The sequence below is a fragment of the Cherax quadricarinatus genome, chromosome 31 (genome assembly GCF_038502225.1).
Source record: "Cherax quadricarinatus isolate ZL_2023a chromosome 31, ASM3850222v1, whole genome shotgun sequence".
NCBI lineage: Eukaryota > Metazoa > Arthropoda > Malacostraca > Decapoda > Parastacidae > Cherax > Cherax quadricarinatus.
The window spans coordinates 23,411,373-23,528,872 of record NC_091322.1 but is presented as its reverse complement, the minus strand read 5'-3'; the positions used below and the strand labels follow the sequence as shown (position 1 = coordinate 23,528,872).

Below are 117,500 nucleotides of genomic sequence, written 5' to 3'. Positions count from 1 at the left end.
GTCTGCAATGGAAGAGACTGTCATGCAGATTCGGGTGTCATCTGCAAAGGAAGACACGGTGCTGTGGCTGACATCCTTGTCTATGTCGGATATGAGGATGAGGAACAAGATGGGAGCGAGTACTGTGCCTTGTGGAACAGAGCTTTTCACCGTAGCTGCCTCGGACTTTACTCTGTTGACGACTACTCTCTGTGTTCTGTTAGTGAGGAAATTATAGATCCATCGACCGACTTTTCCTGTTATTCCTTTAGCACGCATTTTGTGCGCTATTACACCATGGTCACACTTGTCGAAGGCTTTTGCAAAGTCTGTATATATTACATCTGCATTCTTTTTGTCTTCTAGTGCATCTAGGACCTTGTCGTAGTGATCCAATAGTTGAGACAGACAGGAGCGACCTGTTCTAAACCCATGTTGCCCTGGGTTGTGTAACTGATGGATTTCTAGATGGGTGGTGATCTTGCTTCTTAGGACCCTTTCAAAGATTTTTACGATATGGAATGTTAGTGCTATCGGTCTGTAGTTTTTTGCTGTTGCTTTACTGCCCCCTTTGTGGAGTGGGGCTATGTCTGTTGTTTTTAGTAACTGTGGGACGACTCCCGTGTCCATGCTCCCTCTCCATAGGATGGAAAAGGCTCGTGATAGGGGCTTCTTGCAGTTCTTGATGAACACGAAGTTCCATGAGTCTGGCCCTGGGGCAGAGTGCATGGGCATGTCATTTATCGCCTGTTCGAAGTCATTTGGCGTCAGGATAACATCGGATAGGCTTGTGTTAACCAAATTTTGTGGCTCTCATAAAAAATTCATTTTGATCTTCGACTCTCAGTCTGGTTAGCGGCTTGCTAAAAACTGAGTCATATTGGGACTTGAGTAGCTCACTCATTTCCTTGTTGTCATCTGTGTAGGACCCATCTTGTTTAAGTAGGGGCCTAATACTGGACGTTGTTCTCGACTTTGATTTGGCATAGGAGAAGAAATACTTTGGGTTTCTTTCGATTTCATTTATGGCTTTTCGTTCTTCCCACGATTCCTGACTCCTATAAGATTCCTTTAGCTTAAGTTCGATGCTTGCTATTTCTCTGACCAGTGTCTCCCTACGCATTTTAGATATATTGACCTCTTTTAGCCGCTCTGTTATTCTTTTCTGTCGCCTGTAAAGGGAGCGCCTGTCTCTTTCTACTTTACATCTACTCCTCCTTTTTCTTAGAGGAATAAGCCTTGTGCATACATCGAGTGCCACCAAGTTTATCTGTTCTAGGCACAAGTTGGGGTCTGTGTTGCTTAGTATATCTTCCCAGCTTATATCGGTTAGGACTTGGTTTACTTGGTCCCACTTTATGTTTTTGTTATTGAAATTGAATTTGGTGAATGCTCCCTCGTGACTAGTCTCATTATGTCGGTCTGGGGCTCCACGCATACATGTCTGAACCTCAATTATGTTGTGATCTGAGTATATTGTTTTTGATATGGTGACATTTCTTATCAGATCATCATTGTTAGTGAAGATGAGGTCTAGTGTATTCTCCAGTCTAGTAGGCTCTATTATTTGCTGGTTTAAATTGAATTTTGTGCAGAGATTTAAAAGCTCGTGTGAGTGTGAGTTTTCATCAGAGCTGCCTCCTGGTGTTATTACTGCAACAATATTATTTGCTATATTCCTCCATTTTAGGTGCCTTAAGTTGAAATCCCCCAGGAACAAGATGTTGGGTGCAGGAGCTGGAAGATTTTCCAGACAGTGGTCAATTTTTAACAGCTGTTCCTAGAATTGCTGGGATGTTGCATCCGGAGGCTTGTAGACTACCACAATGACTAGGTTTTGGTTCTCGACCTTTACTGCTAAAACTTCCACTACATCATTTGAGGCATTAAGCAGTTCTGTGCAAACAAGTGACTGCAATGTACAGGCCAACCCCCCCCCCCTTTTGCCTGTTCACTCTGTCACATCTGTATAGGTTGTAACCTGGGATCCATATTTCGTTGTCCAAGTGATCCTTTATGTGGGTCTCGGTGAAAGCCGCGAACATTGCCTTTGCCTCTGCAAGCAGTCCACGGATGAAAGGTATTTTGTTGTTTGTTGCTGGCTTTAGACCCAGTATATTTGCAAAGAAGAATGTCATCGGACTGGTGGTATTGTTGGTACTGGGGGGGGATTTTTTTCCGGCATTAGTATCTGTATCTGATGGTTTGGAGTGGAGGCCATCGACTGTGGTTCCACTCCAGGAATGACTGGATTTGGTGTACGATTTCTGCCATTTCCTGCCAGTTTTTTTTCCTTCCTGGCACTAAAAAACCTCTCCCTCTTGAGTGGCTGTGGCTACCCAGGTTTTCCCATGGCCTGGATGTTTTGTATCTTTTTGTCCCCTTTAGATGGTGTGCCTGGCAATTTAAGTTATAGCACAGTCTTTCCTGTACTGAAGAGGTACACATTTCAGGGTTAAAAAACTTACAGGAAGGGAGTTTGCATTTTCCTGTTGTCATATGGGCACGGCATTTTCTAGGGTGGTCATAGTTGCACGTCCCGTCTGTTTTTCCAGATTTTCCATGTTTGCAGATACCAAGTGCATAGTATGTGCACAGGCTTGGTTTCCGTTTGCCTTGGGTTTCTGTGACTGTATTCCCTGTTGGTGCATGTTTCCCTGTCTTATTCCTATCCTCCCTAGCACCAACAATGGAGCTCCCACCAGTTGTTTTTGGTAATATATCCTCACTATTGCTAGTGGAGTCCTCTTGTTTGCTATTTCCTGTGGTATTTCTAGTTTGCAATATTGGTTTTATCTTATCTTTGACTACACTTGTTTCCCCACTACGGCTCCTGTCCCCTATGAGGTCATTTATATGTATTCCTTCCTGCGTATAATTCCCGACTACCCGGACAAAATCTCCAGCTTCACCATTACTGTATACATTCATACGTCCTCAATTTTCTCTCGTGATTATCGCCGGTTCCTACGCCTTCTTTTACCAACAGTTTCCCATCCTCACCCCACCGTTTTCAGGGGTGTGTTGTGGGAGGGGCTGCTGCCTGCTAGAGCTCTCCTCCTCCTTCCCTCCCCTTCCCCTCACTGGCGAGGACCACACCCTTCTCTTCTCTCTGGATTCTCTTCATTACCCCTCTCACACCCTCGTTACCTCATCCCCTCTTCCTCCTTATCCTTCCTTCTTTACCCCCTCTTCCTGCTCTCCCCCTTTTCTCTCTTCCTCTTCTTTACCCCTTCTTCCTCATCATCCCCTCTTCCTGGTCCTGCCTTCTCATTTTTTTTCTTCCTCATCCACTATTCTTTCCCATCCCCTATTTTTCCTAATTACTCTTCCTTATCTGTTATTCATCATCCCCTCTTTCTCATTCTCCATATTCCCCCTCTCATCTCCTTCATCCCGTCCCTCTACTGCCGTGAAGATTGTTTTATTCGTCAGGAGGAAGTACGAGTGTCTCCAGACTAATCCAGGAAAAAATCACAAAAAATTCACATCTGCTTGTGCTTAGAGAGTATCGGCAAACCTAACCTAACTTATTCTAACCTAACAATCTAGCTTAGCCTAACCTAACTTAATCTAGCCTAGCCTAACTGACCTTAATCTAGCCTAGCCTAACTGACCTTAATCTAGCCTAGCCTAACTGGCCTTAATCTAGCCTAGCCTAACTGACCTTAATCTAGCCTAGCCTAACTTAACCTAGCCTAGGCTAACCTAACCTTTTTGTTCTGCCATTTTTGTTTTCCTGTGACACCCTCCAGACACGGGCCTTAATTATATAGACTGCCGTGAAGAGCTTTCTGGCTCACGTATAATCATAGTGGATTATTATGTTCACGGTCTGATCCAAGGAAGAGGGCAAGGAGCTCAAATTCATTCGATAAAGAACCCTTCCTGAGGGATTACCAGACGTTAACAGGACCTTACCATGCAGCAACAGGACCTTACCAGACAGCAACAAGACCCTACCAGGCAGTAACAGGACCTTGTCATGTAGTAACAGGACCTTGCCATGCAGTAACAGGACCTTGTCATGCAGTAACAGGACCTTGTCATGTAGTAACAGGACCTTGTCATGTAGTAACAGGACCTTGTCATGCAGTAACAGGACCTTGCCATAGACAGGACCTTGTCATGCAGTAACAGGACCTTGTATGCAGTAACAGGACCTTGTCATGCAGTAACAGGACCTTGTCATGCAGTAACAGGACCTTGACATGCAGTAACAGGACCTTGACATGCAGTAACAGGACCTTTCCATGCAGTAACAGGGCCTTGCCATGCAGTAACAGGGCCTTGCCATGCAGTAACAGGGCCTTTCCATGCAGTAACAGGGCCTTGCCATGCAGTAACAGGACCTTGCCATGCAGTAACAGGACCTTTCCATGCAGTAACAGGACCTTTCCATGCAGTAACAGGGCCTTGCCATGCAGTAACAGGGCCTTGCCATGCAGTAACAGGGCCTTGCCATGCAGTAACAGGACCTTTCCATGCAGTAACAGGACCTTTCCATGCAGTAACAGGACCTTTCCATGCAGTAACAGGACCTTGTCATGCAGTAACAGGGCCTTGCCATGCAGTAACAGGACCTTGCCATGCAGTAACAGGACCTTTCCATGCAGTAACAGGACCTTTCCATGCAGTAACAGGGCCTTGCCATGCAGTAACAGGACCTTTCCATGCAGTAACAGGGCCTTGCCATGCAGTAACAGGACCTTTCCATGCAGTAACAGGGCCTTGCCATGCAGTAACAGGACCTTTCCATGCAGTAACAGGACCTTTCCATGCAGTAACAGGGCCTTGCCATGCAGTAACAGGACCTTTCCATGCAGTAACAGGACCTTTCCATGCAGTAACAGGGCCTTGCCATGCAGTAACAGGGCCTTGCCATGCAGTAACAGGACCTTTCCATGCAGTAACAGGACCTTTCCATGCAGTAACAGGGCCTTGCCATGCAGTAACAGGGCCTTGCCATGCAGTAACAGGGCCTTGCCATGCAGTAACAGGACCTTTCCATGCAGTAACAGGACCTTTCCATGCAGTAACAGGGCCTTGCCATGCAGTAACAGGGCCTTGCCATGCAGTAACAAGACCTTACAGTCACTGCCACTTCCCGTGGCCCTTGGCCGTGACTGTCTTTGGTATTGATCCCTCTGCCCACCTCACCCGCCCACTGGCCCCAAATTTCCCCCGTCCTCAACTCTTCCCATTCTCCTCCCATCCCCTCCTCTCCTTCCCCTGCCCTCCCTTCCAGGTTTCTCCCCTCCCCGCCACCCAATCCTATCTTCCCTCCAGGACTCTCAGTCTCGCACCGTGTCAGAGATCTGGTAACCTTCAAAGACCCGGATTTGTAGGCAGCTAATGCATGTCCTTACACTCCTACCCACACACGCACCTATTACTACCCACGCACGCAATCCTAGCGATGCCTACACGTGCTGGGTGTAGAGCAAATCTTAATACTAGTCTAAGTTTGGCCGCAGTGCTGTGCATCCTCTGGACTTTCTTTGTAATCGGAAATTAATTTGGACTTAAAATGGGGGTCATGGAGCAAGGACCCCCAATGAAAATAAGCCACTGTCAGATTTGAGTGGATTATCCTAGATAATTTACACTTACGTTACTAAGCAAGACCATTGTAAAAATCTAAACTTGTGAACTGTATATGAATATACATATTTAATTATCAAAATGTAGCAAATTGCATGAAGGTAAAACGTAACAATTTTAAGACTTTGAAGTTTTATTTAGTGAGAATATTTACAAAAAAATATAGTCGTGTTCACTGAATACATCTATGTAAATTTTCATTAAATATATATTATATATACTATAATAAATTTAATAACACGTTAATTAACATATGCAAAATAAATACTCTTCATACATGATGGGGAATGTTGGGTAAGATAATGATAAAGTGAAAATTAATAGTAAAGTAATATTTTAATCTAATACATGTATTTTAATGGAGAGAAGTAAATATTACTGTTGTTACAGTGTATACCGGGTACGTGCCGGGTACGTGCCGGGTACGTGCTGGGTACGTGCCGGGTATGTGCCGGGTACGTGCCAGGTACGTGCCAGGTACGTATCTAATTTAACTAAGGTGATGCAATACTTCAGGTAGCGTCTTACAGTAATTCCTTCCTCCTCTTCTTCCTCCTCCTCCTCCTCCTCCTCCTTCCTCTTCTTCCTCCTCTCTCTCTCTCTCTCTCTCATTACCTACCTACTAATCACACTACTTACTAAACACTACTTACCTATCTCTAACTACTTATATTCTGCCTTCCTTTCTGTACTAAATAAAATTAAAGTATACTTGAGAAATTTACTGGATGAACATAGAAAAGCACAATACAGGTCAACTTTACCATACGCAGAAAACAAGGAAAATATAAAAAAGAGAGAACAAGAGGAAAATTAAAATATGTGAACAGGAAGTACAGTAAGGAAAAGAGGTAACAAGAGTACAAGTGGCAACAGAGAGAAACAATAAGAAGAGACAGGCGATGAGAGAATAGGGGGAGGGGAGAAGGAGAGAGGTGAGGCGATAAGAGATAGATAATAAGCAGAGATCAGGGGACAGAAGAGGCGGGAAGGGGAGAGGAAGAAGAAAGGAAGTGACAGAGAAGCAGTAATAAGAGCAGGGGACAGGGGAGGGGAAGAGAGGAGGGCAACATGAAGAGCAGCTGACAGGGAAGGAGGGAGAGAGAACAGGTAAAAAGGAGATAAGATATCACAGGAATGTTGCAGGTGTTAGGTGCTGCCTTCTCTGTTGTTGTTGGTGTTCCTGCTACCGTGAATATAGTCAGTAATATTGGTGCAGGTGTTGGTGGTGCTTCTGATGTTGGTGCAGGTGTTGGTGGTGCTTCTGATGTTGGTGCAGGTGTTGGTGGTGCTTCTGATGTTGGTGCAGGTGTTGGTGGTGTTTCTGATGTTGGTGGTGCTTCTGATGTTGGTGCTGGTGGTGCTTCTGATGTTGGTATTGGTGGTGCTTCTGATGTTGGTATTGGTGGTGCTTCTGATGATGGTGCTGGTGTCGGTGGTGCTTCTGATGTTGGTGCAGGTGTTGGTAGTGCTACTGATGTTGGTGCTGGTGTCGGTGGTACTTCTGATGTTGGTGCTGGTGTCGGTGGTGCTTCTGTTGTTGGTGCTGGTGTCGGTGGTGCTTCTGATGCAGGTGCTGGTGTCGGTGGTGCTTCTGATGCAGGGACTGGTGTCGGTGGTGCTTCTGATGTGGTGCTGGTGTCGGTGGTGCTTCTGATGTTGGTGCAGGTGACGGTGGTGCTTCTGATGTTGGTGCAGGTGACGGTGGTGCTTCTGATGTTATTGCAGGTGTTGGTGGTGCTTCTGTTGTTGGTGCTGGTGTCGGTGGTGCTTCTGATGTAGGTGCTGGTGTCGGTGGTGCTTCTGATGTTGGTGCAGGTGTTGGTGGTGCTTCTGATGCTGGTACTGGTGTCAGTGGTGCTTCTGATGTTGGTGGTGCTTCTGATGTAGGGGCTGGTGTCGGTGGTGCTTCTGATGTTGGTGCAGGTGTCGGTGGTGCTTCTGATGTTGGTGCAGGTGTTGGTGGTGCTTCTGATGTGGGGGCTGGTGTCGGTGGTGCTTCTGATGTTGGTGCAGGTGTCGGTGCTTCTGATGTTAGTGCAGGCGGTGGCGGTGCGTTCGATGCTGGTAATTCTGATGGTGGTGACATATTGTTGGTGATTTCCTCTCCCGCCACACTAACTTCACACCATCTCACCCAGGCAACACTAGGCTGTTATATTCAAGTTTAAGCGAGAAACCCATATCGTACACCGAGGAAGTGGGGGGGGGGCAGCAATATTTTCATGGATCAAGAACCTCTAACCGGCACCAGGGCACCTTCCCGCCCCCCCTTATCCATGAAGTATCAAGACCCGATAGGTTCACACTTTGCTGATCAAGGCTTCGTAAAAAAAATGTTACTGTTCGAAATGCAATTCGAATGCTTTTGAGAAAGACAAATGAAAACCTAACGCGACTCATCATGTAATTAAGGAACCTCCAAAACCTCCTCCACAACCCTGATCATCAGGAGAGAACTAAAATATGTACCACACCACGATAAATGGATTGAAAAATTAACCCATACATTGTAGTCAACTTTAAAAAAATCACTACATTTATGAAGTGAATATCACCTGTTTTATTCTCTACCTAATAACATACATGTTACGTGTATACAAGTAAATTATTTTTAACTTGGTTGGATCAACCAATCTTAGAGACGGACAGACTTAAAATATTTTTAAGTCACAAAGATCCGACAAAATTCACTTTTTTGACAGCACGCAAACACTTCATAAACGTTCATGAATACTAATATATGGCCTGTGGCTCTCTAGGTCTGACTTCTTGATATATCTTACTATAAAACTTCTCTAAGAAACGTGGGAGTAACTCCTTAGCAGGCAAAATATGGTTTCGATTTAGGTTTCATGAGGTGACTAACTCTGGGACCACCTGGACATTTGTTCTCGAAATGTTTCACATTACTGACTTGTCAGTATAGGCGAGTTACTTTAACTTGACATGCAATTTGTACTTGAAAGCCAGGAGTTTTTATATTTCATTAAATAACTATTTAAACAAAGGAAAGACATCCGCAATATGTTTATATATTCTTGGGTAAGGAGGTGACATAAAAGTTATGACCATTCAGACTAAGTTGTCGCGAACTCTTTTCTGTCTATATTGACTGAATGGAACCCAGAGTCTACATTTTAATAGTACATGTATGTGTGAACACACATCTCTGGGGTATCGTTTTAGGTCAAAAGAGGGCTCTTACATAAAATACTCTTCAAAATTGAAGAGAATCAGTCCACGTGTTTGTTTTAGCCTCAGATGATGGAGGTTTTGCATGGGACACTGAAAGTCCCTTTAAACTGTTATTCATGGAACGAGTTGTCTAGTCAGCAACAGTCTTCAGTTAGAGGCCAGATGGAGGTGGACTGAGAGATCCAAACTTTAGCCAGACCTTCTCAGCTATACAAAGAACCAAAAAGCAGTGACCAGAAACCCTCAACCATAATATATTGTATTATGACGTCATGATACTTATATATATAAAGGTATAAATGTCATAGGGTATAAATGCCCATCAGCATGCTGAAATAACCCGTTACAAAAACACGAGACATAGCAGACAGTGCAAAATATCCCCAATAAAAAAGTAGTGGTGCAATAAATACAATAAGAGACGACTCAAATATAAAATGGTCAACAACTTTTCAACACCCTGGCCTCACGAAAGGGAAATTTTTCCACAGGCTAGTTTATCTCCAAGATGCGAAAGATACCTGATAACCAGGTTGTGGTGCAGTTAACACAAACAGCCTGACCTGACCCACCGACCGACCTGGTCTGAGACCGGGTCACTACTCTCTCACCCCTCCTTCCCTCCATCTCCATCTCTCCCTCTCCCTCTCCCTCTCTCTCACACACCATTTAAGCTGTTCTATTTTTGTCTCTTAATTCCTGTCGAACTTGCTGTCCAAGAGCTTCGTACAATCATATGCTATAGGGTTAAATATTTTAATGTGCCATCACTGCTCGTCTCTCTCAAATACAGACTCCAGCCCATGGCTCCCATGCTAGTGACAGCCTCTCTACTACTACTAGCCATGGACGGCAGCTTCCAGATGGCCAGTCTTCTTCTGCCACTACAGATGATTCCAAGGACTGTTACAGTAGTCCCTACATTCTGTTACTACAATATATTTACAGAATACTACAAGAGTTTTCTCTGGTACTGCTACAAGAGCTCCCTATGACTACTACAGGAGTTTCTACATTCCGTTACTACTACAAAATCTATCCAGGCCACCCCACGAACTTTACAGTATTATTAAGAGAGATCCCTAGGATGGCCGTAGAAGCTACATTTTGTTGCTACAGTACTACAGAATCTTTCCAGGCTGCTACAGGAGCTCTACATTTTAATATACGCAGTATGTCCCTACTTATTGGGTGTTACAGGATAATCTCATGCGAGTGGGCTGTGATGCTGTCGTGGCGAGGATGTGTGGAGAAGTAGCGTTGAATCAGCTCTTTAAAGGCCTCAATCTCCTGCAGAGCCTCCTTGCTGATCTCCGACCTTATCACTGGAGGTCCATCGTGATGCTGGTGCTGCTGCTGCTGGTGCTGCTGCTGCTGCTTGTGATGGTAAAGCTCCTCGTCACTGCTGTTGTCACTGCTGGACACGTTGGCTGGCGTGCTGCTGAGACTGTCGGCGAATAAAAATAAAAAAAAATAGGAGAAAATCATATCAAATGTGCTGCAAGCAAGGAGACAAAAAACTGATAAAATGGCGATGTCCCACACGCAACACTGCAAAGAGAGAATCAATATTTAACCAATAAATTAACTCTTAAAAGCCTGGTCAAAATAAACAAGTACGATTTGAAACAATATTAAATAAATTTAAGCTGAAGTATGATACACATAGCAGAATTTAGCTTTAAGTTAGGTTAGGCGAGTTTTGTATGTAATGTTTGCTCAAAAAATAAAAAATATATCACTGTTAATGAAAAAAAAAAGATTATCAGTAGTGTGTAGAGTGGAAGAGCGAAGCGTTTATGCCGGTGAGCATTTCGAGTGTCGCACTATTTTTTGAAAGTAACCTGGCAATGGTGACCTTGCCACACTAAGGCGTGACTTTTGGGGGACCCACTAAGGTGCGTCTTTTTTAATGGGGGAAGAACTGGAAATGGGAGATTCATTTTCACTAATTAATATTATGTGATTGCTGCGGGTCTTCAGTGAAAGAGGCAAGCAGTGTTTTATTCAGATTACGCTATTATCATTGGGAAGCACTAAACCTGTAGGGGTCATGCAGCCCCATGGGGAAATATGAGGTATTCAGGCTATATTCAAGGACTTGGAAAAAGTGTTTAATTCTTTGAATCAACAGCCCCCCTCACCAGCATCAAGAAACGTTCAAGGGGTTACATTTTTAAACACATACTTGGAATTTGCCTGGAATCCTTTCCGGAGGTCACTGACCCCCTTCCGCCCCAGACACCACCCCTCCTCCCCCACCCAGGCCTCCAGATGGCCTATGCTTTAGAACCTGCCGCCGCAGTCCAACGTAAGCACCACAACCCGACTGATCAGGAACTGTTTTGAGGATTCTGTCGGGTTTCCTCCTGAAGACAGTCAGGAGTCTGTTTTAGATCCCTTATGCTTGAAGGGGAATTACCAGCCCCTAACTGTGTAATCTATTAAGAACACCTATACCAAAGAAGAACCTTTTATTTATAGTTTCATCCAGGAGGGGTGATACAATATGTCTGGGGGATGGGAACTGTCTTGGAGATGGGCACCTGCAACTTGTCTAGGGGCATCATTCACGACCTGAGGGTGGCACTTACGACCCGTCTGAGATTGGTACGACCTGTCTGGGGAATACTTACGACCTGTCTGGGGTGTGAGTGGCGGCTGTGGTCAGACATTCACTACTCTTGTGGCGTCGGGACACCCGAAGCTTCAGATCCAGGAAATGTAGTGGGTTACGCCCCTTCAGTCGACCTTCAAATCCTCCCACCTGCAAATATTTCTTTTTAAACAAAATTAGATACACCATCAGTGTGACTACCATATTCTGTATCATTATGTTATGGAAACAAAAGTTTGCTATGTATTCTTGTTGTTCCGCCACTGCAACTATTATATAAATAGGGTAACTACAGTATCCTCTAAAATAACTACGATGTCGGTTGTAGCAGTGGTTACTATGGATGTGGGTACGTAGGAGGGGGAAAGAGTAAGCAAAACCAGGAAGAGGGTAAAACGGTATTTTTTTTTTGCCAAATTAGCCGTTACCCTTAGACAATGGTTAACAAAAACTGCCTATGTTCCTATGTTCCTTGCCTATGTTCTGCCCGAAATGCCTAGCCATGCTAGGCGTTCTAGTGGTACACTCTGTAATCATTATTTAACTACATGTAAACCACACAACAACCAAATTCTGTAAATTCAACGTTGTAATCTTTATAGAGAATAAACTTTGAATTTGAATTTGAATTGAATAATCCATCACACAGGATGGATTTCATACATGGTGTTAAAATTTCAGCCTGTGTGCTGGGAGACGTCAACAGGGCATTGAAGGCATTGTCAAGTATTCCATTAGGATAGCTTTGACAGCGTTCCTCATGGATAACTAATTTAGAAACTTCGAAGGACAGGCGGAATAAAAGTAAATTATTATAATGGACGAGAAACATTCTGATTGAGAGGAAAATGCAAAGTGATAAGAAGTTATCTTGGGGAAATGTTGTGAGTGGGGTGCCACTATAATGTTGAGTGGGGTGCCACTATAATGTTGTGAGTGGGGTGCCACTATAATGTTGTGAGTGGGGTGCCAATAATGTTGTGAGTGGGGTGCCACTATAATGTTGTGAGTGGGGTGCCAATAATGTTGTGAGTGGGGTGCCACTATAATGTTGTGAGTGAGGTGCCACTATAATGTTGTGAGTGGGGTGCCACTATAATGTGAGTGAGGTGCCACTATAATGTTGTGAGTGGGGTGCCACTATAATGTTGAGTGGGGTGCCACTATAATGTGAGTGGGGTGCCACTATGTTGAGTGGGGTGCCAATAATGTTGTGAGTGAGGTGCCACTATAATGTTGTGAGTGGGGTGCCAATAATGTTGTGAGTGGGGTGCCACTATAATGTTGTGAGTGAGGTGCCACTATAATGTTGTGAGGTGCCACTATAATGTTGTGAGTGGGGTGCCACTATAATGTTGTGAGTGGGGTGCCACTATAATGTTGTGAGTGAGGTGCCAATAATGTTGTGAGTGGGGTGCCACTATAATGCTGTGAGTGGGGTGCCACTATAATGTTGTGAGGTGCCAATAATGTTGTGAGTGGGGTGCCACTATAATGCTGTGAGTGGGGTGCCACTATAATGTTGTGAGTGGGGTGCCACTATAATGTTGTGAGTGGGGTGTCACTATATTGTGAGTGGGGTGCCACTATAATGTTGTGAGTGGGGTGTCACTATAAAGTTGTGAGTGGGGTGCCACTATAATGTGAGTGGGGTGCCACTATAATGTTGTGAGTGGGGTGCCACTATAATGTTGTGAGTGGGGTGTCACTATAATGTGAGTGGGGTGCCACTATAACGCTGTGAGTGGGGTGCCAATATAATGTTGTGGGTGGGGTGAGACTATAATGTGAGTGGGGTACCACTATAATGTTGTGAGTGGGGTGCTAATGTTATGAGTAGGGTGCCACTATAATGTTGTGAGTGGGGTGCCACTACAATCTTGTGAGTGGGGTGCCAATATAATGTGAGTGGGGTACTACGTTATGAGTGGGGGTGCCACTACAATGTTAATTTATATGACAACCCGGAAGGAATAAATAACTTAATATGTTCGTAGATGATGCAAAAAATTTGTGTAATAAAAAAACATTGCAAAATGACCTTGATAAATTGAGGAAAGAGTGATGGAATTTATAATGCCATACTGTGGAAATAAAAAAAAAGTGAAATCTGACCACTGTGACAACTGTAAACCGGAATCGTATAAATAATGTGAAACTTGTATGCTACACTTGGTATAAAAATAGCTTTCAGATATATGGATGAAGAGAGCTGAAAAAACCGTTTACAACGTATTAGGCCAAAATTAGCATATACAACTATGTGGCGGCCACACTTTAAAAAAGTGGATAAATATAAATAGTCGAATGAGCTACAAAATGGATCACACAACTAAAAGTGAGTCAAGAAAGGCTGAAAATACTAAAGATTCCCACTGTAGCTGATGAAAGGGAAAGATATACAAGGTTGTAAACGTATATGGATGAACAGACGATTTTGTTTTAGTACTTTCAACAGGGATAACAAGACAAGAGGCCACAAATGTAAATCAGGAACAAAAACTGAACCGAAAGTATACTAGGAAATCATCACAAATAATAGTAAAATAATGGAATAAACTGAGTGCTACAACCACTAAACATTCTAATTTAAAAGAAATTATATAGCGAATACATTAAGTAATGTAGTCGCAACATTGCAAACATTGGTTAGGTTTGCTCCTGTAGCTAGAAATATTTAATGACAAAGAGGTAATTAAGGATTCAACAGCTACGGGAACTTCTCAAGTTTCGTTCCAGCAGACCTGGAGTTAGTTACTTGAGAATTACAGTACCGTCTCTCAGGACGGTCCATCTGGGAGTTTGTAAAGAAGGGGTAACGGGGTGAGAGTGTATCATATTTATACACGCGCTAGGCACGTATAGGTCACACAGCCAGGAGAATGGGAGGCAAGAAGATTTGATCCAAGAAAGTGGAGGGTAGGTCCATTTCCCTGGATTGAGCCCATCACCGGGGTCAACGTACCCTTGAAAAGAGAGAGGGGGGGGGATGTATTATATATTCAGGAAACACTAAACCTGTATGTCATACAGCGCCAGGGAAATGAGAAGTAATCAGGTTTGATACGAAAAGAGTGAAACTAGTTCATTGGATCAAGAATCATTCGCCAGCATCTAGGCAGCCATCCTCCTTGCTTTTGAAAAGTTACATGGACAGGGTAAGAGAAATAAAAATCTTTCATGGAAAAAAATTAGCCTTTCTCCTTGCAATCATCCGAGTATTGTCCCCTACCACTTATTTTACATAAATAATTTATTTGTACACTTCTGTTAGGAATATAAATACGCACATAATATATTACAAAACGTACCTTGATCCCAAAGATTTTTTCTGGCGATTTTCTTTCGCCGGAGGAGACGACGATGGAGGGGAGGGAGCCCATGAGTGTGCTGCCATGAGAGCTCTTGAGCGAACCTCCATGAGAAGAACCTTTGAGTGATCCTCCACGAGAACCCTTGAGGAGGTTGGTGTCCTCACTGCCACAGCTGGTCACATTCCCGAGGTCCTCATCCACGCAGCCTGCAGCAGCAGTCACAACACTCGGTACATAACACAAAAATAATTTTTTATCGGTAAAATAAAAGCTAAATTCATAAGAGTAATTCAGTGCTTGGGAAATGGGAGGCAATCCTACGGTTATTCTACGTTATCCTACGTAATTAGTACATATATGTAAAATAATTGCAATCACCCAAAACCTGCACAACTAAACTTTTGTAAATTGTACCTAAATAAGTTTACTTTGACATTTTGGGTTATCCTAGGTTCTCTATACATATGCTGCTATGTATGATAATCTATGTTACTGTATTTGTGAATACCTGAATAAACTTACTTAACTTACTTGGATCAAGAGCCCGTTCCAAGTATCTAGGCACCTACCTTGACGGGAACTATCAAGAGAAAACGTACTAATATGAGAGAAAACGGACAAGCACATCTCTGTTCAGGGCTAACTATGCATCCCCTTAACGCTGTTGAAAGGCCCCTGATCCAAGGAATTGGAATTACCTTTCACTTCTTCGGATAAAGCCAGATTTACTTCAATTTCCCAGGCATTGTATAACCCATACCGGTTTAGGCTGGTTGTATTTAAAAGCTATCGGATACACGGTCATTAAGGCTGCATGTAAACTGTTCGCTATATGAGCAACAAAGAAATCTCTAAAATATGGATTAAAATAAACTCTCTCTCTCTCTGTATAATATATATATATATATATAAATATATATATATATATATATATATATATATATATATATATATATATATATATATATATATATATATATATATATATATCTTTCTTTCAGCACACTGGCCGTATCCCACCGAGCCAGGGTGGCCCAAAAGGAAAAACGAAAGTTTCTCCTTTTACATTTAGTAATATATACAGAAGAAGGGGTTACTAGCCCCTTGCTTCTGGCATTTTAGTCGCCTCTTACAACACGCATGGCTTACGGAGGAAGAATTCTGTTCCACTTCCCCATGGAGGTAAGAGGAAATAAACAAGAACAAGAACTAGTAAGAAAATAGAAGAAAACCCAGCGGGGTGTGTATATATATGCTTGTACATGTATGTGTAGTGTGACCTAAGTGTAAGTAGAAGTAGCAAGACGTACCTGAAACCTTGCATGTTTATGAGACAGAAAAATGGACACCAGCAATCCTACCATCATGTAAAACAATTACAGGCTTTCGTTTTACACTCACTTGGCAGGACGGTAGTACCTCCCTGGGCGGCTGCTGTCTACCAACCTACTACCTAAGATATATATATATATATATATATATATATATATATATATTTTTTTTTTTTTTTTATATATATATATATATATATATATATATTTTTCAACAAGTCGGCCGTCTCCCACCGAGGCAGGGTGACCCAAAAAAAAAGAAAGAAAATCCCCAAAAAGAAAATACTTTCATCATCATTCAACACTTTCACCACACTCACACATTATCACTGCTTTTGCAGAGGTGCTCAGAATACAACAGTTTAGAAGCATATATGTATAGAGATACACAACATATCCCTCCAAACTGCCACTATCCCAAACCCCTCCTTTAAAGTGCAGGCATTGTACTTCCCATTTCCAGGACTCAAGTCCGACTATATGAAAATAACCGGTTTCCCTGAATCCCTTCACTAAATATTACCCTGCTCACACTCCAACAGATCGTCAGGTCCCAAGTATCATTCGTCTCCATTCACTCCTATCTAACACGCTCACGCACGCTTGCTGGAAGTCCAAGCCCCTCACCCACAAAACCTCCTTTACCCCCTCTTTCCAACCCTTTCGATGTATATAACCAGGCGGGTTTAGTATTTTTCATGAATATTACATTAAGTATACTGTCATTAGACTCATTACAATGTTCAATGTTTCTCTTGTTAGGGCCTGCAAAGAAATTTGGTCTGAAGGAGAGAAGTTATGACATATCTCTTGAAAAACAACACATATTTAAGTTAAAACTCAATAAACAACAACTCACTTTCTTGTAACACAATAATGAAAGTTGAAAACAAGACTTGATCAATCAAGGAAGCAATAATCCATTACAACGCCGACTTAGCAACGGTATGCAATATTATTCACTGTCATCTACATTACTGCAAAAATTTTACCTGCATACCTACAAAAGAGGATATAGTGGAGGCTGTTGCAATTATTTTTCTTCCTCCAATATTTCCGGGCATTAACTTGAGAATGCTGATGTATCTTGGAAAAAAAAGTTTGGATTGGGTTAAAAGTGTGTCAACTCTAGTTTGCCAATTTCACTGAATTAATGAAACGCAAATGTTTTGAGTGATACTAGTTTCCGGGGGCTTACTTGATGTGATATAATTAACGCTCTCTCTCCCTTCCCCTCTCACTCCCCCTCTCTCTCAGATAACGCAGCGATCCAAACATCTCATTATAGATTATTCTATGCCACAGATGAAATAAAAACATAGGCGGAAGCAAATATACCGAAGAATCGAATAACGTTAGTTTTCTGAAAGTTCACTTTTTACAGATGAGGAAAAAAATGACCTCGGAAATGGTTGATTATTGCTATTATTATTTCAATTATTAGTAATAGTTGCAGTAGGTGGTAGGAGTAATAGTAATATACAAAGCGTTAAACCCATGTGGGTCATTCAATGGAAGGAGTAGTGGAGGTTTGATCCTCGACCTGCTAGTCTTGATAGACAAGACACTATTAAGAAATGGTAGAGTAATCCCTGTGAGGTCTCGTCCTCCCTCAAGGTGGATCCCATATAAATCCTTGTTCAAGGGGAATTTCATCTAGATCATTGCTCAAAGGAGATTCCATCTAGCTCCTTACTTAAAAGGGTATCCTATCTAGCTCCTTGCTCAAAATTGTATCCTATTTAGATCCTTGCCTTCGGGGGATCCTATTTAGATCCTTACTTTGGTGGGATCCCACCTAGATTCTTGCCTTCGTTAAGATGGTGTCACCTAGGTCCTTGCTCCAGTGAAGCGAATCTCACCTAGATCCTGGATGAGGTGCAGCTCCTGGTTGCGCCTGTGCTCGAGGTCCTGCAGCATCCTTTCAGTGTCCTGCTCGCTCTCCTTCAGCTGGGTGTCCAGGGATGAAAGCCTCGTCCTCAGCGCCTCCAGCTGCACTGTCACGTCCGCTTCCCTCTTCTTCTTCGAAGACTGCTGCCTCTCCAACGTCGCCATCTGTAACATATTATAAATACAGATACCTAATATCAATAAAGATACTTATGTGTTGCACATGTGCCTTACCAGTCGCCATCTGTAGCACAACCAATACACTTTCAGGCCTTCTGACGACAGTTAAATATTTTATAACTTATAATGTAGAGAAAGCAGCACAGAAACTACTACTACACAGCCTCATTAAACAATAGATGATGAACAACTAAGTGCAAGCACTTTAGAAGGGAGATTATTATTCAGTGTGGGTGATTCAGCGCAAGAAGTTGGTAGCTTGCTCCTCCGTTCCTCAAGCGTGGCCCAGTTATGAACAATCAGGCTGTTGGTAAATCGAAGGAAGGAGTAACAGGCAGGTTTAGATTAAGGCTTAACGGGTAATTAAGGAAAGGGAAACAATGCTAGACAAAAGAAAAAAAAGAACCTATCAACAGTGACCAGATAACACCAGTACAACAGATGATGACGTCAAGTTGTTGCTACGCAGATTGGACACGTCTAAGGCTACGAGACCTAACAAAATTCTTGGGTTATGAGTAAGAGGTTGTAGGTGCTGTACTGAGTAAACCACTAGTAAAAACCTTTATTAAGTTGATGACCACCTATTCATTCAAAAAAAAAAAAAAATATGAGAAACGGAAAACAAGATCTAGACGAGCTGAACACGTACGGCAAATAAATGGTAACCGTAATGTATAATAAGTGCAACCTTATGTTAATGAGAAAGTGAGAACATATCACAATATAGAATACATTTTCACCGAAAGTTCTAGACCCATAGAAAAAAAGCAGCCACCTCCACGTGGGGAATTCTGCGAATTTTGAATAACTGTGGGCAACTAGGCATACAAAACAGCGGAGAGTGTTCACAGTGTATATTGACTGTCTTGACAAAATGTACCTATATCGGATCAAATCTGATTGAATATTATTAAACAAGCGCTGTGTGACCTATAAGGGTTTAGTGCTCAAAGAGAATATTATAGTCTTCTAGACCTATAAAGAGTATTCAGTGCTTCATTGTGAAGGATACGGATTGTGTTACACCATCTTTTAAACATCAAATTAAGGAAACCGGAAGTAATTACAGATAGCACTAACAGAAAAAAAAAAACTCAAATGAAACAATGAGAAACTCGCACATTTGAAGCTACTAACAAAGATTATTGCAGTTTTGGATGGTAAGATGATCTAAATTCACAACATACGTTACACAAAAATTGGAATAGACCACGGTAGTATGACGTACTGAGGCAGAGAAACTAGAAATATTACTTACGAAAACTAAACACTAACTACTCTCGTTGATGAAAATGAGAAAAATATAAACCAACAGGAAGAACAAATGACCAAAACAATAAAAGAAAAAAAAAGCGGTGCCGAAAGGCCGCCTAGTATCAGCGATAGGTATTGAACTGGGATCCAAGAAGAGGTAGCTTGTGTTATAACCACTGGAAATCTTAAACAATCATAAGACAAAGTAAACATTGAAAACAGGACACCACAAGTATGACTATGCTCCTTTAACTACAAAAAGGGAATTCTGTATGATGTAACACCTTTATGGCCGTGGAGTTTTTGCGTTGACGTAGAATGACCACCTTCCTCAGGGCTGACTGTTGTGCTTCATGTTGAGCTCTGTCGTACTCGTTAGCTACCTCCCCAGCTGTCACCATCCACGCTCCAGCCTGTAAGAAAACATTCCACTAGAGTTACTGACCCAGGATAACATAACAAATGTACTGTACCTATTTACTGAGGGCGAACAGAGGCAGCCAGTTTAAGATTCACCAATAGTCTCACCTTGCCTTGAGTGACCGTGACATCACGGATATAACAAGAATAAGTTAACATTAACAAAGTGTCTCTACTCTACTTGATATAATATTTTTTCTTTATACACTTATCGGTGAATTCATTATATGAACATTTGCATTAAATAATAATTAATACCTTCGTCTATTACAAAATAAACCGCCAGTCACTGCCAAACTTTTTCAATGTATCTTGCAGTTCATTGCCTTTCAGGAATATTTGCAAACAAAAACAAATTTCAAGGTTATCTGCAAAAAATTACTAGCGCTTCTCAGTGTTTTTAACAATACACAAATCGTTGGACTTTTACAAAACCAGAATCTTTTTCGTTACTACATATAATTTAATAAATTTATTTAAAATATTTAAAATTACTCTGAAAACGGTACACTGATGACCACTACCATGTACTTACCCCTGATCGCCGATTTTTCTGCTTCTTCTCCAGGAGTGACTTTGTGGTCAACATTTGTTGGAGGAGCTCCCTCCTGGAGGCGTCGTCTCTGGTACTCTCTTGGCAGAGGCGACGGGGATGACGGAGGCGCACACCATGATTGACGACACTATCCGCAGAAGTCTCCAGCAGCAGCGGCCCACAATGCCCTCCTTCGCCCTCTTCGTCCTCCTCCCCCTGACTCTCTGCTTCACAGGAGTCTCCGCTGCCGGGGTAGTCCTGCTCGCCTGTAACAGTCAACAGTATAAGATAAGGAAGACAATCTTCTGAACTCAGACAAATGATAGGTACCCAAGTTTAGCAGCAGCGCTGATTGACCCTAATGGGTTTAGCACTGAATACTGCGTTAGCTTAGATTCCCATCAAAACAGGACTAGGATATATGTATTTTTTTACCTATTTTCATAAAATGTAAGAACGTAATTTTGCTAATAGAGTAGAACATAAGAGAAGAAGCTATTCTTTGCTCATTAATGTGAAGAGCTCGTAAGAGAATCATGATTGTCTTGCGATAGTGTAAGCACAGCAAGACTTGACATGACACTGAGTTGACGTGAAGCAAGTGAGGGAAGGATCACATAGTAACTTGCAAAGAACGTGACAATGAAAGTACACACGAGAAAGATAAAATTCATTTAAAGATATGAGAATTACAATAACATGGGTGGAGGAAGCCGAATACGGTGTTTAGAGCTTTCCTAGCAAGCTCTTCCTCATCATCCTCCTCCTCCACCTCATCCTCATGCAAGGGGGTGCAGGAGCAGGAAGAAAGGTCCCCACATGCGTCCCCTTCAGTCCCAGGGAATGGGTAATCTGCAAGGTAAACAAATAATGTACATATCAAGAAACACGCGAAGGGTAGTGATTGTAAGAGCGATAAAAACGCATATTAGGGTCGAAAGATTGAAAAAAAAATTTAATAAAGCAAAACTGAAAAAAAGGGTAGAGTAAGAAAAGAGTGTACAGCAGAGTAAGAATTAAACAGAACAAGAATAGTGAGTAAATGCACAGCTAATTAAGAATTATTAATTACATTTAGAAAACGTACTAAACCCGTACGGTCATTCAGCACTGAATGGTAATCTTGCATTCAAGGGTAGAAATGTGGAGGGCTGTTTGTGTGACAGGATTATTACAGTCATAGAAGAGCGCTAAACCCGTAGGGGTCATACTGTGCCTGAGGAAATGGGAGGCATTCATGTTCGATCCAAGGGGGAAAATGAAGGACAGGTCTAATTCCTTGGATCAAGAGCCCCTCACCAGCGTCAAGGAACCTCCATTGATGGGTAGTGTGAGAGGTTTAACAAGACAGGTTCAGTTAAAAAGGCACTGTCTGCATGAGAAAGACTTTAAAAGAGAAAGGCAGATGGAAAGGGTCGGGATATCAATATGTTGGAAGTAAGTCTATATGCTATTTTACTAGTAGGGCAGTTTATAACAAGAGGTTTGACTACCATGTTGAGCTGACAGCCCTCACAGGGGGATGGGGTATCATTCCACAAGACATTTGTGAGTTTCTCTTGTACAACACACAGTCGTGAGAGTCTAGTTTCCCACAGCTGACAGATGTGAAGAGAAGATAGCCAGAAACGCTACTTTGATTTCATGGAAAATAGCTAATTGGTTACTAACGAATGGCAGCGGCAAGAGGTTCACACACCCTGCTGTGAAACAATTGTCTCTAATAGGTGTTTTTGGATCACTATCCAAATTAAAAAGAATGTAGAGCAAAACAAAGAAAATTAAAAATACGTTCATTACTCTTTAAAAAACTAAAGCTTAAAAGAACTATAAATATAACATTAAACGCAAACTCAGGGCGTGAAGTCAGTGAATGGAATGCCAACAGAGGAAGAGGAAGCAGTTATGGGAAAGGTGAACACACAAGACATGAACACTGAGATCTCACTCATTTTTCAGACTTGCAGTTCTTTGAACAAAATTCATATTGCTATAATATTCGTTAGGATCGAGTCCTGATATGGGTCTTAATAACCATGGTCACACCTTTTTTTCCTGGTTGCACCTTCCCGCCTGGTCACAACTTTTATCCAAGAAGAGGGTTGCTCTTATTAGTTGGATCAAAAGCACTTCATAATCACGCGACCACTTGTTTTGCCATAAAAAGTCATGGAATATATCCTGCATTATATCCTTTTATGTCCCGAAGACTAACAGGTTTGTACAATGCGTGTTTCGCATTTTTTTTTTCAATTTCTCGGCACTTTAAAAACTACGGAGCACTTCTTATACACTAAAACGTTAAAATAAAGGGAATAAAACTTAATTATATTAGCAGTTATTAAAAACTAAGGTTACAACGGAAATCTTGCATAAACAATGTCCAGAATATGTAAGAAAGTCCACCTTCCATGGAGATTCACTGAAGCTGTCGAGCTCTTGATCCAAAGAAATGGAATTATCCTCCCTTTCCTTGGATCAAGCCTGATTACCTCTCATTCCCTTGTCGCTGTATCACCCTTACTAGTGCAGCGGTTTCTCTTGATTTTGATAAAGTATAACAAATCTTAATTGTGGGTTAATCTAACAAAGGGTAAAAAAAAAGTGGTGAAAAATTCAAAATAGGAAAAAAAATGTTTTACTTGATGTGTGTAACCCATGAGGAATTCTTCCCTTTTTATCGCCTGGCTAAGAGAGTAACGTGTCACGTTATTAGTGGTCAAAGAATAGAGTCCCAGCGTACCATCTGAATGTGTCACACGGGTTTAGGGCCCAATAACAGTATTATTTTTAAATTAACCCATGAGTCATTTAACTCAAGGAGATACACTAGGCATTTAAGATAGTGTGAGTAGTGGAGGTGGGTGACTCACACGTGACTAACAAGATGTGTGTGTTGCAGGTATGTGCTGGAGAGATACACCTGTGCATGTGCACTTGTCATGCATACCACCTACCCTTGCCCCTTTCCCTACACATCCGCTATATACTATGGTAGAAACGCCCTTCACACTCCTCCATACTGAACCACACTCCCAGGCGGCCCATACCTCCCTACCCTCAGGTGATTCACAAGATCATCACTCCATGCTTACCCGTCAGATAAGCCACAGCTCCCCCAGGTTAGTCACAATGTTCCCAGGTAAGTCACAATGTTCCCAGGTAAGTCACAGTCCCCCAGTTAAGCCACAAATCTCCTAGGTGAGCCATAATTCCCCAGACGAGTCGCAAATAGTCCACAGATCATGCACACCCACCTGCAGCGCCACACTCCAGATTGAGGCCCTCCAGCTGCAAGGATCTTCTGACTGCTGTAACCCGTAGTTTAGTGGCCCACATGTTTGCCTCCTCCTCGCTGCTCAAGTACACACTCGCTTGTTCACTACCCTGAAGAAAACGTGAACAAGCATTAACAATAACAATATGCCCAAAGCCCTAAATATAACAAGCCAAACCATACCACGGGCAGGGATAGAACCCGCGATCAGAGTCTCAAAACTCCAGATCGTCGCGTTAGCCACTGGACCAGCTATGGTTTGTTTGCAATCGTGTCATTACGATTTCGTGAGTTATAACAAGCCAATATTGACAAAATTCATAGCAAGTGGGAAGAACTTTAGATTATGGGACATTTATTGTGGAGCATATGAACGTAGTACTGCCATCAGAAAACTAGTCCAATTTTCAGAATGTGGCGCGACAATTGCTACATCACTGCAGTTGTTGGAGTCGATAAAACGGATCCTGGCAATGATGCACTCCACATTCTTCCTTTGAAAAAAAAAATTAAAAATGGCAAAAAAAATCCCAGCCTTTTAATCTGAAGGGAACTGCTGAGTTCTATAATCTGGCAAGAACCATGAAGTTGGGTGAGAAAGAACACTAAGATGACCCAGCTTAGTGAAGAAGTGAGTAACGTGATGGGTTATTGTCATGGAATGAGTAGGTGGTGAAACTTGACCCTTATCATAAATGAAACTAAGAGTGATAAGAAAAATCATAATGGTGGTGAGTATTTTGTAAAAAAAAAAAATCCTGACGCGAATTTTATTCATATGGATCCACTGGCTTTCCCGTCCATCATGTAAAAAAACAAGTTACGATGAGATGGCAGAATTTCCACCCCATATAAAAGTCAAGAAACACCAGACTCCGAATAGAGTCCAAGATCACAGTAGAACACCGTACTCAACACTGTCATTGCCAAACTGTAGCCTCGTAACTCAGGCTGACGCTGACCTCGTGTATACAAATAATCCTGTGGTAGAATATGACAGGAAAACCATCCTGTGTGATGGGTGTATCCGGTAAACAGTTTACGTAGCCTTGTAAAATGTTATATATATCAGGATAACCATACAGTGTGATGTAACCAATTTTGACAAAAATACAACGACACTGATAAAGAATTATTACATATATTCAGTCATATAAGAGTCCAACAGCATCATCAATAAATTAAACAGACACCAAAAAAACAAAAGCAGAAAATACACTGGGAAAACCTTTGAAACAGGAATGAGTCTTATCTATGTTTACCAGCGATGGTCAGCAGCACTTCAGTATCTCGCTACTATAGCACTCATCAAATGTTTTAGCTTCAGAGCAATCTAGAGAAACACGAGGCCAACACCATGTCAACAAAAGTATATCAGCATCAATAATTAATTTTGATTAACTCATTAAATATAATAATGTTTTTTAGATATCGGGGTTGGTCGGTTAAACCGTAAATGCTAAGCACCGGGTGACCCACATCTGTCGTCAACACCAGAACACTCAGCTTGGTACCACTCTCAAAACAATTCCTGCTTTATGAATCACTTATTGTGAAAATCTTAGCAGCGGAGGCGCGGAGGTTTATGAAAAATCAATCAAAATTTGATAGAGAAAATTCTGTAACTGATTAATTCATTTTAATCGCCATTAAGTTTTATTTCAAGAAACGATTTTTTTGTTAGGTTAAAAATATCGCTTATTATGCGTGTTTATCTCAATGTACCATCTCCCATACCCGTCTGTACTATCTACCACAGCCATCTCTTCCATCTACCACAGCCGCCCGTACAGTCTAGTACACAAACCTACCATTCTACCACAACATACACTCACCTGTAAGCATTTCCATGTACAAACAGGAATGATACCTGTAGGATGCTTTCGGGAATCAACGTCCCCGCAGCTCACTCCCAGACCAGGCCTCCTAGTGAAATAAGGTCTGATCAGCCAGGTTGTCACTGCTAGCTTCTCGAAGTCCAACCTACAAACCACAGCCCGACTGATCAGGAATTGAGTTGAACTTATCGAGTTCTCTCTTGAAGACAGCCTGGGAGGTGTTGGTAATCCCCTGTATGCATGAAGGTAAGATGTTGAAAAGTGTTGATCCCTTGCTTTTCATTGGGGTATTTTGCGCCATCGGTAAATCTCGCTTTCGTAAGAAGTGATTTTTGTGTAAGGATTTGGGATCAAACCCTCTAGAATTTTCCAAGTGCAAATTATAATGCATCTTTCTCGCCTGCGATCCTTGGAGTACAATTCGAGGAACTTCAAACATTCCCAGTAATTTAGGTGCTCGACTGAATTTACACGTGCAGTGAAGGTTCCCCCTACATTCTCTAGATCTGCAATTTCACCTGCCTTAAAAGGGGTTCTTGGCGTACAACAATATTCCAACCTAGAGAGAACAAGTAAATTACAGAGGACCATCATTGGCTAGACATCTCTTGTTCTGAAGCTCCTCATTACCCATCCTATTATATTGCTCGCGGTTGTGTTAATGACACTTGTGATCTTGAAAGTGATGTCCTTTTTCATTACCACTTTTAGGTCCCTCACAAACAACAAGGTTTAGAAAAAAGTGCAGTCATACTGAGAAAAAATATCAAGTAGGCTATACATGTACCAACAACCAACACCATTCAGATAATGAGAAAGTGTACAACTTGCAATATATATATATATATATATATATATATATATATATATATATATATATATATATATATATATATATATATAATGTCGTGCCGAATATGTAAAACTGGTCAATTAGCAAGAACTCATTTAAAATTAAGTCCTTTCTAAAAATTTCTCTTATACATTTAAAGATATATTTTTTTCGTTATTGTTGATGTAAAAATTTATAATTTTGCACCAAATGGAACTTAGAAAACTTACCTAACCTTATTATAACAAACGCAATTTATTTTAGCCTAACCCAACTAAATATATTTTAGATTTGTTTACAATAATTTAATACTAAACAAACACAGTGAATATATTTTTCTCGTTAGGTACAGAATGATTTTGGCGAAATTATTGCATACACAAATTTTCACTTGTCCTATATGGCAAGATGAGCGTTGCTATTTAGGCCAAGATCGCAAGTTCTGCCTATTCGGCACGACATATATATATATATATATATATATATATATATAAATATATATATATATATATATATATATATATATATATATAAATTCCCTTAAGATGTAATTTACCTTAGTATGGCATGATTTTTTTAAGCAGACTGCGGCAGAGTTCCAACCTCAATAAAACGACAAACAGTGTGATAATCCTGAATCTTGGAACCGAATTCCAGGATTCCCAAATTCCAACTATTCCCAGACTGACCTCAGATACTTATCCCTCAATCTTATCTGAAGCGCAGATACATAAATAAATGCTTGAAACGTTAGTCTTTCATCTCAAAGAATAAATAAATATTATAACGATGTTAATAAAAAGGGAATGAAACAAAATCCGGATTAAGGCGGTGTGAGCATTGCGCATAAAAGCCTCAAGTACGTCCATAGTGTCGCTAGTGCCACTGTGAAGGACGGGACTCTCGACCTTGTTGCCCTGCCCTGCAACGCGGCAGTTCTGGCAACATTGACTTCTTATACAAAAAAACGTTACACTACTACACAACGATAAACTAAAAATATTACGTCGGTAAGTTACGTATTCTATATAAAAGTCTATAATATTTAACGTCGAGTATGTCTAGTGACGAGGCTTAGCCCATACCTGAGGGAGACTCACCTGTATGTGGTTGCAAGAGTCGATCCACAGCTCCTGGCCCCGCCTCTTTGCTGGTCGCTACTAGGTCCACTCTCTCCCGGCTCCAAGAGCCTCATCGTACCTCTTCGTGAAGCTATGTATGGATCCCGTCTATGTGTGCTCGTGTGTTAAAGATTTATCCTCCATCATTGTTGTTTATTAACGTCTCACGGAATTAAACATGCAAGACATGGCTGAATTTAATAAATCTTTAAAAATATTTTACTGTATTAAACTAAGCAACCAATACAAGCAGCAACCACAACAATACGACTCTTTGGTTCAATGGCAACCAACATAAGTAGCCCTGAAGAAATAACCAACAAAGTTTTAGAATATATTGCGAAAATACATAGAGTGAGATTTGCGATGGTGTGGCTGGGATCTCTAACCTCGAGTTAACCTGAACTTGACACCAAAACTGATTAAATAGTGAGTGATCCATATTTGGTTAACACGTCCTGTATAACTATGATGCTTACTGCTCATTGGGAATGTCCATGAAACAGATGAGGCAAAACTATTATATAACACAGATATAGCAGCCTCGCCTCAGCATCTGGGAGTTTCATTGCTCAGGATCCTGATATTTCCTGGGCACCAATATGGGTCAACATCAGTGTATCGCTGTAGATATGGCTAATCACTTCCGGATTATCCTGACCACGACGTGAATTGGCAAGTGCATACTGTGTCAGGGTCTATGAAGACTTTGAGTAGATATAATTTTGTCCTTATGGCCATGTATCAGGACAAAAAAAAACTGAACGAGAAAAATGGCCCTTAGGAAAAGTTTAAAGAAATAATTAACCTCAACAGGGAACCAAAACTAAAGGAAAATAATGTGAACAATTATTCTTATACGTTAATAAGATTAAATCCTCAATAAAATCTTGCCAGAAAACGTTGCACCTAGAGAGATGGAAGTAACGAAGCTATTAAGCAGTGAACACAAGTTTTTGACAAAGAAAAAAAACGCAAAACTGGAACATGAACAACAGACAACGCACAATGAAGGACAAAGGTGAAACTAGTTGACACTTTCAACAGGTGACAAAAACACCCCCTTCACATAATCCCCCACCTGTTCGCACCTGACGTCATAACAAAGTCCTCCAATAAGCAGCGTGATGGGTCATGACGTTATTAATAAAGTAAGCAATCACTGTATGGGGTCTGGGGAGTTACGTCATTTGTAACTCAGCAATAAGATACAAACGTAGAGAAGGCAGTTGCATTCGCAGGTTTGCAAAAACAAGACGTGGATTGAGTAGTTTACTTCATTAATTCAACCAATAAAAGAAACAAAACCCTGTATTATTAAACGTTACTCAAGGGTAAGTGGGACGCTGACATGGTATAATAATATATAACCAACAGACTTCCTCGTACAGTCAGAAAAAAACCTTATCAATTCCCACAATCAAGGTTTAGGATACAGAGACCAGCTGGAAACAAGGTGACATGTAACAGACTACCATTTACATTATTAACCTCAATTAGAAAAAGACGTTCTCATTCTTAGAAGCTTACACGCTATAAGTTTCTTTAATGACTAGAAAGTTTTGGTATATATACAAGAGTGATACAATTTATGGGAGGTAGCACAAGGCCAAAGCCACTTTCCCCGGTCAGGAGCAGTGGCTGCCTTGCTTGTCTATCTTAACCAGCTGCATCTACTACTCTTGGCTTCCTGCGGTAGCAAGGTAAACATGAAACAAGACCGGCGTACATCAGGCTTTTATTGTGACAACGTTCTCTGTGTATAGAGTGAAACTGTCACAATAAAAGCTTCTGCACCTGTGTCTTTTCTTCACTACGGTCAGCAGTACGTTTTCATATCCAAACCTGAACCTGTTCTTAACAATAAAAATGCCGCAATAAAATCTCACATTAGTTGCGCATGTGTCCTTTTTACCTACCATGTTAAATGTGTCATTTTCAAGTATGTCTCTCGCTTTCCCCGTCATGTGATACGAGTTATGCTGACATAAGGCACCCATTTAAGGCACATATATGACACGAGGGTATTGTGTTCGTTCTAAGTGCCATTCGAGTGTATATTTCACTAACCGTAAGGTAAACTGGTTCATACTTCGAGAACTGTTACCGACGCTACTTCTACTAATAATAAGGGGTGTTTCACTCGTAGAGCGCCCCGACTTAGGCACTCCCGTAGTTGCAACCGTGTTGTTTGTATATTAAGTCTGTTGTAAACGATAACTCGGGGCCTCCTACGAGTGAAACATCCTGTACAACTAGGGATATTGCTACTACGACTGCTGTTGTTTCTGTGACTACTGATACTGCTGTGCCCAGATTTACTTGGGACACGCATACACACTATGAGTCGAAGGGATGTTAGGAAGGATTTCTTCAGTCATAGAGTTGTCAGGAAGTGGAATAACCTAGAAAGTGACGTAGTGGAGGCAGGAACCATACATAGTTTTAAGACGAGGTTCGATAAAGCTCATGGAGCAGAGAAAGAGGACCTAGTAGCAGTGAAGAGGCAGGGACAGGAGTTATGAATCGACCCCTGCAAATAGGTGAGTACACTTGCCAGCCCACCTTAGATCTGAGTTCATGAATGTCTATCCTATCTCAGCCCAGATCTATCCTACCCATCAGGATGTGATCCACAATAATCGACTAACGCTCAGTTATGCACTTATTGCCAGGTGAACGGGGGAAGCGGGTGTAACGTTTGCCCATACGTCTCGCCCTGCTTGAGAAACGAACCTTTGTCTTTTATTTGTGAACTGAATCACAACCCCAAGACCTGAGATACTGTTGTCGTGACTAGCTCACTCCATCTTTCTCTCCGTTTCTCCCTGGATCTCTTGCCTAGTGATTAAACACATTTATCTGCTTCACTACCCTCCCAGGCCAGCCCCAGCCTCAGGACTAAGCAGGAAACTCAAAAAGAAACTTTCTCCCAGGAGACCACTTGAGACCACTTCGTGGTCTCCTGGTTGCCAGTGTGCGTGTACAGAGAGATGTACGTGTAGTCTTTTTTTAAGGCTTCGAGTATAACTATTACATTGGAGGGTTCAATTTTCTGTTATTCCTGACATTACAGCAAAGCTACTTACCCGAAGTGGCCAAAGGCTGCAGCAAGGCCGATTATCAATATATCGAAGCATACCACCTCCACATGACGTCTCGGTTATACCAGAATACTGATTAAGTATATCAGAAGAGAACACGTTTCACAGTAAACTATACTGACGGTATATCCGATTAGTGTTACTAGGTAGTAAATAGTATAATCACAAAAGTATAAAGGCAGATCGTACGAGAACTGCGTAACCTATTATGCTAATGCAGCGTATTACACTCTATAAAACGCGTATACTAAACAAAAACAGCATACCATCAAGCATGCTGACTGTACATAGGCACAGCATTCTCAGAGGATGTAGGAGAGCGGCATGCTAGAGTATGACTAAAGGGAGTGAGAAGAGTGGTGTTGGGAGGTAGTGGTGTTGGGTGGTGGTAGTGTCAATCATTCTGCGCTGAAGTAAGCTTTGTACCTCCCTCCACTACAATCTTAAACATTCCTCCACACCATCATTCACACTCAAGGCCTCGCCAACTCATCGTCGCCGACATTACTGTATCTATACTCTCCCCACCCCATGCAATAAACACCCCTCCACCACTATCTCCCCTTCCATCCCCCATACAGAATGATCAACTCCTCTGGTGAGACCCCACCCATCCCTCACCCACCACAAAATCCCAGTACCTCATCACTGCCTTCCCTTCCCCCTCCCTCATGGACATCCCAACCCTTCCCCCTCCCTCATGGATATCCCAACCCTTCCCCCTCCCTCATGGATATCCCCCCTCCTCAATATCCCAACCACCCTACCTAACCGGATACTCTCGCTAGCTCCCTCTCATACCTTCAACACTCCCACCTCATTTGCCTTGCACACTATTCTTAGAATGCATAAGTACCTTTAGCTCTAAAATGTAACTATTATACATTATAGCTTAATATTGTAGTTAATTTTGCTGAATAAATCTGGAGTGCTGCCTCCAGCTATTGTCTCAACGCTCGTGTGTGTTGACTGATCGAGGTGTGTTTACTGGAGTCTTGATCCTAGTCCCACCCCCCTCTTAAATTGCATTATTATTATTAAGAGGGAGAGCTAAACCCGTAGGGACTGTATAGCGCCTGTGGGATGGAAGACATTCAGGCTTAATTCAGGGAATTGGAGCACATATTCAATTCCCTAGATCAAGAGCCCCCTCACCAGAATCACGGAACCTCCCTTGAGGTGTCTTAAATTACAATCGATCACTATTATTGGTTCCTGGCTTCTTGGGCCCTGATTAAGTTTATTCAGGTACAATTACACAATCTTTGGGTGATTACAATTGTAACTTACACAATAGCGTGTATAAGTTACCTAGGAAAACTCCTCATACTGCCTAATCCAGTTCATTCCACCTAAGTCATGTGACCTGACCTGACTAGGTTGGGTGCATTGGCTGAGACTTGGACCTGATGGGCCAGAATATGTTCTTATTATTTAGTTTTTTTTTTGTCTAACATCCCCGTGATTCCTTTGTTATAGACTCCATCTATGTTCCTTCGCATCTCATTTTCAACGCTCTATATAATTATCTGAGTATCTTATACATAGTTTTCATTGGCCCTTTCTTTTACGGTTCCCTCAGCTCCGAAACTAGTCTTTTTTGCAGACCTCTAGAGTACACTTTATCAAATTTCCGAACATGCTTGACCAGGTGTAAGCTGCACACTAGCGGTATAATATATATAATATATATATATATATATATATATATATATATATATATATATATATATATATATATATATATATATATTATATATATATATATATTTATATATATTTATATATATATATATATATATATATACACATGTATATATGTATATACACATGTATATATGTATATATACATGTGTGTATATATATATATATATATATATATATATATATATATATATATATATATATATATATATATATATATATATATAAATATATATAATATATATGTAATATATATAATATATAATATATATACATTATATATATATATAATATATATATATATATATATATATATATATATATATATATATATATATATATATATATATATATATATATATATATATATATATATATAATGTCGTGCCGAATATGTAAAACTGGTCAGTTAGCAAGAACTCATTTAAAATTAAGTTCTTTCTAAAATTTTCTCTTACACGTTTAAAGATAAATTTTTTTCATTAATGTAAATGTAAAAAATTTTAATTTTGCACCAAAAGAATCTTAGAAAACTTACCTAACTTTATTATAACAAGAGCAATTTATTTTAGCCTAACCCAACTAAATATATTTTAGATTTGTTTACAGTAATTTAATACTAAACAAACACAGTGAAATATATTTTTTTTCGTTAGGTTCAGAATGATTTTGGCGAAATTATTGCATACACAAATTTTCACTTGTCCTATATGGCAAGATGAGCGTTGCTATTTAAGCCAAGATCGCAAGTTCTGCCTATTCGGCACGACATTATATATATATATATATATATATATATATATATATATATATATATATATATATATATATATATATATATATATATATATATATATATATATATATATATATATATATATATATATATATGTCGTGCTGAATAGGTAAAACTGGTCAGTTTGCAGGAACTCATTAAAATTAAGTCCTTTCTAAAATTTTCTCTTATACGTTTAAAGATGTATGTTTTCATTTATGTTAATGTAAAAATTAATAATTTTGTATGAAAACAACCGTAGAAAACTTACCTAACCTTATTATAACAAGCGCAATTTAATTTAGCTTAATCCAGCAACATATATTTTAGATAAGTTTACAATAATTTAATAAACATAATGAAATATATTTTTTCGTTAGGTTCAGAATGATTTTTGCGAAATTACTGCATACACAAATTTTTGCTTGCCTCATTCGGCAAGAAGAGCGTTGCTATTTAACCCAAAATCGCAAGTTTTACCTATTCGGCACGATATATATATATATATATATATATACACACACACACACACACACACACACACACACACACACACACACACACACACACACACACACACACAATCGTTCTGGCGCTTCTTGAAGTAAGGTCACAGTCATTACCTTGTCGAGCCATCTAAGTATTTTGTATGTTATGATCATGTCTCCTCTCTCACTCCATTCTTCTGGAGTCTTAAGTTTGCACGGTTTTTCTTTGTAACTTGTGTACTTCGGTTCCGGTACGATCCATGTGGCAAAACTTTTGGCCATTCTATTTTCTGTATGTGCCTAAGTTGGTGTGTGTCCCACGTCGATGCCGTTTATTCTAGAATTACTGCCAAACGGTAATGAGCCAGGTCAATGTACACACACTGACGGATACACCTATTTGTGTGCATATAACATACTATAATTCAACCTTATTCACAATATGGTAGTAGTAGTGTAGCTTTACAATAGTAAATAGTGTAAATACAAGTGAATACAATTTTAAAATAATGAACACACATTATCCAATGTTAGGGAACCATTGGAAGCAAGTCACACTGACTTTACTGGGTTTTTCCTAGGTGAAATCTACATGAACGTTTTACGTATCCACAGCACCGGCGGGCCCTCAAGAATATTGTAAAAGTAATTTGTATATGTGCCCAAAGCCTAAATAAACTCATGGAGCTTACCACGAAGGGTCATCAAAGAAAACGGAGCGTGGGAATCCGCTATGTAAATGAGTACTAAGCAAGACCGTAACAGCAGCAGGCCGGAACTTGCCACCACTGGCGAAAGTTAGCATGCACTGATGCTCTCAGAGGCAGGAGGGTGAGAAGCCATACACGGAATGGAGGGCAGTTATTATCACTATCTTATCGAAAATGCCAATGATAAGCTGGAGAGAGGTCAGGTGGGTGGAAAAGCTGCAAGTCTCCTTTTTCACATTATTTTACGAAGAGTTAAAAGACATGTTAAAACATATATACGGTAAATAGGGGAGGGAGGGAGGGAGAGAGAGAGAGAGAGAGAGAGAGAGAGAGAGAGAGAGAGAGAGAGAGAGAGAGAGAGAGAGAGAGAGAGAGAGAGAGAGAGAGAGAGAGAGAGAGAGAGAGAGAGAGATAGAGAGGGGGGGTGGGGGGGGTTAAGTCCTGCCACCTCTAGCGACACTTCATTCGAAAATAAATTCGAGCGGAAATATTACATGGTCCTTAGGCAAATAGATAAATTAAAACCTAACAAATCCCCAGGCCCTGATGAACTGTATGCAAGGGTTCTAAAGGAATGTAAAGAGGAGCTTAGCACACCTTTGGCTAATCTTTTCAACATATCACTACAAACTGGCATGGTGCCAGATAAGTGGAAAATGGCAAATGTGATACCTATTTTCAAAACAGGTGACAGGTCCTTAGCTTCGAACTATAGACCAATAAGCCTAACCTCCATAGTGGGAAAATTTATGGAATCAATAATTGCCGAGGCAGTTCGTAGCCATCTTGAAAAGCATAAATTAATCAACGAATCTCAGCATGGTTTTACAAAGGGGCGTTCCTGCCTTACGAATTTATTAACTTTTTTCACTAAGGTATTTGAGGAGGTAGATCATGGTAATGAATATGATATTGTGTATATGGACTTCAGTAAGGCTTTTGACAGGATCCCACATCAGAGACTATTGAGGAAAATTAAAGCACATGGAATAGGAGGAGAAATTTTTTCCTGGATAGAGGCATGGTTGACAAATAGGCAGCAGAGAGTTTGCATAAATGGGGAGAAATCAGAGTGGGGAAGCGTCACGAGCGGTGTTCCACAGGGGTCAGTGTTGGGCCCCCTGCTGTTCACAATCTACATAAACGACATAGATGAGGGCATAAAGAGCGACATCGGCAAGTTTGCCGATGACACCAAAATAGGCCGTCGAATTCATTCTGACGAGGACATTCGAGCACTCCAGGAAGATTTGAATAGACTGATGCAGTGGTCGGAGAAGTGGCAGATGCAGTTTAATATAGACAAATGCAAGGTTCTAAATGTTGGACAGGACAATAACCATGCCACATATAAACTAAATAATGTAGATCTTAATATTACGGATTGCGAAAAAGATTTAGGAGTTCTGGTTAGCAGTAATCTGAAACCAAGACAACAGTGCATAAGTGTTCGCAATAAAGCTAATAGAATCCTTGGCTTCATATCAAGAAGCATAAATAATAGGAGTCCTCAGGTTGTTCTTCAACTCTATACATCCTTGGTTAGGCCTCATTTAGATTATGCTGCACAGTTTTGGTCACCGTATTACAGAATGGATATAAATTCTCTGGAAAATGTACAAAGGAGGATGACAAAGATGATCCCATGTATCAGAAACCTTCCCTATGAGGATAGACTAAGGGCCCTGAAACTGCACTCTCTAGAAAGACGTAGAATTAGGGGGGATATGATTGAGGTGTATAAATGGAAGACAGGAATAAATAAAGGGGATGTAAATAGTGTGCTGAAAATATCTAGCCTAGACAGGACTCGCAGCAATGGTTTTAAGTTGGAAAAATTCAGATTCAGGAAGGATATAGGAAAGTACTGGTTTGGTAATAGAGTTGTGGATGAGTGGAACAAACTCCCAAGTACCGTTATAGAGGCCAGAACGTTGTGTAGCTTTAAAAATAGGTTGGATAAATACATGAGTAGATGTGGGTGGGTGTGAGTTAGACCTGATAGCTTGTGCTAACAGGTCGGTTGCCGTGTTCCTCCCTTAAGTCAATGTGACCTGACCTGACTAGGTTGGGTGCATTGGCTTAAGCCGGTAGGAGACTTGGACCTGCCTCGCATGGGCCAGTAGGCCTTCTGCAGTGTTCCTTCGTTCTTATGTTCTTATGTTCTTATATCGATGTAGTAAACGTTATGACATGCCTAGAAAGTGACCTACAAACACTCAGACAATGTTTTGTTAAATAGATATATCAGTGTTGAAACTTAAAGCGTTAGATGCAGATATTAAGGTTAAATATTACAACTTGTTATATTATACATTTTATAGGTGTACTTTATGATTATTATTTAAGGTTTACTCTGTGCACAACATATATTTCTCATTGGCTGACCGGGTAGGATGTTTAGATTTCAGTGATATCAGTAATTTTTTCCGGCTATATTAACTTATATTTCAGCGAGGTTACAAAGAAAAGTGGTGTATATTATAACCTTTCATAACCTATATAACGCATCAGGTTTAGAACAGTCGGCTTAAACCAAGACGACCCGGGCTAATCTTAGGCGGGCCGAGAAGCATGGTCAAGTCTTAACACCTACCTCTGTTCACCTGACAGTAAATAGGTTCCTAGGATGTAGTCTGCTGTTGCGGGTAGCATTCTAAGTAAGGACCTAAGGATTTCAACAAAGATGAGTTTACTACAGTTATCTCAAAGTATCTAACCAAGACAGGACCTGAAGCAATAGCTTGGACTTTTATATTTAGAAATAATATAGAAAAAGTACTGGCTTGGTAACAGAGTTGCAGATGAGTGGAGTAAAATCCCGGGTAGCATCTTTGGGTTGATAATTTTGGATTGCTGTAAATATAGGCTGGACGGGTATATGAGTAAGTGTGGTTGGGTAAGTGTTGGACTTGTCTAGTATGAGCCAATGGGCCTACTGCATTTTCTTCATTCTTATGTTCTTAACCACAAAAGGAGGTAAGGAAGACTGGTTTGAAAACAAAATTAGGTATACCCCCTTCCCCCCCCCCTCCAAAAAAAATAAAAAATAAAAACGAAATACTGATTAACCAAACTGTCACCAGGTATACACTTCACAGCTTCAGTGGGCATCTGTATTTTATGAAGATACATGTATGGTAGTTTTAAGTCAATGTCTAAATATCGTCAGGACTAACTCTGTGGTAAAAAATAAATACAATGATAAAATCTAATGTTCCTATCATAAGAACTGATAATGGCCGCCTGACATTTGTAATTCTTACTAGAAATGTTGTATATGCATAGTACTGTAATACCCCGTCTTCTTTAAAACATGTTGGAATAAAGACTGACTTACCCTAAGAGAGAGGGAAACACGGTAGGCTGGGCTTGTGTCCTCCCGGGAGACCGTGACGTCACAGAGGTCGAGCTGGGGCACCACCAGAGATGGCAGGGAGGCTGCCCTGTGTGGGTACACATACAGTCCTGCTCCCCGCACCTCTACCCACACCCTGTTTAATTAATAATACTGCCTATAATATACATTACATGCAAATAACTAATTAATATTAATTCTATTATTATTATTATTATTATTATTAGATTCACGAGGGAGCTTGCCTGCGGGAGTCGGAAGCAATTAGCCTAATTCAAGGAAAGTCACGTCGAATTCTTTGGATCATGAGCTCCTCACCAGCGTCAAGGAGCCTCCCTCGAGGGGCGCGTTAGTCTTAAGGCCTATCGACTGAATATGGCTAGTTGTTGAGTGTTCGGCTCATAACCTAAAGGATCGAAGTCGAATCCTAAGGGAGGGGGAGATGTATGGGAAAGTCTGGTAATACCTGCTGTCCCTATTACCTACTAAAATAAATACCAATCAATTATTCGATTGTGCCACATCCTGGAGAAGGACCTTAAATAATGACCCAAAAATGGTGTTTTATTCATCAGGAAACAGAGCAAGCGTTTCCTGACACGGGTCTTAGTCAAATAATCCGCTAACTGTAACTTTTGGTTATGCAACTGAGGGCCTTCTGGAGGTACACAAAGATCACAGTGTGTTATATACTGTATAACCCAATGGAAATAGCAACACCGATCTGGTTGTCAACTTTTAGAGAAATGATGAGTTAAGATGAGGCTGCACCTTTTGCAATTAAGATAGCAAGGAGGGAAGGCAGCAGCTGTCCAGTACACCCTTGCTTTTTACCCTGGTGGGGAGAAAGTAAAGAAATGCCAGCCTGTTATTCAATGTTAGTAGCCGGGCGAAGGGGAAATGGAAGGGTGCAAGCCACTAGCACCACCACCCTCATATTAATACGGTTTAGGAATGAAACCATCAGAGCTTGTACAGCGCCTGGGAAATGGGAGGTAATCAAGTTTGATTCACAGGTGCTGCGCCGAGTTTCCCTGCCGTTACTCACTATCTGTTTACACCGGCATCAAGGCGCTCCCTTCAAGGGTTTACAAAATTAAATACCTTATTTTGACTTAATTTAGGTAAACCGTCTTCGTGTTTTGGTGTAATTTTCCTGCATATATAGTTACTCTGAAAACCATTGTTAGGGTGATATCGACTATTTATACTAGACGAAAGCAAGAAATATGTTCGAAGTTACATAACACTATTATCATTTAGGGGAGGCGCTAAACCCGCAGGGGGCCATACAGCTCCTGGGGAACGGGAAATAATCAGGCTCAATTTAAGGAAGGGAAGGCCAAGTCTAATTCCTTGAATGATGAGCCTCTCATCAGCATCAAGGAACTTACCTTGAGCAGCTTAACTAACAATACCGGTGTACCGTATGCTCTGGTGAACAAACACAACAGTCGGGTTCTTGGTGAACAGTACATTCAGATGCACAGTGTCTGATAAACATTAATTAACTTTGATGGGAGCATGTTTGCAGTTTTGTGAAACCTGTCAGAGCATCTCTCCTAACGACCTACTCACAAGAGCCATAACAAATAATATAACAAAAATAAACACTACACTAGACAAATACAAGTGGTTAAGATGCCAGGTGTCTGATATGCTCGACGTTAGTATGGAGGCGGCCGAAAGAGTTTCGAGACTACCTTGTTGACTGCTCTAGTTTATGATAAATGATGACTGTCACTGCTATAGTTTTGTTGTATATTTGTCTAGCTTGACATGTCTCCTTGCGTTTCCTTAGGTCTCAGGGTTCTACAACTGTTTCCACCACCTCCAAGAGAAGGAGGCAAGGAAAATATTCTCTATTTTTCTATAAACGTCTTTCGCGGTCTAATGTTGATTTATCGAACCGTAAAAATCCTCCAGCTGATATATGAAGTGCAGACACTTTGCTGAAGTGAAAAGTGTAATCTTAGTTTGCAGAGACCGTACTTTACACATCTAAAACTGAAGACAGTCTAGCATGGATGAAATGACATTGCCAAAAAGTATAAAAGGCAGACGCAAACTGCGAAATAAGCTATTATTGGCATAACATTTTGCTCTTTGTAGCTTTATCGGGTCACTTGCAACTTGCCTGTTGTCATTTGAGGAAACTTTTCCTTAAATGCTTCACTTGCATTATCTCACTCACGCCCTAGCAGCATTCCACGTACTAAAGACTCTGGTTACTGCACTCACATATACCCTACATGACCAAAATACTCTAGCTATATACTTGTCCAAACTTCCAACCACTACAGATATCAGTAGTAGAACTCAACACACAACTCAGGATATAAATAACCATAATTTTAAACCTAGAAGATGATTGATCACGTTGACCCTGATCTAAACCTCCACAATCTGACACCCAATCAAAACCTATTGGAAAGTAACTGCCTTTATTACACAGCATCACAAGCCACCACTATCCTAAACAATGCTAAAAGTCTATCAGTACTTAACTACAACATCAGGTCCTTAAGCAAACACTATGATGACCTCCTAGCACTCCTTGAATCACTAAAGACACCCTTCTCCTGCATTATTCTTACTGAGACCTGGCTTAAGCAGGACACAATAGATATCTACCCTCTACCAGGATACACAGCAATTCACAACTGCAGAACAAACCAAGTTGGGGGTGGTATTGCAATCTATTACTCTAACCAATTATCTTGTCTTAGCACCACTTGCTTTAGTGATGAATATGGGGAATACATTTTTGCTAATTTTACTGTAAAAAACCTAAAGACGCCTATAACAATCGGTGCCATTTACCGGATACCTCACACAAACATCCCAAATTTCAGTGAGAAATTAAAGTCACTAATAACAAACAGACAAATGAATAAGCACCACCTTCTCTTAGCTGGAGACTTCAACATCAACCTTGGCTTACTAGATGATCAGCCTGTAACTGATTTCATCAACAATATGAACAACACACTTCTCATACCAACAATAACTAAACCAACCAGGCTCACTGAGACAAGTGCAACCATAATAGACCACATATGGACCAATATACTAGCCCCCCTTAAATCAGGGATAATCACAGATAGCACTACAGACCACTACCCTACCTTCCTCCTGACAAACATTAGTAAACCACCACTTGAATACAACAAAGTCTCATTTAGACTCCATGACGAGGCCTCAGTAAGGAAGTTCACAGCTGACCTAGAGACTGTTGATTGGCCTACAGAATTCTCCAAGGCCAATGGTATTGATGACTGGACAGACATCTTTCTTAACAAATTACTTAGACTATACAACAAACATTGTCCTATAAAAACAAAACAGATCACAAACAAACGGCTTGGTTGCCCATGGCTAACCAGCACCATTCTGAAATCCATTGACAAGAAACACCAATATGAAAAGCAATATAGACAGGGCTTAATACACAAAGATACTCTTAAACACTATTCATCAGCTCTCACCAAAGTAATAAAAAAAGCCAAACAACTATACTACTCCAGTAGATTCACAGACACTAGAGGAGATATAAAAAAGACCTGGAAAACACTCTCTCAGATTCTAGGGACCCACAAACTGAGAAAAACCAAGAATATTGTCCTAACTAAACCTAATGAAACACCACTACATCCCACGGACACAGCTAACAAGATAAACGACTTCTTCTCAAACATAGGATCTAATCTCGCCAGTAAAATCCCACATACCAATGCCCATGCCGGGGACTACCTAGATGGAAATTTCCCTAATTCCTTCTATCTTGCACCAACTGAGCCCACGGAAGTCATTGAGATCATAAAGTCACTTAAAAATAACTCGGGGAATCTGTCTCATGTCCCACCATTACTGTACAAGCGAGCGGCCCATGTCCTTTCGCATGCTATTTCATTACTTTTTAACAAGTCAATAGAGACTAGCACCTTCCCGAAACTACTCAAGATGGCAAGGGTTACACCAATACATAAAGGTGGTGACCCTACAGACTTAAACAACTATAGGCCAATATCTAACTTACCATTGCTATCCAAGATCTTTGAGAAACTCGTGCACAGGAGACTGTATTCATTTATAACGGCTCAAAACATACTCAACCCCTGCCAGTTTGGATTCAGGAAAAATAAAAGCACTAATGATGCAATCATAAAAATGCTAGATCTGCTTTACACAGCATTGGAAAATAAGGAATATCCACTAGGAATTTTTATTGACCTAAGAAAAGCTTTTGACACAGTAAACCACGAAATCCTACTCCACAAACTTGACCACTACGGTATAAGAGGCCATGCGCTTGCTTATTTCAAATCTTACATTACTAATAGGTATCAGTACGTCACCATTAAAGACACAGCATCAGCAACACGGCCACTTGATACTGGAGTTCCGCAGGGAAGTGTCCTTGGTCCCCTGCTCTTCCTCATATACATCAATGACCTTCCAAACGTATCCCAACACCTGAAACCCATTCTCTTTGCTGATGACACGACTTATGTCATCTCTCACCCTAATCTTGCCACCCTCAACACCATTGTGAACGAGGAGCTGATTAAAATATCGACTTGGATGACAGCCAATAAACTTACGCTTAACACTGACAAAACTTACTATATTATGTTTGGTAGCAGAGCAGGAGATGCACAAATTAACATTAAGATTGACAACACTCTAATTACCAGAAATAATGGGGGAAAATTCCTAGGCTTATACCTTGACAACAACCTGAATTTCAGCACCCATATCCAGCATATAGCCAAAAAAGTATCCAAAACGGTTGGGATCCTCTCCAAGATACGATACTATGTGCCGCAAAATGCCCTTCTCACACTATACCACTCACTTATTTATCCATACCTCACCTATGCTATTTGTGCTTGGGGATCAACTGCAGCAACACACCTAAAGCCAATAATAACCCAACAAAAAGCTGCAGTAAGAATAATCACTAAATCCCATCCCTGGCAGCACACCCCCCCACTCTTCAAAGATCTAAACTTACTCCCAGTTCAGTACATCCACACTTACTACTGTGCAATCTATATCTACAGGGCCATAAACTCTAATATCAACCTTGACCTAAAACGCTTTCTTGATAGTTGTGACAGAACCCACAGGCATAACACCAGAAACAAACATCTCTACGACATTCCCCGTGTCCGACTAAACCTTTACAAAAATTCAATGTATGTCAAAGGCCCTAAAATCTGGAATACCCTACCTGAGAACTCTAGAACTGCAGACACATTCATCACCTTCAAAACTACCATTAGAAAACATCTTATCTCCCTGATACACCCCATCAACTAACTACACGAATACCACCTGGTGGTTCACACTTACACTCGCTCACTCATTTGACCATAAACAGAAACAGAAATATTAATCTCAGTCTTAAAATAATGAATCCTGTGATACTCCAATACTGAAACTATATACTGTGCCAAAACAAAAGCATTCACATTGCTAAACTCACAAACTAGTATTTAGTCACTTAGCCATAATACCAACTTACCTCATAATTTGTAATATTTTACAATTAAGAATAAAACTAAGTATGCCCGAAATGCCTAGCCATGCTAAGCGTTCTAGTGGTACACTCTGTAATCACAATTTTACTACATGTAAACCAAACAATAACCAAATTTCTGTAAACTCAGCATTGTAATCCTTATAGAGAATAAACTACTACGAAAGGCATCTCTTGTTTCCACTCTGGTCTCCACCTGTCATATCGGTAGAACCTTCTACACCGTTAAGATATTGGTGCCGGCATTTTGTTCAGTACAGGGACAATATTCTCAAGATCGTCAACCTAACCAAACTTCGTGCAGGACTTTACTACTTATTCTGACAATGTTTTCAACACAAACATACCAGAACTAAAGTGTAGTGGTAGAGACTGTCCGCTAAGCGTGAAACTGATATGCTACTCTCGCAGCCAGTTTTATAAAAAAATTGTAATAAGCGTCACTCAATAGATAATGGCAAGTGTTAAATACATAACTAACCTCAGTAGCTGTGATCCATGTGGGATGTGGACGTGGCCATGGTGGGCTGCAGGAGGGCGGGTGGGTGCCGGCACCATCACCATTCCATCCCTTCCCACCCTGAGGTGGGTAAACGTGGGCAGCACGCCCGCAGAGCAAGAGTGAGAGATCTTCCTTGGGAGAGCCATCCTCCGCCTCCCAGGAAACCCAGCGGTAATCAGGTAACTATTTTATACACACAAGAGAGATTAATATTAGGCATGTGTTCAAACTGGAAATATGTTGATAAAACAGCAGTAAATTACATAACAGATTTTACGCTTTCTAATCGATGCTATCTCCTGAAGTCTAGCTGGTTAGGCTATCTCTAATTCTATCTAGAGAGATTATTATTATAATCAAAAAGAAGCGCTAAGTCACAAGGACTATACAGCCTATCTAGAGAGAGAAAGGGAGACAACGTGACAGACACACAGAATCAACCACCAACGCCACAAATAACAAAAAAAAAAAAAAAAAAATAAGAAGTGTTCCTCATCATTTTCTTGCACAGTCCGAGGTTACTTTGTCTCAGTGAGTTTGCAGTTATCTTATTTTCTCAATAAAAGGTTTGTATTATTATAATGTGATCAGGTTTGGGTCGATGTAGGTGACGGTAACTCCAATTTCTTGGATCCTGGAGTTTACCTGGAGAGAGTTTCGGGGGTCAATGCCCCCGCGGCCCGGTCTGTGACCAGGCCTCCTGGTGGATCAGCGCCTGATCAACCAGGCTGTTGCTGCTGGCTGCACGCAAACCAACGTACGAGCCACAGCCCGGCTGATCAGGAACTGACTTTAGGTGCTTGTCCAGTGCCAGCTTGAAGACTGCCAGGGGTCTGTTGGTAATCCCCCTTATGTGTGCTGGGAGGCAGTTGAACAGTCTCGGGCCTCTGACACTTATTGTATGGTCTCTTAACGTGCTAATGACACCCCTGCTTTTCATTGGGGGGATGGTGCATCGTCTGCCAAGTCTTTTGCTTTCGTAGTGAGTGATTTTTGTGTGCAAGTTCGGTACTAGTCCCTCTAGGATTTTCCAGGTGTATATAATCATGTATCTCTCCCTCCTGCGTTCCAGGGAATACAGGTTTAGAAACCTCAAGCGCTCCCAGTAATTGAGGTGTTTTATCTCCGTTATGCGCGCCGTGAAAGTTCTCTGTACATTTTCTAGGTCGGCAATTTCACCTGCCTTGAAAGGTGCTGTTAGAGTGCAGCAATATTCCAGCCTAGATAGAACAAGTGACCTGAAGAGTGTCATCATGGGCTTGGCCTCCCTAGTTTTGAAGGTTCTCATTATCCATCCTGTCATTTTTCTAGCAGATGCGATTGATACAATGTTATGGTCCTTGAAGGTGAGATCCTCCGACATAATCACTCCCAGGTCTTTGACGTTGGTGTTTCGCTCTATTTTGTGGCCAGAATTTGTTTTGTACTCTGATGAAGATTTAATTTCCTCATGTTTACCATATCTGAGTAATTGAAATTTCTCATCGTTGAACTTCATATTGTTTTCTGCAGCCCACTGAAAGATTTGGTTGATGTCCGCCTGGAGCCTTGCAGTGTCTGCAATGGAAGACACTGTCATGCAGATTCGGGTGTCATCTGCAAAGGAAGACACGGTGCTGTGGCTGACATCCTTGTCTATGTCGGATATGAGGATGAGGAACAAGATGGGAGCTAGTACTGTGCCTTGTGGAACAGAGCTTTTCACCGTAGCTGCCTCGGACTTTACTCTGTTGAAGACTACTCTCTGTGTTCTGTTAGTGAGGAAATTATAGATCCATCGACCGACTTTTCCTGTTATTCCTTTAGCGCGCATTTTGTGCGCTATTACGCCATGGTCACACTTGTCGAAGGCTTTTGCAAAGTCTGTATATATTACATCTGCATTCTTTTTGTCTTCTAGTGCATTTAGGACCTTGTCGTAGTGATCCAGTAGTTGAGACAGACAGGAGCGACCTGTTCTAAACCCATGTTGCCCTGGGTTGTGTAACTGATGGGTTTCTAGATGGGTGGTGATCTTGCTTCTTAGGACCCTTTCAAAGATTTTTATGATATGGGATGTTAGTGCTATTGGTCTGTAGTTCTTTGCTGTTGCTTTACTGCCCCCTTTGTGGAGTGGGGCTATGTCTGTTGTTTTTAGTAACTGAGGGACGACCCCCGTGTCCATGCTCCCTCTCCATAGGATGGAAAAGGCTCGTGATAGGGGCTTCTTGCAGTTCTTGATGAACACAGAGTTCCATGAGTCTGGCCCTGGGGCAGAGTGCATGGGCATGTCATTTATCGCCTGTTCGAAGTCATTTGGCGTCAGGATAACATCGGATAGGCTTGTGTTAATCAAATTTTGTGGCTCTCTCATAAAAAATTCATTTTGATCTTCGACTCTCAGTCTGGTTAGCGGCTTGCTAAAAACTGAGTCATATTGGGACTTGAGTAGCTCACTCATTTCCTTGCTGTCATGTGTAGGACCCATCTTGTTTAAGTAGGGGCCCAATACTGGGCGTTGTTCTCGATTTTGATTTGGCATAGGAGAAGAAATACTTTGGGTTTCTTTCGATTTCATTTATAGCTTTTAGTTCTTCCCGCGATTCCTGACTCCTAAAAGATTCTTTTAGCTTAAGTTCGATGCTTGCTATTTCTCTGACCAGTGTCTCCCTGCGCATTTCAGATATATTGACCTCTTTTAGCCGCTCTGTTATTCTTTTCTGTCGCCTGTAAAGGGAGCGCCTGTCTCTTTCTATTTTACATCTACTCCTCCTTTTTCTTAGAGGAATAAGCCTTGTGCATACATCGAGTGCCACCGAGTTAATCTGTTCTAGGCATAAGTTTGGGTCTGTGTTGCTTAGTATATCTTCCCAGCTTATATCGGTTAGGACTTGGTTTACTTGGTCCCACTTTATGTTTTTGTTATTGAAGTTGAATTTGGTGAATGCTCCCTCGTGACTAGTCTCATTTTGTCGGTCTGGGGCTCCTCGCATACATGTCTGAACCTCAATTATGTTGTGATCTGAGTATATTGTTTTTGATATGGTGACATTTCTTATCAGATCATCATTGTTAGTGAATATGAGGTCTAGTGTATTCTCCAGTCTAGTAGGCTCTATTATTTGCTGGTTTAAATTGAATTTTGTGCAGAGATTTAAAAGCTCGTGTGAGTGTGAGTTTTCATCAGAGCTGCCTCCTGGTGTTATTACTGCAACAATATTATTTGCTATATTCCTCCATTTTAGGTGCCTTAAGTTGAAATCCCCCAGGAGCAAGATGTTGGGTGCAGGAGCTGGAAGATTTTCCAGACAGTGGTCAATTTTTAACAGCTGTTCCTGGAATTGCTGGGATGTTGCATCCGGAGGCTTGTAGACTACCACAATGACTAGGTTTTGGTTCTCGACCTTTACTGCTAAAACTTCCACTACGTCATTTGAGGCATTAAGCAGTTCTGTGCAAACAAGTGACTCTGCAATGTACAGGCCAACCCCCCCCCCCCTTTTGCCTGTTCACTCTGTCACATCTGTATAGGTTGTAACCTGGGATCCATATTTCATTGTCCAAGTGATCCTTTATGTGGGTCTCAGTGAAAGCCGCGAACATTGCCTTTGCCTCTGCAAGCAGTCCACGGATGAAAGGTATTTTGTTGTTTGTTGCTGGCTTTAGACCCTGTATATTTGCAAAGAAGAATGTTATCGGACTGGTGGTATTGTTGGTACTGGGGGGGGATTTTTTTTTCCGGCATTAGTATCTGTATCTGTTGGTTTGGAGTGGAGGCCATCGACTGTGGTTCCACTCCAGGAATGACTGGATTTGGTGTACGATTTCTGCCATTTCCTGCCAGTTTTTTTTCCTTCCTGGCACTAAAAAACCTCTCCCTCTTGAGTGGCTGTGGCTACCCAGGTTTTCCCATGGCCTGGATGTTTTGTATCTTTTTGTCCCCTTTAGATGGTATGCCTGGCAATTTAAGTTATAGCACAGTCTTTCCTGTACTGAAGAGGTACACATTTCAGGGTGAAAAAGCTTACAGGAAGGGAGTTTGCATTTTCCTGTTGTCATATGGGCATGGCATTTTCTAGGGTGGTCATAGTTGCACGTCCCATCTGTTTTTCCAGATTTCCCATGCCAGCAGATACCAAGTGCATAGTATGTGCACAGGCTTGGTTTCCGCTTGCCTTGGGTTTCTGTGACTGTATTCCCTGTTGGTGCATGTTTCCCTGTCTTACTTCTATCCTCCCTAGCACCAACAATGGAGCTCCCACCAGTTGTTTTTGGTAATTTATCCTCACTATTGCTATTGGAGTCCTCTTGTTTGCTATTTCCTGCGGAATTTCTAGTTTGCAATATTGGTTTTATCTTATCTTTGACTACACTTGTTTCCCTACTATGGCTCCTGTCCCCTATGAGGTCATTTATATGTATTCCTTCCTGCGTATAATTCCCGACTACCTGGACAAAATCTCCAGCTTCACCATTACTGTCTCCCAGGACAGTATCTCCAGCTTCACCATTTTTGTCTCCCAGGACAGCACCTCCAGCTTCACCATTACTGTCTCCCAGGACAGCACCTCCAGCTTTACTATTACTGTCTCCCAGGACATCACCTCCAGCCTTACAGTTTGTGACTACATGGGCAGTATCAAGGGCAGTACCATTCAGCCCAGACTTTTTATGTTCCCATCTGTTGTAGAAAGCTTCCAGGTTTTCTATGAAAGCAGCTTTGATGTTGTCCTCTTTTAATACCCTTGTGATTTTAGTCCACAGATTTTCCTCATTTGGGCATACCCAGAAACACTTCTCTGTTTTAATACTGCTTGTAGCTAGTTCTGGGATATCTGCACAAGGGGCGTGACACCAATTTCCACAAAAATGAGTTTATCCATGTGGAAGCCCGTTTGTTTGACTGACCACAGACTACACACAGCTTCATAATGATTTGAATGGTTGATTTACTGCAATTCTACTAGCAACCTCTTGAATATTATATTAATAACCTTAAATGAAGCTCTAGCTATTTGTATTTCTGTTTCTAACTCTTTTTGTATATTGGACAGCTTACCGTCATGTTCCTGATTTTTAATGTTTGTGTTTATAAGGGCGCCTACAACCCCATCCGTTTACAGTCTGCTTTATTGTCCAACGAAACTGTTTGAAACCAGTCCCGGGTTCGGACCAGTCAAGGGTTCGGACCAGTCAAGGGTCCGGACCAGTCGATCTGCTCTGATCAGTGGGTCACTTATTTAAAACATACTGGTCGGTGATTTGAGCTAACACATGAAGGATCTACTGGAAATTATCTACCCGAGTAATATGTGATTTGACTGATACAACAGTATAACTTGCGTGTGAAGAGCCGGTGATATCTGGCAGCTCCTACAAGCGAACGGTCACCTCCTTGTTTATCAATCGCTGTATCTGGCTTTTCTATTTTTTTTTTTCCGTCTCCACCACAATAAATGCTATATTATCACTATAGTTGACTGGTGCAAATTTTGGAGGAAGGACGCTTTTTCTATAGTAATAATTGCTTCTCGTTGTGTATATTGCGACCGCTGGTAACTACAGGTTATATGAAATTCACAGTAACGACTCGTATTTCAAGAAAAGAAACTAATGAAAGTCACTCCACTCCACTAAGTACCATTATAATACTGGTTAGTTGCTACTACAACACTGTATTCTGCTATTCACTGGTATCACTATCACTATCACCTTTCACCAACATCAAGGCGACACCTCTGGAAGTGGCAGAATTTGTCACATATTTTTGTCTAATTCATCAGTGTTTACTAGGCATGAAAATATTATTTTAAAAATATTAACAAAAATAAAGCTAAAGTCATAATGTCCTTAACGAATAAAGCAAATTATTGAGGCGCCTAAATTTACGTTTCAGAATAAGTTTCTCAGTTTACTAGTGAGCGGCTAGTGAGCAGCTAGTGAGCGGCTAGTGAGCAGCTAGTGAGCAGCTAGTGAGCAACCAGTGAGCGGCTAGTGAGCAGCTAGTGAGCAGCTAGTGAGCGGCTAGTGAGCGGCTAGTGAGCAGCTAGTGAGCAGCTAGTGAGCAACCAGTGAGCAGCTAGTGAGCAGCTAGTGAGCAGCTAGTGAGCAGCTAATGAGCGGCTAGTGAGCAGCTAGAGAGCAACTAGTGAGCAGCTAGTGAGCGGCTAGTGTACAGCTAGTGAGCAGCTAGTGAGCAGCTAGTGAGCAACTAGTGAGCGGCTAGTGAGCAGCTAGTGAGCAGCTAGTGAGCAGCTAGTGAACAACTAGTGAGCGGCTAGTGAGCAGCTAGTGTACAGCTAGTGAGCGGCTAGTGAGCAGCTAGTGAGCAACCAGTGAGCGGCTAGTGAGCAGCTAGTGAGTAGCTAGTGACCAACTAGTGAGCAGCTAGTGAGGAACTAGTGAGCAGCTAGTGAGGAACTAGTGAGCAGCTAGTGAGCAACTAGTGAGCAGCTAGTGACCAGCTAGTGAGCAACTAGTGACCAACTAGTGAGCAGCTAGTGAGCAACTAGTGAGCAGCTAGTGAGCAACCAGTGAGCAGCTAGTGAGCAACTAGTGAGCAGCTAGTGACCAGCTAGTGAGCAACTAGTGACCAACTAGTGAGCAGCTAGTGAGCAACTAGTGAGCAGCTAGTGAGCAACCAGTGAGCAGCTAGTGAGCAACTAGTGAGCAGCTAGTGACCAACTAATGAGCAGCTAGTGAGCGGCTAGTGAGCAGCTAGTGAGCAGCTAGTGAGCAGCTAGTGAGCAACCAGTGAGCGGCTAGTGAGTAGCTAATGACCAGCTAGTGAGCAGCTAGTGAGCGGCTAGTTTTTTTTTTATATTTTATTTAAAACTCAGATACAAAAAATATATGGGTACATAATCAATATGTAACAAGATACAGGCAGTAAAACGATAATCTGCAGTGACTACACAAAAACCAAAGAAGCACTTATATAATGACATCAGAATTGGCTGCTGCACTCCAATCAAACACTACTTTTATGTACTGTGCTTCACGTGAAAAGATGGTCTTATAATAAAAACGATAGTCCTACTTAGTAATGCTTACACTCCCCCCCCCTCTTGAAAAACATACCACTTTCACTTGAGTATACTCATTGACATCTCTTATACATTTATTAGAGCATTAAGGGTATCATTGACAACATGTATAAACACAATCCAGCCATCTAAAAGGCTGACTATAATACAAGAAAAGTCTGAACATGATGGCACACATCCACCAAAAAAACCAATCCACACCCTAACCCTAATATACCCCATGATAACAATCAATATCGTGCACGGTGGTGGATTTAATACACTACCGCTGACTCTTCACCCCCCCCCCCTACATGCCTAGTAACTGTGTCTGCCGTCACCACTCATAACCTCCATCAGTCATTGAATTTAAAAATACATTAAGGTACAATAACATAAAGGAATATGAGAACCCCTTATCGTCTCCGCCACAGAAAAATAAAATTGTTACATTTTCTAAATACATACTGCTGATTCATCTTTGTGCTTACAAAATATCCCCCATCCCCTATGCTTTTTATCTCTTTACTCCAAAGCTAAAAACCAGATTATACATTTCATCAATCAAATTATATTACAATAAGCATAATAATATCAATACTTATCATCCGACTAATAGGTGTACATTATTATCACCCTGAGTTCCATGAAATTTACATAAGAATTAATACATATATTGACAATCCTCACAATCCTTCCCGTCTTCTAAATACAGTGTACATATATCCAATGACATTAGTGAGCGGCTAGTGAGCTAACACAGCCTTGAGGTTCTAACTCATGCTTGCCTCAAGCTGTAGCAACGTTATTCACTCAGTTGCATCACAAGAGATCAGGAAAGTGTTAGATCGTGATAGTCAGGACCTCCACGAACTTTTTTTTATTTTAGCCGTATAGTTACTGAAACACGCGGAAATTAATATACAAATATACATAAAAAAGGATGTTTTATGTTATGTTACGACTTATAATTAAAAAGGTCAGTTTTAGTATTTGCAGCTCTTCTTACCCACTTTTATAAGCAATTTGTAGCTCGCCAATGGATTTATTTTTCATTTCTACACCAACGTTATGTACGCCATTTTTATTTTAACACTCTCCAAAAAATTTATTTACATTTCTCAATCCACATTATCCGAAGGATATTTCAAAATTTCCTAGTATAGGAAATAAAGGACTTTGATTCTGCAAGTTTCTCGAAGAATTCAGTGTGAAGGAGCCCACACGGGCGAGGGAGGGCCCAGCCTTCCCTTACCAACACAGCCTCAGTACGGCTGGTAAGATCTTATCAAAGGTGACCTGGTTTTCATGTTTAGTAAACGTTTAACATTGATTTTCTAAGACACAGTGATGTTTAGCAGTTAGAGGGAGCTTATTAAATCTATGATTACTAGTAATACTGGTAGTATCAATCAATGTTTTAACAGTTCGATTCAAATTCTTGAAGGTCTAATTCAAACTTGTTCAATGAATGTGTAGGTGACTAGCAAGTCGAAGCTATATAAATTCAAATGTTTAAAATAAGTAGAAATGCGGAATTGTCATGTGACCTACTGTTCCACTATATCGTTGATTACAATATTAGCTCTTATGCTGAAGGATACTAAGCTGAAAATTACAAACTTCATCAGAACAGACATGGCTGAAGAAATCTGGAAAAACCTAATAATTCTTTATAGTAGGATTAGAGAGATTTTAGTTAGAATCCAACTCACGGTTTCTTCATGCCATATGAAATAAACCTTGTATATATTTTTAATAACAGCATCCCGAATCCATCTGCAAGAATTTAAAGTACGTTTTCCAGGTTCCTCAATCCTTCAAAACTCCAATGGTCCCCAACCTTCCTCCTTAGCGAGCCACATTAAATGATGGTCTTCGATTTTCTTAAGGTACTTCAACAACCTGGTTATTAGGACCACTTAATTAACTATCTTACAAATTCCTTTTGTGTCTGTATAAGGATTTACGATCTTCCGTGGTTTGAATTCTGACAAGGAATCCAGGTATCCATGTAAGGTTCTCAAAGCTGTCTACATCTGCCACCACTACTAGGGCTTTTGATGCGAGGAGAGTCGCATCTTGAAACAGAAGGTAAATTAACGTATCAACTAACAACCAACTAAAGTAGAATTTTCCCAATAAACTGAAAAGAACGAATAAAAAAATCAGTGTATTTATTCTAGAAATCACTCATTATCAATATGAAAATTTCCAGTAAATAGCTGATTAAATAAAAAGTGTAATACATTTTGCCTTTCACTCGTATTTTATTATGTTTGGCTTGCAAATCATCGAGTTTCATCTGAAATATTTCACTACGTCAGCCGGTGAATCTTCAAATGGATTATGAAACATTCTTACTTCTTATTCATGATTTTGAAAATCAAATCTTTCTCTGAAGTCCCTCTGCCGAAGCTTTAGTGATTATCTTTCCATGGGGATCTGAGAATTCCTTTCCTTGTCGAATGAGAGTTCTTTACAGCAGGAAAAAAATGTGAAAAATTTACACTCGGTAATTTGCTTCACAAACATTATCCTGTAACCTTATATTCATATTTTTCAAAAACTGTGTTACATCACCTAAGAAGCCAAATCCCAGGGTCAGAAAATCTCTCATCTCTTCCTTTCTGGGTGAAAAAAAAAATGTTAATCATGACAGAGTAAAAACCTTGTTTGAGGACCTTACATCTGCTCAGCCATCTTACATCATCATAGTACAACACATCGCTATAGTCCACATGCAGCTCGGACAAGAAGTATTGAAAATTATGTCTCGTGCAATGATGTCCGACAAAAATTTACGTTTCGCACTTCACATTTTCGAGCCGTGGAAGCTTGCTGCACAGAGCCTGTTAGTAAATAATATAGTTAAATTGTATGGGGATTTCAGCATCCAGTTTCTATACATTTTTATTAATTTATGCAACTACACCAATTTTACTTCCAAAAATGTTTCTTGTACCATCGGATGTCACAGTTCTCGGTTTGTCCTAACTCATGTTAAACTTCCTCTCAGATTCACTCGTCCCAATATTAATGTATTTTCTGCGGTAGTAGTATCTTTCATGAACTCTCCAGAGCATACAGCTACTCCGTAATTTCAATATTAAAATCAATACCTATTAAAAAATTAAAAGTGGAGCAGTATCTAGAATATTGTTCTCTTATCGAGTGCCAAAGAGAAATGTTTAAAATGTGTTGTCTTGTCAATCAATATCTTATACAGCTGTTCTCCCATGTCATCAACGTGCCTGGTGATTGTAGTTGCAGATAAATATACATTCCCAAAACAAGCAACCTTGTCAGGGTACATTTCCTCCATTAATTTTCTCATGCACTTCTTAAACTCTCCATCGGTGAAAGGTCTGCCGTTCTGGCCAGTGTATTGAGCAACGCGATATCTGAGGAATTAGACGCCTGTGCAAAATCTTGCATCATCTTGTCAGTATTATATACCATTGTTATACAACACGACAGCTAGACCACATTCTCACTGCTGATACGTTTTCATCATTACGCCTTAAAAAAATAATAAGTTTTCCTGTTGAGACAGATCTTGTTTACTCTCGCTTCCCTTCGACAATGAGTAGTTATTATGTGGCTATTCATAGTGCCTTTTAAGAACATAAGAACATAAGAACGAAGGAACACTGCAGAAGGCCTACTGGCCCATGCGAGGCAGGTCCAAGTCCCTACCGGCTTAAGCCAATGCACCCAACCTAGTCAGGTCAGGTCACATTGACTCAAGGGAGGAACACGGCAACCGACCCGTTAGCACAAGCTATCAGGTCTAACTCACACCCACCCACATCTACTCATGTATTTATCCAACCTATTTTTAAAGCTACACAACGTTCTGGCCTCTATAACGGTACTTGGGAGTTTGTTCCACTCATCCACAACTCTATTACCAAACCAGTACTTTCCTATATCCCTCCTGAATCTGAATTTTTCCAACTTAAAACCATTGCTGCGAGTCCTGTCTAGGCTAGATATTATCAGCACACTATTTACATCCCCTTTATTTATTCCTGTCTTCCACTTATAAACCTCAATCATATCCCCCCTAATTCTACGTCTTTCTAGAGAGTGCAGTTTCAGGGCCCTTAGTCTATCCTCATAGGGAAGGTTTCTGATACATGGGATCATCTTTGTCATCCTCCTTTGTACATTTTCCAGAGAATTTATATCCATTCTGTAATACGGTGACCAAAACTGTGCAGCATAATCTAAATGAGGCCTAACCAAGGATGTATAGAGTTGAAGAACAACCTGAGGACTCCTATTATTATTAATACTGCGCTCCCTAAATATATACACTTTCACTGCATATCAGGAAAATGATTTTGTCGCAGCCTGAATAGGATTATAGGCACACAAGCAATTTCATTGGAATCTTCACTGTAATTACCAACCTAGACGAAGCCTCCATTATACAATGTCTACAATGTATCTCTGCTATCACTACGCATTTTTGCCTCCAATATATCTCTGTACATTCAGTGTGTCTTCCTTCCCTAACCATACCCTCTGCCATCACGGTTTAGCATAACTATATACGATACATACATATATGAAGATCTAAAGCTGGCCAGGAAGCTTATAGCTGTGTGGTTTGTCGGTCAACTGGGTTTAAAGCCAATCAACTACACGATTATAATTAAGACTGCACGTAGCCTGTTCACCACCAGTCAAGAATACTTCAATCCCTTAAAAAAGTGAGATTAAAGCTAAATGTACACTAAATGTACCTCTTTATATATCCTGTTGCCAACTTTCATATGGGATCATGTGAATTTACACAAACCCTGACTGGCAACTCATTCATATATCCGAGATGCATGATAACTGACAACACTTAGCCAAAATGCATTTAATTTCCTAATTTATTGTCATATTGAAAATTAAGATATAAGACAAATCAAAAAGGGCTTACAACATTTTACATCAATTTTCAGCCAATACAAATACCTTAAGCTGGATTTTTTCTCTAAAATATTGTATCCACTTAAACCATACCCCCGGCCGGGATTGAACCCGCGGTCATAGAGTCTCAAAACTCCAGCCCGTCGCGTTAGCCACTAGACCAGCTAGCCACAATAAGATTCATCCAACTAGGTATATTTCTACACCATAGGAAAGTTAGCACAGGCACCTCTGTGACCACAAATGCAAGTTTTTACAGACGAATCTCCAGCTAGCGTGGCCGTGACGAACTCTAGCTCAAGTCCCTTCACTGCCGTCAACATGACTTAAGAAATCGTAATGACACGATTGCAAATAAACCATACCCCCGGCCGGGATTGAACCCGCGGTCATAGTCTCAAAACTCCAGCCCGTCGCGTTAGCCACTAGACCATTTCTTAAGTCATGTTGACGGCAGTGAAGGGACTTGAGCTAGAGTTCGTCACGGCCACGCTAGCTGGAGATTCGTCTGTAAAAACTTGCATTTGTGGTCACAGAGGTGCCTGTGCTAACTTTCCTATGGTGTAGAAATATACCTAGTTGGATGAATCTTATTGTGGCTAGCTGGTCTAGTGGCTAACGCGACGGGCTGGAGTTTTGAGACTCTATGACCGCGGGTTCAATCCCGGCCGGGGGTATGGTTTATTTGCAATCGTGTCATTACGATTTCTTAAGTCAAGTCATTGTATCCACTTGCTTATGGATCTGAGAATTACATATGTATTATTATTTTTCTAATATGTTCAGAGAGTCACGTTAAACCTTCCCGGGGCCACGGGTTAGTAACCTTGATTTAAACAATATAATCATGAAGCTCTAACAGCAAGGTCATTGTCAGTTTTTTATAACAATAGTTAAATACCATTATACCGATGAACTAGCAATTATATGTACAAAAAAAAACATTAATTTTCCAATAAAAATAAGAAAAATCCTTAGTGCTATTGAATATCTAATAACTTGTTCTCAGAGTATAGTTGAACACTTATCTTTACATTATTCTCGTAGTTTAAGTTAATTTGTTCTGTTTAAAGCTTATCAACTTCACGGGATCATTAAGGATGCACCTCCTGGGTTATATTATAATATTTAGAAAAACGCTAAATCCATAGGGATCATACTGAGCCTGGGTGAAGATAGATTCAATTCCTAGGGTCAAGAACCCCCCCTTGAGGGAGGAGGGGGAGTCTGTGTATATAACTTATGTGGTGAATAATAGTGATGACTGGTGTGTGTAACGACTTCACTGAGGCAAGGCCGGATTATTATTATAATCCAGGGGGAAGCGCGAAACCCATAGGATTATACAGCGCCTGTGGGGGGATGTGGAAGGCATTCAGGTTTAATTCAGGGAACTGGAGCACAGATCCAATTCCCTAGATCAAGAGCCCCTCGCCAGCATCAAGGAACCTTCCTTGAGGGGAGGCAGGGACGGAACACATGATGGTCATGCCAAATGTGCCATAAGCTTAAGCACTGACTCCAGTGTACTTCTTGGTCGTCTGTATACCGTGAAGTGATTCTCTATATACGCTGAGCTGACATTATTCCCTAGTTTGAGGAATATTTTTTTACTAATAATAGATAATTTACCCAAAGCTAATACCTCCAAAATTCGAAATACCCAAGACAGAATGGAGAATACTATATCAGGTGTGGTGTTAACGACCAGCTGTTCTATCTCAATGATATTTTCTTCTTGATCTCCTACACGTCGGCAAATAAAATAAAACTTAGCAAGTGCACCACCAAAATTATAGCTGGCTCCATTAAAGTTCCCATTAATATTCGAGTCACTATTGTGGAGGGGGAAGAATTTTTTGCGCGTGCGTGCGTTCCTAAACATTAATGTGGTTAGCTAGTAGTCAATTTGGTTAGTTTGTACGTACCTAGTACAGTCTCTCTGCTGGTTTAATTCTCATGGAAAGCAGAACTAACACTACAGCACAATACCTCAAGACGGTTTATAATAAAAAAAAAAATTAGGACGATATACGAGTCTTTACGAGAAAGAACTTTGCGTTGTGTGATAATTTACAAGGGCGAGTCCAAAAATGTGGTTAGGGCTTGATCGAGAGAGAGATGCTCAATACAGGAGTGGCGCCCGATCCAAGGGTAAGGGGCCCAATCCAGGGGCGAGGCCCGTTCCAATTATTATAATCATGGGGAGTGCTAAACCCGTAATGATTATACATCGTCTGGAGAGGGGGATGGAAGGTATTCAGGCTCAATTCAGGGAACTGGAGCATAGATCCAATTCCCTACATCAAGAGCCCCTCACCAGCATCAAAAAACCTCCATTGAGGGAACCCATTCCAAAGGGAGACCCTCGATCCAATGTAACTGAATTAGGGGCACGGTTTTGAGTCTAGCGATAACCTTTCATGTAAATTCTGAAATATCGAGTAGATTTTGCAATGGAGAATTATATTTTGTGCAATGGTAGGGGGAAAAAAGTAACCCAATCTAACCTGTCCGAGATTTAGATGTAAATTCTAGGTTCAGTTAGGTTAAGCTTATTTTTTGTTACCCAAAAAAAAAAAAAAACAAGCCTCATGGTCTAAAGTTAACAGTTGCATAACCTATAAAGGACACCAGAATGATATTTTCGGGGGTCAACGACCCCTGGCCCAATCCCAGACTCCCTGGTGAATCAAAGCATGATCAACCTTGCTGTTACTGCTGGCCGCACGTGGTTGGATATGACTAGAAACTCGAGTTCCTTCTTGAAGACAGCCAGGAGTTTATTGGTAATTTTCCTTATGTATATTGGAAAGCTGTTGAGTCTTGGGCTCTTTACACTGTTATAGTGGACTCACGGCATCCCCCAGCTTGTCACTGGAGGATATTTTGCACCGTCTGCTAAGCCTCTTGCTTTCGTGGGGAGTGATTTGTGCATGCAGATTAGGGACCAGTCCCTCTAATATTTTCCAGGTGTAAATTGTGATGCATTTTTATCGCTTCGTTCTACTGAAGAATTTTCAATATTCCCAGTAATTTAGGTGCTGCGCGGAATTTATAGTAGTGAAGGTTCTCTGCAACTTCGCCCACTTAATAAGGCTGTTAGTTTACAGGAATATTCCAGCCTAGGGAAACCATGGAATTCGACGTTAAATATAAAATGGTTATAATCATAACTCTAAATTTTAAACGGGGGGAGGGAAGGACAAATGGTGGCAGCGGTGTGGGTGTGATTTTGACGATTATGCAGATATAAGGAGATTATTTCTACCAAGCCAGTCGGATATTGTGTGTGGGGCCGCAGGGGAGCCCTATGGGACGCTAACCCACAACCAAGCCAGGATTCTCTAGCCTTGTCTACACAACTTCTTGGTTAGTTGCTTCGTGCTTAGTGGCTTATTTGCTAACCTGCGAGGAGTTGACCCGGGTTTTTGCAAATTAAGCCAAGCCACTTAAGCCAGTCTATAGGGGAGAGCCTAAGCCAGCAAGCCTGCCTAAGATAGTCACCCAGCCTGCTTCATTACTGATGTCTGCATAGTTACAAGCATTCAAGCCATCCCAGCCTAGCCAGTGTCGAGGGCCTAAGCCAGCTTATCAACCCAGCAGAAACATGTAAACCAAGCAAGATCCTCTTTGAATTTATTGTCTCCATGTACTGTACCGCTCTGTGCTACCAGTAAAACCCTGATCAATGATAATCACTTATTTAGCCAACGGAAGGCCTCTGTCAGATGACCAAAACCTCCAGCGGCGGGTCATCCTGTGACTAAGACCAACGTCAGGGAAACACTTGTCCTGCTTCCTGACAAATCTTACCTAATCTAACTCAACGTATTCATTAGTTTCACATATTTACTATATATATATATATATATATATATATATATATATATATATATATATATATATATATATATATATATATATATATATATATATATATATATATATATATATATACCACTGTTGGCTTCAAACAGGCAAGCAATGATAACATTTATGTGGAATATTTCCTATAGATAAAAGTTATTAAAATTGAAAACAGTGTATAGCTTGGTAAAATCCAGACTCATTTTTATTCAGAATAAACACAGCTTAATCTAACACATGGCATGCTAATATGTATATCCTGGCAAGTAGCGCACCACACAACAGTCTTCTGGTCACTAGGTTAATGGTGTTTAAAGGCTCGCCACCTAAATGACGACTATTAAGGGCTGCATGCAATCTTTTCACCATTAGTCAAGAATATACTTTAATCCCAAATTGGGATTACACTCTCAGCATACACAGAGATATATATAACTCACGGTGTATATATTCGTCCCCCACAAATACTAATGGACAACAATAAAATACTGAATTAAGATGGGCTGCTAATGGGGGTTAAATAATAATAAACAAGGGACACTTGTTACAGTACTTAGTATAACCTGATTAATTAAAAAGTGACAAACATAAGAGGGACATTTACACACGAGGTGTGTACTTTATTTCCCATTTTATGAATTAAGAGTATTCTGTCTTGCAGTCGATAGGCTTTAAACGAACAGCTAACTATAGCAATGCACTATGTAGTATAAAAACCATTAATATATGTTTTATATACAGTAATACGGTTACCACTCACTTGTTTTGCAATTTTATTTTTTAAACTTTGCCTGCTCGATATCTTCTTAGGTCCATCTCGCTTCAGTCACCAATTAACATTTATCACTTTCATTTCAGTTTTTTTTTTAATTATATGCGACATTAAATACACAAAAATGTTGGTCGATTTTGTGGGTTTTAAAGCCTGTCGACTACACGAAGGTCTTGATTAAGGCTCCGTGTCACCTTCACACCACCAGTCAAGGTTACACTCACTGTATGCACATTGAGGGATGCACACACGGTATACACGAGGTATACACACGAGGTATATACGAGGTACACAGGCGGGGTATACACACGATGTATACACGCGAGGTACTCACTATACACTCAAACACTAACGAGATACTGTACACATACGAAGTGCTCTGTACACACGAGGTACGAGGTATATACACAAGGTACGAGGTATACACACGAGGTACACACCAGGTACACCCACACACACGCAACAGGTTCGTCGTTGCATTTCCCTGTCAGCAGCTACAAACCTTGCGGTACGAGATTTCACACAGGTACTCCAGCTTTTAACAATTCGCCAAACGTACGATAAAAACAACAAGTAACAAGAAAACCCTCTCATTTCCAAACAATTCAAGCAAATATTCGAACGTTTAATTCCTATTTGAGACAAAATCAATCATACAGATCAGATAATCCAGACGAAATACAGAGATGCAGCAGAAAAGCATCACATGGCAGCATCACTGCGCAAAAGTAGCCTAGTTTGACCTTGGTGTAATAATGTAATATTTCCACGTGGTTCGTTGACTGTCAGTCATCACTCTGGTAACACCTGCATGGATTGGTTGACAGTCATCACTCTGGTAACACCTGCATGGATTGGTTGACAGTCATCACTCTGGTAACACCTGCATGGATTGGTTGACAGTCATCACTGGTAACACCTGCATGGATTGGTTGACAGTCATCACTGGTAACACCTGCTTGGATTGGTTGACAGTCATCACTCTGGTAACACCTGCATGGATTGGTTGACAGTCATCACTCTGGTAACACTTTCATGGATTGGTTGACAGTCATCACTCTGGTAACACCTGCATGGATTGGTTGACAGTCATCACTCTGGTAACACTTTCATGGATTGGTTGACAGTCATCACTCTGGTAACACCTGCATGGATTGGTTGACAGTCATCACTCTGGTAACACCTGCATGGATTGGTTGACAGTCATCACTCTGGTAACACCTGCATGGATTGGTTGACAGTCATCACTCTGGTAACACTTGCATGAATTGATTAACAGAGTCATCACTCTGGTAACACTTGCATGGATTGGGTGACAGTCATCGCTCTGGTAACACTTGCATGGATTGGGTGACAGTCATTACTCTGGTAACACCTGCATGGATTGGTTGACAGTCATCACTTTGGTAACACCTGCATGGATTGGTTGACAGTCATCACTCTGGTAACACCTGCATGAATTGGGTGACAGTCATCACTCTGGTAACACCTGCATGGATTGGTTGACAGTCATCACTCTGGTAACACCTGCATGGATTGGTTGACAGTCATCACTCTGGTAACACTTGCATGAATTGGTTAACAGAGTCATCACTCTGGTAACACTTGCATGGATTGGGTGACAGTCATCACTCTGGTAACACTTGCATGGATTGGGTGACAGTCATCACTCTGGTAACACCTGCATGGATTGGTTGACAGTCATCACTCTGGTAACACTTGCATGGATTAGGTGAGTCATCACTCTGGTAACACTTGCATGGATTAGGTGAGTCATCACTCTGGTAACACTTGCATGGATTAGGTGAGTCATCATTCTGGTAACACTTGCATGGATTGGGTGACAATCATCACTCTGGTAACACTTTCATGGATTGGGTGAGTCATCACTCTGGTAACACCTGCATGGATTGGTTGACAGTCATCACTCTGGTAACACTTGCATGGATTGGGTGACAGTCATCACTCTGGTAACACTTTCATGGATTGGTTGAGTCATCACTCTGGTAACACTTGCATGGATTGGGTGACAGTCATCACTCTGGTAACACTTTCATAGATTGGTTGACAATCACTCTGGTAACATCTGCATGGATTGGTTGACAGTCTTCACTCTGGTAACACTTTCATGGATTGGTTGAGTCATCACTCTGGTAACACTTGCATGGATTGGGTGACAGTCATCACTCTGGTAACACTTTCATGGATTGGTTGACAGTCATCACTGGTAACACTTGCATGGATTGGGTGACAGTCATCACTCTGGTAACACTTTCATGGATTGGTTGACAATCACTCTGGTAACACTTTCATGGATTGGTTGACAGTCATCACTCTGGTAACACTTGCATGGATTGGGTGACAGTCATCACTCTGGTAACACCTGCATGGATTAGTTGACAATCACTCTGGTAACATTTGCATGGATTAGTTGACAGTCATCACTCTGGTAACACTTGCATGGATTGGTTGACAGTCATCACTCTGGTAACACCTAAATGGATTGGCTAACCTAGTCATCACTCTGGTAATACTTGCATGGATTGGTTAACAGTCATCACTTTGGTATTACCTGCATGGATTGGTTGACAGTTATCACTGTGGTAACACCTGCATGTACTGGTTGACTGACTGTGGAACACTGTGGGTAACACCTGCATGCATTACTGGACTGACTGGGAATCACTCATGCATTACTGGACTGACTGGGAATCACTCATGCATTACTGGACTGACTGGGAATCACTCGTGCATTACTGGACTGACTGGGAATCACTCGTGCATTACTGAACTGACTGGGAATCACTCGTGCATTACTGAACTGACTGGGAATCACTCGTGCATTACTGGACTGACTGGGAATCACTCGTGCATTACTGAACTGACTGGGAATCACTCGTGCATTACTGAACTGACTGGGAATCACTCATGCATTACTGGACTGACTGGGAATCACTCGTGCATTACTGGACTGACTGGGAATCACTCGTGCATTACTGAACTGACTGGGAATCACTCGTGCATTACTGGACTGACTGGGAATCACTCGTGCATTACTGATCTGACTGGGAATCACTCATGCATTACTGATCTGACTGGGAATCACTCATGCATTACTGAACTGACTGGGAATCACCCTGTATAACATCATACCTGGTTTGACCTTTCTGTATAGGTGACCTGCTCTTGATACAAGACACTGGAGCTGCACATCCCTGGATCGAATCTCATTTTCTCCCATTCCCCAGGCGCTGCTTGACCCTTAAGAATTTAGAGCTTCCCATTAATATAACGGATTATAATTGTTAATTGCTCGTAATAATTTTAGGAGACCAACTATTTAATATGGTCAGTTAACATTCTAAATATATAAATTCCGTATTAAAATTTGAAAAATTAAACAAATCCTTCTATTTTTTTAGGTCGTATTTGAGATAACATTTTTAAATGAGGTTCCTTGTTGCTGGTGAAGGGCTCCTGATCTGAGGAATTGGAGTTACCTCTCTTCATCCTCGGATCAAAACTGCCTCCTAGTCTATAGGTTCTGTGTGACTCTTAGGAGTACACACACACACACACACACACACACACATACACACACAGAATGGATCAAAGTAGAATGACATGGAGAGCGTATAAATCTGTAGCGGAAGGAAGGCGGGGTAGGGGTCGTCCTCGAAAAGGTTGGAGGGAGGGTGTAAAGGAGGTTTAGTGGGCGAGGGGCTTGGACTTACAGCAAGCGTGCTTGAGCGTGTTAGATAGGAGTGAATGGAGACGAATGGTATTTGGGACCTGACGATCTGTTGGAGTGTGAGCAGGGTAATATTTAGTGAAGGGATTCAGGGAAACCGGTTATTTTATATAACCGGACTTGATATAAATCTAGATATACTCCTGTTAATCATTTTGGGGCCTAGTTTCTAGGCCTTTTGTGTATCCATATGCTTTTGCGCTACCCTCCACAGGATGGATATGGAGCACACAATAACTAGCCACTTTGGTGGCTAGTTTATTGTGTACTCCAAATTAAACTAGCCACTTTGGTGGCAAAATCTAAAAATCGTCTCTTTTCTTCTCCCTTTACTCTTCTTTCTCTTTTTATTCATCTCCTTTCTCACTCTATTCTCATCCCTTCTATTCTCTTCTTTTTTCTCCCTCTGCTTTATTCTCCCTTTCCTTCTTCTACTCTTTATTCCCTAACTTCCTTCTCCCTCTCATTCTTGATAAGATGAAAATAAATAGCAGAATGGTGGTGGGTGTGAGCTCGCAGTGGTGGGTATTAGGGTGGTGGGTGTGAGCTGACGGTGGTGGGTGTGAGCTGACGGTGGTGGGTGTTAGCTGGCGGTGGTGGATATTAGGGTGATGGGTGTGAGCTGACGGTGGTGGGTATTAGGGTGGTGGGTGTGAGCTGGCGGTAGTGGGTATTAGGGTGGTGGGAGTGAGGGTCGTGGGAGTGAGGGTGGTGGGAGTGAGGGTCGTGGGTGTGAGGGTAGTGCGTAAATGATGGGCGTGATGGTGACGGCTGTGGGACGGGTGGGTGGGTTAGATGCTGTGTGGGGTGAAGGAGACTCGCTCGACTGGCTGGGGTAACAGCATCAATTCTTAGTGGGAGAAATACACGACAGCGTGTATATGATTGCTTCCACCTCCAGTATAAATGCTTTCCTCAGGGCTGGATCCTCAGTCTTCTTAATACAGACCCGTCTTTGACCATTCAGGCTATTGGTGCATACAAAGGGTGAGACATTAATGAAGAAAGTACGTACAAGAGCATCCTGATTACAGAAGAGGAGCAATGATTTTATGTTCTAATAATGACAAAATTTATTAACTGGCCAGAGACCTGTAGGACGTATATCTAAAGATCATGGTTAAGGGTCTGTAGGCCTTCTATCAAGGCTAAGAATAATAATACCTTTATTTTACTACAAGTACATGTACAAGGTATTACAGTCCTAGCTGATAACAATGACATACTACTATATAGAAAGTCCCTTGTTATGCTCCGCATTTCGGGCAAATTAAGTCAGTGTCCCAGGATGCGACCCACACCAGTCGACTAACACCCAGGTACCCATTTTACTGATGGGATGGGGAACATAGACAACAGATGGAAAGAAACACGTCCAATGTTTCTACTCTGGCTGGGAGTCGAACCCAGGCCCTCGCCGTGTTAAGCGAGAGCGTTAACCACCAGGCCACCAGAGGACCGAACTACTTTTATCGGGGCTAATGGACTGAATACTTTCTATCAAGGTTATGGACTAAACACCCATCAGTGCTAAGGGACTGAACATCTTCCATCAAGACTGAAGGACTGAACAACCCGAAAACCTTAAAATTACCTTTCCATTTCCTCAGTATAAAAGTCGCCTCAAAGCTGCTGCGAAGGCGAAGCATCTTATTCATCAACTTATCGGTATTGTATACCATTAATATAATGAAGCAGCATAGTGTTTTACCAGCATGGCTAGTTTCGACTTTACAAATATGCTTTTTTGTTATAGTTCTCATATATATTCCATTTATTTTATCAAAACTTTGTGTCCTATATAGTATTGCTGTGAGTCATACGTTAGGTCTCTATTATTTATGAGTTAAAAAGGTTGCCTAGTAACAGGTAACAGCTTTGATGTAGTGTAGATTGTTGTCACAATGATACTGGCAGCTGGTAGGTTATTTTCCATAATCTTAACCAGCTAGTCAGAGAGCTGCCGCCAACGGAGGTTCATTAAGAATGGAAAGTCACAATTAGTACCGTAATAATTCATCAAAACGCTGCTCTTGGAGAGGAACCTAATGACGATGTTATTAAGGTGAGTTCCCCCGTCTTCTAATAACATGTTCATTTTTCCACTATAATCTACCTTGTCCATAATTACTATCGCATTTCCTTTGTCTGTTTCGTAAGGTGAAGTCTAGGATCCTTTTCTAAGTCATGGTATAACTTAACAAAACTGAGGACAATTATGTTGCATAGGTCTAAGCAAAGCTCACATCTCTGCAACACTTTTGTCCCAAAAATTTAAGTTATATCATGAATTAAAGAAAGATCCTAAACTTCACCTTACGAAACAGACAAAGCAAATGTGATAGTAATTATATGGACAAGGTTCCCTCCTGGATCATTGTCAAGCTACAAGGACGGAGTGAAACATTGTCATAAGGTTCCTCTTCTACGTACGAGGTTTTGGTGAAGAGTCACTAAGCTAAGAGTCATCAAGACTGTTTAATAGTCGATGGTGTAGGATCGGGATGCTGGGGCCATGACCTTCCCCTCCCACCTTCGAAATCGACTTCGGTTGTTTATCTTATGACACCCCAACAGTCGATGACGCACTGAAACAGTAAGTTGCCATGATATCGAATCGACTGAGTGCCTAAACAATAATGCTTGTTGCAGTCCTGTGGTCTGAGCTGTGATATAATATGAAATTCTTAAGGGAGATTTTCGTAAAGAAATCCTGACTATGTTACTGCTGTGTTTTATCAAGACCTCATCCTCATTATTATGATTGCTATGGGGAGGTGCTCGAAACCAAGGCCTTCTTAAATGTTACAATGTGCATATTTAATTTTCTCTTAATTTACGAGTATATTACTGACGCTGAAACAAAGTGCAAACATTCACTAATATACAAAAAATATTACTACCCAAATAATGCTTCTTAGAATATATAATGTAAAAAAAAAGAAAATAGTTTTGAAATGTTATAACTAGGCTTGAGTTAATGTCAGACTATCCAAGAACCAATTTGAATAGTTGCGGTGGTAAGTGCTGCTGATACGGATGTAGGAGCTGCTGGAGGGAGTGTAACAGCCTCTGTTCCACTTTTGTTACTTCTGCGAGGAAATAATCTGAAGAGCAACGTTATGGCGGCCCCTGTCAGAGCAACCACTGTAGCAGCGGACACTTTTTCTCCATAGCTAGGTCGCCAGAGAGGATGCAGAGATACGTGGCGCTCGAAAGTATAGCTCAGGATCGTCCATACTTTAGTGAAGAAGATATGGAGTGCTCCACCACTGACAGTGTATACGATGAAACCCGCTAATACGACGAGAAGCAGAAAGAGTACCACGATCATGCCGTTCTGCAATGTCATGGCCATTAACATGATTCCCCCGCCGAAATAGTCACGGAATGGGATAAGCTTTACCAAGTATAATACTATCTCGGCGCTAATGAGAATAGTACATATATTTTCCCAGTATAATATTCTGCCAAATTGTACCCGCAGAATGTTTATTTTGTACTCGGGGTCCCAGACTGACGGCGGGATTGATATCTTTTTTTCTTCGGGGTAAAACTTTGCATTTGTTGGTGCTGTGATGTTGGCTGCGAACACTGGACTATGCTGGTGTCCTGTGCTCTCACCATGATCATACCCCTTGGTGTTAGCAGCCAACTCCGATTCCTGGTGAAGGTTTGCCAGTCGTTCGTGATAGTACGTGTCGTAAAATACGGTATAGTTCTGCTCGGTGTCTGGCCTGTACCTCCCTTGAAAAGATACAGTTAATTTGTTTACCTCGTGGTGTCTTAGTGCGATGGAAGCGTTGGTGATCACAACGACACTCACGTGCAAGGCAAGCACCGCCAGATTAAGTAGGGTGACCGTCGTTATGCACTTCTTAACCACGCGACTGAACGTCTTGGTTACGTAGGCGAGATAGAAGTCGGCGGGCAATACATTCAGCTCAAAAGTCATCACCAAGATGTGAAAAACGAGGAACACAAACTCTACAGAGACTCTGGTTACACTGTAGTTAAGGTCCACAGATTCCACCGAGTTAGAGACCCACCACAGTTCGCGGTGTCCCTTTCTGTGGTGTTCCTCCTCCAGGTTCTCGAAGGTGACGGTGATGGTAGTGGCAACTGGTGTTGTGGGATCCACCGCCACTATAGTGAGTAACACAGCGCGGGTCTTACTGTCAATCCAAGCGTGGTGTTGCAGCTCAGTTAGGGAGAGTAGGCCATCTCTCTGAACATCGTCCGCGGTGGGTAACGAGTTTCCATGATAGTGTCCATGAGTTGGAGTAGAAGGTTTGGGCATGACAACAACGTCCCCAAGGTAGATGTTGTACCCTTCTGGAGGGTACGTGCACCATATGCCGCCAACTGGTGCAGCTACTTTCACTTCGCTGTACTGCCAGCCACTCACAATGGAGGCACCAGCTGGGACTGGACGCTCACTCTTGTCAAGACGATGAAAGTTACATCCAGGAAAAAACGGTTCAGTTGAATTGTCTTTCAATCTGAACTGCCTCAGGGACAACATACCCTTCAGAGTGCCAGCATGAGTGACGTCTTGCTGAAACAGCGCCTGAGCCACTAGTTGGCGTACTGAAAGCCATACCTGGTGAGTGGTGAGATTGTGGTGAGGTGTGGGCAGCAGTGACGAAGAAGTGCGGCTGACGCCCTCCTGAAGGGGTAGCAGTGACGGAGAGTCCGACCTGATGACGGCCATCAGCACCGCTACCATCAGCCCCATCAGACTGGCCACCTTGACGTCTCGCAGAAGTTTTGTATACTTCTTGAAGCGTGAGACGTCGGAGTACCGGGCGGGCAGGTATCCCAGAGCACGGTGATGAAAACCCGAGACCTCCATACGAAAATAAAACTACGATAAAAAAATAAATTAATACAACAAAACAAAAATAATCTATTCAGTATGTCTATTACTTAACTAGTAAAGATCTGTCAGTGTATTAAGATATGTCTGAATGCTTGTTACCAAAGAAACAGCAATATGGCATTCAAATTTGCCTTACCCTTTTAAAGTTGAACACGTATTTAAATCATCCTATATTGGTTAGATAATAATACACTCATAACTAAGAGCTAAACCCACAAGGGCCATATAGCACACAAAATTAAATATTCCACTTAATTTATCAATCGTATTTTGTATCGTTTTACTGGGATATTCAGTAGTATAAACAGAACTAGTTGGATGAGTCTTATCGTAGCCAGCTGACCAAATGGCTTACGTGCTAGCCTGGAGTTTTAGAACATTTGCCATGGATTCAATCCCCGCCCGTTCCGTGGTTTGTTTGCAATCGTGTTATTACGACTTCATGAGTCATATTCACTTGAGAAGTGATCTCCAGACGCCTGTGCCCACAGGCAAGGGTATTACCCATTCAACTCGGTTGAATGACTAATACCCTTGCCTGGTTGCAGCATTTTCTGAATCATTGCCAGGCAAGAACACTGGTCTAGTGATTTGATAGGCAACAGCAATAATTCAGTCACCGACAGGGAGCAGAAACAGTCATTGACAGGCTGCAACATCTTACCATCGATCCATATTCCATCTAGGGAATATAGCAGAGAATTTTATTTTCATTGAAGGAATTATGTTCTGTATTTCAGCATATTTATCTTATGAACGTTTGAAAACTGCGTTCTGAACTTTGTATTCCACACATTCACACATATTACACCATTTAAGGAAACGGTATTGCTGCATGTTCGCACATGGTGAGACACTCAGAAGTAGAGAAGACGTGATCACAACTCATAAAATTACTCAGAACATAATTATATTGTTACCGTTGCTACTACTACTTCTGACATTATTGTCACTACTTTACTACTGCTGTATCTAATACTTTACTACTCCAGCTACTGTTACTGTTAACTATTTTTCTGTTATTACTACTTCTGATTATGTTGCAATTTTTCAACTGTAGTGTAGACACGCCTCTGGCAAGACAGTGATGGAATGAGTAATGATGAAAGTATTTCTTTTTTCGGGCCCCTGACTCTGTGGGAAACAGCCGATGTGTTAATATGACAATGACAATGTTTATTTCCATGTAAAGCTTACACATATATACACACATGCCTAGGCAAGTGAAAATTTGTGTATGCAATAATATATACTTATATATATATATATATATATATATATATATATATATATATATATATATATATATATATATATATATATATATATATATATATATATATATACTATATATATATATATGTCGTGCCGAATAGGCAGGACTTGCGATCTTGGCTTAAATAGCAACGCTCATCTTGCCATATAGGACAAGTGAAAATTTGTGTATGCAATAATTTCGCCAAAATCATTCTGAACCTAACGAAAAAAAATATATTTCACTGTGTTTGTTCAGTATTAAATTATTGTAAACAAATCTAAAATATATTTAGTTGGGTTAGGCTAAAATAAATTGTTCTTGTTATAATAAGGTTAGGTAAGTTTTCTAAGTTCCTTTTGGTGCAAAATTATAATTATTTACATCAACATTAATGAAAAAAATATATCTTTAAACGTATAAGCGAAAATTTTAGAAAGGACTTAATTTTAAATGAGTTCTTGCTAATTAACCAGTTTTACATATTCGGCACGACATATATATATATATATATATATATATATATATATATATATATATATATATATATATATATATATATATATAACAAGTCGGCCGTCTCCCACCGAGGCAGGGTGACCCAAAAAGAAAGAAAATCCCCCAAAAGAAAATACTTTTATTATCATTCAACACTTTCACCTCGCTCATACATAATCACTGTTTTTGCAGAGGTGCTCAGAATACAACAGCTTAGAAGTATATACGTATAAAGATACACAACATATCCCTCCAAACTGCTAATATCCCGAACCCCTCCTTTAAAGTGCAGGCGTTGTACTTCTCATTTCCAGGACTCAAGTCTGGCTACATAAAAATAACCGGTTTCTCTGAATCCCTTCACTAAATATTACCCTGCTCACACTCCAACAGATCGTCAGGTCCCAAATACCATTCGTCTCCATTCAGTCCTATCGAACACGCTCACGCACGCCTGCTGGAAGTCCAAGCCCCTCGCCCACAAAACCTCCCTTACCCCTTCCAAGCTTTTTGAGGACGACCCTTATCCCGCCTTCCTTCCCCTACAGATTTAAATGCTTTCCATGTCATTATATATATATATATATATATATATATATATATATATATATATATATATATATATATATATATATATATATATATATATATATATATATATATATATATATATATATATCTATATATATATACTGTATATATAAAGTAAGTTTTAAACAAGGATGTGTGATATCACCATGATTGTTAAATATATTTATAGATGGGGTTGTAAGAGAAGTGAATGCTCGGGTGCTGGCAAGAGGTGTGGGGTTAAAAGATAAAGATCTAACACAAAGTGGGAGTAGTCACAGTTGCTCTTTGTTGATGACACTGTGCTTTTGGAAGATTCTGAAGAGAAGTTGCAGAGGTTGGTGGATGAGTTTGGTAGGGTATGTAAAAGAAGAAAATTAAAAGTGAATATAAGAAAGACTAAGGTGATAAAAAAAATAGGTAAAGAAAGATTGGATATCAGAGTGGAGCTAGAGAGTATGGAGGAGGCGTCTGTATTCATATATTTAGGAGTGGACGTGTCAGCAGATGGGTCAATGAAAGATGAGGTGAATAAAAAAACTGACGAGGGGAAAATGGTGAGTGGGGCACTGAGTCTGTGGAGACAAAGAACTTTGTCCATGGAAGCAAAGAGGGGAATGTATTAAAGTAAAGTTATACTAACGCTCTTATATAGGTGCAATGCATGAGTGGTGAATGTTACAACAAGGAGAAGGCTGGAGGCAGTGGAGATGTCATGTCTGATCGCAACGTGTGATGTGAATATAATGCAGAGTATTGGTAGTTTGGAAATTAGGAGGAGGTGCGGGATTACCAAAACTATTATTTAGAAGTCTGAGGAGGGGTTGTTGAGGTGGTTCGGACATTTAGAGAGGATGGAACAAAATCAAAATATAATGACTTCAAGAGTGTATAAATCGGTAGTGGATGGAAGATGAGATAGAGGTCGGCCTAGGAAAGGTTGGAGGGAGGGGGTAAAGGTTTTGTGTACGAGGGGTTTAGACTCCCAGCAAGCATGCCTGAGCATGTTAGATAGGAGCAAATGGAGACAAATGGCTTTTAGGACTTGACGTGCTGTTGGAGTGTGAGCGGGGTAATATTTATGAAGGGATTCAGGGAAACCAGCAGGCCGGACTTGAGTCCTGGAGATAGGAAGTACAGTGCCTGCACTTTGAAGGAGGGGTGTTAATGTTGCAGTTTTGTAACTGTAATGTAAGCGCTCCTCTGGCAAGACAGTGATGGAGTGAATGATGGTGAAAGTGTTAGGTAAAGGGACACGTGTGCAACTAATGTGACATCTTACTGTGGCAACGTTTCGCTCTCCAAGAGCTAGATAAAGTTCTTGAAGAGCAAAACATCGCCAAAATAAAAAATAAATGCTACAATTGTTTGCACGCGTGTTCTTTTGCCTAACACATTGTCGGTAATTCTACCATTATTACATACTTATAGCGAATAGGCGAAGTGTTATGGTCAGGGCCTAAGCCTAAATAATACTACAAAAATTTAACAACAGAGTTGTACGAAGTATTAACACACACATATATTGTTATATTACAATCAAGGGGGAAGCGCTAAACCCGTAGGATTATACAGTACCTGTGGGGGGGGGACGTGGAAGGTATTCAGGCTTAATTCAGAGAACTGGAGCACAGATCCAGTTCCCTAGATCAAGAGCCCCTCACCAAACACACACATATAACCAGGTATGAAGTGACGGCCATATTGTGGTATTTAACTTTCTAACGAGTACTCTGCAGGTGGCCAACTTTGTCACAGTTCCAGCTTGTATATTAGGCCCTAGATCGTTGTTTCTCTGTTTTGGCCTCGACTTTTTTTTTTTTTTTTGAGGGGGTAACTTAGAACTGTTTCATCGTGTTGCGCAGGATCAGCTTCATGCTGTCAGAAATCATTTATTTCAGATCATGGACGTTGGCCTTAGTAACTCCGTTCACTAACTACTCAGATGGACCTCTGTATTTACTTGGGAAAGTTACATAGGAACATAAGAAAGAAGGAGCACTGTAGCAGGCCTATTGGCCTATTTAAGAAGGAAAGAACACTGCTGCAGGCCTATTGGCCCAAGCTAACCAGGTCCACTCAGGCCCACAGAAACCCACTTATGTACTTGTCTAACAATTTTTAAAGCTACATGAGGTTTTAACTTCAATAATGCTACTCAGGAGTTTGTTCCACTCATCGACAACTTTATTACCAAACTAGTGTTTTCCTATATCCTTTCTAAATCTATTTTTTTTCCAATTTAAACTCGTGGCTGTGAGTCATACAATCCCTTCCCCAGTAATGACGATACTTTACGGGATCTTATTTATCCCGGATTTTCCGAAATTCTGCTCTACCGTCGATTGCTGTTACACCTTTTGCAGCTGTTGTTTCCCTCCTGAACATAATTTTCTGTTGGACCCTCCAGCAACGGATGACCTACCGTGTGCTAGTCCTGTACTTTCACCTGCAAGCTTCTACCTCCGACCACAGTGCTTCAACCTAGACTGCTACATGTCGCACTTTGATACTGGATAACGGGCAGCAGATCTCCCTCATCTTCGAAAATGACAGACAGGACTGACAAGACAAATACAAGCCTCCGATCTTTAAATGATTCCCCCCATAATGTCTTGTGCTTTGAGCTGTGTGCACGATACTGTGCTTTCACCTGCTCACTGGACCAACCCTGGTGAGTAGCCTCATGACTACTGTACACTGAGACTGACGGACTAGTTAACTTACGCCTGTAAAATATATTCCCTATAACTTCTGGTATATGACTTAATAAATTCATGGTATATGACTTGATAAAGTCATGGTATATGACTTGATAAAGTCATGGTATATGACTTAATAAATTCATGGTATATGACTTGATAAAGTCATGGTATATGACTTGATAAAGTCATGGTATATGACTTGATAAAGTCCACTGTGTGGGCGAAACGTTGTCAATAAAGGATCACATTATACTGCTTATGTGTTTATTTTCCCAAAATTTCACTATACTGGTATTATTAACAGATTTACAGAGAAGCGCTAAACCGAAGAGGTTACCAAACTTTGGTAAAAATCTCGTGGATAGTGAGAACCATGATCAGATGAATATATTTCATAGTCCTTCGCTCAATACAACTTATATTATTCCTGAAGAAGCGTTAAACCCGTAGAGGTCATGCAAAACTGACTCTTTCCAACCTACTCGATGAGTCATAAGGAGGATTAAATCCTCAATCTCATTGTTACAAGCAAATGTAAAAGGCACATGACTTTCACCAACGATATTATAGATTAAATTGATGCACTGATGATGGTAGAGGGCGCTTGATGCCAACGACTGTAGCTACCATCCTCTTCCTTGGATCAAACCTGATTGCCTACACACACACACACATACACACACACATACATATATATATATATATATATATATATATATATATATATATATATATATATATATATATATATATATATATATATATATATATATATAACTACAACAATTAAACTCATAGGTACTTAGAAGTTTTCCAGTCATAATTTTTATGAAAAAAAAAAAACATTGGAAATATGAAACATATGTGGAAGATTTACGTGCATCACGTCAGCTGGACTAACTTTCACCCCAGGAATTACTAGGACCCAACAAACAGGCTTCCCACCACCAAGACTCTTAATTAAGACTACTTCACTCCTCCATGCACCTCATACTGAAGACTATTTTTTTCACTTCCTTCTCTGGACTAGTGTTTACTAAATGATGGCGAAGGATTCTTGTAAGATTTAACGTCCATTCACTGCACGTGGGGACATACAGGGCGAAATTCGTCAATATATATATATATATATATATATATATATATATATATATATATATATATATATATATATATATATATATATATTTAACAAGTCGGCCGTCTCCCACCGAGGCAGGGTGACCCAAAAAAGAAAGAAAATCCCCAAAAAGAAAATACTTTCATCATTCAACACTTTCACCTCACTCACACATTATCACTGTTTTTGCAGAGGTGCTCAGAACACAACAGTTTAGAAGCATATACGTATAAAGATACAAAACATATCCCTCCAAACTGCCAATATCCCAAACCCCTCCTTTAAAGTGCAGGCATTGTACTTCCCATTTCCAGGACTCAAGTCCGACTATATGAAAATAACCGGTTTCCCTGAATCCCTTCACTAAATATTACGCTGCTCACACTCCAACAGATCGTCAGGTCTCAAGTACCATTCGTCTCCATTCACTCCTAACACGCTCACGCACGCTTGCTGGAAGTCCAAGCCCCTCGTCCACAAAACCTCCTTTACCTCCTCTCTCCAACCCTTTCGAGTACGACCCCTACTCCGCCTTCCTTCTCCTATAGATTTATATGCTTTCCATGTCATTCTACTTTGATCCATTCTCTCTAAATGACCAAACCACCTCAACAACCCCTCTTCTGCCCTCTGACTAATACTTTTATTAACTCCACACCTTCTCCTAATTTCCACACTCCAAATTTTCTGCATAATATTTACACCACACATTGCCCTTAGACATGACATCTCCACTGCCTCCAACCGTCTCCTCGCTGCTGCATTTACCACCCAAGCTTCACATCCATATAAGAGTGTTGGTACTACTATACTTTCATACATTCCCTTCTTTGCCTCCATATATATATATATATATATATATATATATATATATATATATATATATATATATATATATATATATATATATATATATATATATATATATATATATATATATGTATATATACAGAACAGGTAATGTGAAAAAATAGTGAAATTCCAAGCGTTTTCGTGACTTCTCACATTATCAAGGAACTATGACAATAAAAGGTTAACAGGAAGACATTATAAGGACGAGACTACACCTCAAATGAGTATATTAGCGGAATGATTATCAGTGACATGAATATATCAGTTACACTAATTTATCTTCTACTTTATCACTACTGATAATAAAAAGCCCCCAGAAAAAATGGATAAATCACGTACTTTTCATGAATATCAGTCGCATGCATAAACCAGTTATATAGATACATCGACACTTAGTTGATCAGGCCCTGATCCACCGGGAGGTCTGGTCGTGGACGGGGCCGCGGGGGCGTTGATCCCCGGAATACCCTCCAGGTAGACTCCAGGTAGGTAGACTGTACATGTGCCGCTAATATTAGCAGTAATAAGTAATAATACAAATTAGTATTAAACCAAGGTTCTATCATATATATTCTAACAATGTATAAGAAATCCCACTCCTCCATATCTGAAGCTTCGTTAGATATTCTTTAGTTTTATCTTTATGCAGATACATAATAAGGCTGAGGTTAACATGATGATGTAACCGTCCCCACTCCATTATCACCGTGTATTAGGTTAACATGATGATGTAACCCTCCCCACTCCATTATCACCGTGTATTAGGTTAACATGATGATGTAACCCTCCCCACTCCATTATCACCGTGTATTAGGTTAACATGATGATGTAACCGTCCCCACTCCATTATCACCGTGTATTAGGTTAACATGATGATGTAACCCTCCCCACTCCATTATCACCGTGTATTAGGTTAACATGATGATGTAACCCTCCCCACTCCATTATCACCGTGTATTAGGTTAACATGATGATGTAACCCTCCCCACTCCATTATCACCGTGTATTAGGTTAACATGATGATGTAACCCTCCCCACTCCGTGTATTATAACACCGTGTATTAGGTTAACATGATGATGTAACCGTCCCCACTCCATTATCACCGTGTATTAGGTTAACATGATGATGTAACCCTCCCCACTCCATTATCACCGTGTATTAGGTTAACATGATGATGTAACCCCCTCCCCACTCCATTATCACCGTATATTAGGTTAACATGATGATGTAACCCCCTCCCCACTCCATTATCACCGTGTATTACGACGCCGTTTACGTCCGACCACCTACTGTCCATACCACAAAACTGTGTTTACTTTCTCTAACAAAATACTGGTTTTGGTTGTTTTACAAAATTTGAAAAAAGGTATTCCGGGCGAAGGTTGTTAGCAGTTATGTATACATGGTTTAGTTTCAGTTCTTCTACTTCATCTTCCACTTTAGTACATCTAGCTTCTGCACTTCATTTTGGTAAATATGTTCCTTTCAATTCGGGTCCAGCATGACTCTCACCATCTTATTATGGATGATTTTTGATCTATTTTTTCATTTTTTTTCTTTACGGCAGGACACCACATAAAATGAGTTCTCTATATTTCATTGTACAAGATCTTGCTTGACTGAAGCCTGGTCTCAGACCGGGCAGCGAGGGCGTTGACCCCCGAAACCCTCTCCAGGTAAATTCCAGGTAAAACCGTGCTAATAAACACTGCGCCTGTTTATGGAAGAATTTTAGTCTGACTCACTTTCTTTATCACTTTCGTATGCAGGAATAAAGTAAATCCATACCACGGGCGGGGTTAGAACCCGCGATCAGATTCTCAAAACTCCAGACCATCGCGTTAGCCACTGGGCCAGTTAGCGGGTTCTAACCCCGCCCGTGGTATTGTTTGCAGTCGTGTCATTACGACTTCGTCAGTCAGGAATCAAGTAATATTCCCAGGTGGCGGGGTATGGGTCGGCCTAGGGAAGGCTGGAGGGACGGGGTAAAGGACGTTTTGTGTGTAAGTTTATTCAAGTACACACAAATGCAAGCCCATGATGACACTCTTCAGGTCGCTTGTTCTATCTAGGCTGGAATATTGCTGCACACTAACACCACCTTTCAAGGCAGGTGAAATTGTTGACCTAGAAAATGTACAAAGAACCTTCACGGCGCGCATAACGGAGATAAAACACATCAATTACTGGGAGCGCTTGAAGTTCCTGAACCTGTATTCCCTGGAACGCAGGCGGGAGAGATACATGATTATATACACCTGGAAAATCCTAGAGGGACTAGTACCAAACTTGCACACGAAAATCACTCACTACGAAAGCAAAAGACTCGGCAGGAGATGCAACATTTCCCCAATGAAAAGCAGGGGTGTCACTAGTACGTTAAGAGACAACACGATAAGTGTCAGGGGCCCAATACTGTTCAACTGCCTCCCAGCATACATAAGGGGGATTACAATAGACCCCTGGCTATCTTCAAGCAGGCACTGGACAAGCACCTACAGTCGGTACCTGACCAGCCAGGCTGTGGTTCGTACGTTGGATTGCGTGCAGCCAGCAATAACAGCCTGGTTGATCAGGTCCTGATCCACCATGAGGCCTGGTCACAGACCGGGTCGCGGGGGCGTTGACCCCCGGAGCTCTCTCCACGTAAACTCCAGGTAAACATAGATTATCATACATAGCAGCATAGCAGCATAAATGGGGAGAATTCAGAGCGGGGAAGCGTCACGAGCGGTGTTCCACAGGGGTCAGTGTTTGGCCCCATGTTGTTCACAATCTACATAAACGACATTGATGAGGGCATAAAGAGCGACATAAGCAAGTTTGCCGATGACACCAAATTAGGCCGTCAAATTCATTCTGACGAGGATGCAGTGGTCGGAGAAGTGACAGATGCAGTTTAATATAGACAAATGCAAAGTTCTAAATGTTGGACAGGAAAATAACCATGCCACATATAAACTAAATAATGTAGATCTTAATATTACGGATTGCGAAAAAGATTTAGGAGTTCTGGTTAGCAGTAATCTGAAACCAAGACAACAGTGCATAAGTGTTCGCAATAAAGCTAACAGAATCCTTGGCTTCATATCAAGAAGCATAAATAATAGGAGTCCTCAGGTTGTTTTTCAACTCTATATATCCTTGGTTAGGCCTCATTTAGATTATACTGCACAGTTTTGGTCACCGTATTACAGAATGGATATACAGTACTGTAAATGCTCTGGAAAACATACAAAGGAGGATGACAAAGTTGATCCCATGTATCAGAAATCTTCCCTATGAGGATAGACTGAGGGCCCTGAACCTGCACTCTCTAGAAAGACGTAGAATTAGGGGGGATATGACTGAGGTGTATAAATGGAAGACAGGAATAAATAAAGGGGATGTAAATAGCGTGCTAAAAATATCTAGCCTAGACAGGACTCGTAGCAATGGTTTTAAGATGGAAAAAATCAGATTCAGGAAGGATATAGGAAAGCACTGGTTTGGTAATAGAGTTGTGGATGAGTGGAACAAACTCCCAAGTACAGTTATAGAGGCTAAAACGTTGTGTAGTTTTAAAAATAGGTTAGATAAATACATGAGTGGGTATGGGTGGGTGTGAGTTGGACCTGATTAGCTTGTGCTACTAGGTCAGTTGTCGTGTTCCTTTCATTAAGTGAATGTGACCTGACCTGACTAGGTTGGGGCATTGGCTTAAGCCGGTAGGAGACTTGGACCTGTCTCGCGTGGGCCAGTAGGCCTGTTTCAGTGTTCCTTCTTTCTTATGTTCTTATGTTCTTACGTGTACAGAACCTAGGATAACACAGAAAAGTTAGACAAAGTGACTTATTTCCATTGGGATTTTTTGTATTTCCAATGGGGTCGTGTGTGAGGGGCTTGGACTTCCAGCAAGCGTGCGTGAGCGTGTAAGACAGGAGTGAATGGAGACAAATGGCTTTTAGGACTTGACGTGCTGTTGGAGTGTAAGGTAACATTGATGAAGGGATTCAGGGAAACCAGCAGTACCGGACTTGAGTCCTGGAGATGGGAAGTACAGTGTCTGTACTGTAAAGGGTGTTAATGTTGCAGTGTAAGCGCGGCTCTGGCAAGACAGTGATGGAGTGAATGATGAAAGATTTTTCTTTTTCGGGCCACCCTGCCTTGAAGGGAAACGGCCGATGAGTTAATAAAATAATATAAAATAATTTCACAAAAGTTGCTTTTGAGATAGGTTCCTCGTTACACGGTACTTTTATTATATCTTCAGTTTTCATCTTGCTATTGTCTGCACGAGTCCAGTTTGTTCAGGTATATTCTTGACAAACCAAAGGAGCACTGCCATCTGCAAAAAGAAGTTTACAGGCAATACAATGGGCATGTCAGTGACAGAGAAGAAGAGTACCCGGCAGTTTACTTACTGATGCTGCTGCAACAGTTGGATAACAGGAACTGAAACAATTGTAACTTTAGTTACTTTATGGTATAACTCATTATCAATATTTATTACGATAAGGATCTATAGACATATGGCTATACCCAAGGATTGTCACTGTTGCCAAACCTTTTTCTGAGATCATATTCGTCAAGTTTAGAACTACGGTGGTTGGCCTTCTGCCCATTTCACATATTACTGCAATTTGTTTCTTACCTTTTGAAATTCATGGTGTGATTCAACATCTTAACTATTTGCATTAAACCTTCTTAGCCCTTGATCTCTGTAATATTATCTAGTATCTCTTCAGTTGTTCAGGTCTCAGTTCTGCTTTTTCCTCATTCTAATTTATTTCATTGGCTTGTGTAACTGTACTTATACCTAAGTAAACTTACTAACGTCTCCATTTGGGCTGAATCAAACCCAGGTCTCTCAGACGTCCACAAAAGGCGCTGTCTCATGAGCCACCAACAGTTTTTCTGGTGATGTAGTTAATAAGATGGTCGCTAAGTCCAGTGTATATATATATATATATATATATATATATATATATATATATATATATATATATATATATATATATATACGTAGTGACGAGTAGGTAAAACTGGTCAGCCAACAAGAACTCACTTAAAATTGTCCTTTCTAAAACTTTCTCTTATACATTTAATGATACATTTTTTCATTTATGATAATATAAAAATTAATGATTTTGCAACAAAAAAGACTTAGGAAACTTACCTAACCTTATTGTTACAAGCGCAATTTAATTTAGCCTAATCCAACAAAATATATTTTATATAACTTTACAATAATTTAAACACAAACACAATGAAATATACTTTTTTCCTTATTCAGAATGATTTTGCGAAATTATTGCATACACAAATTTTCGCTGGCCTTATTCGGTAAGAAGTGCGTTGCTATTTAAGCCAAAATCACAAGTTTTACTTATTTGGCACGACATTATATATATATATATATATATATATATATATATATATATATATATATATATATATATATATATATATATATATATATATATATATATATATATATGTCGTGCCGAATATGTAAAACTGGTCAATTAGCAAGAACTCATTTAAAATTAAGACCTTCCTGAAATTTTCTCTTATACGTTTAAAGATATATTTTTTCATTATTGTTAATGTAAAATTTTTTAATTTTGCACCAAAAGAATCTTAGAAAACTTACCTAACCTTATTATAACAAGAACAATTTATTTTAGCCTAACCCAACTAAATATATTTCAGATTTGTTTACAGTAATTTAATACTAAAGAAACAAAGTGAAATATATTTTTTTCATTAGGTTCAGAATGATTTTGGCGAAATTAATGCATACACAAATTTTCGCTTGTCCTATATGGCAAGATGAGCGTTGCTATTTAATCCAAGATCGCAAGTTCTGCCTATTCGGCACGACATATATATATATATATATATATATATATATATATATATATATATATATATATATATATATATATATATATATATATATATATATATATATATGAGTATACAATTCTACTACAGTATTACTACTACTACTGGTAATATTAACAAAAATATTCCTGATTCAGATTAATTACGCATGGTTTTATACACACAATGATTACAATACGAACAATTGTTAGTGTCAAACATTATTGTAGTTAATAAATGTGGCGTCGATAATGTGTAAACACGAGGTGTTGCAGCACCTTGTACAATGTTACTTATGTTAGTGTAACTATGTAATGTAGTGTAACTAGTTAATATGATGTTAGTTATTATGATGTTAATGTATGAATTGTAGCCTTAATAACTGAAGTGCAGTTATTCATTAATTTTATGTCTTATTTTGGAAATAATATCATTCGTAGTGTTATTAATGTAATATTCCCACTGGAAATGCATTACATTGAGTTTATTGAGTTATTCTAGGGTTAACATACGTATTATATTACATTTATAAGTATGTTCGTCCATAACAGTGTGTGCTCTCAAGACCAGTGTAAAAAAAATATTTTTGAAATACCTAAATTAAAATCTAATTTTTCACATTAAATAAGTCATAATATTTGATTTTAGTGGATTGATTTGAATGGATCCTAAGTTAAACTCTACATAATTTGGTATATAAGATCTTTGTAAAAGTTTAAACTTGAGTATGCGACCTAAATAAACAATAGAAACAACTCATATTCTTTGATTTTATTGGCCTATACAACCATAAAGTATTATATATGCGAGTGCTAATAAGCTCCGTATACACCCAAATCTATTTCAAAAACGTTGCATGCTACATATGCAATAAGTAAATGAAAAGTTTGGTTGTAGTTTGTGTTGCGCGTGGCGCTAGTCAGGTGAGGAAGGGCGGCCATATTTGGAGGTTGGCGGGTGTGGAGTGCGCGCGCCCTCTCTCGCTCTCTGCTGCCTCGCCCCGGCAACACACGTGTAAGTTGACCCTCTCCTCAACTCCTTTTCTGCTACCTGCTACCGCCTCTGTGAGTCTTGACGTGGTGCTCGCCTGCCCTGATACTTGGTGTCCATGGTGGGTGGGCAGTGAGGGCGGGAATGCCGCCGCCAGGGCCGCCCTAGCGCCATATTCTTGGGGAAAACACTCCCATGACCACAATGACAAATACCCTGGCCGGCGCCATATTGTAGATTTTTGACAACTTTTTAAATAAATACTTTACTTGCTGGTCATATTACGATGTTATTATGGCGGCTAGAGGGGCCGAGATGCATCCTAAATTTTAATAAAATTGCTAGTAACCTGATAATAAGGTTACTAGTTTATTTGTACGATATTTTTACAAGTACCGCAACCAGGAGGCAATATTTTACCAGTGCCGGACGTACGAAAATACAAATATTACTTTCAAATAGTATATTATTCAGGATATAAACCTAATATTGTGTGTAGTAGTAGTGGTAAACGGCTGGGAAATGATAGTATGGGAATTCCAAGATGTTCGAGTTGTTATAGATGTAAAGTGAAGGCTGTCACCTGGCTCGGAACTTCCCTTTGTGCGGTCCACGTTGCTCAAATCTATTTTTGCTGTAGCTGCTGAAGCAGTAAGTTCAGCTGCTGGCCAGGTAGGCTGGGGAGGTAGTGAAAATAGGAAGTTAAATCATATTAGAGATGTCTTAGGGTAGGATTTAGCACACCATAATTAACGACTGGCTAGTTGTGCAGCCGTAGATATTTGTGCTGTTGTCAGCCTCTGTTGTGGGTCAGCTGGGGCTGTTGTGAGCCTCTGTTGTGGGTCAGCTGGGGCTGTTGTGAGCCTCTGTTGTGGGTCAGCTGGGGCTGTTGTCAGCCTCTGTTGTGGGTCAGCTGGGGCTGTTGTCAGCCTCTGTTGTGGGTCAGCTGGGGCTGTTGTCAGCCTCTGTTGTGGGTCAGCTGGGGCTGTTGTCAGCCTCTGTTGTGGGTCAGCTGGGGCTTTTGTCAGCCTCTGTTGTGGGTCAGCTGGGGCTGTTGTCAGCCTCTGTTGTGGGTCAGCTGGGGCTGTTGTCAGCCTCTGCTGCGGGTCAGCTGGGGCTGTTGTCAGCCTCTGCTGTGGGTCAGCTGGGGCTGTTGTCAGCCTCTGCTGTGGGTCAGCTGGGGCTGTTGTCAGCCTCTGCTGTGGGTCAGCTGGGGCTGTTGTCAGCCTCTGTTGTGGGTCAGCTGGGGCTTTTGTCAGCCTCTGTTGTGGGTCAGCTGGGGCTGTTGTCAGCCTCTGCTGTGGGTCAGCTGGGGCTGTTGTCAGCCTTTGTTGTGGGTCAGCTGGGGCTTTTGTCAGCCTCTGTTGTGGGTCAGCTGGGGCTTTTGTCAGCCTCTGTTGTGGGTCAGCTGGGGCTGTTGTCAGCCTCTGTTGTGGGTCAGCTGGGGCTGTTGTCAGCCTCTGTTGTGGGTCAGCTGGGGCTGTTGTCAGCCTCTGTTGTGGGTCAGCTGGGGCTGTTGTCAGCCTCTGTTGTGGGTCAGCTGGGGCTTTTGTCAGCCTCTGTTGTGGGTCAGCTGGGGCTGTTGTCAGCCTCTGTTGTGGGTCAGCTGGGGCTGTTGTCAGCCTCTGTTGTGGGTCAGCTGGGGCTGTTGTCAGCCTCTGTTGTGGGTCAGCTGGGGCTGTTGTCAGCCTCTGTTGTGGGTCAGCTGGGGCTGTTGTCAGCCTCTGTTGTGGGTCAGCTGGGGCTGTTGTCAGCCTCTGTTGTGGGTCAGCTGGGGCTGTTGTCAGCCTCTGTTGTGGGTCAGCTGGGGCTGTTGTCGGCCTCTGTTGTGGGTCAGCTGGGGCTGTTGTCGGCCTCTGTTGTGGGTCAGCTGGGGCTGTTGTCGGCCTCTGTTGTGGGTCAGCTGGGGCTGTTGTCGGCCTCTGTTGTGGGTCAGCTGGGGCTGTTGTCGGCCTCTGTTGTGGGTCAGCTGGGGCTGTTGTGGGCCTCTGTTGTGGGTCAGCTGGGGCTGTTGTGAGCCTCTGTTGTGGGTCAGCCGGGGCTGTTAAGAGCCTCTGTTGTGGGTCAGCCGGGGCTGTTGTCAGCCTCTGTTGTGGGTCAGCTGGGGCTGTTGTCAGCCTCTGTTGTGGGTCAGCTGGGGCTGTTGTCAGCCTCTGTTGTGGGTCAGCTGGGGCTGTTGTGGACCTCTGTTGTGGGTCAGCTGGGGCTGTTGTGGGCCTCTGTTTTGGGTCAGCTGGGGCTGTTGTGGGTCAGCTGGGGCTGTTGTGGGCCTCTGTTGTGGGTCAGCTGGGGCTGTTGTGAGCCTCTGTTGTGGGTCAGCCGGGGCTGTTGTGAGCCTCTGTTGTGGGTCAGCTGGGGCTGTTGTGAGCCTCTGTTGTGGGTCAGCTGGGGCTGTTGTGAGCCTCTGTTGTGGGTCAGCTGGGGCTGTCAGCCTCTGCTGTGGGTCAGCTGGGGCTGTTGTGAGCCTCTGTTGTGGGTCAGCTGGGGCTGTTGTCAGCCTCTGTTGTGGGTCAGCTGGGGCTGTTGTCAGCCTCTGTTGTGGGTCAGCTGGGGCTGTTGTCAGCCTCTGTTGTGGGTCAGCTGGGGCTGTTGTCAGCCTCTGTTGTGGGTCAGCTGGGGCTGTTGTCAGCCTCTGTTGTGGGTCAGCTGGGGCTGTTGTCAGCCTCTGTTGTGGGTCAGCTGGGGCTGTTGTCAGCCTCTGTTGTGGGTCAGCTGGGGCTGTTGTCAGCCTCTGTTGTGGGTCAGCTGGGGCTGTTGTCAGCCTCTGTTGTGGGTCAGCTGGGGCTGTTGTCAGCCTCTGTTGTGGGTCAGCTGGGGCTGTTGTCAGCCTCTGTTGTGGGTCAGCTGGGGCTGTTGTCAGCCTCTTGTGGGTCAGCTGGGGCTGTTGTCAGCCTCTGTTGTGGGTCAGCTGGGGCTGTTGTGGGCCTCTGTTGTGGGTCAGCTGGGGCTGTTGTGAGCCTCTGTTGTGGGTCAGCCGGGGCTGTTGTGAGCCTCTGTTGTGGGTCAGCTGGGGCTGTTGTGAGCCTCTGCTGTGGGTCAGCTGGGGCTGTTGTCAGCCTCTGTTGTGGGTCAGCTGGGGCTGTTGTCAGCCTCTGTTGTGGGTCAGCTGGGGCTGTTGTCAGCCTCTGTTGTGGGTCACCTGGGGCTGTTGTCAGCCTCTGTTGTGGGTCACCTGGGGCTGTTGTCAGCCTCTGTTGTGGGTCAGCTGGGGCTGTTGTCAGCCTCTGTTGTGGGTCAGCTGGGGCTGTTGTCAGCCTCTGCTGTGGGTCAGCTGGGGCTGTTGTCAGCCTTTGCTGTGGGTCAGCTGGGGCTGTTGTCAGCCTTTGCTGTGGGTCAGCTGGGGCTGTTGTCAGCCTCTCTTGTGGGTCAGCTGGGGCTGTTGTCAGCCTCTCTTGTGGGTCAGCTGGGGCTGTTGTCAACCCCTCTTGTGGGTCAGCTGGGGCTGTTGTCAGCCCCTCTTGTGGGTCAGCTGGGGCTGTCAGCAGCCTCTGTTGTGGGTCAGCTGGGGCTGTTGTCAGCCTCTGTTGTGGGTCAGCTGGGGCTGTTGTCAGCCTCTTGTGGGTCAGCTGGGGCTGTTGTCAGCCTCTGCTGTGGGTCAGCTGGGGCTGTTGTCAGCCTCTGCTGTGGGTCAGCTGGGGCTGTTGTCAGCCTCTGCTGTGGGTCGGCTGGGGCTGTTGTCAGCCTCTGCTGTGGGTCGGCTGGGGCTGTTGTCAGCCTCTGCTGCGGGTCGGCTGGGGCTGTTGTCTGCCTCTGCTGCGGGTCGGCTGGGGCTGTTGTCAGCCTCTGCTGCGGGTCGGCTGGGGCTGTTGTCTGCCTCTGCTGCGGGTCGGCTGGGGCTGTTGTCTGCCTCTGCTGCGGGTCGGCTGGGGCTGTTGTCAGCCTCTGCTGCGGGTCGGCTGGGGCTGTTGTCAGCCTCTGCTGCGGGTCGGCTGGGGCTGTTGTCAGCCTCTGCTGCGGGTCGGCTGGGGCTGTTGTCAGCCTCTGCTGCGGGTCGGCTGGGGCTGTTGTCAGCCTCTGCTGCGGGTCGGCTGGGGCTGTTGTCAGCCTCTGCTGCGGGTCGGCTGGGGCTGTTGTCAGCCTCTGCTGCGGGTCGGCTGGGGCTGTTGTCAGCCTCTGCTGCGGGTCGGCTGGGGCTGTTGTCAGCCTCTGCTGCGGGTCGGCTGGGGCTGTTGTCAGCCTCTGCTGCGGGTCGGCTGGGGCTGTTGTCAGCCTCTGCTGCGGGTCGGCTGGGGCTGTTGTCAGCCTCTGCTGCGGGTCGGCTGGGGCTGTTGTCAGCCTCTGCTGCGGGTCGGCTGGGGCTGTTGTCAGCCTCTGCTGCGGGTCGGCTGGGGCTGTTGTCAGCCTCTGCTGCGGGTCGGCTGGGGCTGTTGTCAGCCTCTGCTGCGGGTCGGCTGGGGCTGTTGTCAGCCTCTGCTGCGGGTCGGCTGGGGCTGTTCCGAGCTTTTGGCAGGGACACCTAGGGCTATTGTCAGCCTCTGCTGTGGGTCCGCTGGGGCTGATGTGAGCGAGCCTCCGCTGTGGGTAGGCTGGGGCAGGTGTGAGCGAGCCTCCGCTGTGGGTAGGCTGGGGCAGGTGTGAGCGAGCCTCTGCTGTGGGTAGGCTGGGGCTGGTGTTTACCTGGAGTTTACCTGGAATTTACCTGGAGAGAGTTCCGGGGGTCAACCCCCCCCGCAGCCCGGTCTGTGACCAGGCCTCCTGGTGGATCAGAGCCTGATCAACCAGGCTGTCACTGCTGGCTGCACGCAGACCAACGTACGAGCCACAGCCCGGCTGGTCAGGAACCGACTTTAGGTGCTTGTCCAGTGCCAGCTTGAAGACTGCCAGGGGTCTGTTGGTAATCCCCCTTTGTTCAACTGCCTCCCAGCATACATGTCTCGAGCCCCTGACACTTATTGTATGGTCTCTTAACGTGCTAGTGACACCCCTGCTTTTCATTGGGGGATGTTGCATCGTCTGCCACGTCTTTTGCTTTCGTAGCGAGTGATTTTCGTGTGCAAGTTCGGTACTTGTCTCTAGGATTTTCCAGGTGTATATAATCGTGTATATCTCCCGCCTGCGTTCCAGGGAATACAGGTTCAGGAACCTCAAGCGCTCCCAGTAATTTAGGTGTTTTATCTCCGTTATGCACGCCGTGAAGGTTCTCTGTACATTTTCTAGGTCAGCAATTTCACCTGCCTTGAAAGGTGCTGTTAGTGTGCAGCAATATTCCGGCCTAGATAAAACAAGTGACCTGAAGAGTGTCATCATGGTTTTGGCATCCCTAGTTTTGAAGGTTCTCATTATCCATCTTGTCATTTTTCTAGCAGATGCGATTGATACAATGTTATGGTCCTTGAAAGTGAGATCCTCTGACATGATCACTCCCAGGTCTTTGACGTTGGTGTTTCGCTCTATTTTGTGGCCAGAATTTGTTTTGTACTCTGATGAAGATTTAATTTCCTTGTGTTTACCATATCTGAGTAATTGAAATTTCTCATCGTTGAACTTCATATTGTTTTCTGCAGCCCACTGAGAGATTTGGTTGATGTCCGCCTGGAGCCTTGCAGTGTCTGCAATGGAAGACACTGTCATGCAGATTCGGGTGTCATCTGCAAAGGAAGACACGGTGCTGTGGCTGACATCCTTGTCTATGGCAGATATGAGGATGAGGAACAAGATGGGAACGAGCCTCTGCTGTGGGTCGGCTGGTGTGAGCGAGCCTCTGCTGTGGGTCGGCTGGTGTGAGCGAGCCTCTGCTGTGGGTCGGCTGGTGTGAGCGAGCCTCTGCTGTGGGTCGGCTGGTGTGAGCGAGCCTCTGCTGTGGGTCGGCTGGTGTGAGCGAGCCTCTGCTGTGGGTCGGCTGGTGTGAGCGAGCCTCTGCTGTGGGTCGGCTGGTGTGAGCGAGCCTCTGCTGTGGGTCGGCTGGTGTGAGCGAGTCTCTGCTGTGGGTCGGCTGGTGTGAGCGAGCCTCTGCTGTGGGTCGGCTGGTGTGAGCGAGCCTCTGCTGTGGGTCGGCTGTTGTGAGCGAGCCTCTGCTGTGGGTCGGCTGGTGTGAGCGAGCCTCTGCTGTGGGTCGGCTGGGGCTGTTCAGAGCTTGAGGCAGGGACAGCTAGGGCTATTGTGAGCCTCTGAAGGGGTCAGCTGGGGCTGTCGAGAGCCCCCCCCCCCGTGCTGGGGCTGTCGAGAGCCCCCCCGTGTCGGGGCTGTCGAGAGCCCCCCCCCCGTGCCGGGGGTCAGCCGGGAGTCAACTGCAGCTGCCGAGAGATCTTAATATCACTGATTGCAAAAAAGATTTAGGAGTTCTGGTTAGCCGTAATCTAAAACGGACAACAGTGCGTAAGTGTTTGCAATAAAGCAAATAGAATTCATGGCTTCATATCAAGAAGTATAAACAGGAGTCCTCTGGTTTTTCTTGAACTCTATATGTATATCATTGGTTCGGCCTCACTTAGGTTATGCTGCACAGTTCTGGTCACCATTTTACAGATTGGATGTACGTACACGTAAATGCGCTGGGAAACTTGCAATGAAAGTTGACAAAGTTGATCCCATGTATCAGAAATCTTTTCCATGAGGATGGACTAAGGGCCCTGAATCTGCACTCGAGAAAGGCGTAGAATTAGGGGGGATATAATAGAGGTGTGAAAATGGGAATAAATGAATGGGATGCAAATAACTTGCTAAAAATATCTAACCAAGGCAGGAGTCACAGCAGTGGTTTCAAATTGGAAAATACAAGATTCAGAAAGGGTATAGGAAAACACTGGTTTGGTAAAACTAGTTGTGGATGAGTAGGTCTGAAGCAGGGCTGCTTCCTTAAGTGGATGTGGCTTGGACCTGACTGACTTAGGTCAGTAGGTGACTAGGACCTTCCTAGCATGGGATAGTAGGCCTGCTGCAGTACTCCTTATGTTCTTACAAGGCCTTGTAAAAATGATACATACCTTTATCACTTTAACCTGCTTTGATGAATGACAATTAGCTAATTTTTATTGTTAACACTTGATGCAGTTTCTATAGTTTCATATTTCTGGTAACTTGTATAACATTTAAAACTACATTTATATTTAGTATTAGGTATGTACAACTGTATCTGCTACGGTACCCTATTAAATGAGAAGTCGACACATTTACCATATACGTAAATTGCCCCCATTATTAATAAATGGTATGATATTGCCATTTCATTGCAGTACTTGTCCAGCCAGTCATTTTATCCAAGTTGACCTACACATTCACTGCTTGTTATCCTTGCAAAATTCTGCATATTACAGCATCCATAACTTAACACTTCCCAACGTAATTGTGTCCAGCACGGAGGCAGATAATGAGATTTGCGTCCATTAGTTTAATATGGTCTATAGTTTCCTTGGTTAGATATTATTGGCAGCATATTTATCACTTATGTATCCTATAATTTTATTGTACACCTATATTATATCCCCATTTCAGTTAGCCTTTTAAAGTCAATTCAGAACTGTTTAGTTTTGTAGGAGACATTCCTGGTACAGGGATTAAGTTGGCAGTCCTGTTTATCAGTGTATTTGTCTATTCTGTAATAAGACCTGAGCTGTGTTGTATGATGTAAATGAGGTCTTTGTTAAATCATCTGAAGTTTTTCCTTTGTTCTGCCCACAAAAGGAAATTTAGCATATTTTTTTTTATACAGCCCTAGTAAACTGGCCTAACCTTGCTAGTGTATTTACATATAACCTTAAATTTAGCAAGCCTTTCAAAGTAGAAAAATTTAGATTTAGAAGGGACTTTTGAAAGCACTTGTTTGGCAAAAGGGTTAAAATGTGGATCAAACTGCCTAGTATACTAGTATATTTTAAGCAAATACTTTGGCTAGCTTTAAAAATAGGCTTGACATGCACAAATGGGAATGGTTGGGTATGTAAAACTAGCCTCTCATGGTCCAGTAGGCAGTGCTTTATTCTTGATGTTTTTACTTGTGTAGTAATACCTGTAATTCAATCCATTATCTTGGGTAACTAATTTTACCATGATTTTTTTGAACAAAAGTGTTAGGGTCGGCTTTTTAGCAAAAACACTTACATTTGTTCAACAATCTCATGAGTACTTTCGTAAGAGCAGCAGGCTTGTAAATGTATGTCCAACCATATATTAAAAACTAGAAATTTAAATTTTGCAGTTTAAGTGTGGACTTTATATGGTTTTATAAATGTGTATAAATTGTAGGTTTTAAGGTTTTTGTTTTAATTCAGTTTTATTTCTTTTTAGACCTGGGCACCACTAACATGTCCGAGGAGCTGCAAGCAGATTTTGAGGGTGGTGATTCGGGTGCATCTCAGGTGTATCCCGCCCAGTGCTCCTCTCTTCGCAAAAATGGACATGTTGTGATCAAGGTAAATTTAGTCCCTTTACTGTGAAATGTCCCAAAATTAAAAATACAGTGGAACCCCGAGTTTCGAACTCATCGACTATCAAACGTTTAGTTTCAACTGATTTTTTCACACCAATTTTGTCCAGAGTATCAAACATGCCCCATGTTTCGAACCGTGTACCAGACCTGTCTGCCTGCCCCGCACCTGCGCGCCTCCCCGCTCAGGCATCGTGAGTCAGTCTGGCTTTTTCTCGAGTGAACATTACATTATATACTAGGCATTTAAAGTGCCTTAGTGATAAAATGCATATACAGTACACTCATTACTTACCTTAAAATATTTTTAATCTTAATGGTCTTAATATAGGGTGCAAGGTGAATAGTAAGGTAGGCAGGTATCAGTGTGGTAGGTATGTAACCCCCATGTTCATGAGTTTTGTAAACAAACCAGTTGTTACCAGCCTGGAAACGAATGCTTTTTGTTCACTTCGTCAAGCCGACTGGAAAAACATTTCGTATTTGTTAATTTATGTTTCGTAGTGTGTTTATTATGTAATTTTGAAAAAATATCATAGATGGATTAAGCAAAATGTCCATAGTAACGTTTTACATGACAATGCGCCTTGGCGATTATTATTGTTATTATTAATATGGCATCTTCATGACTAATAACACTATTAATGATTTTAATGTGTTCCTGCATGCCAGCAGAGGTGCAAGTTGTGGAGTTTAAAGCCTGGCTTCTGCAAGGTATGTAAATGGTGTACATACACTATTTCATTTCTACATTATGGTTTTCTTATCAAAGTGATCTAATGCAGTTAGCATTACAAACTCCATTTTCATGTCTGAAGAAGGAAAGAATGGGAAGACATTTTCATAGCTGGAGCAAGAATGCCCACGACTGCATCCTCCCCTGCCACCACGTACGTAATGACATACATATTTTATTCATTCTAGAGTGTATATCAGGTTTTTGTTATTTATATTTTTTGTCACATTAGATAAATTGATAGATAAATAAGCTGTACAGTTGATAATGGTGTAATATTAAGTACTAGTTTGTCTATGCCTCCTGACAGCGGGAACGAATTAATTGGATTTACGTTATTTCTGATGGGAAGTACTGCTTCGAGTTTCGAACGTTTCGACTTTAGAACTAGCTCCTGGAATGGATTAAGTTTGAAACTCTGGGTACCACTGTACTAGTCTTTTTCTGAAGGGTAATGACATCAGAAGTCCCTTGTTTTATAGAAAACTTGTGTAATTACACAGGCACATGGTTAGCAGTCTGGGTGCAATTTGCATATCAGCGCTTTTGCCCAGAGTCTTGTTATAAGCCAATTCCATTGCTCAATTAGACCAAGTTCTTAGTTATTTCACTATTGTGCCTTACGTTCTATTGACTGAGCACAAGAAATTGCATTCAACTAACAAAACTACCCAATATATAGTGCCAAGAAGCTGGTAATTCACCCAATTTTAAAAATGAAAAATAGCAGTTTTAACCTTTTCAGGGTCCATACCCTCGATCTGAAACATGTCCACAGGGTCCAAGAATTTTCAAAATAATATTTTTATTTTTTCTTATGAAATGGTAGAGAATCTTTTTCTGAAGATAATAAAACAAAAAATACGAAATTGGATGGAAAATTGACAATTACGCTATTTGTGAATTTTGCTGCATCAGCGATATTTACCCATCAGCGATTTTTGCCCACTTTGACTCCCATTTTAAGCCAATTACATTATTCCAGTCTACCAAATTCTTAGGTATTTCATTAGTATTACTTCTGTTTTTTGATTGAGCACAAGAAATCGCCCAATCAGCTATTTCAGCTACCCAATAAAGTGATCGGAATTTGGTAATTTGGCCAATTTCACAGTTGAGAATATCCCAATTTCAAAATAGGGTCCAGAATAAACAATGTAGGTATTCCTGGTACTAAAATAGAATTTCCCCTGTTTATTAGTTGTTTCTGGGCTTTGCAAATAAATTGCACTTAGATTTTTTGTTCATGTCATGAATTTTTATTCACTCCAAGAAATAGAAGATATACTGTTATGCAGTATTGTAATAATTGTGTAAATATCAGTGCATTCTTGAATGCACATTAGATCCACCAGCTGATGTGTATTGGACATGTGGTGTGATTTGTTTACTCCTGAACATCGGCAAAAATCAAACATTTCCATTATGTTGAGCTCAATTTCAAGCTATTTTGAGTACTAAAACCAATCAAAATCGTCTTTTATTTCTGTAACACATCTTACATTCTATCAAATGAGACCAAGGAACACGAATGCAACTGTAAAACCATATGAAAATACACTGCAGTCACCGTTTTAATCCCAAAATATGGTAGCAGTTTTCTCATGCACTGTGCAGCAGGATTTTTTTTTTTAATATGGTGCACACCTAGCACAGATGCATTCTCTCATATCTAGGCCCAAATTTACCGCTCACAGCTTATCTGAGTGAGCTGAGCTCATGATGTGGTACAACAGCTTGGACCCTGGCTTCAAAGCCGTAGAACGACGGGACGGACCCTCAAAGGGTTAACCCTTAAACAGTCCAAATAGATCGATGTTCAAATCCGTAGTGCTCCAAAAGTAGATCTGTTTTTTTTTAACATTTTCAAATATAACAAAAAAAGTAGATAAAAGATTTTTTTACACATTTTCAAATGTAAAAAAAAAAATGTACATTTTTTACATTCAAATGTTGAAGAAATGTATATATACGTTTGGACCGTTTAAGGGTTAAACCTTAAAAGTTAAAATGGCTAAGTAAGTTGACTGTAAAAAGTAGTTACAATAAGAGGAGATATACTAGGAATGAGGTAAACTGAGTTACTTACATAGTCTGAGGGAGTGGTCGGTGGATGAGTGCTACAAGAATGCACCTATAAAATTTATAATTTGACACTTTCTCTTGTCTGCTATCGCTAAAGAAAAATGTGTACCTCTAGGGATAACTGTAGAAAAACACTTCTTTCCTATGCCAAGACTCATACAGTGTAGTTCTCTATCTATATATCTACATAGATATCTATCTCAAAAAAAAAAAAAAAAAAAATGCTCGCCCTTCAACTCTTGAAGGTCCACAGGGTTTTGGCGAGTCATCATTATTCCATACACAGTACAGTATAACTATTTACAAGCATTTACAATGTATTAAGTATTATAAGTAATATAGAGATGATTTAAAGTGAGTATACGAGAGGATGTGTAGGTTAGATGCAAATACTACATCATTTTATATAAAGGACTTTAGCTTCCATGGGCTTTGGTATCTGCAGGAGGTCCTGGAACCAGTCCTCTCTAGATAGAGGGATGACTGTACCCTCAGATGGAGAAAGGGACTGGTTTGAAATCTAACCACCAACATTCAGCATAGTCACACTTAACCCTTTGAGTGGCTGTCATGTAGAACTTTCGTTGAGGCCAGGGTCCCTTGCATAGTTCTAAGTCATTAGCTCGGCTCACTCAGATATGCTGTGAGTGGTAAATTTTGGCCTAGATATGAGAGAAAGGGCTAATAACCCCTTCTGTATAAATTACTAAATTTAAAAAGAGAAACTTTTGTTTTTCTTTTTGGGCCACCCTGCCTCGGTGGGATACGGCTGGTTTGATGGAAAAAAAAAAGAATGAGTTGGTATGGTATGTGCACAAAAAAATTCTGCCCCATATGGTGCATGAAAGGAAAAGCAAACCTGACCATGTGTTTGGTTTAAAATAGTGAAGGAGATGTTTTATAGGATGGTCTTTATGGTTTTATTGGCAGTTAGAATCATTTGATAGAAAAGAAGATATGCTACTGAAATAAAGATGATTTTGGTTTGTTTCAGGATAGGATGTAGCTTGAAATTGGGCTCAAAGTAGCAGAAATGTTAATTTTTACCTATTTTTCTTGGACTGGTAAGGTCCCCCTACACCCCTGATCTGTTTTATGGGTTTTAAATGGGTCTGATTCAATTATTGGGATGCCATAACCTATGACCAAGCATTCCTGGTTATATTTTATTCAGGAAATTGTAAATCTTCTATTTTGTGTGATTATGAATTCATGATGGAAGGTAAGTGAAATATAGGAGACTCCTAGGGATGTAATTAGTGAACTGAGGAAATAATTTAGTTCCAGGGATGTCTGCATTGTTTATTTTCCACTATTTTTAAACTCTTTGAGGGTCGACAGACCCTCTCCTAGACTCGTTCTCAGGGTCGGCCAAATTAAAAAAAAAAAAAATTCTTATGAAAAGATAGAGAATCTTTTCCCGATCATAATGACACCAAAAGTATGAAATTGATGGAAAACTTAGGGAATTATGCTTGTGAAGTTAGCGGTCTCGGCGATGTTGCCCACTTTGAGCCTCATTTTCGGCCAATTCCACTGTACTAGTCGACAAAAAACATGAATATTTCGCTAGAACTCCATTTTTTCTATCGAATGAATGCAAGAAACCACCCATTTACCAATTTCAGCTATCCAGTACAGTGGTCAGAATTTAGCAATTTTGCCAATTTCACACAAATTTCAAAAGATGCCAATTTCTGAATAGGGTCCAGAATAAATAAGAAAGACATTCCTGGCACTAAAATGACATTTCCTCTGTTCATTAGTCACGTCTCAAGGCCCCTCTTACATTCTTTTGCTTTCCACTTCGAATTTTTATTCTCACAAAAAATAGATTTACTGTTATGCAGACTACTGCATTAGTGTAAAAAATGGTATAAATAATATTGGCGCACTTGCGAAAGAATATTAGACTCGCCAGTTGACATCTATTGAACGCTTGGCATGATTTGTTTACTTTAGAACTTTGGTAAAAATCGAACATTTCTGCTACTTTGAGCTCAATTTCAAGGTACTTTTCATTGTAAAACCAGTCAAAATCATCTCAATTTCTGTAATATGTCTTCCATTCTATAAAATGAGACCATGAAAACTAGAATACAACACTAAATACCATACGAAAATACAGTGCAAACTCGCTGTTTTATTCCAAGAAAACGGTCATTTTTTTTTTCTCATTATGCACTGTGTGCTGCAGGATTTTTTTTATACTGTGCACACTGACCACATAGACCCATTCTTTCATATGTAGGTCTACCAGCTTTCTCCCACTAGATTTGAGGGCGCTAGAATTTAGGCATACTAGTACGTCAAAAACCCTGGGTCGTAAGCCGTACTGGTACGGCCGAAACCCTCAAAGGGTTAAACTGATATTTGTTTAATTGTGTAAAATTGGCAAAATGACTTGTGTGCATTTTATAGGGTAGTTGTAAGAGTTGAATTTGTGGTTTCTTGTGCTAGGATAAAGTGCACTAGATCGTCAATGCATAAGTTGTGCCAAGACTGCTAACTTTGTGCCTGCGTAATAATGCTCATTTTCCATTAAATTTCATAATTTTGGTTTCATTACCTTCAAAAAGATTCTCTACCTTTTCAGATTTTTTTTTGGTTTTAAGGTGGATGCTGGGAGCAGTATTTTTTGGGGGTCTGGATATTGAAAGGGTTAACAAATTTAGACCATGAAATTGGAAAATTAACAATAAAATCTTTGTTGAAGCTTTTACTTTTCTTTTGGGAGGGGGTGGGTGTTGCTTGTGCTTAAGGGGCTCCCTTTCCATAATATAAAGGTTTGAACACATACTCTTGCTTAAAACAGTGAAAGCAGGTTAAAAAATTTAACAAAATCTTATAAGGAAATCAAAGACCCTCGGTGGAATCGCGCTACACTAATTTACTTTCTTGGTTTTTGTGGGTTACTAACCACCTTGAGATAATCTGAGTAAAATCTGCACAACTTACAACTTTCAAACTTGTCAAACGTGTGATCTTGCTAATAATTTTTCTTTAAAACAGGGTCGTGCTTGTAAAATTGTGGAAATGTCGACCTCAAAAACAGGCAAACATGGACATGCTAAAGTTCACTTGGTTGGAATTGACCTTTTCACTGGTAAGAAATATGAAGATATTTGTCCCTCCACCCATAACATGGATGTTCCTGTGGTGAAACGTGCAGACTACCAGGTGAGTACTGACATAAAATTTGTGAAGAATATATTTGTTGACCTGTTCTTTACTTTAATCTCCACTGTTGCAAATGTATGGAATAGGTGGTAGGTTGCCTAAAGGAGTAAAGAGCTTTCATGTGGATAATGAGGCTCGGGTTAGTGTATGGATGCGGAGGTAGATGTATATAGATAAAAATAGAGATGTATACATGGAGAGAATGTATAGAGAGAGAGGAGAGCAAGGGACCCTCCTTGGCTTGCTACAAGAACTGTCAAAGCTGTCAGTGGTGACAATACAGCAGGTGTATTTCCTTCTTAAATTGCTTGACCAAGAAAAGGCTGTGGGCCCAGACAAGTTGAGCCCAAGATTGCTGGGATGTGCAGACCAGCTAGCAGCACCTCTAATTTGCATCTTTCAGCACTGCCTAGTATGGTGTAAATGGTCTTCTCTGTGGAAAGAGGCAAATGTAGTCTCTGTTCACAAAAAGAAGAGCAGAGCAGAAATCAGCAACTACAGACAAGTGTCACTGCTGTCAATCACTGGCAAGATCCTTGAGACCGTAATCTCAAGACAAATGACAGTGGTTTTTTTTTTTTTTTTAACTACTACTAACTACTTTGTGACTGTCAATTTGGCTTTAGGAAAGGTTACTCTGCTGCTAATCTGTGGTTAAAAGTCAGCTTTGTGGTAGCACTGGACATTGCTGGTGCTTTTGACTGGGTGTGGCACCAGGGCTTCTTAGCAAAACTGCAAGCTCTGGGAATTGCAGGCTCTACACTGTCTCCTCAGTGATTATCTTCATGGTGGATCTCTAAGGGTAGTTCCACAAGGAAGCGTGCTGGGACCATTGTTATGGAATGTCTACTTCAGTGACCTTCATCTCATCCCAGAATCCCATGCATATGCAGACAACTGTACACTGACATTCACTTATCCAAGAGAAGAAATGCCAATTGCTCTAAGCTACATCAATCACCAGCTAAGAGCTATATCAGCTTGGGGAAATAGATGGCAAGTAACATGTGCACCTGAGAAAACACAAATGATGGTCTCTAGGCACAATGGTGGTAATGCCGGTGCAGTAGTAAGGATTAATGGGAGGGTGTTGGCACCTGGGGAAGAAGCTGATATCCTTGAGGTGAAATTTGACTCCCAACTGACCATGAAGAAGCCAGGAAGCTTGCAGCACTTAGCTGTATCTTGCATCTGCTTGACAGTAGGGGTTGGGAGATTCTGTATGAGGCACAAGTACGCTCACACCTTGAGTATGTTCCACTTTCTTGGTTTGCCTGCCTTCCACTCTCATCTGCGACTGCTTGACAGAGTAGAGAACAGAGCAAGATGTCTCGTCTCTCGCCTGCACCAGTCCTGGATAATGTCATTCCAGTAGAGTAGAGCCTTCAACAGAGGAGGAATGTGTGGCCTTACTGTTATGTACAAGGTCAATATTGTCTAAGTACCACACTTGGGTCCACTTCGAGGACAGCGTGAAGCAAGCTTCTATACCACAAGACTGGCAGAAAACAGCAACTTCACTCTGGCAGTACTCTTCTTCAGAACATCACTTTGAGATCATTTATCCCCAGGATGACTCGAGTATGGAATACATTCGTACAGCATTATGATGTCAACGAGATAGTTGATCAAATGAAAATGCTGGCCCACAGATGGCTCCAACTTCATCCTGTTCCCTACTTGTATGTCTCGTAATGAGTTGATGTAGGTAACAACAACTCTTAGCTAGTCAATAAAGTTAGGAATCCTTAACCTAGCCTTGTCAAACCCTGTGTAAAAAAAAATGTATAGAGGAGAGAGATGAGATGTATAGAGGAGAGAGAGAGAATGTATAGAGAGGAGAGAGAGAATGTATAGAGAGGAGAGAGAGAATGTATAGAGAGGAGAGAGAGAGAGAATGTATAGAGAGGAGAGAGAGAATGTATAGAGAGGAGAGAGAGAATGTATAGAGAGGAGAGAGAGAATGTATAGAGAGGAGAGAGAGAATGTATAGAGAGGAGAGAGAGAGAGAATGTATAGAGAGGAGAGAGAATGTATAGAGAGGAGAGAGAGAGAGAATGTATAGAGAGGAGAGAGAGAGAGAGAATGTATAGAGAGGAGAGAGAGAGAGAGAATGTATAGAGAGGAGAGAGAGAGAGAGAATGTATAGAGAGGAGAGAGAGAGAGAGAATGTATAGAGAGGAGAGAGAGAGAGAGAATGTATAGAGAGGAGAGAGAGAGAGAGAATGTATAGAGAGGAGAGAGAGAGAGAGAATGTATAGAGAGGAGAGAGAGAGAGAGAATGTATAGAGAGGAGAGAGAGAGAGAATGTATAGAGAGGAGAGAGAGAGAGAATGTATAGAGAGGAGAGAGAGAGAAAATGTATAGAGGAGAGAGAGAGAGAGAGTGTATAGAGAGGAGAGAGAGAGAGAGAGAGAGAGAATGTATAGAGAGGAGAGAGAGAGAGAGAGAGAATGTATAGAGAGGAGAGAGAGAGAGAGAGAGAGAATGTATAGAGAGGAGAGAGAGAGAGAGAATGTATAGAGGAGAGAGAGAGAGAATGTATAGAGAGGAGAGAGAGAATGTATAGAGAGGAGAGAGAGAGAGAGAGAGAGAGAGAGAATAGAGAGGAGAGAGAGAGAGAGAGAGAGAGAATGTATAGAGAGGAGAGAGAGAGAGAGAATGTATAGAGAGGAGAGAGAGAGAGAATGTATAGAGAGGAGAGAGAGAGAGAGAGAGAGAGAATGTATAGAGAGGAGAGAGAGAGAATGTATAGAGAGGAGAGAGAGAGAATGTATAGAGAGGAGAGAGAGAGAATGTATAGAGAGGAGAGAGAGAGAGAATGTATAGAGAGGAGAGAGAGAGAATGTATAGAGAGGAGAGAGAGAGAGAGAGAGAATGTATAGAGAGGAGAGAGAGAGAGAGAGAGAGAGAATGTATAGAGAGGAGAGAGAATGTATAGAGAGGAGAGAGAATGTATAGAGAGGAGAGAGAGAATGTATAGAGAATGTATAGATAGGAGAGAGAGAGAATGTATAGAGAGGAGGGAGAATGTATAGAGAGGAGAGAGAATGTATAGAGAGGAGAGAGAATGTATAGAGGAGAGAGAATGTATAGAGAGGCGAGAGAATGTATAGAGAGGCGAGAGAATGTATAGAGAGGCGAGAGAATGTATAGAGGCGAGAGAATGTATAGAGAGGAGAGAGAATGTATAGAGAGAGAGAGAATGTATAAGAGAGAGAGAATGTATGTATAGAGAGGAGAGAGAGAGAATGTATGTATAGAGAGGAGAGAGAGAGAATGTATGTATAGAGAGGAGAGAGAGAATGTATGTATAGAGAGGAGAGAGAGAATGTATGTATAGAGAGGAGGGAGAGAATGTATGTATAGAGAGGAGAGAGAGAATGTATGTATAGAGAGGAGAGAGAATGTGTGTATAGAGAGGAGAGAGAATGTGTGTATAGAGGAGAGAGAGAGAGAGAGAATGTATAGAGAGGAGAGAGAGAGAATGTATGTATAGAGAGGAGAGAGAGAGAATGTATAGAGAGGAGAGAGAGAGAATGTATGTATAGAGAGGAGAGAGAGAGAATGTATGTATAGAGAGGAGAGAGAGAATGTATGTATAGAGTGGAGAGAGAGAGAATGTATGTATAGAGTGGAGAGAGAGAGAGAATGTATGTATAGAGTGGAGAGAGAGAGAATGTATGTATAGAGTGGAGAGAGAGAGAGAATGTATGTATAGAGTGGAGAGAGAATGTATGTATAGAGTGGAGAGAGAGAGAGAATGTATGTATAGAGTGGAGAGAGAGAGAGAATGTATGTATAGAGTGGAGAGAGAGAGAATGTATGTATAGAGAGGAGAGAGAGAGAATGTATGTATAGAGAGGAGAGAGAGAATGTATGTATAGAGAGGAGAGAGAGAATGTATGTATAGAGTGGAGAGAGAGAGAATGTATGTATAGAGTGGAGAGAGAGAGAGAATGTATGTATAGAGTGGAGAGAGAGAGAGAATGTATGTATAGAGTGGAGAGAGAGAGAGAATGTATGTATAGAGTGGAGAGAGAGAGAGAATGTATGTATAGAGTGGAGAGAGAGAGAGAATGTATGTATAGAGTGGAGAGAGAGAGAGAATGTATGTATAGAGTGGAGAGAGAGAGAGAATGTATGTATAGAGTGGAGAGAGAGAGAGAATGTATGTATAGAGTGGAGAGAGAGAGAGAATGTATGTATAGAGTGGAGAGAGAGAGAGAATGTATGTATAGAGTGGAGAGAGAGAGAGAATGTATGTATAGAGTGGAGAGAGAGAGAGAATGTATGTATAGAGTGGAGAGAGAGAGAGAATGTATGTATAGAGTGGAGAGAGAGAGAGAATGTATGTATAGAGTGGAGAGAGAGAGAGAATGTATGTATAGAGTGGAGAGAGAGAGAATGTATGTATAGAGTGGAGAGAGAGAGAATGTATGTATAGAGTGGAGAGAGAGAGAATGTATGTATAGAGAGGAGAGAGAGAATGTATGTATAGAGAGGAGAGAGAGAGAGAGAATGTATGTATAGAGAGGAGAGAGAGAGAGAGAGAATGTATGTATAGAGAGGAGAGAGAGAGAGAGAATGTATGTATAGAGAGGAGAGAGAATGTATGTATAGAGAGAGAGAGAGAATGTATGTATAGAGGAGAGAGAATGTATATATGTATAGAGAGGAGAGAGAGAGAATGTATGTATAGAGTGGAGAGAGAGAGAATGTATGTATAGAGTGGAGAGAGAGAGAATGTATGTATAGAGTGGAGAGAGAGAGAATGTATGTATAGAGTGGAGAGAGAGAGAATGTATGTATAGAGAGGAGAGAGAGAATGTATGTATAGAGAGGAGAGAGAATGTATGTAAAGAGAGGAGAGGGAGAGAGAGAATGTATGTATAGAGAGGAGAGAGAGAGAGAATGTATGTATAGAGGAGAGAGAGAATGTATGTATAGAGAGGAGAGGGAGAGAGAGAATGTATGTATAGAGAGGAGAGAATGTATGTATGTATAGAGAGAGAGAGAATGTATGTATAGAGAGAGAGAGAATGTATGTATAGAGAGAGAGAGAGAGAGAGAGAGAGAATGCATGTATAGAGAGGAGAGAGAGAATGTATGTATAGAGAGGAGAGGGAGAATGTATGTATAGAGAGGAGACGGAGAATGTATGTATAGAGAGGAGAGGGAGAATGTATGTATAGAGAGGAGAGGGAGAGAGAATGTATGTATAGAGAGGAGAGAGAGAATGTATGTATATAGAGAGAATGTATGTATAGAGAGGAGAGAATGTATGTATGTATAGAGAGAGAGAGAGAGAGAGAATGCATGTATAGAGAGGAGAGAGAGAGAATGCATGTATAGAGAGGAGAGAGAGAGAATGCATGTATAGAGAGGAGAGAGAGAATGTATGTATAGAGAGGAGAGAGAGAGAATGTATGTATAGAGAGGAGAGAGAGAATGTATGTATAGAGAGGAGAGGGAGAGAGAGAATGTATGTATAGAGAGGAGAGAGAGAGAGAATGTATGTATAGAGAGGAGAGAGAGAGAGAATGTATGTATATATAGAGAGAGAATGTATGTATAGAGAGGAGAATGTATGTATAGAGAGGAGAGAGAGAGAGAATGTATGTATAGAGAGGAGAGAGAATGAATGTATGTATAGAGAGGAGAGAGAGAGAGAATGTATGTATAGAGAAGGGAGAGAGAATGTATAGAGGAGAGAGAGAGAGAATGTATAGAGGAGAGAGAGAGAGAGAGAGAATGTATAGAGATGAGAGAGAGAGAATGTATAGAGATGAGAGAGAGAGAAAGTATAGAGATGAGAGAGAGAGAAAGTATAGAGATGAGAGAGAGAGAATGTATAGAGATGAGAGAGAGAGAATGTATGTATAGAGAGGAGAGAGAGAGAATGTATGTATAGAGAGGAGAGAGAGAGAATGTATGTATAGAGAGGAGAGATAGAGAATGTATGTATAGAGAGGAGAGAGAGAGAATGTATGTATAGAGAGGAGAGAGAGAATGTATAGAGAGGAGAGAGAGAATGTATGTATAGAGAGAGAGAGAATGTATGTATAGAGAGAGAGAATGTATGTATAGAGTGGAGAGAGAGAGAGAATGTATGTATAGAGAGGAGAGAGAGAGAGAATGTATAGAGAGGAGAGAGAGAGAGAGAGAATGTATAGAGAGGAGAGAGAGAGAGAGAATGTATGTATAGAGAGGAGAGAGAATGTATGTATAGAGTGGATAGAGAGAGAATGTATGTATAGAGTGGAGAGAGAGAGAATGTATGTATAGTGGAGAGAGAGAGAATGTATGTATAGAGTGGAGAGAGAGAGAATGTATGTAAAGAGAGGAGAGAAAATGTATAGAGAGGAGAGAGAGAGAATGTATGTATAGAGGAGAGAGAATGTATGTATAGAGAGAGAATGTATGTATAGAGAGGAGAGAGAGAGTATGTATAGAGAGGAGAGAGAGAGTATGTATAGAGAGGAGAGAGAATGTATGTATAGAGAGAGAGAATGTATGTATAGAGAGGAGAGAGAGAGAATGTATGTATAGAGAGGAGAGAGAGAGAATGTTTGTATAGAGAGGAGAGAGAGAATGTACGTATAGAGAGGAGAGAGAGAATGTATGTATAGAGAGGAGAGAGAGAATGTATGTATAGAGAGAATGTATGTATAGAGAGGAGAGAGAGAGAGTGAGTATAGAGAGGAGAGAGAGAGTGAGTGAGTATAGAGAGGAGAGAGAGAGTGAGTATGTATAGAGAGGAGAGAGAGAGAGTATGTATAGAGAGGAGAGAGAATGTATATATGTATAGAGAGAGAGAGAATGTATATATGTATAGAGAGAGAGAGAATGTATATATGTATAGAGAGAGAGAGAATGTATATATGTATAGAGAGAGAGAATGTATATATGTATAGAGAGGAGAGAGAGAGAATGTATGTATAGAGAGGAGAGAGAGAGAATGTATGTATAGAGAGGAGAGAGAGAGAATGTATGTATAGAGAGGAGAGAGAGAGAATGTATGTATAGAGAGGAGAGAGAGAGAATGTATGTATAGAGAGGAGAGAGAGAGAATGTATGTATAGAGAGGAGAGAGAGAGAATGTATGTATAGAGAGGAGAGAGAGAGAATGTATGTATAGAGAGGAGAGAGAGAGAATGTATGTATAGAGAGGAGAGAGAGAGAATGTATGTATAGAGAGGAGAGAGAGAGAATGTATGTATAGAGAGGAGAGAGAGAGAATGTATGTATAGAGAGGAGAGAGAGAGAATGTATGTATAGAGAGGAGAGAGAGAGAATGTATGTATAGAGAGGAGAGAGAGAGAATGTATGTATAGAGAGGAGAGAGAGAGAATGTATGTATAGAGAGGAGAGAGAGAGAATGTATGTATAGAGAGGAGAGAGAGAGAATGTATGTATAGAGAGGAGAGAGAGAGAATGTATGTATAGAGAGGAGAGAGAGAGAATGTATGTATAGAGAGGAGAGAGAGAGAATGTATGTATAGAGAGGAGAGAGAGAGAATGTATGTATAGAGAGGAGAGAGAGAGAATGTATGTATAGAGAGGAGAGAGAGAGAATGTATGTATAGAGAGGAGAGAGAGAGAATGTATGTATAGAGAGGAGAGAGAGAGAATGTATGTATAGAGAGGAGAGAGAGAGAATGTATGTATAGAGAGGAGAGAGAGAGAATGTATGTATAGAGAGGAGAGAGAGAGAATGTATGTATAGAGAGGAGAGAGAGAGAATGTATGTATAGAGAGGAGAGAGAGAGAATGTATGTATAGAGAGGAGAGAGAGAGAGAATGTATGTATAGAGAGGAGAGAGAGAGAGAATGTATGTATAGAGAGGAGAGAGAGAGAGAATGTATGTATAGAGAGGAGAGAGAGAGAGAATGTATGTATAGAGAGGAGAGAGAGAGAGAATGTATGTATAGAGAGGAGAGAGAGAGAGAATGTATGTATAGAGAGGAGAGAGAGAGAGAATGTATGTATAGAGAGAGAGAGAGAATGTATGTATAGAGGAGAGAGAGAGAATGTATGTATAGAGAGGAGAGAGAGAGGGAATGTATGTATAGAGAGGAGAGAGAGAGAGAATGTATGTATAGAGAGGAGAGAGAGAGAGAATGTATGTATAGAGAGGAGAGAGAGAGAGAATGTATGTATAGAGAGGAGAGAGAGAGAGAATGTATGTATAGAGAGGAGAGAATGTATGTATAGAGAGGAGAGAATGTATGTATAGAGAGGAGAGAGAGAGAATGTATGTATAGAGAGAATGAGAATGTATAGAGAGAATGAGAATGTATAGAGAGAATGAGAATGTATAGAGAGAATGAGAATGTATAGAGAGAGAATGAGAATGTATAGAGAGAGAGAATGTATAGAGAGAGAGAATGTATAGAGAGAGAGAGAGAATGTATAGAGAGGAGAGAGAGAATGTATAGAGAGAGAATGTATAGAGAGAGAATGTATAGAGAGAATGTATAGAGAGAATGTATAGAGAAGAGAGAGAGGAGAGAGAATGTATAGAGAGGAGAGAGAATGTATAGAGAGGAGAGAGAATGTATAGAGAGAGAGAGAATGTATAGAGAGAGAGAGAGAATGTATAGAGAGAGAGAGAGAGAGAATGTATAGAGGAGAGAGAGAGAGAATGTATAGAGAGGAGAGAGAGAATGTATAGAGGAGAGAGAGAGATGAATATAGAGAGGAGAGAGAGAATGTATAGAGAGGAGAGAGAGAGAATGTAATAGAAGAGAGAGAGAGATGTATAGAGAGGAGAGAAAGAGATGCATAGAGAGAGAGAGAGGAAGTATGTAGAGAGAGAGAGAGAGATGAAGTAGAAGAGAAGAGAGAGATAGAAGATAGAGAGAATGTATAGAGGAGAGAGAGAATGCATAGAGGAGAGAGAGGAGAATGTATAGAGAGGAGAGAGAGGAGAGAAATGTATAGAGTGAGAGAGAGAGAGAGAGAAATGCATAGAGAGGAGAGAGAGAGAGAATGTATATACAGAGGAGAGAGAGAGAGATGAGAGAATGTATAGAGAGGAGGAGAGAGAGAATGTATAGAGAGGAGGAGAGAGAGAGAATGTATAGAGAGGAGTGAGAGAGAGAGAATGTATAGAGAGGAGTGAGAGAGAGAATGGATAGAGAGGAGTGAGAGAGAGAGTCTGTAAGGAGAGGAGGGAGGAGAGAGAGAATGTATAGAGAGGAGCAAAGTGAGAGAGAGAGAATGTATAGAGAGGAGGAGATAGAGAGAATGATAGAGAGGAGTGAGAGAGGAGAGAAATGGCAGAGAGGAGTGAGAGAGAGAGGAATGTATAGAGAGGAGTGAGAGAGAGAAATACAGAGATATGGGAGAGAGAGAGAGAACAGAGAGGAGGAGAGAGAGAGAATGTATAGAGAGGAGGAGAGAGAGAGAATCGTATAGGAGGAGGAGTGAGAGAGAATGTATAGAGAGGAGTGAGAGAGAGAGAAATGTATAGAGAGGAGGAGAGAGAGAAATGTACAGAGAGGAGGAGAGAGAGAGAAATGTATAGAGAGGATGAGAGGAGAGAGGAATGATAGAGAGGATGAGAGAGAGAGAAATGTGCATAGAGAGGAGGAGAGAGAGAGAAATGGCAGAGAGGAGGAGAGAGAGAGAATGTATAGAGAGAGAGAGAATGTATAGTGAGAGAGAGAGAATGTATAGAGAGGAGTGAGAGAGAGAGAATGTATAGAGAGGAGTGAGAGAGAGAGAATGTATAGAGAGGAGTGAGAGAGAGAGAATGTATAGAGAGGAGTGAGAGAGAGAGAATGTATAGAGAGGAGTGAGAGAGAGAGAATGTATAGAGAGGAGTGAGAGAGAGAGAGAATGTATAGAGAGGAGTGAGAGAGAGAGAGAATGTATAGAGAGGAGTGAGAGAGAGAGAGAATGTATAGAGAGGAGTGAGAGAGAGAGAATGTATAGAGAGGAGTGAGAGAGAGAGAATGTATAGAGAGGAGTGAGAGAATGGATAGAGGAGAGAGAGAATGGATAGAGAGGAGAGAGAGAGAGAGAATGTATAGAGAGGAGAGAGAGAGAGAGAGAATGTATAGAGAGGAGAGAGAGAGAGAGAATGTATAGAGAGGAGAGAGAGAGAATGTATAGAGAGGAGAGAGAGAGAGAGAGAATGTATAGAGAGGAGAGAGAGAGAGAGAATGTATAGAGAGGAGAGAGAGAGAATGTATAGAGAGGAGAGAGAGAGAGAGAGAGTGTATAGAGAGGAGAGAGAGAGAATGTATAGAGAGGAGAGAGAGAGAATGTATAGAGAGGAGAGAGAGAGAGAGAATGTATAGAGAGGAGAGAGAGAGAGAGAATGTATAGAGAGGAGAGAGAGAGAGAGAATGTATAGAGAGGAGAGAGAGAATGTATAGAGGAGAGAGAGAGAGAGAATGTATAGAGAGGAGAGAGAGAGAGAATGTATAGAGAGGAGAGAGAGAGAGAGAGAATGTATAGAGAGGAGAGAGAGAGAGAGAGAGAATGTATAGAGAGGAGAGAGAGAGAGAGAGAATGTATAGAGAGGAGAGAGAGAGAGAGAGAATGTATAGAGAGGAGAGAGAGAGAGAGAGAATGTATAGAGAGGAGAGAGAGAGAGAGAGAATGTATAGAGAGGAGAGAGAGAGAGAGAATGTATAGAGGTGAGTGAGAATGTATAGAGTGGAGAGAGAGAGAGAGAATGTGTAGAGAGGAGAGAGAGAGAGAGAGAATGTATAGAGAGGAGAGAGAGAGAGAATGTGTAGAGAGGAGAGAGAGAGAGAGAGAATGTATAGAGAGGAGAGAGAGAGAGAGAGAGAATGTATAGAGGAGTGAGAGAGAGAGAATGTATAGAGAGGAGAGAGAGAGAGAGAATGTATAGAGAGGAGAGAGAGAGAGAGAATGTATAGAGGAGAGAGAGAGAGAATGTGTAGAGAGGAGAGAGAGAGAGAGAATGTATAGAGAGGAGAGAGAGAGAGAGAATGTATAGAGAGGAGAGAGAGAGAGAATGTATAGAGAGGAGAGAGAGAGAGAATGTATAGAGAGGAGAGAGAGAGAGAGAATGTATAGAGAGGAGAGAGAGAGAGAATGTATAGAGAGGAGAGAGAGAGAGAGAGAATGTATAGAGAGGAGAGAGAGAGAGAGAGAATGTATAGAGGAGAGAGAGAGAGAATGTATAGAGATGAGAGAGAGAGAGAATGTATAGAGATGAGAGAGAGAGAGAATGTATAGAGATGAGAGAGAGAGAGAATGTATAGAGATGAGAGAGAGAGAGAATGTATAGAGATGAGAGAGAGAGAATGTATAGAGAGGAGAGAGAGAATGTATAGAGAGGAGAGAGAGAGAGAGAATGTATAGAGAGGAGAGAGAGAGAGAGAGAGAGAGAATGTATAGAGAGGAGAGAGAGAGAGAGAGAGAGAATGTATAGAGAGGAGAGAGAGAGAGAATGTATAGAGAGGAGAGAGAGAGAGAATGTATAGAGAGGAGAGAGAGAGAGAATGTATAGAGAGGAGAGAGAGAGAGAATGTATAGAGAGGAGAGAGAGAGAGAGAGAATGTATAGAGAGGAGAGAGAGAGAGAGAATGTATAGAGGAGAGAGAGAGAGAGAGAATGTATAGAGAGGAGAGAGAGAGAGAATGTATAGAGGAGAGAGAGAGAGAGAGAGAATGTATAGAGAGGAGTGAGAGAGAGAATGTATAGAGAGGAGTGAGAGAGAGAGAATGTATAGAGAGGAGTGAGAGAGAGAGAATGTATAGAGAGGAGTGAGAGAGAGAGAATGTATAGAGAGGAGTGAGAGAGAGAGAATGTATAGAGAGGAGTGAGAGAGAGAGAATGTATAGAGAGGAGTGAGAGAGAGAGAATGTATAGAGAGGAGTGAGAGAGAGAGAATGTATAGAGAGGAGTGAGAGAGAGAGAATGTATAGAGAGGAGTGAGAGAGAGAGAATGTATAGAGAGGAGTGAGAGAGAGAGAATGTATAGAGAGGAGAGAGAGAATGTATAGAGAGGAGTGAGAGGGAGAGAATGTATAGAGAGGAGTGAGAGAGAGAGAATGTATAGAGAGGAGTGAGAGAGAGAGAATGTATAGAGAGGAGTGAGAGAGAGAGAATGTATAGAGAGGAGTGAGAGAGAGAGAATGTATAGAGAGGAGTGAGAGAGAGAGAATGTATAGAGAGGAGTGAGAGAGAGAGAATGTATAGAGAGGAGTGAGAGAGAGAGAATGTATAGAGAGGAGTGAGAGAGAGAGAATGTATAGAGAGGAGTGAGAGAGAGAGAATGTATAGAGAGGAGTGAGAGAGAGAGAATGTATAGAGAGGAGTGAGAGAGAGAGAATGTATAGAGAGGAGTGAGAGAGAGAGAATGTATAGAGAGGAGTGAGAGAGAGAGAATGTATAGAGAGGAGTGAGAGAGAGAGAATGTATAGAGAGGAGTGAGAGAGAGAGAATGTATAGAGAGGAGTGAGAGAGAGAGAATGTATAGAGAGGAGTGAGAGAGAGAGAATGTATAGAGAGGAGTGAGAGAGAGAGAATGTATAGAGAGGAGTGAGAGAGAGAGAATGTATAGAGAGGAGTGAGAGAGAATGTATAGAGGAGTGAGAGAGAGAGAATGTATAGAGAGGAGTGAGAGAGAGAGAATGTATAGAGAGGAGTGAGAGAGAGAGAATGTATAGAGAGGAGTGAGAGAGAGAGAATGTATAGAGAGGAGTGAGAGAGAGAGAATGTATAGAGAGGAGTGAGAGAGAGAGAATGTATAGAGAGGAGTGAGAGAGAGAGAATGTATAGAGAGGAGTGAGAGAGAGAGAATGTATAGAGAGGAGTGAGAGAGAGAGAATGTATAGAGAGGAGTGAGAGAGAGAGAATGTATAGAGAGGAGTGAGAGAGAGAGAATGTATAGAGAGGAGTGAGAGAGAGAGAATGTATAGAGAGGAGTGAGAGAGAGAGAATGTATAGAGAGGAGTGAGAGAGAGAGAATGTATAGAGAGGAGTGAGAGAGAGAATGTATAGAGAGGAGTGAGAGAGAGAGAATGTATAGAGAGGAGTGAGAGAGAGAGAATGTATAGAGAGGAGTGAGAGAGAGAGAATGTATAGAGAGGAGTGAGAGAGAGAGAATGTATAGAGTGAGAGAGAGAGAATGTATAGAGTGAGAGAGAGAGAATGTATAGAGTGAGAGAGAGAGAATGTATAGAGTGAGAGAGAGAATGTATAGAGAGGAGTGAGAGAGAGAGAATGTATAGAGAGGAGTGAGAGAATGGATAGAGAGGAGAGAGAGAGAGAATGTATAGAGAGGAGAGAGTGAGAGAATGTGTAGAGAGAGTGAGAGAATGTGTAGAGGAGAGAGAGAGAGAATGTATAGAGGAGAGAGAGAGAATGTATAGAGGAGAGAGAGAGAGAGAATGTATAGAGAGGAGTGAGAGAGAGAGAATGTATAGAGAGGAGCGAGAGAGAGAGAATGTATAGAGAGGAGTGAGAGAGAGAGAATGTATAGAGAGGAGTGAGAGAGAGAGAATGTATAGAGAGGCGTGAGAGAGAGAGAATGTATAGAGAGGCGTGAGAGAGAGAGAATGTATAGAGAGGCGTGAGAGAGAGAGAATGTATAGAGAGGCGTGAGAGAGAGAGAATGTATAGAGAGGAGTGAGAGAGAGAGAATGTATAGAGAGGAGTGAGAGAGAGAGAATGTATAGAGAGGAGTGAGAGAGAGAGAATGTTTAGAGAGGAGTGAGAGAGAGAGAATGTATAGAGAGGAGTGAGAGAGAGAGAATGTATAGAGAGGAGTGAGAGAGAGAATGTATAGAGAGGAGAGAGAATGTATAGAGAGGAGAGAGAATGTATAGAGAGGAGAGAGAGTGAGAGAATGTATGGAGATGTATTGCCCTTAGGACATATCCACTGCCTCCAACCGTCTCCTGGCTGCAGCATTTACAACCCAAGCTTCACACTCGTATAAGAGTGTTGGTACCACTATACTTTCATACATTCCCTTCTTTGCCTCCATAGGCAACATTTTTTGTCTCCACATACTCCTCAACGCACCACTCGTCTTTTTTCCTTCATTAATTCTATGGTTAACTTCAACCTTCATAAATCCATCCGCTGACACGTCAACTCCCAAATATCTGAAAACGTTCACTTCTTCCATACTCCTGAAAGGGGTTAAAAATGAAAAAGGGGATTTATAGTTAGAGGTGGAGGTACAGTGGAACCTTGGTGTTTGAACTTACAGTGGACCCCCGGTTTGCGATATTAATCTGTTCCTGAGAGCTCATCGTAAACCAAAATTATCGAAAAGCGAATCAATTTTCCCCATAAGAAATAATGGAAATCAAATTAATCTGTGCAAGACACCCAAAAGTATGAAAAAAATAGTTTTACCACATGAAATATTAAGTTTAATGCACACAAACTGAAGAAGACATGCACAGTTTGTAGTACTCTACTAACAATAGAATACATGACACTTACCTTTAATGAAGATCTGGTGGTGATTGATGGGATGGGATGGGAGGAGGGGAGAGTGTCGAAGTTGTTAATGTTTAGAAGGGGAATCCCCTTCCAATAGGACTTGAGGTAGCAAGTCCTTTTCTGGGGTTACTTCCCTTTTTCTTTTAATGCCACTAGGACCAGCTTGAGTCTCACTGGCAGCCTCACCATGCCTAATCACACTATGTATGCCACTACGATTCTTAAATCTTTCAAACCAACCTTTGCTGGCCTTAAATTTAGTCATCACCACTAGTTGCAGGCAATTTCTTTACCAAATCGTCATGCAACTGCTTAGCCTTTTCACAAATGATCGCTTGAGAGATGCTATCTCCTGCTATCTGTTTTTCATTTATCCATGCCAGTAACAGTCTCTCAACATCTAACACTTGTGGTTGCTGTTTTGTAATCACAGTTGCACCTTTTGCAAGAACAGCTTCCTTTATTGCTGTTTTCCTGGTCACTATAGTAGAGATGGTTGATTGGGGTTTTGTATACAACCTCTCCAGCTCTGACACACGTACTCCACTTTCGTACTTTGCAATTATCTCTTTCATTTCAATAGTCATTAGCACCCTTTTTTCTCGAAGGGTTGGCACTAGAAGCTTTCTTGGGGTCCATGGTGACTTATTTTGTAGTAACAAGCACCAAAAACAGTGATAATATGGAATGTACTGAATGTATCCTTAGATGCGAGCACACTGGCTGGTTTGTAAACACTGGCACACACGTGGACACGTCTCGGACAGATCGTATATTTGGTTTTTTAATGGGAACCGAGGCAAAATTTTTGCGTTAAAATGCATCGAATACCAGGTTTATCGGATACTGATGGCATTGCGAACCGGGGGTCCACTGTAATTGGTTCTTAGGTGGTGGCTAAAATGTGAAGGGTCGATGTCTGGTATTTCATAGGCTTTAATTATCAGCCTTACACTGGCAAATATTGAACCGACTCTTCCAAAAATCTGAGTTAGGTCAGTGTCAGAGATCACTTCACAACATTTTTGAAACTTCTTTCGTGTAAATTTTTCTTTTTTTTTTTTTACAAATGAATTTTTAGCAGGTTGTCATGTTCTGACTCCAGAAAAATGTTCAAAGACTAGGTCAGTTTTTTCTGAATAAAATTGTTTGGACTTGGTTCATTCAAGGTGCAGTATGTTGAAACAGAGGTTCCACTGTATTGGGAAGATGAAGGGGATATTTTGAAAAGCTGTTAAATATTGATACAGAAAGGGATGCAGTGATTTCATGAAATAGGCAGGGAGGTAGTACATCCTTTTGGAATGAGGAAGAGCCAGATACAAGTATGGGAGAGGTGGATTAGGCAGTGGATAAAATAAAAACTGGTAAAATGGCTGTGACTAATGGGATCAGAACAGAAATGTTAACAGGTGGGGATATACAGTTTTGAAGTAGTAGTGCATTTGTTCAATAATTGTATGAATGGGGGAAGGTATCTAAGGGATTGGCAGCATTTGCATAGTGTCTTTGTATAAAGGAAAAGAGGATAAGAGTAAGAATTATAAGGGAATAAGCCTGTTGAGTATACCAGGTAAGGGTATAGTAGTTATTGAAAGAATTTAGGGTTAGAGCAGGATTGCAGATGAACAAGGTTTTAGGAAGGATGAAGATGGGTAGACTAAGCATTTACATTGTGGCATTTAAGTGACTACTATTTATATAAAGGTAAAATTTTTGTTGCATTTATGGATTAAAAAAAAAAAAATAGGGTGCATAGGTGAACTGTGGGGCAGATGTTGCAAGTGTATGATACAGGTTAAGGTAGTTTAGAGCTTTTGAGGATAGTGAGGCTCAGGTTAGGGTATGTAGGAGATGGGGGGGGGGGGATGATTTTACAGTAAAAGTATCCTTTAGAAAGATGTGATATCACCATGGTTGTTTTATAAACATTTACATAGTATAGATTTTTTGAACATGTTGGCAGTCTCACACCGAGGCAGGGTGATGAAAAAAAGAAAAATTTCACCATTCAGAGGTGCCCAGGTATGAAAGTTTATATGTCACTCCTAACAGCCAATATCTCAAACCAGTTAGCCGGACTCCGAGTCCAGCTAACTGGTTTCCCTGAATCCCTTCACAAAATATTACACAGGTCGTCAGGTCCCAAAAACCATTCATCTCTGTTCACTCCTATTTAACATGCTCATGCATGCCTGCTGCATGTTCAGGCCCTTTGCAAACAAAACCTCTTTTACCTCCTCCATGAATTTAGGTGGGTATGTAAAAGTAGTTGAAAGTGAACATAGGAAAAAACTGGTATTAGAGAACAAAAAATTTAGGTAATGAAGTCAGATTGGAAAGAGTATAAATGGAGTCAAAAAGGGGGAAATGTACCAGATTAGTGTTGCCAATACAGTGGACCCCCGCCTTACGAACGCATCCCGTTACGTTAAATCCGCCATACGAAACCTTTGAAAGCAAAAATTTTGCCTCGCCTCACGATAAACTCGCTTTGTGATTTGTCCGGGACGTGTCCCACGTGTGGCCTCAGTGCCAGTGTTTACAAGCTAGCCGGTGCGGTTGCATCTACTCATACATTCGGTACATTTCACATTATCCCAGTGTTTTTAGTGCTTGTAACTGGACCCCAAGAAAGCTTCTAGTGCCATCCCTGTGGTAAAAAGGGCGGGAATTAGTATGAAATTGAAAAAAGAGATTAAGGAAATGTGTGCAAAGTGGGTTGAACTGCAATCCTTTATGGATGAAAATCACCCTGACACAGCTACTGCAAGCAGTGTTGGCAACCTGTACAATGACAATGTTATGGCCCATTTTAGGAAAGCCTTAAAGGAACGGGAGGTACAGAGCTCTATGGACAGATTTGTTGTGCGACAGAGGTCCAGTGACTCGAGCTGGTCCTAGTGGCATTAAAAGAAGGGAAGTAACCCCAGAAAAGGACTTGCTACCTCAGGTCCTAATGGAAGGGGATTCCCCTTCTGAACAATAACTTCCACACTCCCCTCCTCCCATCCCATCAATCATCACCAGATCTTCAATAAAGGTAAGTGTTATGTATTCTAAGTAGAGTAGTAATTGTGCATGTCGTCTTCAGTTTGTGTATTAATTTTAATATTTCATGTGGTAAAATTTTTTTTTTTTCATACTTTGGGGTGTCAGGAACGGATTAATTTGATTTCCATTATTTCTTATGGGGAAAATTAATTCAGCTTACAATGAGCTCTCAGGAACGGATTAATATCGTAAGGCGGGGGTCCACTGTACTTGTATGTGTGTGAATCATGTGTTGAATGTTGCAGTGAGAAGGTGGCTGGAGGCAGTGATGTGTTTGAGGTCAGTGTGGTGTGAATATTCAGAGATTTTGAAGTTTGGAGATTAGGAAGTGTGGAGGTACCAGAGGTATTACAGTGGACCCTCAGTTAATGACGTCATCATCGGATAATGTAAAAATTGAATAATGACACGTTTTTGCGTCAAAATATTGGCTCGGTTAATGACAAAACTCGGTTAGTCATTCATCCTGGCCGTGTCTGCGCTGCCTGAGTGGCCCGGCCACTCCATGTACAGCCAGTGGGCCATTGTTTACAAGCCAGTGAGGACGATTCCATGCGTACATGCAATACATTTTATGTTATTCCATTGTTTTTAGTGCTTGTAATTGCTAAATAAGTCATGAAGGGCCCAAAGAAAGCTTCTAGTGCCAGCCCTGTGGTAAAGAGGGTGAGAAATACTATTGAATTCAAGAAAGAGATCATCGCAAAATACGAAAGTGGAGTGCGTGTCTCGGAGCTGGCCAGGTTGTATAACGAACCCCATACAACCATTGCTACTATCTTGGCCAACAAAAAGGCAATCAAGGAAGCTATTGTTGTGAATGGTGCAAATATGCTTCCAAAACAGAGATTGCAAATACGTACTACTTGAAGATGTGGAGAGACTGTTGTTGGTGTGGATCAATGAGAAACAATTAACCCCAGAGGGTTAGCCACCCAGGATAACACAAGAAAGTAGTGCGTCATCGAGGACTGTAACTTATTTCCAATGAGGTCCTTAATCTTGTCCCCCAGGATGCGACCCACACCAGTCGACTAACACCCAGGTGAACAGGACAAAATGCCTGGAACTAGTGCTCATATTGGTGAATTTAAGGCCGGCAAAGGTTGGTTTGAGAGATTTAAAAATCGTAGTCGCATACACATTGTGATAAGGCATGGCGAGGCTGAAAAATTCCAACCCCAACAAGTGTTCAATTGTGATGAAACAGGCCTGTTCTGGAAGAAAATGCCAAACAGGACCTACATTACTCAGGAGGAAAAGGCACTCCCAGGACACAAGCCTATGAAAGACAGGCTAACATGTTTTGTTGTAATGCTAGTGGGGATTGCAAAGTGAAGCCTTGACTTGTATTTCACTCTGAAAATCCCAGTGTTTTCAAGAAAGTGTCTCATCACTCATCAGTATTCTTCAGTAAAGGTAAGTGTCATTTTATTATTTATTTATGTATGTATTCTGCATGTCTCATTGTTTTCTGTGTAGGGAAATCTATATTTCATGCAAACAAATTATTTTAATACTTTTGAGTGGAACGGATTAATTGCATTTCCATTATTTCTTATGGGGAAAATTTATTCGGATAACGACAGAATCGGTTAACCCTTAAACCAGTGGTTCCCAAACTTTTTCAGCTTGTTACCCAATTTAACATGCCACATAAAGCATGTTACCCCTTTCACAAAATGTTGTTATTATTGATATATATGGCTAAATTAAAACACTTGAGATATTTTCTTTTATTTATTGTATTTGAACATTGTGCATCTCTAATGACTATTACCAAAGATGTCAAGAACATCAGTGGGATGGATGGAGTTGCATACTTGAAGCTAGTTTAGGAATTCTTGGCTTCATACCAGCTTATGTCTACCTCGGCTGATGCTCACAGATAAACTGACAGTGTGAAATAGAGGCAGCCTCAGGAAGTGAGTGATGCGTACTGGACAGGTCGATCTGGGTTACTGAGAGACTTTTGTCCTGAAGCATACTTGTCAAAATACTTTTGGGTTTCCACACACTTAGCTATATATTTCTTCTTTTCTAATACTGTATATTAGTTTTTGATGTTTATTGTTATTTGGTTTAACTTTATTACTTGCTTATAATAGGTTTACTTTACAACTTTATATACTAAGACAAAGTTAACAATAATCCTTATACCGGGTACCGCATTGTTTTCTTGATTTTCAGAATTCATAACTTTTTTTCTGTCACCCCTCCATTACCCCCAAAAATAGTTAAATTACCCCCAGGGGGTAATTTACCCCCAGTTTGGGAAACTGCCTTAAACGGTCCAAACGTGTATGTATACGTTCTCTCGCGTAGCGCCCCAAATGTATATAGTATACGTTTCCTTTCATTCATTCAACATTGTCACGATATGTCCGAGTCGCCTAGACATGAGACGTGTGCACTCATTGTGCGCCATATAAAAAAAATTGGGGATGCCTGGGTACCACATGCTCTTTTTCCTATAAAAAAGTTCTCAAAAAATTAGGGGCGCTGCGCGAGTGAACATATACATTTGGACCGTTTAAGGGTTAAAGACAAGCTCTCTGGAACAGACTAATGTCGTTAACTGAGGGTCCACTGTATTTAGAGGGCTGAGGAGGCACATTTAGAAAGGATGGAGGAAAAATAGGATAGACTTGGAGGTCACGTGAATCTCAAGTGGAGGAGGGGGGGGGGGGGGTTAAGGGTTGTCTTAGGAAAAGTTGGAGGGAGGGTATAAAGGAAATTTTGAGTGCTAGGGGTTGGACATTTAACAGGCTAGTGTGAGTATGTTAGATAAGAGTGGAGTCAAGTTGCTTGTTTCATATGTGCCATTGGAGTGTGAGGTAACATTAATGAAGGGATTCAGGGAAGTAGGTTAGCTGGGCTTCAGTTCTGGAGGTGGGAAGTACAGTTCCTGCACTCGGAAGGAGAGATGGGTATGTATGTATGTGTTTTGGATGGCCTATGGACCGTAATACCAATTTGCTTTTGGCAAAT

The 117,500-nt window shown here is 41.3% G+C and overlaps 2 protein-coding genes across 8 annotated transcripts in view; one reads left to right on the top strand and one right to left on the bottom strand.

The window, feature by feature from the left end:
• Nucleotides 1–6,854: 6,854 nt before the first annotated feature.
• On the bottom strand, nucleotides 6,855–60,671 carry LOC128698994 (uncharacterized). Of its 7 annotated transcripts, none has more exons than XM_070090261.1 (11): nucleotides 60,143–60,671; nucleotides 43,559–43,762; nucleotides 37,515–37,668; nucleotides 23,583–23,712; nucleotides 21,019–21,177; nucleotides 20,326–20,591; nucleotides 19,655–19,783; nucleotides 17,906–18,098; nucleotides 14,710–14,918; nucleotides 11,418–11,560; nucleotides 6,855–10,228 (listed from the first exon to the last, which is right to left on the bottom strand). In XM_070090261.1, exons 2-11 carry the CDS (start codon nucleotides 43,723–43,725, stop codon nucleotides 9,976–9,978), a joined length of 1,803 nt encoding a protein of 600 aa, XP_069946362.1. In that variant the 5' UTR covers nucleotides 43,726–43,762; nucleotides 60,143–60,671; the 3' UTR covers nucleotides 6,855–9,975. The 7 variants fall into 7 exon arrangements, with proteins under 7 accessions (XP_069946362.1, XP_069946365.1, XP_069946364.1 ...); XM_070090264.1 differs by having other exon boundaries at nucleotides 11,418–11,548; nucleotides 60,143–60,664; XM_070090263.1 differs by having other exon boundaries at nucleotides 60,595–60,648.
• Nucleotides 60,672–82,519: 21,848 nt separating this feature from the next.
• The window catches only part of eEF5 (eukaryotic translation elongation factor 5), a 46,616-nt gene continuing 11,635 nt past the window's right edge, over nucleotides 82,520–117,500 (top strand). The window contains exons 1-3 of the mRNA XM_070090260.1: nucleotides 82,520–82,670; nucleotides 90,870–90,994; nucleotides 96,842–97,009. Coding sequence (XP_069946361.1) covers nucleotides 82,535–82,670; nucleotides 90,870–90,994; nucleotides 96,842–97,009 — 429 coding nt within the window. The 5' untranslated portion in view covers nucleotides 82,520–82,534. The remainder of the gene's footprint in view (nucleotides 82,671–90,869; nucleotides 90,995–96,841; nucleotides 97,010–117,500) is intronic.

What these genes read in the sequence shown, in the direction of transcription:
- LOC128698994 (XM_070090261.1), bottom strand. Translation starts at nt 43,725, where the DNA reads ATGGCTCTCCCAAGGAAGATCTCTCACTCTTGCTCTGCGGGCGTGCTG. An exon ending in CATGGATCACAGCTACTGAG is followed by an intron (nt 37,669 to 43,558) that starts GTTAGTTATGTA and finishes TTAATTAAACAG; the next exon opens with GGTGTGGGTAGAGGTGCGGG. An exon ending in ACTCACACCCCAGACAGGTC is followed by an intron (nt 10,229 to 11,417) that starts GTAAGTATTCCC and finishes ATTCGCCGACAG; the next exon opens with TCTCAGCAGCACGCCAGCCA.